General features: G+C 39.0%; 2 protein-coding genes across 4 annotated transcripts; both read left to right on the forward strand.

Annotated features, from left to right (window-relative positions):
* The first annotated feature begins 4,400 nt into the window (after window positions 1-4,400).
* LOC149815201 (sulfate transporter 3.1-like) lies at window positions 4,401-17,042 on the forward strand. Its single transcript, XM_089990496.1, has 12 exons — window positions 4,401-4,716; window positions 5,294-5,501; window positions 6,637-6,808; window positions 9,633-9,698; window positions 10,679-10,792; window positions 11,816-11,932; window positions 12,293-12,419; window positions 12,889-13,175; window positions 14,862-15,052; window positions 15,710-15,795; window positions 16,256-16,332; window positions 16,545-17,042. The coding sequence occupies exons 1-12, from the start codon at window positions 4,401-4,403 to the stop codon at window positions 16,752-16,754; spliced, it is 1,971 nt and encodes a 656-aa protein (XP_089846622.1). The 3' UTR covers window positions 16,755-17,042.
* Window positions 17,043-49,467: 32,425 nt separating this feature from the next.
* LOC149815202 (coatomer subunit beta'-2-like) lies at window positions 49,468-105,311 on the forward strand. 3 transcript variants are annotated; one of them, XM_089989809.1, is made up of 26 exons: window positions 49,468-49,613; window positions 50,074-50,094; window positions 50,256-50,317; window positions 51,321-51,375; window positions 52,619-52,655; window positions 52,752-53,077; window positions 53,202-53,333; window positions 53,435-53,583; window positions 60,517-60,585; window positions 60,798-60,948; window positions 61,061-61,126; window positions 61,694-61,882; window positions 66,028-66,168; window positions 66,355-66,429; window positions 66,614-66,790; window positions 66,889-66,980; window positions 67,059-67,175; window positions 67,802-67,916; window positions 68,052-68,123; window positions 69,552-69,748; window positions 69,880-69,973; window positions 70,090-70,196; window positions 82,630-82,765; window positions 84,877-85,034; window positions 103,956-104,075; window positions 104,973-105,311. In XM_089989809.1, the coding sequence occupies exons 1-24, from the start codon at window positions 49,611-49,613 to the stop codon at window positions 85,012-85,014; spliced, it is 2,721 nt and encodes a 906-aa protein (XP_089845935.1). In that variant the 5' UTR covers window positions 49,468-49,610; the 3' UTR covers window positions 85,015-85,034; window positions 103,956-104,075; window positions 104,973-105,311. The 3 variants fall into 3 exon arrangements, with proteins under 3 accessions (XP_089845935.1, XP_089845936.1, XP_089845937.1); XM_089989810.1 differs by having other exon boundaries at window positions 49,469-49,613; window positions 84,877-84,982; XM_089989811.1 differs by having other exon boundaries at window positions 49,474-49,613; window positions 84,877-85,057.
* Window positions 105,312-144,179: the final 38,868 nt, after the last annotated feature.

Here is a 144,179-nt window from a genome sequence, read left to right on the forward strand (position 1 = left end):
CTCGTACTTCAACGCTCATTGCTTCCTGCCACTTTGCATCTTGTATGGCTTGAAGAAAGGTTGTTGGTTCTTGATGTTTTACTAAGGCTACGAGGAAGTGCTTGTGAGTTGTGACATAATTGTCATTGCTGAGGTAGTTAATGAGGGGATAACGAGTACCTTTGGATTGTGCAATTCCTTCACTCAAGGCTTCTGAATGGAATGTTGGAAAGACCGAGAAACACTTGTAGTCTTTTAAATGCATGGGTATATGTCGAGTCCGCACAGAGCGCCTAGGATGCTCATTGTGAGGTGGTGGTTCTGGATTTGGTTCTTCGAGCGGTATGGACTGGAGTTGGATGAGATCATGTCTTGATTCAAGATGAGTGTTTTTTGGCTCTGACTCGTTTGGTTGATAGTTGGCTTGAGCGGATTCAGTGACAGGTGATGATCCTTGAACTTCATCCAAATTATGATCACCTATGGGAAGGGGTAAGACGGTGCATTCTTCATCATGGGATTTTGGTGTGTTTTGGAACGAAAAGTTTGCCTCATAAAATCTGACATCACGACTGGTGAAAAGGGTTTGATTTTCAATGTCATAAACCATATATGCAGCCTGCCCATACGGATATCCAACAAAAATACCTTTAATGGCACGAGTATCAAACTTGCTTTTCTTATGAATGTTGACAGCGTAGCATAGACATCCAAAAGTTCTGAGATGTTCATATTTAGGGTTCTTTTTGTGCATGATCTCATAAGAAGTTTTGTTCAAAATAGGATGCAACGGTAGTCTGTTCAAAATGTAGGCTACCGTTAAAACACTTTCCCCCCAAAATTGAGGAGGTAAGTTTGCTTGGAACATCAAAGCCCTAGCAATGTTGAGTAAATCCTTGTGTTTGCGCTCTACCACTCTATTTTGTTGGGGTGTGGCGACACAACTGTTTTAACGATCAATGCCTAAGTTATTTAGAGGTTCTTGAATTTCATGGGAAAAAAACTCAGATCCATTGTCGCTCCTTATACATTTTACACAAATTCCATATTGATTTTTCACTAATGCAAAAAAAAATTTTAGTAACCCATAAGTTTCAAATTTGTGTCTCATAAGGTAAGTCCATGTGCATCTTGAAAAATCATCGACTATAGTGAGGAAATAGTGAGCTCTTGATAAGGAAGCAACATGGTAACCTCCCCATATATCACAGTGGATTAATTCAAAGATTTCATGAGTGGATATAGAACTCGAATGAAAAGGCAAGCGAGATTGTTTGGCATAATGGCAAATTGCACAGTCATCAAAAATTTTATTGAATTAAAAATGAGTATTAAGCAGAGAACTTATTTTTGAGTAAGGAGCATGTTCAAGCTGATTGTGCCAAGTTCGGGAATCGATACCCATGCAAGATGTGGCATCAACACATGCATTATCCAGCACATACAAGCCGTTTGAGAGTCTACATGTTCCAATCATAGTCATCGAGTGAAGGTCCTGCATATTACAAATGGACTCGTTAAAAATGACTTTGCAATTTGAATCACGACATAATTTTGGGACGGAAATAAGATTAAAGGAAAATGTGGGGATGTGTAGGACGTCTTTAAGGATAAGATTTGGTTTCAGTGTCACGTCTCCAACATGAGTGACTTGAGAAATCGTTCCATTGGGAAGGCTCACGGGTGAACATTTTGCTATTTTCGGTAAATTTAGAGCTTCTAAAGAATTGGTTATGTGGTGTGTCACACCTGTGTCAATAATCAAGGTCAAATTGGTATATGAGGGGGTTTGATCTTTACCTGCGAGGTTTATTTTTGGCTCACCATTGGACTGATATTCTTTTGTCATGAACTCAGTAAATTTTTGAATGAGTTCGGGAGGAAAATATGGCTTGGATTCCATGCTGGATGCACTAGTAGCATTGGCTTTGATGTGTCATTATTGTTCATCAGAAGATCTACTTGGGTATCTTACGAGTTGGTAACACTTTGCCTTAATATGTCCTACTTTTCCACAGTGATCGCATCTCATCCGGCTTTTGTTTCTTCCTCTAATTGAAAACTCTTTTTCTTGATCATGTCTTTGTAAAGCAACCGCAGCAATGGATTCTGAACCAACCGGTATAGCATTGATTTCCCTTTGTCTTTCTTCTTGAATAATGAGATTGTATGCTTTCGAGACAGTAGGAATTGGGTCCATTAGAAGAATTTGACTCTGTATACCATTGTAACTTTCGGTTAAACCCATCAAGAATTGAATCAGCTGATCCCTTTGCTGTAATTCGAAAACAGCTCTTATTCTCCCACAGGAACATTGTGGAAGAGTGACGTATGATGCAAGTTCATCCCACAATCCCTTCAACTTTGTGAAGTATGCTGCCACGGACGATTGCATCTGCTTGCAGCTTATAATATGCTGCTGGATTTGATATATATGAGGGGCATTAGTCTGATAAAAACATTGCTTTAGTTCAGACCATACCTCAGCCGCGGATTCTGCATATAAAACTGTAGAGGGCAGATCTTTGTGGAGGGCGTTTAGTATCCACGACTACACCATATTATCGCATCTCGTCCATGACGCAACGAGGGATGGTGGCTCAAATGGCTTCGGAATAGTCTCATCTATGAATCTTATCTTATTCTTTGCAGTGAGCGCCATGGTCATGGCACGACACCAAGTGACATAGTTGTCGTCGTTCAATGGTTGTGAGACCAGTGTGGTGCCCGGACTATCGGAATGATGTACGTAGAATGGATTGTCCACATCCATATTTGAGATGGTCGTCTCCTTGGCAACGACTTCAGATATCATCTCAGCCATCCTGATTCAGTATGGCTCTGATACCATGTTAAAGTCTAAGAGGATCAATACTGAACCAAGATGATGAAAAACGGTGGTTTGTCTTACCACCCTAAACCATTCATTCGATCTTTATATTTACATTCTGATTATTGTCTACATATGGTATTGTTACAGGATTTATTTACATAAGGTAACGTTACAACAACCATATCTCATTCAGTGTTGTGAATCCGAATGAAAAGGGAAATAATAGGAAAGGTAGGTCTTGGTTATCCGGATGATGGATTGGAACATTCAAATTCAAATCTTAGATTTGAATTTGAATCGTATAATTGATTTACCTTAGCCGAACTTTCCATTTTAACATAGATCATATCTATACAGTCAGAATTTAAAAATAAAATAAAATAAGCTTGAAACCCCATTTAACATGCTTGCATCACTCCAAAATACTGACATTTTGAAGTTGCATCTTACTTTTCCCATGTCACTTCAAACTCTTATGTTTGTTCTTGACATGTACACACGGTGTTGCCAGTTGAGATTTACATATTGCTTACATTTTGCAGCGACGATTACAAAAATCAGTGCAAAATGAAAGTGGTAAAATATGGGTTGTATCATTCAAACTTTTTTCAGGATTTTTCTTGGAAGTCTTAAGAAAGGAACAATCAATAGGTTTTCTGTAATGTGAATAATTGTCATTTATCATCACATTTGGAAGTATTTCATGTTAAATGTGAGCGCAAAATTTATATATATCTTCTAAAATCATAAAACAAATACAATCTTTTTTTTAAGTTTAGCTGTACTTTCAAGTTGGCGAATAGACCTCAGGCCAGCCAATGTGCATCAGTGACCGGTTTTTTTCATTGGATTATCCAAGAAAGGAAAAAAAAGAGACTGCCTCAACAATGTTGGATCCTAATCATAACCAATCCTTCGTGGTTTTTTTTTTTTTTACAAATATACCATTGGGTTTTGAACCTGCAAGTCCCAACACAAGGTGACACTTGCACTAGCTGCTACTACAAGTTATACTCCGCTGCGGTATTAACTTAACGGTCAACCTGTTTTCCAATTTTCTTGGATCGTTGTGGCCATTGGATGGCAGATCCGACGGCGGAGATTCACCAGAGCAACCACAACCGGCTTGGCCTTTGTCGCGCCTAATCCGGAAGCAGATGAGGTTATGCTGAACATGAGCTTTTTTGCTCATGCCAACATCGTGGCCGTCTGTTTGCATTTTGGATGAATGCCACGTAGCATATAACTGTTCCGTTGACTTTTTAAATTTTCAAAATATAAGGTAGGGCGATACACTCATCGTGTCAAACCAACGTGGCATACTAGGTCGGAACCCACGTGTAATAATGATTTTCCCGTTTTTAAATGGCATGCCACGTATGCATGTGGGCCACACCGGCCCTTGGTTAAATATCCCGTTTTGCTTTGCGGTTTTTCTTGTGCTAATCCAATCTCTCTCTCTCTCTCTCTCTCTCTCTCTCTCTCTCTATATATATATATATATATATATATATATATATATATATATATATATATATATATATATATATATATATCAATTTCCCTGAGAATTGGCCAAAAGGCAGGCATGAGCAACAGAGAGGAAGAAGGCATAAGAAAAGGTTGGATGCCGGCGCCTAGAGGGTTCGTGGCCGTGCTGAGATCGTCGTTCAAGGAGACGTTCTTTGCCGACGATCCTTTCCGGCAACTCGAGGGCCGGACGATCTGCCGGAAAGCGACGTTGGTGCTGCGCTACTTCCTGCCCATATTGGAGTGGGGTCCGAGATATAATATGGGGATGTTGAAGGCAGACCTTGTGTCCGGGATAACCATAACAAGCCTCGCCATCCCACAGGGCATCAGCTACGCTAAGTTGGCCAGTGTACCGTCGGTGGTTGGTCTCTGTGAGTTTTTTTTTTCTTGGTGCTCTCTCTCTCTCTCTCTCTCTCTCTCTCTCTCTCTCTCTCTCTCTCTCTCTCTCGCTCGTGTGTGTGGGTGCAAAATCGGAATGTTTGAATGACTATATTAAAACCATAATTACAAATTAATATCCGCCCTTTTTGAAAACCTTGTGGTTTTATTGCAAGATTTTTAAAATATTTGATATAATTAAAAAAACACTTTATTCCCAAAACCTCACCTATTTTTAAAACAATCATTTTTTACCTCAATGTTATTATTTTTTAACCCAATATTTATATTTTTTTACAATTTTTTTAATTTTTTTAATGTTTTATATTTCATATATTCTCTTATACACTTTTAAAATTTAAATATACCAATATCTTCCTGAGAAAACAATTTTTAAAATTCATTGTTAAGTTTTTCTTTGCCGAGAAAAATAATCCCGATATAACGAGATTTGTGACCAATTAACACTCTCTCTCTCTCTCTCTCTCTCTCTCTCTCTCTCTCTCTCTCTCTCTCTCTCTCTCTCTCTCTCGCATGTTACACCAATTAATAAGCACCCTTCTTGTGCAGATTCGAGTTTTGTACCACCTCTCATTTATGCAATGTTGGGCAGCTCCAAAAACGTGGCCGTTGGGACGGTGGCCGCAGCTTCTCTCCTCATGTCCTCCATAATAGGGCAGGTGGCCTCACCCACAAAAGAGCCAACCCTCTATCTCAACTTGATCTTCACCTCCACACTAATTTCTGGCATTCTCCAAGCCACATTGGGCTTCTTTAGGTAAGACTTTCATTACTCAAAAGTAAGGGTGGGCAACGGGTCACGCACCCTATGGCCATGGACTGCTCAGTCTGGTTGGGTCGGCCCCAATTGGGCCTCGGCCTATAGATCTGTTTTCGGCACAGTTTTGAGTGTGTGTGTGTGTGTGTGTGTGTGTGTGTGTGTGTGTGTGTGTGTCCATGGGCTGGTCCGGCCCATCAAATTGACGCTCCAAGTTGACCAGGTCTGGCCTGTTGCCAAGTCCCTCCTTCGGGAAAAGCTGATTTACATCCAACTAATTAGTTGCAAACACTCTAGTGAGCCCACAAACTCTCGATCATAGTCACAAATCCCATTATCGCCATTTTTTCAACAAAGAAAAATCTTGCAATAAAAGAAAAAGTTTTTTGTTTTTTTTAAATACAAGTATATTTAGTTTAGAAAATACAAAAAGAATTCATGAAAATATGAGTAGTAGTGAAAATAAAAAAATCTAAATATCACATTATTAGCATGATCATAATATCGCGATGTAAACATGATATTTTACAAAATGGCGATATTTGAAAATATCATTTTCTTCTGGGATTATACCAGGTTTTAGCAATCTCTATTTGAAAATATTGTGTTTTCCCGGGATTATATCAGTTGTTAGCAATCTCATGATAAAATCAGGAGATTTTTTCATAAAATGGCCGATGTTTGTGACTATGATCTCGATCATTAATTCAGCACCTAGAAGGTTTTCATGGTTGAATCTGGATTTGGTCCTTGTTGAGCTTGATCCATACCTAATCAGAATATCGGTCCACCAGATCCATCTGGATTGAAGTATCTTGATCTGGTCCAGGTTGAAACTCCGGCCAGGCCCCCCAGTTCTGGTATAAAAATTCGCAAACCATACCTGGATCCATATATGAATTGAACTTTTCTGGTCCAACCCGTATTTTAATAGTGCCTTTTTATTTATCACCAAACCCTGACCCTATACGGTTTGGTACGGGTCCAGGTCAAACCCAACCCATTGACACCCCTTACCCCACCAGAAATCACTAATTTTTGAGTAATGAATGCAATGTCTTTACACATTGATTGCTGCCAAACTCATTATCTTGGTCAGCTGGCTTAGTTTCCGTTGACTTCACTCTTTTCGTAGGCTTGGGATACTGGTAGACTTTCTTTCCCATGCAACGATCGTTGGATTCATGGGGGGGACGGCCACGATCATCATTCTTCAGCAGCTCAAAGGCATGCTTGGATTGACCAAGTTTACTCGTAAAACTGATATGGTTTCAGTCATGCGGTCTGTTTTCTCTCAGACCGATGAGGTATTGTTTTCCCTTGGCTTGCCTTCAGTTAGTAAAACCTTTAAAGTTACCCTTACTTATCAGGGAGTAGGCCAAGCTTCGACTTTGGGGCAAGGGACACTCTCTGAGGGTTTCGAACTTGTGACATCTTGTTAATGTGGTGGCTTTCACAATTCGCTTTTACCAGGTGAACAATGCCCTTGTAGTTGGCGAGGCAGGATCGTGCCATCTGATGGCATACTTTTAGTGTGCCGCTGCACTTATCTTCCTTCATCTTGGAGATAGGGCCTGTCAATTGTGGGGCCGAAGCAAATGACTAAGGGCGATCAGCAGCACACTTCCATCGCATGGCACTAGATCTTTTTTCCTTGTGGGCACTGTGAAAAGATTAGGTGCATGATTGCGCAAATATTTGTGCATTAAAAACCTGATCTCCCTCCGTCTTGGGAACAGGCGATCAGGTGCTTACTGCACAAAATTTATGTCATGTGGTTGCACCGGATCCGGACCCGTGGGCACCTATCAACTGCTTTTATTTAGTCGAACATACCAAAACAATTTCTTGCCTTCGTTGATTGCTACATTTTCTAGACTTTTAGACTTCAGAATATATATATATATATATATATATATAGAGAGAGAGAGAGAGAGAGAAATGGGTTGGTGCTGAATTGATACGTGCTAAATGGTGTTTTCTGCTCTTTCCGTGTTTTTTTTTTAGCAATTCTGACCCCATAAATGTGTTGGGCATGATCGATTTATAAGAAATCCACACCTAGATCATGTGTTTTCGATGAAAAACTATATTTTGGGTCTCAAAAATTTTAGACGGTTGATTTTTTGAACCTTATATAAACCCACATGTCTCTGAATTGAACACTTCAAGCTGATATCCCTATAAAATCAAGTGCATAGATCACATTATCAGAATTTAAAAAATACGAAAAAAACATGAAAAACTGGCTTAGCACGTATCATTTCGCACCTACCCATTATATACTTTTATGATATTGGCAAATTCTGCCCATCCTTTAGTTTTATTTCTTTACAGTGGCGGAATATTGAAGTCTTTGAGGTGGACTGAAATTGTTTTATTTATTTTTACAAAGCTTTTCAAAAGCAATACTTGTGTAACATTATGTTGCGGCTTCCCCAAAGAGCACCCCCTAGTGTTTGAGGCCAACGGTGTTGCCAAAAGCACCGCCTTGACTAGGGGTGGCAAAACCTGACACGACCCCTCAACCCGCCTCTTAGGTGGGTTCGGGTTTGGAAAAAATGAACCCATTTAATAAACGGGTTGACCTGCCTAACCCCTTTATTAAACGGGTTGGGTTCGTGTTAGGGGTACGCCAACCCGCCAACCCGGCTGACCCATTTAATAAACAGGTTAGGCGGGTGGGTCAACCCGTCAACCCATCTGCCAACCTGCCAACCCGACCCGTCAACCCGTCCACCCGCCAACCTGACCCGTGAACCTGAGAACCCGTTTACCCGACCCAACCCATTTATTAAATGGGTTGACGGGTCGTGTTGGGTTACCCATTTACTAAACGGGTCGGGTTCGGGTTGAGGTATGCTGACCCGCCAAGCCATCGGGTCGACCCGCCAACCCGACACGATTGCCACCCCTAGCCTTGACAACAGAATATTCATGGCAACACTCCATCCCAACACCACATTTTGGAACATTAAAATTTAGCAAAACCATGTCTAGGCAACACAAGCAAACGGTGTTTTCTTCTCAACCCACCCCACCCCACCCCACCCCACCCAAATGGATCCTTAGATTAAGTTATTTATCTTCAACCTTTGATGGCAAACTTCATCTTCTTTTACACTCTTGTACACCTATGCCATCGAGAAAGATGTAGGAAAAGTCATGCAAAATGGAAAATCCTTTAGGATTTTTTGACCCTTCCAAAAGAGAAATTCTTTCATGGGGGTGGAGGAATATTTTCTATCAAGAGAAAAAAATATTTTTACACTTCCTACCACCCATCTCACCACCACCCTCCTCTTCTTCTCTCTCATTTTTTTCACATTTTTCCACTGTTTTTCCCATGCTATACAAACAAGCAAAAAAAATGAAAAACTTCTCATAACAAAAACTCTCATAGGCAAAATTTTCTTTTCCTATGTGAGTTTTTCTCTCTTTCAAACGTGCCCCAAGGGATAGGGCTGAGAAACAAGGAGAGTTGCTCATGTTATGCTCATAAGGAGGCTGTTCAAACTCATAAAATAGGCTTAACAAGCTGAATATGAACAATAGGTGCTCGGATTGTATAAGCTCCTTGGGTATTAAAAAATATATTTTATATGTAACTTTTTTAGTTTGACTTATTTCAGCTCTAAGTCAATGTATTTTTTCTATAAACAAGTCAGATCGAACTCTGCTCGTTTAACTCAGACTCATTATGAGCTTTAACCCGGCATGACTTGCCACAAGAATGACCCAATCTTGAACACTTCAGACTCCTGGTTCAGCTTGTTTACCAGCCCTACTTAGGGGGCGTTTCATAGCTGTGTGGGGCCTGTTATCAAACAGGAAAGTTTTAGTTTGGCAGGAAGTTTTTCTTTCCATTTTTTGAGGAAAATAAGTCGTTGTTGGATAACCCACAAAAGCCCCCAGGGTGTGTTTAACAACCTGGACAAAAGCTGCCTAACAGCTGTTTTCCAGTACAAAAGAAGCCTGGACAGTTTTGTCCCCGGACCGGTGTGGTAACCAAATGCGCGACAAGCCACGGTGCTGCTTTGTCTTTGAGCAGGTTTTGTCCTTCGTTTCAAGCACGCCCTTAGCGATCATTTTGTGTAGATATGAACTAATTTTACACTTTACGGCTTGCAGTGGAGATGGGAGTGTGGGGTGCTCGGAGTCGTATTCCTTTTCTTCCTTCTTACGGCACGCTATATAGTAATGATCTAACCAGAACCATCTTTCTTTGTTTATTTTTTCCATGTTTAAGTATTAATCATATATATTGAGATTAGCCGACTAAATTAATAATATATTGTCATATTCCCATGAAGTGTGCATGATTATGAGGTTCATGTAATCATAAATTCAGGTACAAGATTTGTGCATTATATTCAATTCAGGAGTCATGAAATGAAGGGAGGATCAGGTGCAATCACATTGCACATTTTCTATGTGCTGCTGCACCTGATCAACCCTATCAGCTGTGGGGCCCAACAGCAAATGGTGGGTGATCAGGACCGCAATCGGGTCGGGTTGGCGAGTTGGAGCGTCGACCCGGCGGGTTGGCGAGTCAGCATACCTCAACTCGAACCCGAGGCGTTTATTAAACGGATAACCCGACACGACCCACCAACCCGTTTAATAAACGGGTTGGGTCAGGTAAACGGGTTCGCGGCTTAGCGGTTGGGTTGGCGGGCGGGTCGGGTAAACGGGTTGGCGGGCGGGTTGGCAGGTCGGGTTTGGGTAAATGGGTTGACCCGCCTGCCTAATCCGTTTATTAAACGGGTCAGCCGGGTTGGCGGGTTGGCATACCCCTAACACGAACCCGACCCATTTAATAAACAGGTTAGGCGGGTCAACCCGTTTATTAAATGGGTTAGTTTAAGCCAAACCCCCGAACCCGCCTAAGAGGCGGGTTGGCGGGTCGTGTCAGGTTTTGCCACCCCTAGATCAGGTGCAGCAGCAGCACACCAATAGTGTGCAATCACATTGCACCTGTTCTTCCTTCCTGATAGCACCTCACGGCCTGTAACAGGACGTCCAGACCATAATAGTGGTTTGTCCCATGAGAGAGAGAGAGAGAGAGAGAGAGAGCCAATCTACTTTTCGGCATGCAGCATGGTAGTGGGCAAATTTCTCAATCTATTTTTTCTTTGATAATCCTTTGCATTGATGTCTTTCAAAAATGGCTACAGAGTAAGAGGAGACCGCGGCTGTTTTGGATTTCAGCCATCTCTCCATTGCTGTCTGTGATACTAGGAAGCATTCTAGTGTATCTTACTCATGCTGAGAACCATGGAGTTCCAATTGTAAGATTATCTCTTTTCACTTCATGCTTTTTCCTTCTGAAAATTAAAGATAAAAAAAGAATTGTATCATCATATTTAATAATTATAGTAATGAATAGGACATCAAAACAACTGCAAAGTTACTTTTTGAAGAAATGTTTGAATGGCAAAACATGATAAAAATTGCATTGGACAAGCTGCTCATTGATAATGGGCCTTGGATAGTTCACTAAGCAGATCTGTGATGGTAACACCTTACTAACCGCCTAACTAGTACAATTTTTACTTGCATTTGTCATTAGAAAGAATGGTTTTTGCACTTGTGCTGCATATACAGATCATGAGCAATTTGTGAGTGGGAAAATGAGAACTTAATGCCAAGGCTAGTCAATCTAACCATTTGGTTGCATTCAATTGCTACATGAAATTAAATCAATTTGAACTTATGATGTTCCTTCTGCTAGTAAGAATTCAAAATGTTCATATCGCCCGACCCCAATTGTTTGGGATGAAGGCGTTGTTGTTGTTGTTGTTGTTGTAAGAATTCAAAATCTGAATATTTTTCCTTGATTTTAGATGTTCTTGTCATGCCTTATTTGGATTAATTGACAAAAATACAAACTTCCCCACATAGTCTAAAGGAAGGCTTCACTAAAACAAAAAAGGCCAAATTTCTCCATATTTCCCTTTCACCAAGATGCATAAAAGCACCATCTTCATACCCTTTATTTAAAATGAATCAAGATTTGGATTTGAATGTGTGGGAGTTCATGGCTGATATATATGCTCAACTAGCTTCCACATCCCAATAGCTAAGAGTTCTCTTTCCTCATGATTGTGGCTGCTATGTTCAAAATTCTCAATTACATGAAATAAAATGCCCAACTGGCTGACTCTATGCCCTATGCCTATGACTAGTGGAATATGGATCTTTGGTGTCCCACAAGGAACCATGTCCATGGAGTTTGAACTCTGTTAGTGTTCTTGACAAGAAGTGTTCTCTTTTTCTTGTAGTGATTTGATCAAGCAGGTTACTGTTTGCAGGTTGGCCAGTTGAAGAAAGGACTGAATCCCTTGTCAATAGCAGATTTAAATTTTCAATCGAAATACTTTGGTGCCACATTGCAAGCTGGGATAATAACAGGATTCCTGGCCCTAGCGGTTAGAAACTTAGCCTCTTATTCATTCATTGTTTGTGTGGTGCTTTTGGAAAGGAGAATTTTTTTTCTTGAATCTCAATTAGGACTTAAAAGAGCGCTTTTTCCTTGTGGATTGGAAGACTTTTCTGGTCCGAGTCAAGTTTGGATCTAAATTATTGCTTTTATTGCAAGACCAAGGTCATGGTGTAGGTTCAGTCCAAGGACTAAGTCTGATGAAAAAAAATGCATATATTGATGTTGGATTTCTTAGCTGAATGGAGAAATCGACTAATATTTTGTGGTACATCATAGCCATTGACAACCATACTAGTTATAATCATACTGGTATTCATGCATCCTGACTGTTTTTCTTGTAATACAGGAAGGTATTGCTGTTGGAAGAAGCCTTGCCATATTTAAACACGAACAAATTGATGGAAACAAGGAAATGATAGCGTTTGGGATGATGAATATTGTTGGCTCTTGGACCTCTTGCTACTTGACAACAGGCACATCTCTCTCTCTCTCTCTCTCTCTCTCTCTCTCTCTCTCTCTCTCTCTCTCTCTCTCTCTCTCTCTCTCTCTCTCTCTGTGTGTGTGTGTGTGTATGAAATGAACTAATAAGTGGCATAACCAAACACTATAAGCACGAAGTTGACCAAGGACTATGGGTGTGTCTGTGTTTGTATGCTCATGTTTGCATTTAGTTGATCTGAGAACCACAGCTAAAATATGAGCAACTTGACCACAGCCATGGTTAAGTTTGGGCTAGGATTGACTTGAATGTATCAGACCATGTCATCAAGTTCCATGATGTCTAGTGGACACAGGACATTAAGCAAGGCCTTGCCTGATAAATTTCAGATTGAATTTCTCTTACTCAAGATGTGTTAATTCAAGTCTTCATAAATTTTTTTTTATTGCACATTCAAGTTCATGCTTGACTATTCTTACATCTGGTCCTTTCAAAATTTACAGGACCATTTTCGAAGTCGGCTGTGAACTACAATGCTGGTTGCAAGACAGCGGCTTCGAACATTGTCATGGCTATTGGAATGATGTTGACACTCCTGTTTCTGACCCCTCTATTCCAACACATTCCCCTGGTGGTCTTATCAGCAATCATAACATCTGCCATGCTCGGCCTGATCAATATAAAGGAAGCTTATCATCTCTTTCGTGTCGACAAGTTTGATTTCTGCATCTGCATCTCTGCGTTCATTGGTGTCATCTTTGCTAGCATGGATGTAGGCCTTATGATCTCGGTGAGACATCTGACTAGTCCCCAAGAAGATATATTAGCTGATTAAAAATGCTTGGTATGGAAGCATAGCCAATTTGGCACTTGATGCAATTAAGTCAGTTAGATGCACAAAAAGATTACGAGTGAATAGGTGCAGGGCCATTTCAGATCACTCAGCACAAGTCTATCATGGGCACACAATGCACAGTTTTGGTTAATTAAGATGTCCCCAGCTAACGCTCAAGTTGAGGGAGTTTTGAGGCATCTATTGTTTGCCAACCTGAATCATTAACTCTGTTGTGGGAGGTGTACTTAGGACCTATACAGTGTCAAGATCCCTTAAGAGATTTCAGGCCATTTATCATGGAAAAAAGAGTAGTCAAGCAATTTGGATATCTACTAGGAGTCTTGAGGTGAGTTACTGGGTTTTACCAAGTCTGGACTCCAACTGAGATTCGATTAGATTTTTATCAGATTTCGATCAGGTTGGTTGGGTCCGAGTCCTTTGATAGGCAAGTTTGGGGATAACTGTTGTTGGTTTGAACCCAAGACCCATCAGTTATGTAAGTGTGACCCAACCATCCAGCTATCTTATTCAATCCCATCCATGTTCGTTAAGGCAAGTTATATTGACCAGATCCAGATCAAGATGGATATGACTCACATTTAGCTGGTAAAACAAACCTTGATATTTAATCATGGCTGAATGCTGGACATTGACACACACATGCATATGTTCACACAAGCTTAGGTCCCTTATCTAGAGATTCTAGATCAGAAGTGAGATCAAACCAAGGTTTTCAGGTAGGGACATGGAAACAAGAAACGTATGGGAAACAGAAACGGGAAACGAGACTTTCTAAAATTCATGTGAAACGGGAAACATGTTTATATATATATATATATATATATATATATATATATATATATATATATATATATATATATATATATATATATATATATATATATATATATTGTGTGTGTGTGTGTGGAGCAAAAGTGAAAATGTCGACAATGCGGACGAAGAATATTATAAGGATTAATAAAAAAAGTGAAAATTTTATAAAATATATGATTACATTGATTACAACTAAAATAAGTAATTACAATTTTGAATAACACACATATCTCAACATTTCATTAAAAAAATTTATTTAAGAAAAACTTGCAAAAAATGTACGGAAACATGTTTTCCAAATAAGGGAAACAAGTTTCTCATATAATCTAAGTAGGTTTCCCATGTGATGTGAAATGGGTTTCTCACTGGATGTGAAATGGGTTTCCCATATTTTTTTAGAAGTTTCCTACAAGTTTCAGAAATGCATGGTGTCGGGTTTCGAAAACGAGTTTCCCACATGTAAGTGGAGTTTCCGGTACCAGATCAAACCATCAGCAGCACCCATTTGCACTTGGACTCTATTATAACTGTAACTCAGTATAAGACCTCTCAAGCGGGCAATGGATCCAGCTCAGCTCCATGATGGACTCAGTCATTACTAGTAGTGCTTTATGTCATGCAGCATTGATACATGCACTCAAAAGCATAGTAGGAATAGCATGATGCACAGCATTGGTGAGAATGCTGGCGATAACTGCAGGCTTAACATCCCTATGATGGGCCCAGATTGAGCTTTATTTAGAAGTAGAATTAGAAGCTTTTGCCATTGTGTAAGTAATTTCTTGTGCTTATATCTTGATCTTGCAGGTTGGGATCTCTATTGTGAAAGCTCTTCTCTATGTTGCTAGGCCAGATACCACGTTACTGGGCCGTGTACCTGACACTATGAGTTACACTGATATTGAGCAATACCCTCATGCAACTAGGATTCCTGGCATCCTAATTCTTCAGTTGGGCTCACCTGTTTACTTTGCAAATGCTGGATACCTAAAGGAACGGTAAGCAAAGGAGCAAAGGAGCAAAGCAAGAGCTAGTAATCATCATTTAACTATTGCAGTAATTACTGTAATTATACATGCATGCATACATACATACATAGGTACATGTATATATAAGTTCTATCTATCTATCTATCTATCTATCTATCTATCTATATATATATATATATATATATATATATATATATATATATATTTGGTTGAACATTCTCTGTGGGCTATGACAACCACAGGAACCTAAAAGGATTCATTTCTGGTATGGCTTGGTTCAACATTGATCGGTCCCAAACAGGCTTCTTTCTTTGTTCTTTAGAAATTTTACAATAGGTTGGATCTGCACTTCTTTATTTGGTTGGATGCACTCTTTCTGTGCTTAAGGTCTTACACAATCTGGACCAACCAAATAACTTGCTAGTCGACATACTAGGCAGGTCTTGGGCGCGGTATTGCTATCTCATGGTCTGACCTATTAACAGCCTTTAGTTGTTAGTTACTTGTTTTATAGCTGTGGGACATCAAAACCCTGATTTACCAATTCGTATACTTTTTAAAGTGTACTTTATTCTTTTTCTGCATCTAAGTTGATCTCATGACTCCAAATTTAAACGTTAATCTTCTTTTATCCATTTCTAACTGTTTAGCTTTTACTGTGTGCAGGATATGGAGGTGGATAACTGAAGAAGATGAATATATTGCAACTCATAATGGAAGTGAATTAAGTTATTTAATACTTAATATCACTGGTAAATATCGAGAATTCTAGTTAATATGCATCGAGATTTTTTCCAAATGCAAGCCTATAAACCTTTAAACATTGTAATTAACAATGCTGTGGTGGAAATTTTGAGCAACAGTTCTCATAGTTTCCTAATCAAATTATTGTATGATCTAAACTTCCTGAAATATATGCTCCATAATAAGGCAGACTTCTAATTACTTGATTCTAATTTTGAATTTAAATTCTTTAAAATCCTTCAATGTGTTTCATTTGGGTGTCCTGTGAAACATGAACAAGTTCGTGAACCCCAGTGACTCTAGTGCTAAGCCATATTGTAGTTCATGGACTCGTCGAAATACAACTGATGCCAAATGCATCCTTGGTAGTTATAGATCTTGCATCTATATGTATATTTTTCTCCTGTTTCCATTTATGAGTTAAAAGATATTGTAGAGGGGTCTAGATTAACCAATTCCATCCTGCAGGATTAACCAGCATTGATACCAGTGGAATTAATATGCTAGAAGATTTGAAGAAATCACTAGACAGAAGGGGAATCAAGGTAAAGTTCAAAGTGCAAGGGTGCATTTTTAACATCATATAGTATCCAAAATCCGTTGTCTTATACTATTTCTATTAGCAGTAGAAGATTTATAGTTCATGAACTTGGTTATGCTTTCTGGGATATCAAATGCATATGAGGATATGACAATTTATCCTTTGTATCTTACTGCATGAGCAAAACATTAACTGCTTTAGTGAATCACTTTGCAGTTGGCACTGACCATCGCGGGAAGGGAGGTTATGGAGAAGCTGTCATTATCCAATTTCACTGAATTTGTTGGGCTTGACTGGATTTTCCTAACACTGGCTGATGCAGTATCAGAATGTCAGTTCATGCTGCAAAATACAAAGCAAAGGAAAACACCTGAGGGCCATGACTATGTTGACATCGAAGGCATTGGTCACAGAGACAACCCATGAGTCCAAAGAATAGGACCATGCAAACAATCACCTTTTGTTATATATATATGAAATTTTCTGAAATGATCATAGGGTTCCACAAAGATAGTGAACTTGCATGGTGAAGCCATGCCGCTTGTACATAATTGTTTTTAGCATGCAAAAATGCATAGTGGGCCCCAAAATAGTGTCTGCTTGTATGGCTTACTTGGGTGATCACAAAAAGTTCATCAAATAGTATGTGTGATGTGGGTACGAATAAGGACATCAATGCCAATTGAATAAAACATTTATGTCAACAGTAATCCATCTTTAAAATGGCCATTACTTGAAAATCAAGTGATTCCTTTTATGATGTTTCTGTTATTGCTTGGCTATAAACAAAAAGCTTTTGGTTTGCCTGTTGCCAAAATGGATGATGAGTCATCTGGTGACACGGCTCGGGAGGACTCACCCACGCTCTCACCCTAGGCCTACCCTCACCCGGTTAAGTGCATGGGCGCCCACGGCCTTGGGCTGGTTTCTTTTGGGGTTTTCATCTTTTGGGTTGATTTAATTGGTTTGTTTGGTGCGGGATCTGAGGCCTAACATGTGGTGACCCGAATTCTAATAAGTGGGCCCTCTATAAAAACTCATTAACAGAGAACCCTAGCCTAGAGTACGAAGCAGGTTATATGTCCCCCCCCCCCCGAACAGGGTAGTTAGCTACATCTCATGATCGGGGTCCCAAAGAGCACCACGTATGTAAGCATGTGCGTCTCGTATCCCCATGTTTGTCAGCATTAATTAGCGTTGGAGTTTGATGCGATTGCAAAGACTTAAGTACCCTCTCCTCCATTGGTGCAAAAAAAAAATGACGGTTCTTGAAAAGGAGTGGTTGTAAAGACTTAAGTGCCCCGAAGATGGTTATTTAAGACCCAGTCTCTGCACTGGAGGATTATCCGAAAAAGAAATCTCCCCTGGAGGAGGCCATGAACATCAACCCTCTTACTCTCTCTCTCTCCCTTCTATTTCTGCTTCTGTGCATATCCATTAGAAGATCATACATTGCTCCATCAAGCACCGACTGACCTGCACATTGACTGTTGTGGAGCCTGATTCAAAGTTTTTACCCTTACAGGAGGAGGGTTTGGGGGCTCATCCCAGCGTGGGTAGCATCATTCAACTCTCACTCTCTCTCTCTCTCCCTTCTATTTCTGCTTTTGTGCACATCCATTAGAAGATCATACATTGCTCCATCAAGCACCGACTGACCTACACATTTACTGTTGTGGAGCCTGATTCAGAGTTTTTACCCTTACAGGAGGAGGGTCTGGGGGCTCCTCTCAGCGTGGGTAGCATCATTCAACTTGAAGAGTTGTGGAGTCTGATTTAGAGTTTTTACCCTTACAGAAAGGGGGGTCTGAGAGCTCCTCCCAGTGTGGGTAGCATCATTCAACTTGAAGAGTTATGGAGTCTGATTCAGAGCTTTTACCCTTACAAAAGGGGGGTCTGAGGGCTCCTCCCAGCGTGTTCATGGCCTTTTGCCCTTACAGGAGGGGGGTCCGGGGGCTCATCAACCCTCTCTCGCTCTCTCTCCCTTCTATTTCTGCTTCTGTGCACATCCATCAGAAGATCCTACATTGCTCCATCAAGCACCGACTGACCTGCACATTGACTGTTGTGGGTCCTTACTGATGAACTGCCTCTAAATTTATTCGACTCTGGGTCCTTACTGCACTTGAAGTTGAGTCGTTGTATTTTTTGTTATTCGGTGGGTGGTGAGGCCCTCCTCTACTCTCTCAAGACTCTTAGCTTGGGCAATCTTTCTTTTGATGATTGTGGTTGTAATCATCAAAAGAAAGATTGCCCAAGCTAAGAGTCTTGAGAGAGTAGAGGAGGGCCTCACCACCCACCGAATAATAAAAAATACAACGACTCAACTTCAAGTGCAGTAAGGACCCAGAGTCGAATAAATTTAGAGGCAGCTCATCAGTAAGGACCCACAACAGTCAATGTGCAGGTCAGTCGGTGCTTGATGGAGCAATGTAGGATCTTCTGATGGATGTGCACAGAAGCAGAAATAGAAGGGAGAGAGAGAGTTAGAGGGTTGAGATTTCTCCAGTAAGATCTGTAGTCCTTGCTGCTAACTCTTTACATTTGCAGGTTGTTTCTTCAAATGATTATAATAATGACAAATATGCGAAGGAGTTCAGTATCAGTGTTTCTAATGCGCTTGCTACTTGTCCTGCTCAGGTTTTGCCAACTCCTCGTGTGAGTTGATCATATGTAATTTATTGTTTTGTTCATTATTCTGATCAACTCACACGAGGGGTTGGCAAAACCCGAGCAGGACAAGTAGCAAGCGCATTAGAAACACTGATAGTGAACTCCTTCGCATATTTGTCATTATTATAATCATTTGAAGAAACAACCTGCAAATGTAAAGAATTAGCAGCAAGAAGGACTACGGATCTTACTGGTGAAATCTCAGTATTCCAATCGAGATGAGCATGAGGGCCAGATTCTGCTTACTGAGAAGCACTTAAGCAACAAGCAACAAACACAAACAATCAAAGCAAGAAAGAGATGCTTCAAACATTGCAATCAAAACAGATTCAACTAAAGTTGGCATTATGATAAATAACCTTTGAAATGTTGTTTTGCCTATCAGTGGGACGTTGACATGTTGCTCTGAGCATAGCTGTTTGGAAGGGTGAAGCCCAACTGTTGCAGCCAACCGTTGGAGAGGTGGAAGAAGAAGAGGAGGTTGCGGCGTTTGAGACGTCGATGGAAATGCCACCCCTCGAAGCCGAAATCAAGTCCGGCAGGGCAGATTGGTCCGGAAATTGCAGGTTAGAAGGTGCAATGAGGCCGCTGCCCGGGCTGTCCGACTGGTTCCGGCGACTGGAACCCAAGTTCGGAGGAGGTTGGAACAAGGTTGGGATCTACGGGGCTTTGAAGGCATCCTTAGGGAACATAAAGTGTCAGGCCAACGTGATAAGGGCTCTGTTTGAAGCATGGTGCTGGGAGACCAACACCTTTGTGTTTTCGTGGGGAGAGATGACGATCACTTTGGAAGATTTGGCGATGATGGGACTCTCATTGCTTGGAGAGCTCGCTTGAGAGGACCCCAACAATTTCAAAAGCAACAGTGCAGAATCCGGCAAGGCTTGGGCAAACTTTCTTTTGATGATTGTGGTTGTAATGTATCGTTGAAGTTAAAATGGGGAATTAACTGACAATAGAAATCACTAAAAATTTACAAAAACAAACTAGACTCAATAACGAAGACACCACTTTTTACGGATTTGGAATATGACCTCCGGTTAGTGAGATATGGCCCTGACAAGTTGGTCCTAATTCGGGTAGGGATTTACAGCGATTTGCTTACTGAATAACACTACAAATCGCTATAGCGATTTGCGGAAGACACTACAAATCGCTATAGCGATTTGCGGAATTATTTATAGAGCCGGTACTGAGATCTCATGTTCGGGGGTTCCAAACCGTGCCACGTATAAGATGCAGACCGGCATGTATCCCCATGTGGGTTGCCATCATATTGCATCGTAATTTGGTGCCGCAGCAAAGACTTAAGTAACCTTTACCGCCATTTGCTTTCTCTTCCTCGGACGGACATAAATGCCCTCCTTCTAGAAAACTGAATCGTCGGTTCGTGAAAATGACAAAACTGCCCTCCATCGATATCGCGGGAAAACGTTCCGCAGGTGGTTGTAATGTATCGTTGAAGTTAAAATGGGGAATGAAATGACAATAGATATCGCTGAAAATTTGCAGAAATAAATGCCCTCCTTCTAGAAAACTGAATCGTCGGTTCCTCTTCCTCGGACGAACATAAATGCCCTCCTTCTAGAAAACTGAATCGTCGGTTCGTGAAAATGACAAAATTGCCCTCCATCGATATCGCGGGAAAACGTTCCGCAGGTGGTTGTAATGTATCGTTGAAGTTAAAATGGGGAATGAAATGACAATAGATATCGCTGAAAATTTACAGAAATAAATGCCCTCCTTCTAGAAAACTGAATCGTCGGTTCCTCTTCCTCGGACGGACATAAATGCCCTCCTTCTAGAAAACTGAATCGTCGGTTCATGAAAATGACAAAACTGCCCTCCATCGATATCGCGGGAAAACGTTCCGCAGGTGGTTGTAATGTATCGTTGAAGTTAAAATGGGGAATGAAATGACAATAGATATCGCTGAAAATTTACAGAAATAAATGCCCTCCTTGTAGAAAACTGAATCGTCGGTTCATCTTCTTCGGACGGACATAAATGCCCTCCTTCTAGAAAACTGAATCGTCGGTTCGTGAAAATGACAAAACTGCCCTCCATCGATATCGCGGGAAAACGTTCTGCAGAGTTTGCGTATGTAGCAAGCATTATGTTGTATGATACAAATAGTTCAAAAAAATCCTTTCTCGCTCTAAGCACTCTACCGGAGATTCTTTGCTTTCATCTCGAGTTGCCGGAGCATCCTTTCCTTTTTACCAGAGCATCTGTTTCCGTCTTACGCGCAGTCGCAGCATCGTTGCCACCTTCTGTTGCGTATTAGTTGTTACTGTTGCTTACTCTATAGTTGGAATATCCAAATTCCCATCGTTTCGGTGAGTTTCGTGTAAGTTTTCTTTCTTTAATCTGAAAATTGGTTCTTATACAAGGATTTGTATTATGAACCCAAATATTCCGACGATTTCTAATGATGATGATCGTGTATTGTATTGTGCAGGTTAGCAATGTCTGCGCCTCATCAGATTAGAGATACCCCGTCGTTCTATGGGTTGTCTATTAGGGAAGTGATCCGCCAGTCCCATCTATCTAAAGTTTTTGAAAGATACCAAAATATACTTAAGATTGAGAACGATGAAGACAAGGAAAAAGCCTTGGAATCGTATTTTGCGGAGGATTATCCATCAGATATGGAGGCTGCGAACCAAAGGAAGAACTCTGAAGAACGAAAGATGCAGAACAAGGATGACGAAGAGAAGGCAAAGGCCAGAAATATTGAAGAGAATATAAATAGAAGGTGGAGGATTAACGCACAGCAGATGGAAAAGAGGAAGAAGAAGGCGGAGGAGTGGGAAAGGGATTTTAGCAATATGATGGCGGAGGCTCGTAGGAGAAACTTGGAGAGTAGAGCAATGCGACACAAGGAGGCGGAGGAGAGGCGAAGGCAAATGAATAAGGAGGAGGAAGAGAAGGAACAGAATATTCCTCAATTTGAGGAAGAAAAGGAAAGGCGAAGGAGAGAGTTGGAGTTCGAGGAAGCTAAGGAAATGCAAAGGCAGCAGAAGGAGAATGAGGAAAAGAAGGAAAGGCAACGAAAGGAGAAGGAAGAGGAGGTAGAGAAGGAAAGAGAAAGGAAGAAGCAGGAGGAAGAATTGCAGGAAAGAAGGAAACAACAACTGCAAGAGAAAGAAAGGCGGCGGAAGGAGAATGAGGAAGAAAAGGAAAGGGAAAGGAAGAAGCAGGTGGAAGAACTGCTGCAAAGAAGAAAACAAGAAATCGAGGAGAAAGAAAGGCGACTGAAGGAGAAGGAGGAGGAAGGAAAGGGAAAGGAAGAAGCAGGAGGAAGAGGCGAAAAGGGAGAGACAAAGGAAGCAGAAGGAGGAGGAGATAAAAGAGAGAAAAAGGAAGGAGAAGGAGGAGGATGCGAAAAAGGAGAGAGAAAGGATGCAGGAGGAGAAAAGGGAGAGAAAGAAAGGAGAAGGAGGAGGAGAAAAGGCAAAGAGAAAGGAAGCAGAAAAAGGAGAAGGAGAAAAGGGAGAGAGAAAGGAAGGAGAAGGAGGAGGAGAAAAGGCAGAGAGAAAGGAAGCAGAAGTAGGAGGAGGAGAAAAGGGAGAGAGAAAGAAAGGAGAAGGAGGAGGAGAAAAGGCAGAGAGAAAGGAAGCAGAAGGAGGAGGATGAGAAAAGGGAGAGAGAAAGGAAGGAGAAGGAAGAGGAGGAGAAAAGGGAGAGAGAAAGGAAGGAGAAGGAGGAAGAGAAACGCGAGAAAGAAAGGAATCAGAAGGAGCAGGCGGAAAAGGAGAGAGAAAGGAAGCAGAAGGAAGAGGAAGAGAATAGGGACAGAGAAAGGAAGCAGAAGGAGGATGAGAAAAGGAAGGCGAGAGAAAGGAAGGCGACGGTGGAGCCGGTAGAGATGGAGATTGAAAGGCAGTTCGAGGCAGTGGACCCACCAGAAAGTCCTAGGTTTGAGCGAGAACAGCAAAAAATAGCGACCAAGGTAAATATATTTGTCTTGTCTGCGAAGATTTAATAATATGTTTAGCGATTTTGGTATAGCGATTACTGTGTTAGGTATTGATATTTATAGCGATTACTGCGATAGTATGTCTGCAACCGATATTATTTATAGCGGTTAGTAGAATAGTATTTATAAGTACAAATGGAAGTAATTTATAATTTATAGGAATAATATGTTATTTTGTGTTACAGGGAGGTCACGGGAGAAGTAGAGCACCAGGTGAAAAGCTCGGAGGTCGCTGTCAATGGCCTGTAGTTCTGTCTTGGTATGGTCAACTGAGTGCATATCAGAAGGACCGACTACGAAATATACACTTCGGTGGCCTTTTGGACCAGCAATATTTTGAAACTTGCTGGAATACCATGACTCACCTGGTAAATAAGTGGAATGATAAGACTAACACATTCCAGTTTGATTCTTTTGAGATCACCATGACTCTAGAAGATGTGGCGAGGATCACTGGCCTTAAGTGCGATGGCAGTGCTGTCCTATTACGGCATTCAAACTATAACGCAAGGGAAAACTGCACTGCCCTTCTAGGAATGTCGATGGACGAATGGAGTCAATGTATTTCTGGTGGAAGCAATTCCACATCAATGAAGGTCTCAGTTTTTCGTAATAAATGGGAAGGCCACTCCGCTACTTGTGCATTTGAAATAGCTAACCAAGAGTTGCGCGGCTTCCTTCTATATTTTTTTGCTCTTACATTATTTTTCGATTGTTCTGGTTCGAGAATAAGTTCCATGTGGCTGCAGTACCTGGCAGACTTAGACGAAGTCGACAACTATGCCTGGGGTGCCGCTATGCTCGCACACCTGTACAGTCAACTCCACCGTGCGAGTAATGGTACGAAAACAGTTGGCGGATTTTGGCCATTTGTTCAGGTATTTGTTGATTACATACTTAGTATTTGTAGACAAATCTCATTGCAGTCTGTGACGTTGCTAATAATATTTTTTTTGTTAGGCCTGGGCGTTGGAACATATTATCTCATTGCGTCCACGGTGTGGCCCTCCGATTTGTGGTTTTCCAAAGATCGGTCGCTGGGCCAGAATAAACGTCGCAGTTTATAATGCTAAGTCCATTTTAGATGGGCTGCAATTAAACGAGGTAAACGTTCTAAAATTGTTTACAATCGCATCAGCATTTACCATTGAGTATTATAAGTCGTAGTAATGTTCAGCATTCTTAAGTATACATCGCTGCAGGATTGTCTTCCGTAGTGCATATCGTTGTTGCCATATCATGCGTAAATAAATTTTAATATATTTGTCATTCGTTATTAAAAAGAATTACCAATGTACAGGTTTTGTGGAGACCTTACGGAGATGGGGGCGATGATGAAGACGTTGCGGAGGCTGCCAGATTGTCTGGCCGCGATTTGTGGCTATTCTGCAATTTTGAAGCCGAGATGCAGCAAGGTAGTCGAGTTCTCCTACAATCTAGCTTGGGGCAGTCTATCCCAAATAAGCCTTTGGAGGTGAGAAGGAAGATGAATAATGGTGGGGGCAGGCACCTGAATTGGAGCGATCGGTACAGGGACGAATTATTTAATTAGAACTCAGGTGGTTTCTCCGCCGTACCGTATGATCATGAAGGACGACAATTTGATCCCTTCTATTTCGAAAGCTACTGGGAACCAATGCGGCGAAATCGGAAGATTGAGAAAATTGTCAACCCATGCCTCCCAACTGTCCCTTCTCATGTTGTAGCCCAGCCTCTACAACCAAAACGTCGCCTCGATCTGGTTAATACGACTAGTCCATCAGTAACAAATCACGAGGAAGACCGAACTCTTGCTCCAAAAGAGAAGATTGTCTCTGCCGCAAGGTTCGAACTTATTGAGAGGGAGAATAAGAAATTAAGGACAGAAGTAAGCACTATTGGGACCCAATTGAATGCAGTGGTGGACATGATGACCAGTCTTCTTAGGCAAGGTTTCGCAACGAGGAGGCCACCCAGGATAGATGGTCCACCAATAAAAAGTGAGAGACAAGTCTATGAAATTTCATCAGATTCGTCCAGTGACTCAGAATAAATCCTAGATTTTCATTTTTATCACGCTATACATTTGTTGTAATTGTATAATGAGTTGCGGTAACGTGAAATTCTTTTACTGTTTAATTCTTTATTATTACATCTTTCCGACTTTGGGTCTCGGTAATAAATAAACTTTCCTCTATGGGAGGATTAGTAGGTTGATAAGAAGGATGGTTGTCTTCATCTATATTTTCTTTTTTACTAAACTAATTGAGTTCATCATCACTAAAAATATCATCATTTCTAGATAGTAACTTAAACAAGAAAGAGTAATCCATATTCTCTTTATGGGATTCATCCTTCTCAAAACCACTAACGTTTCCTAAGAAAGTCACATTCCTAGAAACATATAGTTTGTCGTTCTTAACATCATAGCATCTAAATCTTTTTTGAGTTTCAGAATATCCAAGAAATGCATAAGGAATGACTTTTGGTGAGAGTTTATCATTTTTGTCGGTAAGGACAAAACATTTACATCCAAAGATTCTTAACCTATTTTAGTCGGGTTCCTTTTGGTATAAAATTTTAAAAGCTGAAGTTTTGTTTAGATTTTTTGAAGAAAAGTGATTTATAAGATAAACGGATGTAAGAGCCGCCTCAGCCCAAAAACTTTTTGGAATGTTTTGAGAAATGAGTAAAGTTCTAGTTGTTTCAATAATATACCTATGTTTTCTTTCAGCTAGACTGTTTTGTTGTGGTGTTTTTGGACAAGATCTATGATGAACTATTCTATAGTTTTCAAGATAATTTTTAAAATCATTTGAAAGCTACTCTCCTCCGGAATCAACTCTAAAGATTTTTAAATTATCATTAAATTGATTTTTAATCATCATATGATATGTCTTAAACGATGCAAAGACTTCATGCTTATGTTTAAGGAAGTATATCCAACAAAATCTTGAATAATCATAAAAAAAATAACATAGTAAGCAAATCCATGACTTAGATACTACGGGTGTCGGTCCTCGAAAGAATAGCGCACAAAGTATTGGCGAAGACAAATACAGCGATTGTTTGCCATCGCTGATTACAGCGATGCAAATAATCAATAGATAAGGAAAGGATTTGTTGCCATCGCTGGATACTTCGTGCTTTGAGTCGGAGAGCGATCTGTGGCATCGCAGCATAAATCCGAGTGCACAAGTTCAAAAGATTTGTTTGTAAACGTAGATCTTTGTTCAAAAGTCAAGCTTCTCATTTTTCCAAAAATGCAATGATTACAATTGAAATTACTTTTACAGAGATCTTTGTCTTCGCAATCGTTGTATTTGTCTTCGCCTCGAAAGAATAGCGCACAAAGTATTGGCGAAGACAAATACAGCGATTGTTTGCCATCGCTGATTACAGCGATGCAAATAATCAATAGATAAAGAAAGAATTTGTTGCCATCGCTGGATACTTCGTGCTTTGAGTCGGAGAGCGATCTGTGGCATCGCAACATAAATCCGAGTGCACAAGTTCAAAAGATTTGTTTGTAAACGTAGATCTTTGTTCAAAAGTCAAGCTTCTCATTTTTCTAAAAATGCAATAATTACAATTGAAATTACTTTTACAGAGATCTTTGTCTTCGCAATCGCTGTATTTGTCTTCGCCTCGAAAGAATAGCGCACAAAGTATTGGCGAAGACAAATACAGCGATTGTTTGTCATCGCTGATTACAGCGATGCAAATAATCAATAGATAAGGAAAGGATTTGTTGTCATTGCTGGATACTTCGTGCTTTGAGTCAGAGAGCGATCTGTGGCATCGCAGCATAGTGATTTGTGGGTATTGTTCGAATGTCAGATCACACGTGGAAAACGTATTTTTGAATATTTAAAACTTAATGAGCGGCATGGAAAGACGTATTTTTTAATACTTCGAACGCAAGCATTTAATTTGGCGGCGGTTATCAAAAAAAGGCGGCATGCGAAAAGCCGTATTTATATTTTTTTTAAACGCAATCAATTAATTAGCTTCGTGCTTTGAGTCAGAGAGCGATCTGTGACATCGCAGCATAGTGATTTTTGGGTATTGTTCGAATGTCTAATCACACGTGGATAGCGATATGTGGCATCGCAGCGTAGAACGTTGTTGATTATTGTTGGATTGTCAATCTTAGCGTGATGCGAAGGATTGTTCAAGTGTGCTGCGATGTGTGGCATCGCAGCGTAGGACTGTCAATCACTGTGCTGCGATGCCATAGATCGCTATTCAACGATAACCACAAATCGCCATACACCTCCAGTCAACTTCTTCTCCAGCAAATCTTTCGCGTTCCCGACACCTCCACTTGCCTTTTGAAATCATTATTGTCATTTCTCTATTTGAAAGCATTAGAACACATATATGCATGATTGAATCACTATGAAGTTTTTTTGACAAACTTAGAACATATATATGCTTGATTAAATCACTATGAATTTTTTTTGACAACCTTAGAAGACATATATGCTTGATTGAATCAGTATGATTTTTTTTTTTACAACATTAGAACAAATATATGCAAGATTGAATCACTAGAATTTTTTTGACAACCGTAGAACACATATATGCATGATTGAATCACTATAAATTTTTTTTACAAACTTTGAACACATATATGCATAATTAAATCACTATAAAATTTTTTTACAGCGATAAAACACATATATGCATGATTGAATCACTATAAATTTTTTTTTCAAAAGCTTAGAACATATTTATGCATGATTGAATCACTATTATTTTTTTTTTGACAACCTCAGAACACATATATTCAATATTGAACCACTATGATATTTTTTTGACAGCCTTATAACACTTTTTTGCATGATTGAATCACTATGATTTTTTTTATGAGAGCCTTAGAATACATATATGCAAGATTGAGTCACTATGAAATTTTTTTGGTAGCCTTAGAACACATATATGCATGATTGAATCACTATGATTTTTTTTGACAACCTTAGAACACATATATTTAATCACAAATATATGCATGATTCAATGTCTAAGATTTTTTTTTGACAGCAATAGAACACATATATGCATGAGTGAATCACTATAATGTTTTTTGACAAGCTTAGAACACATATATTCATGATTGAATCAATATAAAAAAATATTGACAGCGTTAGAACACATATATGCATGATTGAGTCACTATAAAATTATTTGGCAACATTACAACCCATATATGCATGATTGAATCAACATAATTTTTTTTGACCGACTTACAACACATATATGCATGATTGAATCACTATGAGTTTTTTTTTACAACCTACGAACATATATATGCAAGATTGAATCACTATGATTTTTTTTAGGGCCTTAGAATACATATGTGCAAGATTGAAATTTTTTTGAAAGCCTTGGAACACATATATGCATGATCGAATCACTAAAAAAAAATTTAACATCCTTAGAACACATATATGCATGATTAAATCACTATGAATTTTTTTTGTCAAACTTAGAACACATATATGCATGATTGATTCTAAATGAACTTTTTTTTACAGCCTTAGAACACATATGCATGATTGAATCACTATGATTTTTTTGTCAAACTTAGAACACATATATGCATGTTTGATTCTTAATGAACTTTTTTTTATAACCTCAGAACACATATGCATGATTGAATCATAGTGAATTTTTTTTTAGAGCCTTATAACACATATATGCTTGATTGCATCACTGCGATTTTTTTTTGGCAGCCTTAGAACATATATATGCATGATTGAAATTTTTTTGATAGCCTTTGAAAAAATATATGCATGATTGGATCACTATGAAATTTTTTTGACAACCTTAGGAAACATATATGCATGATCGAATCACTATAATTTTTTGGACAACCTTACAACACATATATGAGTGATTGAATCACTATGAAGTTTTGTTGACAGCCTTAGAACATATATATGGCAGATTGAAAATTTTTTGACAGCCTTAGAACACATATATGCATGATTGAATCACTATGATTTTTTTTTTACAACCTTAGAACACATATATGCATGATTGAATCACCATGAATTTTTTTTATAGCATTATAACACATATATGCATGATTGAATCACTATAATTTTTTTTGGCAACCTTAGAACACATATATGCATGATTGAATCACTATAAAAAAAAATCACAATCTTAGAACACAAATATGCATGATTGTGTCACTATAAATTTTTTTTGACAGCCTTAGAACACATATATGTATGATTGAATAACTACATTTTTTTTACAAAAAAGCCGTATTTATATTTTTTTTAAACGCAATCAATTAATTAGCTTCGTGCTTTGAGTCGGAGAGCGATCTGTGGCATCGCAGCATAGTGATTTGTGGGTATTGTTCGAATGTCTAATCACACGTGTAAAACGTATTTTTGAATATTTAAAACTTAATGAGCGGCATGGAAAGACGTATTTTTGAATACTTCGAACGCAAACATTTAATTTGGCGCGGTTATCAAAAAAAGGCGGCATGCGAAAAGCCGTATTTATATTTTTTTTAAACGCAATCAATTAATTAGCGGGCTGTTTTCAAAAAATGGTTGCACGTTAAAGGACTTTACCTTTGTAGGTGAGGACGACGTTTCAGTATCTCCATTGCAAAGGTGCCATCGATATCTCCGTCCAGGCATGGCGCCGAAGAAGGGGACAATCGGAGCAGTACGACCAGCCATGGCGGACAAGAAGAGGACTAGTGGAGAAATACGACCCGGCACGACGCCAAAGACGATGGGAGCACTACGACCGGGCACGGCGGCAACAGAGAGGACGATGGTAGCAAACGACCAGGCACGGCGCCAGAGGAGTGGACGAGGGGAGAAAAACGACCAGGCACGGAGCAAACGGATAGGAGGATGGGAGCTAAACGACCAGGCACGTTGCCAATGTTGTGGACGATGGCAGCAAAACGGCCACGCACGGCTCTGAACAAGAATACATCCACAGTACCAGGACTAGCGCTTAAGAGGTATATTCTTTGAAACGCCTGAGCGGTTTAGTGAACATTTGGTTTTTCATGTCGTATTTGGACTAGTGTTGTTTACTGTAGACAATAATTTCAATGTCCAATCCTGAATACCACGCTCATGGTGCACTCAGTGCAACATCCACAGTCTCGGGTGGGCGGCAACGCCCTGACGAGTTCTTAGATGACATCGAGCAAATGCAAGATGAATTTGCAGATGGGAACACTATCAGTAATTTTGTAAGTATTTGTCCACTATCAATTTCTAGGTCATCGGTTTGCATGTTCTGAAGTTCGTAACTTTGTGCAACCAGACAATATATGATTTTTTCAATTACATTCAGAGCAACCCAACGAGCAATACAGTACGCATCATCAACCTGTATTTCATGGTATGTCTGTGCCGCTGTTGTTCTGTTTGCTTTCATGACGTACTCACGTTTCTTGGTGGTTAAACCTTGCTATTTCGTGCAACAGATGTACGTCCGGCGAAAGCCATACGGCATAGGATTCGAAGATGCACTACCTTGTTGGAACAACGATGATGAGTGCATAGACATTTCGAAATTCGGAAAGGTAAGTGAACAAACCTCTTATCCAAGGTTTATTCGTAACATCCCCATCATGATAAGTTTCTGAAACGAAAAATGATTTTATCGATTCGCAAATTTTACTTCCTACACTCTGGCAACATCCAGACCATTGGGTCCTATACGAGATGAATTTTCAGCTAAAGCAACTATGGTGCTACAACTCATTGGACTGCCACAGTGGCGTAGAACGCGATGCTATGCATTTGGTAAGCTTGTACCCAAAGGTGAAGTAGCTATTCGAGGTGGACCAGACTGTAATATATTATCCCTTTTTCACATGCGGGATTCCTTAACGGGCAAATGGGTGTCGACATTGGTGAGTGGATGTTGCTCTGTGCTGACGATGCTCCGTTACAAAGTAATGGGGTCGATTGTGGCATATTCGTAATGAAGCATATTGAAGCAATATACAATGGAGAACAACCTTGTTTCCACGTTGTATGAGCTTCGTATCCGATGTTATTGGGTATTCATGTTATATATTGGATTTCACATTACCTGTTTTGTTGCAAGAACATATTCCGGTAATACGCGACGAAATATGCGGAAAATTGATTGAGTTTAAAACGAACGGCAGACAGAATAGTATAAAGTGAACCCTATCGATTGCTCTGTCTGTACAACCTAACGAGGCCCTCCATCACCGTTCTCGCTGTCCTCCTCGACAGTAACCCAGTAGGTGCAGTCGCGCTGAGGGTGGCCAGCAGGAGCTCCGCCAAGTCATGTAGTGTATAACTGTAATGTTTCAAGGTGTTAGTGGGTATCTAAATTTTTGTCATGTAGTGTAAAAAAGGGTCGACCCCTATATGTTGTAACTTTTTTAGTGTTTTTTGCTAATGAAGCTTAAGTTGTCTTCCCTCTCTATTCTCCTCTCTTCTCCTTTTGTTCTTGCTGGTTTCCCGATTTCAATATGGTATCAGAGCTTTATTGAAAATAAAAGGGTGCTTTGTTGAAGATCGGTGAGAGGAAGAAGCTTCATCTGCATCGGTCGTGCTGGGACCCACCTCAGCTTGTGTTCTCCACAACTGACGTCCGTACCAACCTTGAAGTCTTGAACTTTTGGTCGATTGATGTTGGATTCCATTAGCTCTTGATTTTTGTGATTGAATAAATCAAGAATTTTAATGGTCGGATGAAATCTCAATTTTTAGTGGATTTTCTTGTATTTTCTGAAAAAATTGATGAACAGTACCCTGAATGCAAAAAGTTTGTGATTGTGATGCTATCGGTGGGTTTTGTTTGCCCAAATCAATTGTAATATGGTCATTTTTTGGTGTGTGATAGATTGAGACTGATTTGAAGGGCTATTTGGGTGTTTGGGTGCAATTTTGATGATAGATTTGGGTTCCTAGTTCAGGCGGTAACCCATTTTCTGTAGTTTTTCTCTGTTTCGACCAACATATTTTGTTGGGTTGCTGGTGCTTTCGACTAGCACAAGTACGACCAGCATATTTTTCTCTGGCGAAAGATATTTCTAAATATCGCATTACGTGAACTTATCAATAAGAAAGGTTTGTTCTTAGAAATCGCTGTATTGATGAATCGACGGTAATGTACACCTAAGGCGATTTCTTTAGACGTACTTGTGGATTTATTTGAGACCCAAAGATTCGGTCCAATCGCATTGACTACCATTCAGAATAGCCCTCTGGCATGACATTGTTTTCATTAATGCGGAGTGCTTTTTTATTTAAGATTTGCTTTTGGTTTAATGAAACTGACGTATATACTCGAAAACTGACGGAGGGTGATAGGACGTTTCATTAATATTTGAATGACACAACACACAGTTCCACTTTGCTGCGCGAATAAGGAACCGACATAGTCGACAATTCCTGCATACACGACTTATTCTTGAATCGAGTGCATAGGCGGCTTCGACGCAGTTGTCGTATCCGTCTATACCTTTTTCATAGGTCTGTAAGATCATAATTGAAGAAACCGTCATTTAAAATTCAAGCAATTTTCAAATGCTGGCACAGGTTTTCATGGTCGTAGCAGTGTAGTTTGACGTTAGACCACCAAGCGTATCGCTTTGTACTATTCGTAAAATAAGAACGCGACATTAAAGCGATGTTTAAGCATACAACATTTCATAGCGATGTTGAATATTATCATTTCGAACATTAGAAGTCTTTGTTCATTGCACACATCGCAGTCTCACCCTGTGACTGTCAATCACGCGGGTTGAGCGCACATCTTTTATCAATTACAAGCCTTTTAGACCTCGCCTCCGTCAGTTTCTCCTCCGAAATTAGAAAGGACGTCAACTTTTTGCAGAGTTCTTCGCGGAATCCGGGTATATCAACCTGCAAAAACAGATTGTAAACTAGAAGCAATAGACATGCCCTTAATTGCCAATAACAGAGGCCAAGGAATGGCATACAACGTTGAAACAGGGTTCTACACCATTGTATATCGCTTCAATGTACTTCATTACAAATACGCCGCAATCAACGCCATTATCTTGTAAAGGAGCATGGTATCCCGTGCGATAGATCCACTCGCTGACATCGACTCCCAAAATGGCTATGAGGAAACCGATCTGAGAATAATGCGACCGAAAGTAAATTCATGACCCCAGTATACTATACGATACTCATATAGATGGAATCTTACGAGATGGGAAATGTCTAGCCGTAAACCACTATCAACTTCCAACGAATTGTAACACCATAGTTGTTTTTCGCGTAAATCCATCACGTATAAGACCCAATGCTTTTCAGACTGCCAGAGTGTAGGAATCAGTATCTGCAAATAGATCGAAAAAATGTTGTTACCACTGTCACGCTGTAATATTGCACTGTAGGTTTGTTTGCTTACCTTTTCACTTGTCATAAGGTCTCTACAGTGATTACCGTTAACCCAATCAGGTTTGCCGTCTTGAAATCCACTGGAGTATGGCAAACAGCGTAATATAGTCTGCAAACCGAAAGAAACATTGCTAACATCAATGTTAACATACGAAACAATTGGACTAAATCAATAATGAAAAGCAACATAAAATACAACCGATATACCATAAAATATGGGTTGACGACGCTCACAGTCTGGCTTGGTTCGTTGCTTTTAATATAATTTACGAAATCGGATATAGTCTGTTTGCAGCAAATATGGTGTTGTATTGATCATACGTACACATGGCTTATGTTTATAGACAACTACTACTAGTTTAATACTAACAAAATTACTGATCATGTTGCATTGTGCGAATTCACTACGCATTCGGTTGATGTCCTCCAGGAGTGATTGACTAAGTTTTCGCCCAACTTCGTCGGTGGATGTTCGACTGAAATGAATGCGGACATTGCAACGACTGATATTTAAATTACATTATATAGTACACAAAAACAAATCGCAAAAAATGCATGAAAGAGACGGATTTTGTTGAACATGTAGACTATGTGTAGACAATATACCCAGGATTCGCCATTGTTGGTCGTGTAGCTGTCTTCGTCTGCCTCACCGACTATAATTTTCTATGTTCGAGGGCGGATCTCCAGGTTTATGAAGGAACCGTCGATTTGGTTGTTGCTGGTTCACGAAGTAGAAGACAAACACACCTTCCAGTGCTTGTGCGACTATTTATGACCTAAAAGATGTACTGCTCAACCAACATGATCAATGAATATTGTACGACAACTCAAACATTTATGGGTATCCGTTGGAAAATACACATTTAGTAGCCTTTTATTTATAATATATGGATACAACTTTTCACAAGATAACAATAATGATTTCAAAAGGCAAGTGGAGGTGTCGGGAACGCGAAAGATTTGCTGGAGAAGAAGTTCACTGGAGGTGTATGGCGATTTGTGGTTATCGTTGAATAGCGATCTGTGGCATCACAGCACAGTGATTGACAGTCCTACGCTGCGATGCCACACATCGCAGCACACTTGAACAATCCTTCGCATCACGCTAAGATTGACAGTCCAACAATAATCAACAACGTTCTACTCTGCGATGCCACATATCGCTATTCAACGATAACCACAAATCGCCATACAGTGATGTCATCAATCGCCTTCCTGCAGAAGCAAAAACCCGCTATCTATCGATTTGAACAAATTCAACCACGAACCGCAAGTCGTCATTGACAAACGACTATAAACTCTCAAAAAATCCGGCATTGTGGAGATCGGGTCATGCAAAGAGGCATGTCAACTAAGCTAATAGCCCACACGAGATTCCTGTGTCCCAAACCTATCTGTCGACTGCATCGTAGCCTGTCATGAAAGAGAAAATATTAGACACTGAATTAAGTTTCACAAGAAATGCCTACCTCCTCGCAACATCGATTACATACCAAAAGCCTTGTAAAACTGTAGCGATCGTTGCCGGAAATCTGGTCGGGAGGAATATAGGTTTGAACGTTTGCCGGTACTTCTGCAGGGTATTGCTGCATGATGGACATTACACGAGTTAGCTATTTGACAAGCTTCACGCAATAGGAAGCAATATAATGTTTTACATACCTGTTCATTCGAAGGGCTTTGTTGTTTTTTATTACAGGTTGGTTGTTTCTTAGTCCTTTTCTTGCCAACCAATTCTAGTGCACCCTTTGCCCTCCGACGACTGCGATCAGAGGCAGGTTTTCTTTTGATACCCTTTGCTTCATGAATATGTCCATCATAATCAACAACGTTCACTACTGACTTGTTGAAGATAATGTTTACGCTTCGGCGCAACTTCTCGGGAGTGTCAAGCGAGACATGATTTTGACCTACGTTGTTCGATCCCATTATCTTCGGCTGGTATTCATTCGCTGCAAAAGACTTAATGTGAATTAACTCCACGTTTTCAAGTAACTCCGTTGCAGCTTTTCTCGCACATACATAGCCTTCTTCGCTTCTCGATGCCAAATCAGCAACATGCATGAATGACCTACACAGTTGTTGGTAACGGGAGGCTATGTGGCACTTCTCGTCAACACCAGATTTACTCGCATTGTCCATAACGAGCATTTCAATCTTCGCACGTCTCGTCCATCTTCGCATTACGTAAGACTCAAGTATTTCTTGTATCTTCTCTTGATTGAGTGTCTTTAATGCATAACAGCATAGGATACCTTTGAATTCATACATTTTGCACGAACATTCTACCCTTCCGTTGTCGACATTGTACGTGACATGCGCTTCTTGCCTTTCTTGATGCTTTTCGCCCTGACAAAAAATATGGTATTTGTGCATATTCTCGGTTTGCACCAGTTCTTCTATTCTGCAATTCATGACATGCAACACCTCTTTCTTGATCCATTCAAATACAGTTAGTGTATACAGAGCTGCAAGTTGCATCAATATTTTCATGCCAAAAGTTAGAGGTCGTGTATTGAAGCATTTCACGTCTTGTTCAAGCTCATTCTGTCTTAGACCGTCTACAAATAATTCATATTGTTCCATGAAATGAAACATTGTTAAACATGAATACAGGGTTTTCTTCAGCGTGGCATGCATAGATTCGGCTCTTTGTGTGCTTATCATACCTGCACAAAAGTATTGTCTTCCATATGCCAATGCCCACTTCTCTTTTTCTGCATATAAATTTTGTAACCACAGACAGTCAGCAATGTCGTATGTCTTAATCATTTTGTCCGAATCTGACTTAAAGGTGACCTCGTCTACGCTATGAAGTACACACCTTGTAAAATGTTTGTCAAACCCTGTATTCTGATTAAATATGTGTCCTATGTTCTTTGTTGCATTTTGAAAGATATGCCATAAACACAGGCGATGATGTGCATCTGGCCACACATGAAGCACTGCAGCCGCAATTGCGTGATCACCATCTGTAAGTACAGTTTCAGGATGCTTCCCGTTCATTGCCTGTGTAAATACTCTGAACAATCACTCAAAGGTTTCCTTGGTCTGGTCATACACAAAAGCACCGTCTAATATACAACTCTGTGCGTGATGGTTCACTCCCACAAACTGCGCAAATGGTCACTGTTCAGTGTTAATCTTTACTGTAGTATCAAACACAAGCACATCATTGAAGCATTCATAATCTAATCTAGACCTTGAATCTGACCAAAACATATTCACGGCATATCCATCTGCGTTCACTTGCATTGCACTAAAGAAACCATGTTCATTGCTTGATTTATTCTGTAAGTAACGAACCAAACAACATATTTCTCCGTTCTTCATGTTATCTGTCCTCTTCCTGCTCAAGTGGTTTCTAAGATCCAAAGGTGTGAATGGCACATTTTCGCGACCACCATCAATGCGGGTAAACAAATTGTATGTCTTCCTTGGTGCAATGCCGGCGCTATCGGCTATTTCAGCCATTGCAGCATGAGCTACAGTTACTCTACGATGTGACCTTAGCATAGGAGTCATAAATGATGCAGATAAATCATGATTATGATCACTGATTAAAGTACGCACGACAAATTTCCCATTCGGATGTCTTCTCAAAACCAATTTCGCCTGACATCCACATCTTGATTCTGGCGTGCTCCTAGTTGGATTTCCCATTGATTTCTTCCAACCTTGCTTGGAACAGACATATGTCTTTCTAACCAAGACACCCTGTGCATTTTTTGACCAAGAAAACCTTCTCACACTGAAGCCAACTTTTAAGGCATAATCATTGTAAAATTTATATGCATCTTCTTCGTTATTAAAATGCATTCCTTCTACAGGAACATAGTCAAGTGCAATTCCATGTACATTCCCAGTTCCTACGGTTTTATTAAGTGTATTGACATCAAAATCAGGATCATTATTGAATTGCATTTCTTCTCCTGGAACATTGAAGTCAGGTGTACTTCCGTGTACATTCCCGGTGCATACACTTTTATTATGTGCGCTGTCATGGTAGTCTACCTCATCATTGAATTGCATTTCTTCCACTGGAACATTCAAGTCAATAGTGGGTCTAATGCCTGCACCCTTCTTTTCATGTGCATCGTCAGTGCACATGTTCAATTCTTCAGTTGGGTCATAAGCATAGATATTCAATTCTCCAGATCTTTCTATTGATTGAGCTACATCGTCTTTATTACAACCTGATGATAAGCTCAATAATGTTTTAAGCAATATATCAATTTGTGTTTGCAGTAACATGGCAAACAAGTCGATATTATCTCACAAAAACGAGAGTCTGTTACTAATACAGCGGTTTGAAATACAATGCATATGATGAGTGAATGTAGGATACCTGATGGGGTAGAGGCCCTTCCTAGCATCTGCAAACAAGCATTCATGTCAACAGGTCCCAGCGTCTTACAAATATCGATAAGTTTCCAACCTTCATAAGAACAAGATCTACCTGCAATAACCAAACAAAGCCTTAATGACACACAAGACGACATGCCTTCTTCATCGATAGCATGATGCTGGGAAGCTACTCACGCCGCCTTGATGGAACTGGTTGGAATGTTTGTGCATCATTGCTTTCTTCCTTAATGCCTAACAACAACGAGAAATAAAAGAAGATAGTGGAATATTTTGTAAGCAATATATCAATTTCCGTTAGCAAACGGCATAGGTTTACTACGATTTAATCAGGATGCATATAAGAACGGATACCACTAGGGTTACGCAAGTCAAAGCAACGATTTAATGAATGAAAGTATCAAATCAAGTGCGGTTTGATGTTTGCTTGTGCTGAGCATCGACGTGTCGCTTACCATGCCAATAAAATAAACATGTCGTACATGTGTGTTGACGATAACGCTCTCATAATATCCACGAGTTCAATAGAAGTCGCTGAGAGAGCAACGATATGCATGCGAAAATCGCCCCGCCATGCGTGTCAAGATGTGTTTCTGCACCCAAACGTTTTCAAAGTCTGTGTACAAATATCTTACAAATACATATTACAAAACATATAATATCTTACAAAACGATATGTATAGCGATTTGTCAGATATTGAAAATCGATACGGCAGTTCAGTTTTTATAACTTGTAACTCGACGATACAAAAACATACTATCTAAAAGGTCGATAAATATATCGCACAATAAATTACAAATCGATAAGGAAGAACTTGAACATAATAGCAAACAAATCGATATTAACTAACAAAAATGTATCTCACAAAAATGAGAGTCTGTTACTAATACAGCGGTTTGAGATATAATGCATGTGATGAGTGACTGTAGGATACCTGATGGGGTAGAGGCCCTTCCTAGCATCTGCAAACAAGCGTTCTTGTCAACAGGTCCTAGCGTCTTACAAATATCGATAAGTTTCCAACCTTCGTAATAACAAGATCTACCTGCAATAACCAAACAATGCCTTAATGACACACAAGACGACATGCCTTCTTCATCGATAGCATGATGAGATAAAAAGTTACTCACTGTGCCTTAATGGCACTGGTTGGAATGTTTGTGAATCATTGCTTTCTTCCATGATGCCTAACGGCAGCAGTAATGAAGAGAAGACACTGGAATGTTTTGTAACACTGGAACATTGATAATGGGAGCACTGTTACAGCAGATGGCGCAGGCGAACGTCTCCACTTTAAATGGTTAACATCAAACTTTCTGGAAGGAGGACTTTTTTGTCCTTTTCCCCACCCGTCGTTTCACAACTTTTGAATGGAGGATATTTTTGTCATTTCCTCGAACCGTCATTTCAGGGCAAGAAAAGCAAGTAAGGGTGATTAAGTCTTTGCAACAGCACCAGAGTCCGATGCAAAGTTATGTCAACATACACGGGAATACGAGCCCCATGTGCATGAATACGTGGCGCTCATTCGATCCCCCGAACACGAACGTGGGATTCAGTGAATCATCGGGGGCGAACATACACAACCCTCTCCCTAGAGTATTATGAAGTGATTCTTATTTTTTAAAAGTCATCTCCCGATCTCTCCCTATTGTCTCTTTCTTTCTCTACCTCCATCTCTCACTTCGTCCCCGGGTCGGAGCATAGGCATTCCCTAGGGTCTGGCGTGAGGGCTTAGCATGCACAAGGAAGCCATAAGCCTCCCGATGCTCCACTTGAGTGATGAGCATACCGGTATTTGGCTTCTTGGCCCTACTACAGTCTTCTGTAATGTGTGGGTGATCATAGCGGTCATCTGAGGCATGGAGAACCACGTCCAAAATCCGAACCAACGTTCTCCAGCACTCCCTTGGACAATTTGGGAGTGTCATGAGGTGTCAGTTGCCTTTCAGGGAATCGGTAAGTCTTTTGGGGCTTCGTTGCACACATTGAGCATACTGAAAGTTCGTTCCTGCATAGCCGCAACCCTGTTCATTGTGGGTGACACCTGGAGGCCCTCTCTTGCTTGAGTGAATCACTCTTATGGAAGATCTGGCCCTACACACATGTTTGGGTGGTTTCATGCTGCGAACATGTGGTTGATGTCCCGTCAGAAGCGCCAAATGAAGCCTTAAATCACCCGTTCATGCAAGTACATATCTAATTTGTGAGTCATACCAGTCTAGTATCAGAGCATATAGAGCACCAACAAGAGGTGTCTTGCACCCTGTCGCATTGGCAAGGTAATCCCTCCCTTGATTTTGGTGTGTCGGTGCATATGATATGTGACATGTGCTCCACGATTGCAACGACTCCAAATCCACTCTCAAAAATACATGATTTTTTTTTAAAAGAGGTGAATGATATAAGGACTGATTTATGGTCCTGCTCCAATGGGCAGCTTGTGGGCAAGCACTAGGGTTTAATAGCCTACTAGAACTAAGTTCATGAAAAAGACATTAAAGACAATATCTCTTTGTCAAAAATATGAAATAAAATCTAGAGCACATCACATATTCACATCCACCACACCAAACATCAATTTCAAATCATAATTTGAAATAAAATAATTAAACTTAATAAACATCAACTTTAAGCTCACAAAATTTAAATCAATCACAAGGTTTAGAACCTAGCAATCAATCATAAATTTTGCCATCTTCAGCAAATCACTTCCAACGTCACGCCACTTGAGAACTCACAATTCTTGTACGAAATCTCATATTATCCAACAATAAGTAATAAAGCATACATCTACCAAACATCAAGTTTAGAAAATATCTATGCACCCATAACATTTATGCATACATAACAATATAGATAAGCTTGAAATATAAACCAATTTAAATATTCTTGTAATATCACCTTATACAAGAATCAATGCATATACAATGCATGAACCAATGCAAATTGCAAGAATAACTTTTATCTCCTTATTGGCACTTGCTTATGAATACATGTACTTGTTTAATGCAAACAATTTAAGTTCTCATCTCAACTCATACCCACGGATATTGGCACAAGTAAAAGTTCTCGAGGTTCAAGGTAGATCCCAATTATATCTTAATCATACACACTTGTATTTTATTATGCACTAAGATCCCACACATGTTTCTCAACCAACTTTGGGCATCCACACCCTTTATCGAAATATCGAGTACCATTACCCAATGTTGGGATGATAAAGCTTATGCATTGTCTGACGCTACTTTACTTATTATACTAATATGATATAATTGAGCCAACATCACCATCCTCTAGCAAAATGGTGAAAAGTTTTCTACAACCGTTGCTAGAAACACAAACCTTTATATCAGGTTCTAAGGGTAAACAATACTCATGACATTCAATATCCTCACGGTTCCCCATGACCACTATCCAAGGATCCCACCATCAGCAAAAGGCAACCAAGGAATTAAATTAATACAATGTTCATGTCTCTTATACCTCTTTTAAATTAACATATGTTCTTTCCACAAGAACACAAGGGATTTACACATCCACATTATGCATCATCTCTGATTGGGCTACCACCCTACTCAGTCACAATATTATATCATTGTGCATTATTAAGTGCAATTAATCATATACATCATAACATAATTTAAATAATGCATTCACATGATTATAATAACACTACTGCACTAGCACATCATTTCAATAGGCCCACGTATAGCTCAATCATAATCCACATATAATTTGGTTTACCTCTTGAACTGTCTTATACATTCAAGTAAGCATTACACATTATGTGGCATATTATGCTCATAAACTATATACCATAACAACATGTTGTATATGATTATCATAAGCATCATATCATGCTATGCATGATCATCATGTGACACATGATACCCTTGGTTCAAAATTGAAACCATCACATGCATGCAATTTAATACATAACTCAAAAAACCCAAAACAATTTACATGTAAAATTTGTAAAAAACCCCAAATAAATTTCTAGTTCATCAAGACCATATTAAATCTATACATCGGTATATCTAACATGCTTCAAACATCAAATCTAACTCATAACATGTATTTAACATAAATCTAAATCATTTTTTATTGAAAACAGATTAAATCGCTTCTACGAATTAAAACAATTATTTCAAAAGCAATATAGAGTTTTCAAAATAAATCCAACCTAAACCGAATCGCAAGAACTCGATTTCATACTTGGATTGACCTATACTAAATTCTAAACATACTAAATAATCTAAAATCTTGTAGCTTGTTGCAAATATGAATGAATAAAACACCGAACACTTGAACAAAAATCGAAACTCCATGAAAAACTCTTAAAACATCGAAAGATATCTAAAATCTCTTTTCTAAAGAACAATTGTTGTCTAAGGTCAAAGTAAAAACCTTGTATCAAACCAAAACACAAAAAACGAAAAAGAAAATGAATATGATCAGCTCCTACAACTGGTCACCAGAAAATACTGAAGAACTTACCTAGGCGTTGGTTGGTTCTTCTCCTTTCTAACTTTCCTTTTTTCCCAAACATTTTTCATCAAAAAACTTGAATGAGTACTCCCTCTTCTATCTCTTTCTCTTTTTATCTCTTTCTTTATCTTTATCGTTATCCTTTTCTCTTTTTCTCTTTCTTCTCCAAAAAAAAAATATGTGAATGCGGTTTTTAAGGAGGCTCAACCCCTATTAAATAGAGGTGGTTGGGATATCCTATTAGGATACCTCACCTTCTATCTAGAAGACTCTTCTAGGGGACATCCTCCCTAAGAAAAGTCAAAGGTCAACAAACTAACTTGCTACCTAATTAATTTGCTAATTAAGTTACCTAATTAACTTAACTAATTAAGATTTTAATTTATTTTAAAATTAATTATTAATTATTAATTATTACTTATTATATAATATTTGATTCTTAATTAAATTAACTAAGTGAGATGCCTAATTAATTAGGTTAAATAGGATTCATTTTCTAATTATTCTTTTTTAAAATTTAAAATATTAATTTCTATAGATAATATGCTCCTACACGGATTATGGGTTCTATCTAAATAGTTCTTGATTCAACATAGGATCCAATGACATATACTAACCCATTTATCTAATTAAATACTATTAATTAATTAATTATTGATGAATTTACAATTAATTTGTCATTCAAATTAAATTAATTTCTGAATTTTTTAAAGATGCTAAGTATTGCAGCGATGGACGAGATGCGTATGTCCATGGAGCAACGACTCAACCGCCATGAGCTTTGCACGATGTTGAAGTTCCAAGGGGATGATTTTGAGGTGGACCTCTATGTTCTTCCTATGTGTGGGGTGGATGTCATACTTGGCATGTGTTAGTTAAGCTTTCTTGGAATAGTCACTTGAGATTTCAGTTAGATTCACATGGTCTTTCGAAAGGTCCCAGCCAAGGGGGGTCGAGCCCTTAAAATTTTTGAGTGCCCTGATTGGCTGGGCCTCTCTCATACTAGGAGGCTTTGGATCCACATATGAGTGCGAGCACTCTTCAGTGTATGAGGTGGACAAAAAACTGTGTTTTAGAGATAAGGTGATGCACCTTCTTAAGAAGAACCTCGTTAAAACCCAACAACGGATAAAACAAATTTATAACAAGGGCTAAAGCGATCATGAATTGTAAGTGGGTGATTGGGTACTTTAAAGAGGTTGCCCAAGGAAAAATCATTGTTTAGACCACCTTATTCTAAGCTCTTGCCCAAGTATTATGGCATGTATCAAGTGGAAAAAAAGCTTGGCAAGTCAGCCAATCACCCAAGTTGCCCCCGACCGCATTGGTTCACCGAATTTTCATGTTAGGTAGTTGAAGTCTTTCTGTGAAGACCCCCCCCCCTCCCATGCTATAGGTAAAAGCCTCAAATGAGAGAGCACCCCAACCCCTTAAGGTGCTCAAGATGAAGCGAATGAAACATATCAGACGCAAGTGGTGAAAGTATTGAGTGGGATGAAGGATGACCAAAAGTAGCTACTTGGGTATGGAAGAACACTTTGCAGAAGAAGTTCACACAATTCTTCCCTTATGGTCACCCACACTTGCCCTCACCCATCTAGACGCATGGGTGCACATGACCTTGGGTTGGTTTCTTTTGATTTTTTTAACTTTTGGCTTGATTGGATTTGTGTGTTTGGTGTCAGATCCGAAGCCCGACATATGATGATTTGGATCCAAATAAGTGGGTTTCTCTATAAAAACTCATTAAGAGAGAACCCTAGAGTATTATAAAGTGATTCTATTTTTTTAGAATAGTGGCTCCTTCTCTCTCTACTGTCTCTCTCTCTCTATCCTTTCCTCTCTCATTTCCTCCCCGGGTTGTAATGCCCCTAGGTGTTCCTTAGGGTATGGCGTGAGGGTTGAGCACGCATAAGGAAGTCATAAGCCTTCCGGTGCACTACTTGGGTGTTGAGCATATTGGTAGTTGATGCCTTGGCCCCTACTTGTTTATACACCCTTCAGATTTTTTGATATAGAAGGTTCAAAATTTGAACCGATAGGGAGTCCTGGACTAACAACAAACATATTTTATAGCTGGGGCCCAACTAAAGCAAGCAGGTAGTACATGCAGTTCCTGGGCCTTGAGGTATGTGACTGATGTATCAAAAGTTTTGAACCCTAATTGATACGGTGAAGAAGTGGCATAAGGTTTCTCATGGCCATGAGTTAGAAGATATGGGGACAAATTGGGTCAATTGACTAGCCAAGTAAGTGTCGTTTGGGTTTGATAAGCGGTTCAGATAAGGATTACAATGCAAATTTGAAAGAAATGGATCTAGGGGTTTTTGAGTTACCTAAGGACATGTGTTAAGGTTTGATATAGGGTTCTAGAGCTCAAAGATATCAGATTGGGTCATAGAAGAGACTAGTGAGGTCAAACAGGTTAAACTACATATTTTACTGAATAAGTAGGGTACAAATTTGGATTTTCGAATCTCGAAAGTGGGTATGACTTGGTTGAGTATGTGGTTAGTTCTAGGGGTTGTATGACAGTCCTAGAAAGGTATGAAAGTGCTATTCATATCTAGGTAGGGTCAATAAAGGTGCAAGAGGTCAAGGAAGATGAAACAACCTAGAAAACGAGACTCCACCGCATCAATGGATAAAGTCTTAGCCTAGACGACTTAGGCAACTGTAGGGAAGGATAGAAACTGGTCATAGGGTGTGAAAGAGAGATCCACTGATGAGGCTTCTGTATCGATGCCCAAGATGAGGATCACTTCGGTGCAAAAACAATGGTACAAGAATGGCTTTGGCCCTTGGAAGGATAAAGGACCAACCTAAGGAGGCTTGTTCTTCATGTGAATCACATAGAAGAGAGGGTGAAACGTGAGGGAGAAAGAGTGAGAGACATCTAAAAAGAGAGAGGTTTAGAAAATTAATTTAATCTTATTTAATTGAGTTATCCAGCCCTCTATTTAATAGACTGGAGATGTAACTTTACAAATAATTGTACTAATAACAAGAAACTTGATAATAGAGAGACTCCTAGATGTCAATCTCTATTAGGACTCCTATATTACTTAAAACTCCTAAACAATTAATAAAGAGAAACAATTAAGACTCTAGATAATTAATGATTAATTAATTTTCTAAAAGATTCATGAAGCCTCTGAAAGTGGGGGACGTTTCATGTTGGTCTCCTAGTTTACGCCTCTTATGTAGGTCCCATATGCTGACTCTGGATATGAAACATGTCAGGTTCCTTCTCTTCTAGATTAGTAGATGTGATATTTGACTTATCAACATGTAGAGAAGCCACCTCAGCTGCCACATCGTCCTTATGGGTCTCACTTAGGCATGGACGACCCTCACTACTTGCAGAGAAAGGTGTGTGGATTATGAAACTCAGATCTACATCATCTTCTGAAATTCAGGTCATAACACTACCACAACCCTTCATAATACGTGGGTGATCAGATATGTCATCCGATACATGAAGAACTTCATGCAACATCAGAACTGACGTTCTCCTTGTTGGTCTCAGGCTGCAGCATTCCCTTGGATGATTTGAGAGTGTCATGAGGTGTCGACTACCTTTTAGAAAATTGATAAGCCTCCCGAGGCTTTGCATGCATTGAGCATAGCCGAAGCCCATTCTCACGTAGCCACAAACCCCTCCACTATGGGTAATGCCTAAAGGCCCTCTCCCGTGAGAGTGAATCTCTCCCACAACAGATCTACCTTGCACACATGTTTGGGTGGTTTTGAGACCCAAATGAAGCTCCGATCAGATCACCCATTTGTGCAAGTACATATCTGATTTGGATGTTGGGTGTGGGCTGCACCATCTAGTGAGGGTGACTTGTGAGCAGCACCAAGTTTGAAACCCATAGGAGCTATCCTTGCTACAAGGTCTTGGGTGTACTTCCTGGTGGACAAGGGGACTTCAAAGTTTTTACCAATTGGAAGTCTGCCAATGTGCAATTGGTGATGGGAGAGAGTTTTTTCATGGCCTATAAAGAAAAGAGGTGTAATTGAAATGCAACTATATATATATATTTTTGAAGGCACAAAAACTATTGAGTATAAATCACCTATTATATATATATTGACTTTTTTAGTAAACCGGACCTTTTGGGTGTGATCTATAAGGTTTGTTTAGTGTAACATGAGTTTTAAATCATGTGATTGTGACATGCAAACATGTTTTTTAGGGGTTTAAAAATCAATGGTTTACAATAGGCTAAAATTTAACTACTCAAAAAATCATAATTTTAAATCAAAATAACATGATCCAAGGTTTCATCCTTGGCAAACAACAATGCTGAACACATCTATGTGGTCAGATGGTTTGAATCTATGATTTCCAGTTTAATTGTTTCCTGCCTTCAATAACACTAAATATTAACCCTATATATAGAGAGAGAGAGAGAGAGAGAGAGAGAGAGAGAGAGAGAGAGAGAGAGACCACTGGTTGGATGGCGGCACTGATAGTCATGGATGGTTGGGATGCCCCATCACTAGTGGACCCCACCAAGATATTGTTTGAGAAAAGAGTAGACTTGCTAAAGCTAATCAATACACAGTAAAGTAGTCCTTTTCTTCTGTTATTGTCTAAGGTTTTTTTTTATGTACAACTGTTGTAGGTGAAGGAAAAAAAAAAGAGAAATCAGGTGAACTACGACCAAAACTTCAAATGAGAGGACTTACATGCCGCCTCATGAATGAGTTGTAGGAGGCTGCAAAATTGAAAGATATCCCTTGCATGCATCCCAACAACATGCATGGGCTACACATACCATGATCAAATGGGTCAGAATTACCTTGTGTTGGGACGTTGCAAGGCCTAATCCCAATTGTATGGTTGTATAACAGGTGGTTCATAACCCCTGCTTGCCAATAATAAAAAAAAAAAGCAAAAGAGAAGTCTCAGAGTTGAAAAAATCCAAAGTACCGAAAATGGAAGTGGATGCTAGAAGCACTAAAAGAAAGGAACCAAGTGTCTAGGAAATGCATTATGAACCATAAATGAAAAGGAAGCAGCAAACAGAAACCAAGTTGGAAACTACTTAAAAATGTGAGTTACTGACAAAATGTAAGTGAAATGAACTTTTTAAGATTTCTTTTTTTTAATAAAAAACGTTGAATACGTAATTAGATTTTACAAGAGAAACATAAAATATTGAAAAAGAACATTAATTCTTTTAACATTTCTAATGCCAAAGATGTTTGTTTGATATTCAGACCAGCAAGATCCTGAATTACCCTTTATGGTGCCATTGATTACAGCAGATCTCTTTTGGAGATCCGCAGTAACAAGGATCAAGGCATGAGTCTCATGCCCGCTTTCATGCCAATATATGATCTCTGGACAGACTTTTTTTTTTCTTCTATATTTACAGGGAGAAACCGCCTTTAGGATCAGAGACCTAGCCGCGCTGACTCTGCCTGCTGTACTTACAGTCAATGTTACTGTTTAGTGTAAAACTTTGTGGGCTTACCCCTTGCCCTCTCAGAGTCACCACCCTTCTGCAAAGGGTGACACATTTGACCCCATCCCACTAAGCCAAACCTCTTTGGGGCCTGAACCAGGGATTTAAGATCATTTTTTTTAGGAAAACATCCCAAGTCCACTTTGGGGATTGAACTAGAGATCCTCGATTCTCAATTGCAGGGATCTCTAATCAAAATCCCTCGGGTCTCACAAATTAACCCTAAGGGCATGTATGGAAGCGAGAAAGATGTAGCAAAAAGTGATAAAAAATGAAAAATTCTATAGATTTTCTAACCCTTGCTCACCAGACCTTTTTCCTGAAAGAGTTTTTTTTTTTTAAATTTCACTTTTTGAGAAAACATTCTTCCATAAAAGAATGTTTCCAACCAAGAAAAAAATTATTTTTATACTCCCCACTACCCATCTCACCACCCACCATCTCACCATCACCACCACCATCCATCTCACCACATCCCACCGCCATCACCACCACCCTCTATTTTTTTCACATTTTCCCGCTATGTTTTTCTCATGCTACACAAACATGCAAAAACTTTTTTTCTAAAAACTTCTCATATCAAAAAATCTCACAGGCAAAACTTTCTTTTCTTACAAGAGTTTTTCTCTCTTTCAAACGTGTTATGCATCTCAAATCCTCAGAAAGTGAGTTTTTTTTTTCCTTTTTTTTTTTTTTACGAGGAACCTTACCAAGAACAGGATCACTTAATGGGCCCTACAAGGTAAACCCTGGCTGTGATCACCGAAACCCAAACCCTTATACTCATGCATCTCAAATCCTATAAAAGACAAGGATTTCAAATAAGTTTTATGATAACCTTGGATCATGGGTTGGGTAGGGGTGTCAATGGGCCGGGTTTGGTTCGGACCCAGGTGAAACCAAACTTGGACCCAATTTTTGGATATGGTATTGGGTTTCAACCCGAGTCGGATTGGGTCAACTATAAGAGAAACCATACCCAGAACCGATAAAAACTACATGAACCAGACCTGATAAAATAATAATTTTTTTTTATCATTTATATATTAAAAAATTGTGGGTCTTCATCGAAACTCAGGTCTGGTATAAGATTTCACAAATTATACTCGGATCCATGCACTAATCAGACCTTTGGGTCCGGACCTGTATCTTAATCAGGTTTTCTTATTTATCACCATACATACGGGCACCCTATAGGGTTTGGTCCAGGTCAGGTCCCGGTAAACCAGACCCATTGACACCCTTAGGCATGGGGCCGTGGGCCATTGCACCACATCAGTACTGACCCACTCCATATCAGATGATTCAAATTCTCAGACCCGGGATTCTAGGCTCTCAAATAGAACCTAACCTTCTGGCAAACTTGGCTTGATCCGATCCATTCTCACTCCTATTCAATAGTCTACATGGGCCCGGGCCCTCTCCTGTCGGTGGGTCTCAAGTCAGGGTCCATCCCCATCAACAACCAGGTATCCTCGTAATATTAGGTCAAATTGGCTCGTTCGTTCTCAAGCACAACAAGAAAACAGTATAATATATAAAGTGCACAAAAAATAATTTCACCTTGTACTAAGCTGCCATCTGTAACATTGATTTAATTTTTTGCATTTTAAAGCTAATTATGTCAAACTGGCAGATTCTTTGATAGGACTTGACTTTTATATGCAAAATGTAGTTCATCAAGATCCGAGGAGAGAACTAAAAGAGAAAATCAAAGAAGAAAATTACAAAGGCCGGCTTCGCTTCTTCATTAGCGCGGGGACAGATCTCTCTTTCTCTCTCTCTCTCTCTCTGCGAATTTTTCTTCTGAATCCTTTAGGGAATTTCTCCTCCTTTGTTCGATCTTCCTCTCTCTCGGTTTCTCCTTCGCTCGGATTCGTCTTATCTCGCTTCGGGAGGAGCAAAATGGTAGGTTTTTTTCTTAGTTTTCTCTTCATTCTTTTTTTTTCCTTCATTTAATTTCCTGCATTTTCCCTCTTTTCGTGATGTGCTGCTTTGGAAAGTCCTAGATCTGTTTGCAACTCTGATGGTTTTCTCGATCGAGTGCTCCGGAAACGCGAGTTTCTTTGAATTCGAGGTCTCCGGATCTCGAAAACGGGTTCGGATGTCGCAATTTCCTTGGTTTTTGGAGGCACTAGGCCTAATTTTCGGAATTCGATCGAATATTTCGGTTGATCTGATGTGCGAAATTAGGGTTTCTGTGATGGATGTAGTGTGATTTGTTGTTCCCGATCCATGATTTCGCTTGATCTGGTTTAGCTTTCTTTGTTTTTGTGTAAGGCTGATGTCTGGATCCGAAAAGTTGCTGATCTTTACTTTTTTGTTGTTTTTTTGCTTCGCTTCGCTGCCCCGGTGATGATCCGTACAGCCTCTGAGGCTCGAAATTAAGGTTCTCTCTCTCTCTCTCTCTATGTGTGTGTGTGTGTGTTTACTAGTGCTAGTTTTCTGTGTAGTTGTAGTTTTTGAAGTGGGTTTGGTCATGAATTTTTCCAAATGTTCTTGTGTTGTCCCGTTTGAAGTCTAATAAGCGGATACCTTTCATTTGATCAGAGGAAACTTGCTCAAAGATCCGAGCGAGTGAAATCGGTGGATCTGCATCCGACAGAGCCATGGTAATTCCGCTGTCCTCTCTCTGTAGATTCTGTACATTTATCTTGCCGTTTCCCGACATTGGCTTTAAGAAATTAATGCGATAGGGGAAATTGGAAACATAAACTACCGAGGAAGAATCCGTGGCATGTGGTTGTACTAGCACTAGGATGCCACTGTCTATAGTTAGCAGCCAAATATGACTTCTGTCAAGACTATTGCTCGGCTTAAGTGCTTATGAAATAACATCTGCTGGATTACTTATGAAAAAAAGGAAAAAGATTATAGTTGGCTAGGGTCTACGGATGCAGTTTTTTTTTAATAACTTTAAGAGCAAAAATATGATTCATTCTCTGTAAAATGGGTTGTAAGAAAATGAAGAGGGTGATGTTAACAGACAATGTTAGCAAAAAAAATGTCCAATAAATATTAGATGAAGTAGTAGCATCATATTGTATAACAACTTTAGCTCCTTTTGTTGATGCTTCTGGAAAAACTTTTTGATTTGCTTATTAAATGCTTCCTAGTTACTTGTCGCTTCCTGCTTCACACTTACTTATGGACCCTTCGTTACACACTTCCACTTCTTGCATTGCTTCTCGATTCCACTTTCCTGTTTGACAGCTTGGGTTGGTCATCTAAAAGGCCGGTTTTAATGTCACTTCTTGGTTCATTTTTTCGGATACAAGCTATTTTTACTGTCTGCAATGCTTAGTCTAGTTCTATATGTAGATGTGCCATTTTCTGGTTCTATAGGATGCATTTGCTTATTGAGCAAATGGAATTCCTTTGCTAGAAGAAAGTTGCATAGGGAGCTGCTAAAGCAAAGTGCCATTGGCATATAATTTATGAAAAAAAAGATAGTATCATAGTACTAATAACTTCAAATGTAATTTCTTGTTGCATATAGAAATGGTTCTTGTTTTATATCTACCATCTACCCATCTGATGATATTGTGGTGTTTGGTCTTTAAAATTGTCATTAGTTTTGGTTTACGATTCACGTTAAACTTTCCCCTTTTGCAGGATTCTAGCAAGTCTTTATTCCGGAAGTGTTTGCATTTGGAATTTTCAATCACAGGCAAGATACATGATTTATGGTTTTGCTTTAGTCTGATTTATCTTTTAAGGACATGTTTGCTTGGCCCCTTTACGAGAATTGTTCTCTCATATTTGTGAGAGAATGATTCTCACGAGCTCCATTTTCTCACATCATTGCAATGGTGCAAAAATGGGGGAGTGAGATAACGAACTAAATATGGTTCGTTCTCTCACAAAATGTGAGAGTTGAATTATGGGGTCATGCTCGTGACTCTCATTCTCTTGAGAATTCTCTCACGAGAAAATGATTCTTTTGAGAATCTCTCAAAGGGCCAAGCAAACAAACACTAATTATTTGCATTCTTTCATGTGGCTCACTGTCTATTTGTTTTATCCCCTATGTTAGAAATGGTTTATTTCCACAAGGCATCTGCTTTCACGAACAAGGGAATTCCAATGAGTCTCTCTTATAATCTTACCCTGATTAGTTTCACTTATTTTAAACTGCCTTCATTAATTAAGTTGCTGAATATGCTATCTAGGCCAAGGGATCCTGGATCTTGTTCTCGGTCATAAGAAGGCATCTAAGTGTTCATAAGAAGAAAAAAAAAAACTTTCTGGCTTTAGTTATAACCATTTGAATTTAGTTCGGGATGTTTGATATTTGGGCGTGTGCTAGTTTGTCCTAGCCTTATTTGACATGATTTTATACGAAGCAGTATAATGTTACTTGCGCTACCTAAGCTTGCTTTGCCTGCCTCACTGCTCCACTGGTGAGCTTTTCCTTTCTACTCTACATCCTTGCCTTCATAGTAAACTTTGTTTAATTCTCAAAAGCCAATATAAAAGGGAAGCACTTTGCTTCCCTTGGTTTCAGTATCTTCCATTCCTTTAGAATGGAGGTACCTTTACATGTGTGTTTGTGTGTGTACGCACTTGAATGAGTGCATGTGTGTGGAGACATGTGCATGCATGCATGCAGCCATGCATCTAGTTGACTATTTCTAGCTGTTGCAACTTGAAATGCTTACCTGTCTATATCATGCAATTAATATAACACAAGTATGTCTGAAGAATGTGGAGTCTCCTTGATAATCTCTTTTAGGGTTCAATTGATCTCAAATACTTTATGTTGAAGTTCAGGATGAGCCTTATTGATTTCTGGTAATTCACAGATTTACGTCTGACTGTGCAAGTAGCTCATTTTTATTTTACTTATATTAACAGTATGTATTAGATTTTTCAGAATATAACTTGTCCAAATTGTGATAATGTTAATGCAGACTATGGTAAAGTCATTTGAGGTCACCGAACTTCCTGGTAATTTATCTAATTTTTTGTTTATTTTTCTTTGCCCTGTTAATCTTTGATTCTCAAGGACGGTAACCGTGGATATCATGATTATTTTTGTTACAGTTCGATCAGCAAAGTTTATAGCTCGCAAACAATGGATTGTTGCTGGGGCAGATGATATGATTATTCGTGTTTATAACTATAATACCATGGACAAAGTAAAAGTGTTTGAAGCACATACTGATTATATCAGGTGTGTTACTGTACATCCTACGTTGCCATATGTGTTGTCATCATCTGATGACATGCTTATCAAGCTTTGGGATTGGGAAAAAGGTTGGATATGTACTCAGATTTTTGAGGGACATTCACACTATGTCATGCAAGTAACCTTTAATCCAAAGGACACAAACACTTTCGCAAGCGCCTCTCTTGATCGCACAATCAAGGTGTCCACATACTTTTGATGTACATTGTGATTGTAAATGTTTGTTTTTATTTGCCTTCTATCACAGCTATCCATTTGTTCATCCAACTATGTTTGTATCTGATGCGGCCTGAAATCAATTACAGATATGGAACCTTGGTTCACCAGATCCAAATTTCACATTGGATGCTCACTTGAAGGGGGTAAACTGTGTTGATTACTTCACCGGAGGTGACAAACCTTACTTAATTACGGGGTCTGATGACCATACGGCCAAGGCATGATTTCTAAGTTGCTAATTCTTGTGTAATATTCCTTTTTATATATGCACTTTTAGTTGGTTCATATGCTCTTTTCTTCTAATATTTTGTGGGAACAGGTATGGGACTACCAGACTAAAAGCTGTGTTCAGACCCTAGAAGGCCACACACACAATGTTTCAGCTGTTTGTTTTCATCCTGAGCTTCCCATAATCATCACAGGATCCGAGGATGGAACTGTCCGCATATGGCATGCAACCACTTATAGGTCAGTCAAAATAAATATAATTTTTTGTATCATTGTTTTCATTCTGAATGCTTAGTAGATTATGCTATTTAAACATGTACATGGATTATTGATTGGTGTCAATGGGTATCAATTATGACATCTATATATGGCTATACAACTCCATATGAGACTCTGGATTTCTTTTTGTGGCAAGCAAAACATTTGACTGTATTGCGATCTTCAAAAACTGCTTAAAATAATTTGACGAGATATCATCTAATCAATGTACTGCCTAGAAGCATAAAAAAGTGCGTAAAATAATTAGACAAGATATCGTTTAATTACTGCACTGCCTAGAAGCATAATAGCCAAAAAGTGTGAACACTTAGGATTAGCAAAACAATAGAGGGGCAATTGTTGTATAGGCACTTGATAAGCTCTATGGGCTCTGTCACATAGTTATTGTCTGTTTTAAATAGGTCACATCAGCTAGCAGTTATGTTGTAGTGCAAGGTCAGTAATATTTTTGGTTTCCTTGCTACATGCTAGTCATCTTGAAAGGTTTTCACTACCTGTCATTGTTCCCTCTAAATCAGATGTCACCAAGCTGCGAGGAGCCAATACTTCCATGCGAAAAATACGTTCCACCCTTTGGTGTCACAATGATATGATATTATCCAATTTAACAAGGGGAGCACTGTTGTGATTTATTCTGAAATTATGATCCTAACATATTGGACCAGTGCTTGAATCAGTTAAAGTTTGCATTATCTGTAGAGGTGGCATCTAATGCGCCTGACCTCACCTGCCCCGATGCAAATTGGGGCTTGACAGGCGTGACCCCAGCCTGACCCACCAAAAACTCAACCCAACCCTTATCAGGTTTGGACTCGGTCCAGGTCTTATCAGTCTCATGTTGGGTCAGTTGTCCCTTTATAAACCAGACTGTTCTCAGGTAAGGTCAGGCCAGATCAGGCTCCAATGAGATAGTTTTCCACCTCTACCCGAACCTGGCCTGGTTTACTACTTTGGCTGGGTTAGGCCCAAGTGTTGTTGAGATTCAGGCTACACAAGCAGCCCAAAATGAGTCATATACTCTGTTGAAGAGGAGAAAAGAAAAAGTTGTATTCACGATTAGCCCTAATCACCCTTAAGTAGTGATTAGGGTCAATAAAGAAAATTACACAAGAGACCAATGAGAATTTAAAATATACACCAGACCACCTTATAACTTTTCTAATTTCCAATAACCCCCTCATGATAATAACTCTCAACACTCCCCATCAAGCTGGAGCATAGATGTCAATCATGCTCAGCTTGTTACAGCACTTTGAGAATTCTGCAATAGGAAGGGGTTTGGTAAAAACATCTGCTACTTGATCTTCTGAAGAAACATGAACCGTTGATATATTTCCTGCTTGAACCATATCTCGAATATAATGACAATCTATCTCAATATGCTTAGTCCTCTCATGAAATACAAGATTATTAGCGATATACATGGCTGCCTTGTTATCACATATCATCATCATAGGCAGAGAGACCTTTATGCCCAATCCGGTAAGTTTAGATTTTATCCAAATTATTTCAGCAGCAGTTTGTGCCATGGCTCTATATTCTGACTCGGCACTTGATCTTGCTACTACAACTTGTTTCTTGTTTCTCCAAGAAACTAAGTTGCCACCAACAAAGACACAGAACCCGGTAGTAGATTTCCTATCATCCACGAACCCTGCATAATCAGAATCAGTATATGCAACTACATCAAGATTTGCCCCCTTTTTAAACAACATACCTTTTCCTGGAGATGTCTTCAGGTATTTAAGAACCATCATAACTGCCTCCCAATGCACTTTTCTTGGTTTATCCATGAATTGACTCAACTTGCCAACAACAAATGATATGTCAGGCCTGGTTACAGTAACATAGAGAAGTTTACCAATGAGAGTCCTATAGGACTTACTATCAACCGCCTCAGATTGCTCGTCATACAAGAGTAGTTTAGGATTCATGGGAATATTGGCAGGTTTTGCACCAAGCATCCCTGTCTCCTGTAAAAGATCAAGTACATATTTTCTCTTAGAAAGGAGTCAAGGACCATACCTTCTCTATTTCTGGCTACTTCAATTCCCAAGAAGTACCTGAGAGGACCCAGATCTTTTGTAATAAAGTATTTTTGTAGATATGCCTTGGTGCTGGAAATCTCCTGCTCATTATCTCCGGTTAAAATTCTATCATCAACATAAACAACCATAATCACACAACCTTTAGAGCCATTCTTTATGAACAAAGAATGATTTGATGGTGACCTCTGGAAGCCAAATTTAGACATTACCTCGAACAATTTGTGAAACCATGCATGCGGGCTTTGCTTTAGCCCATATATTGCCTTTTTTAGTTTACACACTTTGCCACACTCCCCCTGTTGCAGGTGGTTGTTGTATGTAGACAGTCTCAGATAGATCCCCATACAAAAAGGCATTCTTCACATCAAGCTGGGTCATACTCCACCCATGATGAACAACCACAAAAATAACTAAGCGTATAGTACCCATTCTGGCTATGGGAGAGAAAGTCTCAAAGAAGTCCACCCTATATGTTTGGGTGTAGCCTTTGGCGACTAGACACACTTTGTGTCTCTCCAAAGTGCCATCAGAATGATATTTAATAGTGTATACCCACTTACACCCAACAATATCCGCATCAAAAGGAGGATCGACAAGCTCCCACGTCCCTTGAGAAATCAAGGCATCCATTTCTTCTTGCATTGCTTGTTTCCACTGAGGATCTAATAAAGCCTATTGATGATTGATAGGACTGGTGGTGGTAGATAAAGCATATAGAAAGTTTTGCATGCTCTTTCCAATCCTGTCTGTGGACACAAACTTTGAAATTGGGTGCAGAGTACACTGATGCGTGCCTTTCCTCAGGGCTATGGGCAGATCATTTTCAATCTCAGGATCTGCTCTACTATCATCAGGAGAAGCAATAGATTCTTTAACATAATCTGGATCCCTGTCAGCAGGAAGAGAAGACGGAGAAGGCCCACGAGAGGAGGCTTGACGGCGAGTATACACCAATGGAGGATCATGGATCCGAGTTGAAGAGGGATCAGAACATAATGAAGGTCCCAAAGGTACCGACTCCAAAGGAATAGGAGGAATGGGTAATGGAAACGATTTAGGCGTATCAGGATTCACACGAGACGCACAAGGCGAAAAGTAAGGAATAGTCTCAAAGAAAGTGACATCCGCACTGATATACTCTTTACGAGCAATGGGGTCAAAACATTTGTATCCCTTTTGGTTTTTTTGATACCCAAGGAAGACACACTTAACTGCCTGTGCAGCTAGTTTGTCCCTAGTAGGTCCCAGTTTTTGCACAAAACAAAAACAACCAAATACCTTAGGAGCAACTTTGAATAAAGAACAATCAGGATAAAGTTGTCTGATAGGAATTTGGTCATTAAGAGCAGTAGATGGCATCCTGTTAATAAGGTAACAGGAAGTAAGAAGGGCATCTCCCCAAAAGGAAGTTGGCATGTTTGTTTGAATCATAAGGGTTCGAGTTACTTCCAAAAGGTGTCGGTGTTTTTTTTCAGCTACCCATTTTGTTGGGATGTATGGGCACATGAAAATTGAGGACAAATCCCATTATCCCAATAAAATTGTAATAATTTGCTAGATTTGAATTCAAGAGCATTGTCAGTACGAACAATTTTAACAATGGAACCAAATTGAGTCTTTATTTCAAGAATAAAAGATTGGAGAACACATAGGACTTCAGATCTCTCCTTTATTAAAAAGACCCAAGACACTCTAGAGTAGTCATCGACAGTGACAATGTAATACTTAGACTGAAATCTATTAGGAACCCGACTAGGCCCCCAAACATCAACATGAATTAGATCAAAAGGACTCTGACTAGAACAACTCTGACTTAAAGAAAAGGAACTACGATGATGCTTGCCCAACTGATACGCTTCACACTGAAAGGATGCTGTAGGAGAGACTTGTGGAATGACTCTTCGAAGTTTTGAAAGAGAAGGATGACCCAATCTGAGATGCCATTGGTAGGAATTAGAGTTCGATTCCTCACATGAAGATGCTACTACACAAGCAGCCCAAAATGAGTCATATACTCTGTTGAAGAGGAGAAAAGAAAAAGTTGTATTCATGATTAGCCCTAATCACCCTTAAGTAGTGATTAGGGTCAATAAAGAAAATTACACAAGAGACCAATGAGAATTTAAAATATACACCAGACCACCTTATAACTTTTCTAATTTTCAATAACCCCCTCATAATTAGGGATGGCAGTGGGGCGGGGCGGGGCGGGGAACAAGGTCTCCACCCCCGCCCCGCCTCAAGATTTTATCCTCCATCCCCGGCGGGGATGGATTTTATCCTCCACCCCCCCTTCATCCCCGTTTCATGTCCTCCATCCCCGGTTCAAACGGGGATGAGGCGGGGCAGGGCAGGGAAAAGTGCACGTCCATCCCCGCCTCCACCCCCGGACGGGGATGGATTTTAACCTTCGTCCCCGCCTCCATCCCCGTTTCATACCCTTCATCCCCAGTCCAAACGGGGCGAGGCGGGGCCCCGGTTTCCCCCGGTCCACTGCCATCCCTACTCATGATAATAACTCTCAACATACGCAATTAACCATTGGGTAACTGATCCAATGCACACCCTTATCTGTGTGATGATTTGGTTGAATTTACCATTTATAGAGCAGAGTAGATAAGATATTGGCCCGAGCTCTCTAATCTCTTGGAAATTCTTGTCTATAGGAATCTTCTAAGTGATTAGCCATGCATAATATTGTGTCATTTAAAACAGCCTTAAGCCTATGCCATTTTTAGATAGCAGTCCAATTTTGGTTACCACATTTATTTCTGTAAACTGTACTGCCTTCCATGCATTTTCTAGGTGCTGCTTGTGAAAATTTGACAACTTAGAAGCTTATTGGTTAAAATCATGCTTAGGTGCAAGCGTACCATCTAAGCATGCCTAGGTGGAGGCACCATGGATGGTATTTTAAGTTGTGTATTTTGAAATTTTAGAAATTTTCTGTTGTTTCTTATCTGTATGATTTTTTACCATTTTTATTTAAGTAATTATATTTTTTTGGTCTTTAGGCAATGCCTAGGTGCCTGAGAGGCCACCATGCCTAGGTACTGCCTAGCTCTTTTGTCTACTAAGACTAGAAGTCCGAGTGTTGCTCTAGTTCATGTTTTCAATGACTGCAGGTCCAACTGTTGTTCCAGAGCGACCAGTTGCAGGATTTTACCATGAACATGTTTTTTTGCCAGGTTTTGTTTGTTGCAAGGAGTTATTTTAATTTTTAAATGCATTAAAAATACAGATACATATCAGATACTTAGACCCATGTTGATATCTGCATTTACATTGCTCTCACCAGCTTACTTCTGATTATTTGGCCACCTTGGACATATGGTACAGTTGGCAACTGGTTTTGCATCTGAGTTGTTCGGACTTGTTTTGACTGGCTATCCATGCACCTTTAATCTGAAATTCAGACTAAAATTGGTCCAGTCCTGTCCGAAGAACATGTTGAATGCAAATTTGCGCTTATTTTAGTATGGTCAATTGTGGATTTCCTTTCATCAAAACATTCTGGATGCATTTTAACCTTTAAACAAATAATACTGGGTTCAAATCAAAATGCTCAACCAGAACTATAAATTAACCCTTTTTTCTGTTTTTAGACTTTGTTTAAAGTCAGGTCATATTAGAATCTATACTAAAGTTTTGGTCAGATCCTTATCCAGGTCCAATTAGGAGTATATCTCAATCAGATCCAGATCCACCAAGCTCTGACACATGCTTGACTAATTTACAGCTCAAATTTGTCTCATTGTTCACCTCCAGAAATACGATCACATGTGGATGCTCTGCAACCCAAAGATCCACTTGAAATCTTGTGAGTTGCCATGTCCCATCCTAATTCAACATGGATCTTTTAGAATACAGACCGATTTTTTCAACAGTCCAACAGGTGTGATTAGTAGTCCCCAAATCTACCATACCCATTGCTTCTAACTAGGCTTCATCACCATTGAATTAATAGTGCAGTGCTAATCTCTTACAGCTATCTCTGATGGATATTTCAGAATAGCCAAGGTGCCCATGTTGATGGTTAGTTGTTACAACTGGGTATTGGGACTGGAAACTATAACATTTAAATAATTCTGCATGTTTACATGTGTCTTTCCACATGCACACATTCCCACACAAACACACTATCCCCACATCCCCACATCACCACATCATGCACTGGCAGCATTTCTTTTGAGAAAATCAGTGTGTTGCTAGTCATATTGCATGATGGTGTTTGTATCAACATGACATAATCTTTCAGTCTAATGGAAAAGTTACAAGTTTCCAATTAACCAGTTCATTGCATGCAATCGATCATAAGTTTTTTCATACATTTCCTATATTTATATGCTCAACATGAATTTTCAAACAGAAGAAATTATTTGTTAGAGCGGTGCTTCATAATATTGGTAATGCATCCTTTTCTTTCTGCTCTTTTTTCTTCTCTTTTATATGATTCTTTTTCTTGTTTCATTGTGTACTTGAGTTGCTTGTCCATATGCTTCTTTGTTCTTTGAATCTTCATTGTTATTGTTCATATGGAGTATTCCCCTTTACATTAATGTGAAGTATTTGATGTACACAAAATCTATCACTCTTAGAATATGCACTAATGTTTAGTTGAGAGGCAAACATTGCATTTCACCATGTAAGAATTTATGTGGACTGAAAAGAGGTTTTGGTGGAAGGTTATCTGAAGAATCTTTTGAGTTATTTTTGAGAGAACCAACCTGTTAAGTTGCTACAGTGTTTGTATTAATATTGATTTTAGTCTTGCAAGTTTTGGATGAATCACTTGGAATTGATTGGTCATTCTTAATGTTACATTTAACTTCTGCTTGATTTTCAGGCTAGAGAACACTTTGAATTATGGCCTAGAGCGAGTTTGGGCTGTTGGGTATATGAAAGGATCTAATCGGTGAGCAATTTTGTTCTCATAGTTATAAAGGTTCTAGAAGTAGCATGCACATCCTCCTTTTAGATTGATCCATTTAACAGTTGATCTTAGATCATATATGTGTAAAGCTATGATGGTGGTTAATTTGTTTGCACTTGAAGGAACACTTTGCTGTCTTATCAGATTGAGTTAATCTGTGCCATGAAATTGTTTTATGGCTTCATTTGTGATAGGGTTGTAATCGGATATGATGAAGGCACGATTATGATAAAAATTGGCCGTGAAGAGCCAGTGGCCAGCATGGATAGCAGTGGAAAAATTATCTGGGCTAAGCATAATGAAATTCAAACAGTAAACATCAGAAGTGTTGGAGCAGATTATGAGGTTATAATTCATCCAATTTGCATTTCCTCTTTGAATGTCATAGCATTTTTAGGAGCTAAGTTTCTACTTTAGTGTTGTTGCCTTGACCAATGTGGTGGCCTTTGCTTTTCAGGTCACAGATGGCGAAAGATTACCTTTGGCTGTTAAAGAGTTGGGGAGTTGTGATCTATATCCTCAAGTAAATATTTGCATTAGCAATATGAGAACTTTTGGTGTCACTCTTATTGATATTTATGTAGATGTTTTACCTTTGCTCACTGCTGGATCTTAATTTGTTTCTTTGTTTATAGAGTATAAATATATAGTGATAACAAGCTCCTGGAACTCAAATTTGCTTTTTTATTAGTTGTCCAAAACTATAGTTTTGTTTTTGAGAATCAAACAGCAAATCATTGGCTGCTTCAATTTTATTAATGGGATCACTTGTCTGTCATGCAATGAACGATATAAGTCACTCATAAAATGTTGGACTGATAAACTTTTGTTCTTTGTGTCTTATTCTGTTATCATTTCCCTCTAGCTGTGCACTGTGGGATTCACAATGAATTTTATGTCATTAATTCACTTCTTGGATAGATTTTTTTTTAGTAACTTGGTCAGGTTTGTAAGATATAACTTAAAATACATTTTTTCTGGTTCTGTTGTACTCTCAGCTTATTGAAAGTTTATGGGCGTGTGATTCTTTTTTGGACCTGGATTTGGCTTTGGGTTGTACCTATTGATTATACCTTGTTTGTTTCTTCAGAGTTTGAAGCACAATCCTAATGGGAGGTTTGTTGTGGTCTGTGGAGATGGAGAATACATAATCTATACAGCTCTGGCCTGGAGAAATAAGTCTTTTGGCTCAGCCCTTGAATTTGTTTGGTCATCTGAAGGGGAATATGCTGTTAGAGAGAGTACCTCAAGAATTAAGATATTTAACAAAAATTTTCAGGTATGTGGTTCTCCTGTTGGTTATGCTTGTTACTTTGTTAGTTTTCACAATATGCTAAAGCTCTCTTCTGTAAACCTTGTGGTGTACATTCTATGTCCTTGATGCAATATTGTTTGTACCATTATTTGATTATGTTAGCTGTTTATCGTGTATCTTTGACAGAAAAGGAAGTGGAGTAAAGAAGCAATGTGGCAAGTGTAAGCAAGAAACATGGGTCTTTAGCTCCATGTGAAGCAAAAAGCAATGAGTGAGTAGGGAGCCTTCAAGAAGTGAAATAGGAAATCTTTAGCATTCAGAAATAAAGGATAAGAATGAGAAGTGTGCTTTGGAAGCACCTAGATTCTAACATTAGAAGATGCTTGCAAGATATGTAAGCGCCTTCAAGGAGTCACAGCTTTGTAAGTATAGAAAGCAAACAGATAAGTAGGGAATCACAATGTATGACATAGGCCACTATAGTTTGGAACACCTTAACAATCATAACATAGTGTGGTAGAACATGTCATACTTCTCTTGTCATAAGGTCGAAGCTGGGTGTGGGCAGGGGGGACCTCAAGGGCAACCGGAGGCCAGCCAATGTGCAGTCGGTGATGGGGGTGTTTTTTATTCAGATTGAAAGATTCAAAGAAGAAGCAAGCAAAGAGAAAAAACTTGAGCTTCATTAGTTGTCAATAAAAGAAAGGATGCACCTCGAAGTGACCCTTCTATGTACACTACAAGACAAAATAAAGAGAAAATGTTACAATGACAAAAATACCCCTAATAATAATTTAATGTACAAATGAACACTTAACAAGAAGGGGCAACACACAAATAGTAATAGACTATTTTACACAACTCTTAAGTCTTAACACTCCCATTCCAACTTGGGATGATGCAACAAAATCATTCTGAGTTTGAAAAGGAATGAGTTGAAATGTGAAGGAGCAAGACTCTTAGTAAATACATCTGTGATCTGATTCTTTGAGCTCACATGCTCTAGAGAAATGACTCCATCTTCATAGGCCTTCCTTATACAATGACAATATATTTCAATGAGTTTGGTTTGTTCATGAAACTCTGGATTCTTTTCCATATGAATAACACTCATATTGTCGCAATATACCATTGAAGAGTGTGTTACGGTTAACAAGTTGTCTTTCTGTAGCAGTAGAATAATTCTAGTAAAACATGTATTAGTTAGTACACCATACTATCTCCTATCTTTATTTGATCCACAAAAAAAAAGAAATCTGATAGAAAGGGTATTCACTTGATCTTGAGGTCCAATTTCATTTCCTTTAGACTTGAGGGGACTGGAATTAGGAGACTCTTCCCGCGAATAAAGCCATTCTTAATTATGGTGGTGGTGCCTCTTCAAAGAGGATAATCAATGATCATCCATTTTTAAAATCTAAATACAAAATCTCAGAAATGATGCTGTCTCTTGGAAATCAAATTCCAAATAGCGGGATGGATCTGGTATTTGGAGAGATTGGCTTAAAGGGCTGTAAGAATTAAAGGCACCAATTGCTATCAAAGTTAATGGAAGGAAAACACTGTTTTGGTTCGACATGTGGTTAGAAAATATTCGATTATCCAATAGATTCCCTCTAGTTTTCAGTTTCGCAAGGGAGAGAGATTGTTAAGTGGTAGAGTGTTTCACTAGAGTTGGGATGCAGTATTTTTAGCAAAAACCACACCCTAGAAGAATGCAGCGCGTGGGAAATTTTAGCACAAACCTTTACAGGCTGGCAGGTGTGGAAGACAATATCTGTTGGAAATGCAGGGAGCATTGAACAAGGTGAAATCATGCTATAATAATCTGCTATTACCGAGGATGTGACTATTTTCTAGTAATTCTATTTTGGGAAACAGGCCCTTTTGTTCTCTTGGCTGGTTTCATTAGACAGCACTCTAATACAGCTGAACTTGAATAATTTGGGGTTCTCCTTAGCTGCCGTGTGCTGCCTATGCAATGCAGTGGAGGAACTTCTATTCACCTATCGGCTTTGTCCTTTCTTCAGAAACTGTCTGGAATTGGCATGAGGAGAGTGGGATATAGTCTTGGAATGATTGGTGAATATTAAGGGAATCATCTTCACAACTTGGGTCAAATGTGGAGAGAAGTGATTATTTGGAAACTATGTTACACAAAGATACAAGTATGTACATGTACGTTACTTGTAAACATGGCACTGATTTGGTTATATATATATATGTGTCTGTGTGTGTATAGTATTAATATAAAATATTTTGTATTTTGCACTTAGAAGGTGTTTTTTGTTCTTTGTATTTTTTAAAATGTCTTTTTTATTATGAAAGTATTTTTATATTAAATATTAATATCATATAAGTAGCACAAAGCATTTTATATTGCCCAGTTATAAGGGTATTTTTGTAAATTTTGATAAATGAGATGAGAATACAACAACAACAACAACAACGCCTTCATCCCAAAACAATTGGGGTCAGCGATATGAACCAAAAAAGAAATTCATTTTGGGTCTTCCACATGAATCCTTTTCCTCCAATCATTTCTATCCAACGCCATGTCCTCGGTGAGGTTCAAAGCATTCATATCCTTTCCTATCATCTCCATCCAAGTCTTCCTAGGCCTACCCCGACCTCTTTTAACTAATATATTTTCCCATTTCTCCAACCTTCTAACTGGAGCATCATTAGGCCTTCGCCGAATATGTCCAAACCACCGTAAACGATTCTCTCGCATCTTATTTTCAATGGGTGCAACACCTACCTTCTTACGTATCTCTTCGTTCCGAATCTTATCTTTTATTGTATTTCCACACATCCATCTAAGCATCCGCATCTCAGCTACACTCATGTATTTCCATAAATGAGATGAGAATGCTCTCTCATATTAAATGAGATGTGATGGACCCCCCCTTCTCTCTCAAGTTTCAACCGAGTGTGACATGATTCATGAAAAGGCAAAAAGTGATGTCACTCTCTCATAACTCATACAAACCGAACGCTGTTGGTTTTATTTAATGTTCAGAATATATGGGAAAAGTATATGACACAAGTCATGGGCGTGTCATAACATATACGGTGTCATGTGCAACATGCCTACATTTTGGCATGTCACTGTGACTTAGTTTGGAAATGGTGGTCTCTTGACTGGTGGTTCCAATGGCTAGAAAGAGACAAAAGGATTTTTGAGGAATCAAAATCTGATGTTAATTTAATTTATGATTCCGAGTGGAAATTTTCCTTCAAGAAAAATGATCAGAGTGGAAAATCGGCAGAGTGCCCCAAAAACTGGGTGAGTTTTAGGTTGATTGGATTGGAAGGAGTACAGGAAACTTGGAGTGGCTACCCAACATTTTCAGTTTTCATAACATTGTACTTAGAAATCATTTTTCATATTTTATTTCTTTTCTCTTGGGGTTGACTTTTGGTTTCCCAATCTTGTTTTGATTATTTTCATTTGTTGAGAGCTCAGTTTGCTTCTAGAGTTATAATGACAGATCGAGAAGCTCGACTAGAAGGAATTGGAGGAGAAATTTTGTTTTATATATGGTGAGGTGATCCATCTGGTATATGAATTTGATACATAACTTCCTACATTCAAAAAAGAAAAGAAAACAATATGAAAACTAGTCAGGAATAGCTTAGGTTGCATAGAATAAAGCTAATCTTAGCTGTGAGCATGACCTCACATTTTTCTGGGCTAGCCTAGTAATAACAAAACCTGTTATAATCCTCAAAAAATTGAAAAAGCTGCTGGCTATAACAAATATGAGAAGAAAAGATTATTGTAGCAAGAGTACCTAGGGATTTGTGTTAGACTAGTAAAAAAGAGTTCCTTGGGATTTGCATAGTGGTCCTTTGGGTATTCATTGATAGATAAAAATTTCTCCTTTATTTCATTGTGTTTAGTTTTCGTTGCTTTCTTAAAATGTTCATTTATGCAGAGGAACATCTCTCTCTCTACCCGTTTGTGTGCCTATACACTTTGATAATCTCTTGATCTTCTGTTATGTTGCTTTTGTTTTGTGCATCTGTTGTCAGTTTATTGTCAGTAGGTATCTGTCACTTTAAATGACAGTTTAAATTATTAGATGAAATGCTTCTTGGTTCTTTTGCTCATTTTATTGTTATCTTTTTAACTGACGTGCCAGTTAAAAAATTTATAATTTCAGGAGAAGAAAAGCATCAGACCAACATTTTCTGCAGAACGCATATTTGGGGGAACTTTATTGGCCATTTGTTCAAATGACTTCATTTGTTTCTATGATTGGGCTGAGTGCAGACTTATCCGCCGAATTGATGTCATTGTTAAAGTAAGTGAAAAGCTTATTCTAGAAAGCTTTACTTATGAATTAGTTTTGTTGGCTTCTCTCTCTAAAGAAGAGAAAAAGGTTTCTTTGGTTAACTTGTAAATTTTCTCTTCATTAACGGGCTTTTGTCCTCTCAAAAAAGTTAAGATACAGTAATTTTCTGATGATTCATTCCCATCTTTGTAACAGAACTTGTATTGGGCAGATAGTGGCGATCTACTTTCAATTTCAAGTGATACTTCATTTTACATTCTGAAATATAATGTAAGATATTAGATGATGAATCTACTGGTATTTTGCTTTCCATATCACCTTTCTGTGTGTCATTCTTTCCTTGCAAAAGGCTTCTTAGCTAGCTTTTTGTTGGGATAGGGAGTTACTTTAAAACTTATGTTTCATTTTGTCTTCAACTATTAACTATGATCTGTATTGTCTTCTAACTTCACAGAGAGACATAGTATCAAAGCATTTGGATAGTGGAAGGTCAATAGATGAGGAGGGTGTTGAAGAAGCATTCGAGGTTCTACATGAAATGAATGAGCGTGTGCGCACAGGAATATGGGTCGGAGATTGTTTCATCTACAACAACTCTTCTTGGCGGTTGAATTATTGTGTTGGTGGTGAGGTATGAATTTTTTTATTTGATTATTGTGAACACTCAAAGTGCAGAAATCTATCAATGGTACTATGTCATGTGATGCTGTTGTTCTGTAACTACTGCAGGTAACCACCATGTTTCACTTGGATCGGCCGATGTACCTACTTGGGTATCTTGCAAATCAGAGCCGCGTATATCTTATAGACAAAGAGTTTAAGTAAGGCCACTTGAAAGTTGTTGGTAATCATCCTTCTGATACTCAGATATTCTATTTATAGTTTTTCTTTCTTCGCAGTGTTGTAGGATATACATTGCTTCTCAGTTTGATTGAATACAAAACTCTTGTAATGCGTGGGGATCTGGAACATGCAAATGAAGTCTTACCTTCAATTCCCCAGGAGCAACTGAATAGGTATATCTATGTCAAGAACTATATGGTAAATAGTGTAGTATATCTGCTATAACTCAGCCTTACATGTAAGCATATTCTTTCTCTTTTTCAAGGTAGGCTTAGTCATATAGAAAATTTTGATGCAAATTTCTATTTGAGAAATTATAACAAGAAATTTAAACCATGATTTTCTTTGTAAATAGAAAAAGTATGGAAATGTGGAACATGTTAGAGAAGAGAATAAGTGACATAAGGCGAAATAATACATTGTCTTTTTTTCTCTTTTTGTTATCTTCTTCCCTCTTTCCTAAGTTGATTTTTTGCCTTTACTTTTCTTTCCAACTTCCAACTTCCTTTTTTTTTGTAAATTTTAGTACTTGAACTATGATAAATGATTTTCCAAGTATACATGCCTTTATATGAAATACGGTCATAAATTCATTTCTTTATTATGTTAGTAACTTGGGTTTACCATCAACCTGATTTAGTGTGTGCCAGATTTTGTTTCTTCTTATATTGGCAATATTTAAAAAATCTACTAAAGTATCAAAGCACTAAAGTGACATCTGTATTATCTCTGAGATCCTTTGAAGTTGAGGTCTTGATTTGTATTTTTGTTATTAACGAATTATTTTTCTCATTAAAAGTGTGGCTCGCTTCTTGGAGTCCCGGGGAATGTTAGAGGATGCATTGGAAGTGGCAACTGACCCTAATTATAGATTTGATCTAGCTGTACAGCTGGGAAGGCTGGAGGTGGCAAAGGTATGCCTGTGCCATTTAAATTGAGAATATTTGTAAGCTTGAATTGCTCTCTGTATTTTTGCTTGTTATCTATAGGAAAATAAAAATCATCTTTAGAAATCACTGGTTATATAAATGAACATATGCTTTCTTCAGGCCATTGCCATTGAAGTACATAGTGAATCAAAATGGAAGCAGTTAGGAGAATTGGCCATGTCTTCTGGGAAGGTAAATTGTTTGTCTGACCAAGTACTTTAATTGTATGTTCTTTTGGAGAACTTATAGTTGTGCTCCAGTGCAGATTGCCTTTGTGTGGTACTGAGAGCTGTCCTTATGCTTGGTCTTCATATCTTCAGGATGCCTTAGCGAAATTATGCCATATTGTTGTAGTATTATTCTTGATAGGTTATTTTCACAGTTCCCTGTGATGAACAATGCATGAACTCTCTAGTCATTTTTGAGCAAGAAAAAAGTGTAGAGTATATGAGGAACACCGTACTACTACTAGGTGAGAAAGTTCTACAAATAAGTGTTATGATTAGAAGCACATGACATGGAAAAAATAGACAAAAAAACAAATAAAAGAAAAGAAAAGAATTGCAAGTTTTATTGTAGTCCAAGCCAATGTTGTTAAACATTCATGCCTTGAGTCATGAAGTGTGAGCTGCAAGACTGCACCTCAAGGCGTGAGGTTGAGGGGCAGAACTCCCTGAGGCAACAGTGGCTTGAAGCACATGCCTTAGGTCAAAGTTGCTCCTCAGTTGAGGCATTCCCTTCTTTTCACAAGGTCAAATCGGATGACATTATTTTTGTTTCACTAATGATTTTTGTATAATCATGAAATATGACCTTATAGTTTAATATTTTTGTTTTAGTTATTATAATTGTGTTACTTTGCTTATTTATTCACGTCAAATTCTTTGGTTATTTATATGTATTTGTTTGTTTAACTATTTTATTTTGTTAGTTTTTACTTGTTAAATGCTTATATCTAACATGTTCTAGTTAGTTTGTATTTAGGTTTATTTGATGTTCTAGTAGTTTTACTACTTAAATATATTTTCTTTTTATTCATTGACTTATGATTTTTTCTAATTTCACTGACCTTTTATTTTCAATTTTTATTAATTTTTAAAAGTAATTTACTTCTTTTGGTTTTGTATCTTACAATACAATACGACACACCCGTGTCTTAGACCCTTCTTACACACTCTGATACAATTTTACAACATTCCTAATGCTAATGCTCTTCAATATCCCCAACCATATCAAGGTCAGGTCAGATACATAGACTGAACCTGATCCTAGTATGTCTTTATCCCAATCCAACACCTTATTTAATCAGTTCATCTATCTAGTCCTGATCCTAATTGTGGGGTAGTCCACTTGATCAGAACTGTTCTGAGCCCCTTAATCGATTCTTTGTTTTCATTGCTATTGCAGAATTCAGCATTCAGTTAGAAGTTCTGAAGCTCCATAAGCATGCCCAGAAGTTTGACTGGGAAAATTTTGATCATTTTGTCCTCTGTTAATAGAATAAATGTTCTCCATTTCTGATTTAATGAAAAATCAGGCATTTAGTTGAAAGTTCTAACATGCTGCATAAAGCATGCAGAGAAGTTTGACTTGGGAAAATGTGATCATTTTCTTTTGCAGTTAGAAATGGCGGAGGAATGTATGGTCCATGCTATGGACTTGAGTGGCTTGTTGCTTCTCCATTCAGCTCTTGGAGATGCTGAAGGAATGTCAAAACTTGCAGTACTTGCGAAGGAACAAGGGAAGAACAATGTTGCCTTTCTTTGTCTTTTCACGCTTGGTAGACTGGAGGAGTGTCTTCAGTTATTGGTGGATAGGTAACTATTTTTGCTTCATTCTGCAAACTGGATATTTGGCCCAGGTCTTTCTGAAACTTCTTGTTTTTCTTTTTTTCTAAATTTCATAACTGACTTGTCCTTTAATGATGATATGCCTATTTTCCTTGCAGTAATAGGATACCAGAGGCTGCTTTGATGGCACGGTCCTATCTTCCAAGCAAAGTTTCTGAAATAGTATCTCTTTGGAGGAATGATCTAAATAAGGTCTTTTTTTTCTCTGATTTACTAGTTCTGCAATTATCTTTTCCTGTGCTGCTATAGTACATGTATCAAGAAAACCTCTTATTCTTAACATTGGTTAAGTGTTAATTTGACTGAAGGTGAACCTAAAAGCTGCAGAATCATTGGCGGATCCAGAGGAATACCCTAATTTATTTGATGATTGGCAAATTGCTCTTTCTGTTGAGGCTGGTCTTGCTAACCAAAGGTACCACCCTCTGTTTAATGTCCATTCACTTGAATGTTATTCTTGTTTCTGCCAATTTATCCATGTTGCCCTCATGAATTTTTCAATATTGTTCAAAAAATTAACTGAATGGACACACTTATGCTGTCAGGCGTTTTAGTCTTGTCTTGACTTCATTGAACTGCATAAGCAGATATGGGAACCATACGTGTATTTAGGTGCTTGGTGCATGTGCATTTGTATGTGCATAAAGTATTAAAGTAAAAAAAAAAAATCTTGAAAATTTTCATCTTGAACACATGAATTGGATGACAATGCCATGCGGTGATGACTATAATGTCCTAACTTCACTATATATATATATATATATATATATATATATATATAGATGGGGGAAAATATTAGCTATCCTCATGGGTTTCAAAACCCCTAGTTGAAACTCATAAGGAGGTTGTCTTGACCAAATCTGACATCATGGATGTGTTCAGCATGGTCAAAATAGTAGGAATTGACCCTTGGGTCACTTTTTTTTTTGGACAAAAAATATGATTGAGGGTTGAAAATTTGGTATATTGTAGGCTGTTAAATTTTCAACCCATGAAAAATCCAACATGCATGTGGCATAAATGTGACAGAAGGACCGTGTTCTACTAAACCGAACATGTAGATAGGGCTGGTAAACGAGACAAGCAGCTCACCGTTCAGCTTGTCTCAGCTCAAAAATTGAACTCGGTGACCTGAGCTATGTGCCAGCTTATTTAGGTAAATGAGCCGAGCATGAGCATGGCAAGTTCGTCTCATATAGGCTCGTTTTACATATTATGTACTTATATTTTATACATATATTTTATATATTATCAAGCTTAAAAAATGCTTAAAAATATTTTTTTAAAGAAAAAGAGCCATCTCGTGATCGGCTCATAACGAACTTGGGATCGACTCGGCTTGTGACGAGCTCACTAGCCGAGATCGAGCTGGGGTACACCCCTTAACAAGTAAGGCCCGAACAGCCCATGCTCAGCTCATTCGTATCATTTACCATCCCTACATGTAGATCACATCCGGAGAATCAGATGTGAAAAACAAATGAAAAATTTGAAGAAATTAGAGTTTTTCACTTTTGAAGCATTTAAGCTGACAAGGCATACCAAAGTACAACACAAGGATTGTGTATCAGTACAAAATCTGGTTGGGAAAATCCAAGAAAATCTTAGTTTGCCCACCTAATGGAAGCAAATAAGTGTCGATTCAGTTTGAAGATGCCTATGTATAACAATCTGTGTGAAGAAAGAAAAGTAATTTTGAAATTGTATAAGAAAAATACATGTCTATGTGAGTCATTGGATGACAAGATGTCATCTATGTCAAGGAGGTACCAGTACAGGTACAAGTTCAAGCAAGGTTGTAAGTAGCGTATTGTAACCCGTATCTGTCGGGCCCAAAGTAAGATACATATTATATTGTATCGTAAAAAAACGTAAATTTCACTAATTTTTTTTAAATCTAAAAAATATGAAAAAACAAAAAAATCATAGAATACTAGAACACAATATATTTATGTAATAAGTTTAACTAAACGTAGATATGTCATTAAACATTTAACAACCACGCATTTGATTGTTCAGCCCATGGTTGCCAGTCGAGGAAGCGGGAGCGGGAAGCGATACAGGAAGCATGGCACTTTCAAAATTTTAGAAAGCGGGAAGCGTGGGACGACTTAGACGCGAATCACGAACCGTCTCAGAAGCGACCTAGAAAGCGAACTGGAAGCAACCTAGGAAGCGAGGGAGAAGCGAAAAACATAAAAATTAAAAATAAATTTAAAAATAAAAAAATGAAAAAAAGGGGAGGGGGAAGCACGCTTCCCCAAAAAAGGGACGCTTCCCTGCACGTTTCGAAAGTGCGATGTTTCATGCTTTCGAAACACATATCGGGGAAGCGTGCTTCCCCTATGGTATAGGCGCTTTCGATAACTCTGGTTTAGCCACATATCTAATCACCACAAATACAATTAGTTAAGATAAAATAATGATACATTTAAAAGCCAAAAGGTTTTCATAACTCATTATGAAAGTTAAAGTTACATTTTTTAGTTACAATATTCCATGATAAGGATGAAGGCATACAAGCTAGAGTTCAGAAACATATGTTTATATATAAAAGTCATCTTCAGTATCAAGCTTTTGCCCAATGATTTCTATTGTTTATTGCATCGTTCAGTAGCTTAAGATGACAATGAATCATTTTTATCTTCTGAATCAGAAACCACCTCTGACAATTTCTCTCCCACAAATGTTGTCCGTACTCATGTTTTTTTACCATCTTCTATAAGACTAGTAAGAAGCTCAACATGGATATCAGTAAGAATGTGATGTGTACCTATGTCACAGGGACTCGGCCAATTGGGTGCCACACTCTCGTCGACGCGATGCGACGCTGGTGCGCATGCTTGTGCATGGTGGGACCCTAATTTTTGGATCATTTTAGAAGACGCTTTGCCTTTGAAAAACTAGCGCGCAGAATAAACCTTGATACGATAACACAAGTGTAGTGTGTGCGAGTGATGTTTTTCACTAAGTCACTATACTATTACAAGGTAGGAAGGGGTTTCGTCTAGTCGTAGGCTAGGTTGCAAGCTCAAGCATGAAACAATTCTCAATACATTCAAACCTCGACATACTTCCCTATTACAAGAGAGGCTTTAGTCAACTAGGCTTCACTCAACCCTTACACAAACATTGCCTCACACAGGCAGATTACCAGTATGCAAGTTAAGAGAGGTTTGCAGCCACACTACGTTGTGGTTCTTCTGCAGGTGTAGATGCTACGGCAGCAACAGGTTGTATGCAGTTGCTTGCATCAGACACATTCAGCAGAGGTGCAGCTGATAAGCTTACTGTGGCGCAGGATAGGTGCGACACTAAGGTGCGTAGCTTGCTATGGCACAGGACAGATGCAACACTAAGGTGCGTAGCTTGCTATGGCACAGGACAGATGCAACACTAAGGTGCGTAGCAGAGCTGCGCTGAGGTGGACGCGCGTTGCAGAAGGCTGTGTGCGGTGATGTGCTGTGCACTCTACGATGCAAGGACGCTGTGACGTGTGTATTGCACGTATGCTGCAGTTGTGTAGTTCAGCAGGGATTGCAGCTGTTGTGCGTGAAAGGAGGTTTCACGTGCTGAGATGGAAGGATGCTACGGTGCGTGCGGCACTCTTGGCACTGTGCGTTGATGCAGCTGAAAAGTTGGCTCAACGAGCGAGGCGATGGTGTGCTGTTGCGGCGGAAGGCGCGTCGCAGGACCAAGGCTGCGTTGAGGTGCGGCAGATGTGTGCATATGCATTGCTATGCTGCAGTAGATGACTGCTCACTTGCAGTGTGCACTAAGTCTCAGTGACGATCCTGGACCTGTTTTAGCTTTAGTAGACTGTGCCCTTGAGAGAGAGCATCGGCTGAACAACCCCTGCGAAGGTGTAGAAGCGAGAAAACCTCCCTTATCGTAGCAACACTAGGAAGACCTCTGCAGTGCACAGAGTGAGTCTTTCTGAGCGGCAGTAGCACGATCGTCGTCATTCCCGAATACAAGTAGTTGAGGATGCATTAGAGGTTGCGCTGTTGTGAATCCACTGAAATAGCTAGAGGTGTCAAGTACTTACCTTTGCAAGAAGGTTAGTACCACAATCTTGACATCTTTGCTGCGTTGAAGAGCTCCAAGGTAATCTGCATTGTCGTCGGATGTGCGATGCATTGATCTAAGCTCAAAGCGCTGGATCAATGCCTAATCCAACTCAATTGGCATCATACCAATCAAAATTGGCCCAAGGAAGTTATACACAATGCATAGTTCCCAAATTTCCCCAAAAGGGAACCGAATGCCCAAAGGCACCAAGAGAGGAACTCTCTTCCAAAAGTCGAAGCTCAATTTCTATTCCAATGTTCAAAAGATTACAAAATGTATTACACCAGCCTTATTTGTAGGCTTCCACAAACCGGAAACCAGAAACCAAATACCACAGCAGTTTCTAACTGCCCAAGTGGTCCCAACTGATTCTAGCTCCCCTTCATTGAATCTGGACAACTCTAAAGTGGCGCACAAGGCGCCTATGTGCTGAACCTAGTCATGCTGACTTGGTGCATATGCATTGAATCCGCCCCATATGCAGAATGCGCCCAAGCTCCTGTTCATTGCATTTGGACAAGCTGAGGTGGCATCTTCTCAACCACACACTGAAGATCCACTTGCACATGTGGTCCCCTAGCTGATGCTCATGGGCAATGCACCTGGTGATCCCTCCTGGCACAACTCATTGGCAAACCTTACAGGTTGCCATGTCATCCGCAGGAATACTTGTGCTGTCAATATACTACCGCAGACTTAGAGGTCTGTTGCGGCAGCTCAATAATGGCAGTTCACTTCGGGTCGCAACAGTCCACCACTGCCTCCCTTACCTTTGTCCTCAAAGGAGAGCCGCTGTAAGCTCTTATCTTAACAATCTTTGCTACTCTTATTACATTCGGCTCCCGCTAATTCCTCATTGTTCTGACATGATGTGACAACAATGTGTGTCTAGGCAAAATTCGTTGCCCGATCATACTCAATGTAGTGTGCGAATTAGGCATTCCATATTGTCCGCAATGAAGATTCTATTTTTTCATCTTGCATCAGTATGCTGCACTAGCGGTGCACTGTATTTTGCTGAGTTGAATATCAAAACACTTTGGTGCCAAAGAAATGCACAATTCGGTAATGCACAGAGGTACGTAATACTGCGGCTTCATCTCCGCTATCTACCTTGAAGTAACCTGCTTTGTCTTGCGCATATCGTGCATACAGACTGAGGGTGATGCAACAATACATTTGTAGCTGGTCTTTTGTTCTGGTTTGCAGATTCCTGGCGCTCTTTTATTCTTGAATGTACTACCCTACGTATAACCAAAACACCCATTTTGACAAGTTTTTGTCCTCTTGGATCAAAAGGAAACTTATCCCATTCCATCATTAGTGTCATGGTTTGCCTTTGGCCAATTGGCCATTCACTGTTGGCCGTTAAGTGTTGGCCTTTAGGTGTCTGCTGGAGTTGCGCACATGAATGTCCCACTTTATGAGCTATCTCATTCACACAATGCCGCATACTTTTGCTGACAACTTGATAGAATATGGTTGTTGCTTCATGCGTTTTCCCCCTACTTTCATACATTGCTTTGGCATCTTTGAATTTAAGCCTAAGCAATTCGCTTCCGACACTTTGTTTCTCAATTTAAAATGCATTCAAAGGTGATGTGCCTTTGAACTCTTTAAGCTCATTATCCCTGCTGGATTTGCTCTCTTGGATAACTAACCCATAAGTGGCAACTTCAACGCAAATGTCGCTTGTACTAGACTCCCTCTCATTGAAGAAGTCTATCTCATGATACTTCATGACACCATGTTGAAGCTCGCTATAGCTGCATGGGTTGATGGACACATACAATTGCGGAATGTAAATCATTCTCCCTTTCTTGGAAGAATGTGGCTAAGTATGTGTTCTCTAGATACTCTTCTTCACGTACTTGCGAAGGACTGAATCTACTTAACCAATTGCACTGCAATGTCAACCATTCCAACTCAAAATTTGATGTTGACCTTATCAACCTTTTGCAACTCTTGATATACATTTGGCCTGCCAGTTTAATTTAAAAAACTGTCACCTTCGTTAACTCCTAATCGAGTCTCTTTAAGGCCTCTTCAATGTCTTTTAGGTGCAATCGCACATAGGTTTCTTGTGCACCTTCTATTTGCTCCTTAACCAATGCATTGAGACATTGAATCTCTTCGCATAAGTCAGCCACGATTCACATGTTTGGACATTTTTTCTTTTTACACATGCTTCCCAACATGCGAGCACTGTGCTCTACTAAGCTCAACAATGTAGAGATGAAGACTTTGCGTTTGTCAACCTTCGCAGTCAAATGGAGGTTATTGAACTCAGTTTTACCTCTACTTAACTGGTCGTATGCTTGAGCCAAGACATCAATTGTCTTCTTTATTTTCTCGCCGGAACTTATAACAAACATTTTCCAGCTTCACTATTTTATTTTTCATCAGTTTCAATGAATCTACCGAATCCATAAAGATTAGTTCAGTTTGCGCGGAAGTAATAGTCCGCAGTTTGTGACTGAATGCTCCTGTTCGGTCCTCTCTACAGAACTGCCCATAAGTGCTTTCTCTGAAATAATAGGTGCGTTGGATGCACCATATAGAGGTTAAGCAACGTGACAAAATTCATTGCAGTATGAATTCAGGTGACTGAACTGTGCTCTGCCGAAGCTGGCCGTCTGAAAAGTGTCACATAACTATGCAAGCATATTGGATGCTGTGACACAGTGGGCAACTTTGCACCACTTTTCAGCACAAATGGTTGATCGGTTGAGGACAACCTTCAAATACTTTCTTTTCTCGACACGACCAGGAATGCCAATAACCCATGCACTTTGCCGAAAACTGATGGTCAATCGTCACACAGTAATGACGAATATAGCCGGAATTCACAATCACTGACTGTTGCAATTTTAGAATTTGTTGAGGCTAAACTTTTTCAGATTGATGATTTGGAAATCATCTCTAGCAAGATGTAAAATATGCATTTCTTGATCATTTGTAGCGACCATCCGAACTTCGCTGGAGATGGCCGGAATAACGCCGAAGGATCCTAGAAATTACTTCAAAGGTGAAGCAAGTAGTATTTCTTTCTTCCGCATATTAACTTTATTCCACTTCATAATCTTTTTTCCACTTGATATCTTGATTGTGAACTTCTTTTCGCTTGAATAACGCTCCATTAGTCTTCTTTTGCGTAGGAACCAACTTGCATGACATTCTTCGGTTTGGATATCACCTTGGTGGCCTTTTCCGGCTTTGAAAACTGATTACTTGATCTTTTTTGGCTTTCCTACAACTTGGAAACTAACTTTCTTGGTCTTCTTTTGCTTTGATACCACTTGGTGGGACCCTAATTTTTGGATCGTTTTAGAAGACGCTTTGCCTTTGAAAAACTATCGCGCAGAATGAACTTTGATACGATAACACAAGTGTAGTGTGTGCGAGTGATGTTTTTCACTAAGTCACTACACTATTACAAGGTAGGAAGGCGTTTCGTCTAGCCACAGGCTAGGTTACAAGCTCAAGCATGAAACAATTCTCAATACATTCAAACCTTGACATACTTCCCTATTACAAGAGAGGCTTCAGTCAACTAGGCTTCACTCAGCCCTTACACAAACACTGCCTCACAAAAGCAGATTAGAAGTGTGCAAGTTAAGGGAGGTTTGTAGCCACACTACGTTGCGGTTCTTCTGCAGGTGTAGATGCTACGGCAACATATATGCAGTTGCTTGCATCAGACACATTCAGCAGAGGTGCGACTGATAAGCTTGCTGTGGTGTGGGATAGGTGCAACACTAAGGTACGTAGCTTGCTATGGCGTAGGACAGATGCTGCACTAAGGTGCGTAGCAGAGCTATGCTGAGGTGGACGCGCGTTGCAGAAGGCGGTGTGCGGTGATGTGCTGTGCGCGCTACGATGCGAGGACGCTGTGACATGTGTATTGCACAGATGCTGCAGTTGTGTAGTTCAGTAGGGATTGCAGCTGTTGTGCGTGAAAGGAGGTTTCACGTGCTGAGATGGAAGAATGCTACGGTGCGTGCGGCACACTTGGCACTGTGCGTTGCTGCAGTTGAAAAGTTGGCTCAACGAGCGAGGCGATGGTGCGCTGTTGCGGCGGAAGGCGCGTCGCAGGACCAAGGCTGCTTGAGGTGTGGCAGATGTGTGCATATGCGTTGCTATGCTACAGTAGATGACTGCGCACTTGCAGTGTGCACTAAGTCTCAGTGACGATCATGGACCTGTGCTAGCTTTAGTAGACTGCTCCCTTGAGAGAGATCATCGACTGAACAACCCCCTGCGAAGGTGTAGAAGCCGAAAAACCTCCCTTACCATAGCAGCACTAGGAAGATCTCTGTAGTGCACAGAGTGAGTCCTTTCGAGCGGCAAAAGCACGATCGTCCTCATTCCCGAACAACACAGGTAGTTGATGATGCATTAGAGGTTGCGCTGTTGTGAATCCACTGAAATAGCTAGAGGTGTCAAGTACTCACATTTGCAAGAAGGTTAGTACCGCAATCTTGACATCTTTGCTGCGTTGAAGAGCTCCAAGGTAATCCACAATGTCACCGAATGTGCGATGACTTGATCTAGGCTCAGCGCTGGATCAATGCCTAATCCAACTCAATTGGCATCATACCAAGCAGAATTGGCCCAAGGAAGTTATTCACAATGCATAATTCCCGAATTTCCCCAAAAGGGAACTGAATGCCCAAAGGCACCAAGAGAGGAACTCTCTTCTAAAAGCCGAAGCTCAATTTCTATTCCAATGTTCAAAAGATTACAAAATGTATTACACCGGCCTTATTTATAGGCTTCCACAAACCGGAAACCAGAAGCCAGAAACCAGAAACCAAATACCACAATAGTTTCTAACTGCCCAAGTGGTCTCAATTGATTTCAGCTCCCCTTCACTGAATCTGGACAACTTTGAAGTGGCGCACAAGGCGCCTATGCGCTAAACCTAGTCATGCTGACCTGGCGCATATGCATTGAATCCACCCATATGCAGAATGCGCCCAAGCTCCTGTTCATTGCATCTGGACAAGCTGAGGTGGCATCTTCTCAACCGCACATTGAAGATCCACTTGCTCAGGTGGTCCCTTAGCTGACGCTTCTGTGCAGTGCACCTGGTCACCCCGCTTGGCGCAACTCATTGGCAAACCTTGCAGGTTGCCATGTCATCCACCGGAATACTTATGCTATCAATATACTATTGCAGACTGAGAAGTCTGATGCTGCTGCTTCCGATGGTCGTTGCACCTATCAGCAAAGGCACCTCACTTTGGGTCGCAACATGCGGCACCCGATGCGGTCAACTTAACCCTGGGTGCGTTGACCGCACTCAGTCATTTATGTCGAACTTTTGGACTATATATATATTTTATATTTTTGCCGCACTCCCGTACCCAAGTTTTTTGAAAGTGCCTGCCCCTGCACCTCGCCCCCGCCGCCGCCCCCGCCCCCGCACCCACACCCATGTGACATAGATGTGTACATAATTTCACGGTGGAGTTATGCTCCATAACATGACATTTAGATCTATATAATCCTCCGTGCATTACAAAATCACAAAAGTTACACCTCACAATTCCTTTCAAACACATCTCCAAGTTAATTGGTGTACAATATTTCAATGCAAGATCTTTTGAGAGACATCCTCCAAGACCTCCAACCTCCATCGATCTCCTAAAGCATGGTTTACTAAATCTAATCACTACAAAGATGTAAAACAATGTTCAATAGCACACTTTAGGACAAATTTTGAGTTTTAAGTTCTCAAAAAATATGAGATTAAGGGTAAAAAACTAAAAGTAAAGTAATATCTTCTAAAAACATCAAAAAAGAAAGGAGTTTACCCTCCTTCAACTTTAATAATACACAAATGAAGCAAAAAATGAAGATTTTTTACCTCACTTTCTTGAGTGAAAATTGATAAAAAATGCACTCTTACGCGAGAAAACTACGAAGGTCTCTTCCTTGCACAAAAACCAAACCTCAAAACGCTCTCAAGTCTTCTATGGGTATGCGGGTTTTCCTCTAATGGCCTCTACACAAGCGGAGAAATTGGCCCTAAGAAGGTCTTTAAAACCCAAAGTAAAAAAAAAGTTTCAGCCCTTTTAAAGTGCACATGAAGTGTATTGTACGATACAAGGATGTATCGTATGATACAACCGATACCAATACGATACACTCATATCGCAATACGAGTGTGTATTGTGTCGATAGAATTAATAGTAACAATCTATGTAAGATGATTCGGCTAGCAGGGTGCCGCACTTGCGTTGATGCGACTCGATGCGGGTGCGGCACCGGGTGCGGTCAACCCCAACCCGACCCTGGGTGTGTTGACCGCATCTAGGGTCATTTCTGTCCATTTTTTTGGATTTTTTTTTAAAAAAAAAATTCCGTATGAAATGGGCTGCAGAATTTAAAAAAAATTTCTTGGGGGGGGGGGGGGCTGCCCCCGCTGACCGCACAACGGGACCCTCGCCGGGGGGAACCCCCGGACCCCCCTTTATATATATATATATATTTATTTATATATTACATTTGTGCCCCTGCCGCACCCCCGCACCCGGGTTTTTTGGAAGTGCCGAATCCCCGCACCCGCACCCATGTGACATAGGTAACAATACGTATTGTACCGTACGATACAGTACAATACTTACAACACTGGGTTCAAGTGTGTGTGCAAAGGGTTTGATACAGGAATTTCTAGAAGTGTGTTGCGTGTGTGTAATTATGTGCATTCAAAATTCTTAATCTAAAGCAATAAAGCATGAATATCATTTTGAATGCAATTTCATGAACAACAATTCTAAATAAGTAATGATCAGAAGCATTAAAGAGTAAATGTAGATTGAAAAGTGAAATGTAATAATCTACGATAATCTATGTCATAGGGATTCGGCTAGCAGGGTGCTGCACCCGTGTCGATGCTACTCGACGCAGGTGCGGCACCGGGTGCGGTCAACTCGATCCTGGGTGCGTTGATCGCACCCAGGATCATTTAGGTCCATTTTTTTTTTTTGGATTTTTTTTTTAAAAAAATTGCCCTATGAAATGGGCTGCGGAATTTTTTTTTTTTTAAAATTCTGCTGACAGCTGCTGCTGCTTCTGCCTTTTCAATCCTGATCCTTCTTTTTCGTAAAGGATTTTCTCTCTCCATAATAAATGATAATGATGGTGGTAGCCTTGCTGATCCTCCTTTTTCGTAAAGGATTTTCTCTCTCCATAATAAATGATAATGATAATGATGGTGGTAGCCTTGCTGATCCTTCTTTTTCGTAAAGGATTTTCTCTCTTCATAATAAATGATAATGATGGTGGTAGCCTTGCTGGCTATTAGTATTCACTGTTCTCCTAACGAGATGGGTGCGCTATCGTGCAACTGTATATAAAATGAAATTTGAAAAAACCCGCGTCGGGGGAACCCCCGGACCCCCTTATATATATATTACATTTTTGCCCCTGCCGCACCCCCGCACCCGGGTTTTTTGGAAGTGCCGAATCCCCGTGCCCGCACCCGCACCCATGTGACATAGACAATAATTTAAAAGAACAAAACATAAGTAAATACAAAATATACAATTAATATCATAAAAAAAGGATAAAGTTAAGGACATGGTGTAACTATGTCTGATACAAGTCTGATCGTTTGATGAAGTGTCGTGGTGTGTCCAATATTGTGTCTGGTGTCATGTTATGTCGATACGAGATACAATGTCTAAGTAAAGTGTCCACGTGGCATAGCCTTCTCTTGGTTGGATGATGACTTGGTTTCTGATTTGGCAAGTCTTGTCTGATTGGTGCTTCAAAGTAAGCTTGTTGTGAATCTCTGAATTCCACATTGGTTTTGGATAGGGATGGCAGCGGACTGGGGCAGGTGCGGGGGACAAGGTCTCCACCCGCGCCCCGCCTCAAAATTTTTTCCCTCCATCCCCACACAGGTTTTGATTTTAACTTCCATCCCCGGTCCATTCTCCATTTCACATCCTCCATCCCCGATCCAAATGGGGTGAGGCGGGGTGGGGTCCCGTTTCCCCGATCCTTCCACCGTTACTGCCGTCTGCTGTTAGAGGAAGGAGAGGAAAGAATGAGAGCTCGCACGGATCGTTAGAGGAAAGGAGAGAGGAGCGATTCGAGAAAGGATTTTATGTTAGGAATATATATAGGATTTTATATTATGTATAAGGGTATAATAGTAATTTCCTTTAATGGGGATCTGGGGCAAGAGTAAGTCCATCTCCGCCTCCATCCCTGCACAGGTTTTGATTTTAACCTCCATCCCCGGTCCATTCTCCATTTCATGTCCTCCATCGCCTGTCCAAACGGGACGAGACAGGGCTGGGCCCCGTTTCCCCCCGATCCACTGCCATCCCTAGTTTTGGAGTAATGGGATTTAAAGTGTCTGATGATTTTGTTGTTGACAAGCTTATCTTCTGCTTATATCCTTTTGTCTTATACTTTATTGACTCTTTCTGTGTTGCTCATTTTAGTAGGTCACCATAATTGTCAATTCACGTTGTGACCCCTTAATAACTAAATCATTCTTGCTTAAAAATGGCAAAACTATTCCACGCATCATATATGAACTAAATATTCACACCATGACCAACAACTTATGTCGCTGCCATGGTACATGCCCAGGCTCCCAAATACTGTAAACTTCTAACTTGATTGTATGTTGATTTACGTATTCAAGTGTTGAAGTTTGAGCTTCCATATTTTCCATCAATCAGGTTTATTGCATTTTGTTGTCTTGCATTATTTGGAATTCTTGGCAACGTAATGATGTAAATGCTGTCAAACAGAGGCCAATATCCACCAGCTGAGGAGTACTTGAATTTGTCAGACAAACGCCATATCGATCTTGTGGAAGCATTTAAAAGTATGCAACTTGGTGATGAAATAGCTGTACCCCTGGAAAACGGTGATTTGGTCCATGAGGTATATTTGTAGATTCTTTGAAGTTTCATTGGCCAACTTTTCTCTTTGGTGCTACTGTAGTGGACTGATGGCATATTCAATTCTGGCTCTTCATCCACTTGGAGACGTGGTTTGAGTGTTTCAAGTTACAAGAGAATGTACTGTCTTTTAATCTCCTAGACTCCACTCTGATTTGGAGATCTAAGTTGACTGCCCAAATCTCTGGCCAAGTCCGCATTTATTTGAAGTAATTCATCTCAGCACTTAAGGTTTTTGAATTTTGCTCAAGATTTCAGAAGTCTGAAATGATGGACCTAGTTGAGTCCATACATGGCTTGCTGGGGAGTCTAAGATTCAGAATAATATTAACGCTGCATCCATGCAAACATCTTCATGGACACACAAACACATGCACACTTATTTTTTCTTTATAGTTCTCTTCGGCGTAGAATTGACTTATTCAGTAGTTTGCTTCCTGAAAAGAGTTGACTTCAGATTCTGTATATTAATGTCATCTACACTTGATATTTTTCGGTTTTAACTGTTGGTCTAGGGGGATAAACCATGTTCTGTGAAAATGAGTTAATGCATTATTTCGTTAGAAGTCCACAATATAATTTTTACGTGAACACAACATCCATGCTTCTTTTTGTTTTCTTCAGGGGTTAATGATGGTCCACTCACATAATACTGTAAAAACTAAAACACAAATATTTGTCCTTTTGATATTTATAATCTTTGTTTGAGGCCAAGAGTTTTGCTTGGTTCCTATATGCTTCTTCTAGAATGAATTGTGCCATGCACATGAGGTTTGGGGGTCAATAATTAAGTTATTACCACTGAGTCATAATTTCATTTGTCTTGGGTCATCATTACTCTCATCGTGGTTATTGTTCAGTAATTGGTTTCTATTTATCCTTCTTATCATCATCATCGTCATTGTTCTCCTCATTATCACCAGTCGTATTAACATCATTGTCATTGTTGTTATCATCTTTTTGTTTTCTTCAGGGGTTAATGATCGTTTCAAATGTGTTTGATTTTGCATGTGGAATACATGTTTTTTTAAATGAGTTATTACAGTTGAAGTCATATACACCATTAATGTTCATTTGTGTGTGTGTGTGTGTGTGTGTGTGTGTGTGTGTGTGTGTGTGTGTGTGTGTGTGTGTGTGTGATGCCTAATAAAGGAGCATCAGGGTAGTATGTTCTTTCCTTCATGAAAGTGTCTTTGTAAACCAGGTTTATTAGATGTTCAGTTCAGTTTACTTGGTATGCATGAACAGCTATGAAGTTTGCATTTTAAAATTGATAAACCTGTCCCTAAATTTGACCATGTAATGAATGTTGTCTGCCACCTAAATTACTCTTGGCTTCTGTACTGTCTAGCAGCAAAATGTATCACGAGAGGTCAGATGCAGCTCTGACGGTACATCGGGAGAGCTGCTTTGGATGCCGTTCATCCATTTGATTATTGGCAGCCAGAACACCATGAATGGATAGGTTGTTTCTTAGATGGGTCCAACAATTTTTTTGAGAGCCATTCAAATTTTGGATGAGTCTACAGGTGCAAAAATTGAATGACTGAAACAAAACAGAAGTGTTGGTGTTCGGTCAGAGCTGCCTCTGATCTGATGCGCTCTCAAATGTATCAAATTTTAAGGGCAGGCTGTTGGAACTGAATCCAGGACTCTCTCTCTCGTGTCCATTGGGATACTCTGATCCAAGGGGTTCATGATGCTGTCAAAGCACGCCATGAATGACTTCCTAAGCTGCCGTGCTGGACCCCTGTTAAAAAAGGAAGGGCATGAAAAGCCTTTTGTCCACTAGTGCCTGAATGGCATTACTGCCCCTGTCCAATGGAGCCTGTCAGATGGACATCTGAACTGATTGGACCCCATTGGTACATGGTTCTTTGTATCTTGTGCACGGTATTTAGATCGGTCAGGTGAATGCAGGCTTAAAGAAATCCTTGAAAGTTACCAAGAAAACCACCATTCTTCTCTTTGACCGATGTTAGTTTGTTTATTAGGCATCTCTAATTTCATTGGTCAATTTGAGATCACGGTCACTTTGGCCATCTTCTTGTTGTTGTTACAGTCGTGGTTGAAATTGGATTTTTTTTTAAACAGGAAGTGGTGGAGGAAGAGGGTCAGGAGGAGGCTGTTGATGTGGAGGCAGAGGATTCAGCAGACAGTGCCATCCTCGTCAATGGTAACGAGGCTGATGAACAGTGGGGTATGAATAACGAAGGCACTCCATCAGCATAACACATCCACTGCTTGGCAGTGTAAAATCCAAATTTTGTCTCTGGTGATTAATTTTAGTTTCCTCTAAAATTCCCATTAGTTTTTCCCGTCACTTTCACTTTTATAATTGTTAGTATCGTTGTCATCATCACCTGTGTAGTGTAGGTACAGTGGCTGTTACTAGAGCTTAAAAGTCAGTACCATGCTGCCATTTCTAGAAAACCGGGCCAATGTTGTCAAGACCCTTTCGGCTATCGAATCGTTTGGCCAACGATTTAGGCAGATACCGATTCTCAAGTGAATCGTTCTGAATTGGCTAAAAAATAATTTAAAAATATTGTGTGTCAATCAGAACGTGACACTTGTTAAAACCATTAAAATAAAATAATTGTAAGTATTTTTTTACATTTATTAAAAAAGAGTAATGCTTCGGTGGTGCTCCGGGAGTACCTACTCCCACATACTAGAAATCATGGTTGTAGGTTTTATCTTCTCAATTAAACGTTATTGACGTACTCAACATAGCTTATTTGATAGCAGTGTTGTTAAAAACGCGCCTCAAGGCGCAAAAAGCATGCCTCGCCTCGAGGCGAGGGCCTTTTTTCCTTGAGGCACACTTAAAAAGTGCAAAACCATAAAAGCATACGCCTCATGCACCTTGAGGCGTACGCCTTGAGGCGCGCATTAAAAAATTGGATGGGCCCGGACCCGAGTCCGACCTGGACCCGAACCCGTATTATCGAAGGGTCGAGAGAACCTGTCTTTAAAAAAGACACAGGCGCCTCGGGCGAGGGGCTAAAGCCCTCGCCCCTTCTCTCTCCCTCCGTCCCCTCTCATCCCCCGCGACCGCTGTCGTCGGCCACCACTCGCCGTTGGTCATCGCCTCTTCCACCTTCTTCTTTCCTCTGCTAAGAAGACGTTGACGACCCGCCAGCCACTACCGTCTTATTTTCTCTGTTGCGAGGGCGCCAACGACTCACCGCCACCGCCATCCGTTCCGGCGACCTTTGCTGCCTTTCCTCTATGTTTTCCGGTGACGTCAGAGTCGCCGCTGCCAGGTAAACCCTCTTCTTTACTTCTTCTCCGTGAGGGGTCGACCGACAGGGGGGCAGTGCCCCATGTCGTCGCCTCTGGTCGGCAGGGGTTACCCCCTGCCTTTCTTTTGGGGTCGACCGACAGGGGGCGGTGCCCCTTGTCGTTGCCTCTCGTGGGCAGGGGATTCCCCCCCTCTGCTTTTCTCTCTTGGTCGATCGACAGGGGGGCAGAGCCCCTGTCGTCGCCTTTCGTCCGCAGGGGGTCCCCCCCTTGCCATTTGCCTTGCTGACAGGGGGGCTCTACTCTCCCCTGTCCTCCTTGCTTTGCCGGCAGAGGGCTCCACCCCTCCTGCCATTTGCCTTGTCGACAGGGGGGCTCTTCTCCCCCTGTCCTTTTTGCTTTGTCAACAGGCAGGGGGACTCCCCCCGCCCGTGCCTCTTTCTTTGTGTCGACCGGCAGGGGGCTCCACCCCCTGTCGCTTTCTTTTTCAGCAGGGGGCTTCACCCCCTGTCACCTTCTGTTCGGCAGGGAAGGGGGCTCCACCCCCTGTACTTGTGAGATCTTGTGATTTTGTTTGTGAGCATTGTGCTTGTATTCTTGTGAGCGCTGTATGATTCAATGAGGATATTTGTACTTGGAACCACTTCATTATGATTTGATGTATGGGTCATCTCTGCTTACTGTATCAATACTGTTCTTTTGGTGAGCTTAAAACATTTAAAAAGTTACTTATGTAATCTTACTAGTAGGTTATTATTTACTCTTTTTTGAGATCCTGTGCCTGGATCTGTCTTGCTTCCACTCTTGATTTCATTTACTATAGTCAGATGCTCCATAATATATTGGCTATTCTTGCTTCATAGTCAGATGTTCAAGTAATTGATTGTACATGACCAGACATTTGACCTGAACAAAAAGTCCCGCTGCTTGAAGTATTCAAATTTATGATACAAACTGTAGAAGGATGTTAGATATTCTACATACTTTCTAGTGGTTGTTGGGTCTGCTTGCTCGAAGCTTTCAAATACTGATTCCCACTTGCTTGCACCTGCTTCCATGGTTTTTCTTCCATTGCTTGTTTCTTGATGAAGAAATGGATTATTTATGCTGCTCTAGGCATTGGAACTGCTCATATTTTATTTCTTAGATACTTACATAGATCAAGTTGTTGCATTAATGTTACTTTTACATGTTAATCTCATATTTTTCCCGTATTTATTTGAGATTTTTTATTTCGTGTTTGTTGGTGCTTCATCAATAAAACATTTCTTATTTATTTATAATTTTAGATAATTTTTTATAGTTTTTTTAAGTTTATTTTTTTTTAGGCTTATGCTTTGCGCCTCGAGGCTTACGCCTCGCCTCAGATTTTGGTGGAGTGCCTCGCTACGCCTCAACGCTTTTCACAACACTGTTTGATAGGAATCATGCTTTGGATCATGTTTTTTTGGACATAAAAGTAAGATTTTTTAAATCATGAAAATTTGATACATTGTGAGCCGATGATTTTTAAGGTTTTTAAAAACATTACATATATGCTATAATCACATTATCTTAAACTTGTTTTCTACTAAATAATGCCTATAGATCATATCTATAGGTTCTGATCAACTAAAAAAGTTTAAGAAATTTGACAATCTAAAACTCAGGTGATTTTCTGCCGATACGGTGCTAATTGTCAGACTCAGGTGGATACTGACAACATTGAACCATGGTGCTTTTTTTATTTAAGAATGAAGGTTATTTTTGAAAAGAAACTGCTGTTATGACTAGGGGTGGGCACCGGGCCTCTGCCCTGCCCACTAATGGACTGGGCTGGCCTGGTCAACGGTCCGACCTGTTTATTAACGGGTTGGGTTTTAGCCCAGTTCTTAAAAGGCTCGGGTTTCAATAGAAGCCCATGGCCCAGCCCATTGGCCCAATGGGTCAATGTGAAGTGGGCCGAGTCTGGGCTGGCTCAGCCCAAACCCATTTATTTTCCATTATTTTCATGATAAAACCTAATTCTTAATTAGTTCAACTAATTAGGTAAATAGTAATAATTAACAAATAGCAAGTTTTCATGCAACTAATTAGGTAAATAGTAATAGTTATGGAAGTTACTATGTAATAGTTATTTTTAAAAAAATTTATATGATTAAAAAATTAATAACTCAGGCCCATTGGTTTGGCCTGGGTCTGGCCCACGTATGTAACGCGCCAGGTTTCGGCCCGGTACCTAACGGGCCCGGACCTAAGATCATGGCCCAAACCCGGCCATGGTGGGCCAGGTCTTTTTGGCCCATCAGGCTGCCTGGCCTGTTTCCCACCCCTAGTTAGGACTTAGGACACTTGTGAAACCTAAGAGCTCGGTCACAAAATCCATTTTGTTTATCCTTATCTATTATCGTTTCTGTTTAATACCGAGTCAAGGACATGAGCATCATACACGTGCATTGGATGAGTAACAATGGGCATTGGGTATGGGTGCCCGACCTGAGCCCCCCAACCAGGACTCAGGCAACCCGAGGCCTGGCCTAAATCTTTCTGGGGTTGGGCTGGGCCTAAAACATATCGGGCTCGGTCTTGGTGGGTGTAACACCCCAAAATTTTAAATTTTCGAACCTTTCAGAAAACAAGCAAGAGACTAGAAGAAAATCTCTTTCCTTTCAAAGTTTCTTTATGTAATAAGCGAAAAATAATTCTTTTGTTGAATTTAGAAAAGCAAGCTGACAACTTTGGGCACGTTAGCTAAAAGAACCAAAACTCACTACACATGATACTTGCAAAACACTTGGAAAAACCACTTTCATTTAAAGAAGTTCCCAAATAGTACAAAATTCGGATATCCAAAGGAAAATCCGTAACAAAACCCCAAAACGTCCAGGACGCGAGCTAAGAACAGGAAAAAAAATCTTGAAGCCATCTTGCTATCGCGCCATCGCCCGTGGTGTACCTAATCATCACCTGTACCCATAGAATATGTTAGTTTTGCGAAAAACTAGTAAGTGCACAAGAGAGACTAAAGGAAACTGAATTAAGAGCATTTAATTCAGCATGCTAAGCAGTTTAAAACAAGTAAGCAGTTCAAAGTAAGTAAGCAGTACAAAACAACTAAGCAGTGTAACTGTCAAACGCAACATGACGATTCATTTGATCGTAAGCTGTAAACTACCACGTAACTACCAAGTCTTATGACCCATCAACCAGTGTGAACAGACTTATGTTTCGATATTACTGGCCTGCGGGTACGCGCAGACAAATCGTAGAAACAACTGAGACTAGTTCGGGCGTCTGTTATTCTATTATTTTCAATAACCCAAATAGCTAGTTGAGTTTGCTTCTAAGGGGACGACTTTAGCTGAGAGAGGATTATTCAAAGGTAGGTACTTGACAACGGATGCATCCAACTTCTGCATAAGTCCATGAGATCTACCACCTAGGATAATGTCTGGTAGTCCCTTCCCCTAACTTCAATGACTGGGGAGGCCGGATCTTTGCCCGTAGGGTAGTTATTAACAACCTGTCCATTGAAGTGTGTACCGCTCTGTCTTCTCCCTTGACAGACTACAAGAAGCAAATGAGTGCGTCAGGGGTAAATTAACTGACGACTCATTCTATATGCTTTGGTCTTTTGACCAAATGAGCATCTTACTTGTGAAGGTGATCTCATTTTTATGTGTTTACTACATTGTGCATTTTGCACTGTTCGAGATCGCACAACCGTCTCATCCGATCACTGAAGTACTAGCGTGTAGTGCACGACTACAAGTACTCTAGGATAAAAGGGGTATAGTTCCTCGATAGGAGTCTCAGCAAAAGTATTTTACAAAGATGTAATGTTTCTCAAACTTTACTTTTGACATTATCTATCTTTTGAAACAACTAACAGCTTGTGCCAACATTTGGCATGCAATTTTCTAGAATCTCATCCGCTATCATGGTATCTACATGCCTCGCATAACTCGATATCGGCTTCGATGAACGGGATACAGGTTTCTCAACAGAACCCCCCGCTAAGAAGTCCGCTCAAGCCTCAATTTGGGGTTACCCGAGATATGTCGAATAGACGAACAGAACCAGCCATTTGGCAGTCTTTGATGCTTTTGCGTAGCTCCCTAAATTCTTAAGTCTACTTTGCAGGACTGCTCACTCGAAAAGTCAGGATTCCTGCTAGGGATCCCTCCCCTTAGACGAGGATGTATCGTTAAGCTCCTGACTCAACTCTTGTCGCAAGAGAGAGAGTGGTAAATGACTCTTGCATCCTCCACGAAGATGCCTTTTATAGAACATGCAATGAGCGAAAACTTGAGTGTCATCTGCAATGACAAGACAATAATGAAACATTTGCAAAAACAGGAGTCTGGGCGTAAAACGCGCTGGCAAAGTAAAAACATGACAAAAAGTAGAGGACAAGGATCGTGAAACCACGTCCTTGAGTTAAATTCGTACTCGTATAAATATATATATATATATGTTTATTTAATTATCCTTTTTAGTTAATTGAACTCAATTCAATTGTCTAAGTCTTCCGTGCAATCTTCTCCTACCTTGGGGAGTTGCGAGATTGCTAGCATTTGCAGGTGTAAGCGATGGACGGATCGGGTCGTGGGGCGCAAGCAGGATCCGTCGTACGAGCTGCAAAAGCGATATCTCAACCAGAAAGGTAGAGAGGACAGGGGCATTGCCGCTGTCCTGACGTGAAAGAAGCATAGGCATGGGCATCGTGCCCCCGACGAACCTTCTTTACGTGCAAGAAACAGGAGCAGGAGCTTTGCCCTTGCCTGTCGGAAAGTATAGAGGCAGGGAGCTTCGCTCCTGCCTGTCGAAAACTGGCGATGGCAGGGGTGATGCCCCTGCCCTAAAGAAGAGGGTGCAGGGAGGGGGCTCAGTCCCTCCCCTGCCCAAACCAAGGGAGGAAAGGGGTCTCGCCCCCTCCCCAGTGAAACAGGGAGGGAGCCGACCCCTTTCTTGCGCAATAAACAAGCAGGGAGGGGCTCGACCCCTCCCCCTGTGTAGCTCGAAGGCAGGTAGGGCTCGAGCCTCTCCCCGAAACAAACAGAGGCATGGAGTGTCGAACCCTCCCCTGCGCAATAAAAAAGGAGACATGGAGGGCTTGACCCTCCTTATGAAAAGGAAGAGACAGGGAGGGGTCTCGACTAGGGGTGGCAATCGTGTCGGGTTGGCGGGTTGACCCGACGGGTTGGCGGGTTGACCCGACGGGTTGGCGGGTCAGCATACCTCAACCCGAACCCGACCCATTTATTAAACGGGTCAGCTGTGGCAAACACGAACCCAACCCGTTTAATAAACGGGTAACTTGACACGACCCGCCAACCCATTTAATAAATGGGTTGGGTCGGGTAAACGGGTTCGCAGGTTCGCGGGTCAGGATGGCGGGTCGAGTTGACGGGTCGGGTTGGTGGGTTGGCAGACGGGTTGGCGGGTTGACCCACCCGCCTGACCCGTTTATTAAACGGGTCAGCCAGGTTGGCGGGTTGGCATACCCCTAACACAAACCCGACCCGTTTAATAAACGGATTAGGCGGGTCGACCCATTTATTAAACGGGTTCATTTTTTCCAAACCCGAACCCGCCTAAGAGGCGGGTTGGCGGGTCATGTCAGGTTTTGCCACCCCTAGTCTCGACCCTCCCTGGTGAAAACAAAAGGGCAGGCAGGGGCTCCAAAACCCCCTACCAAGACCCTTCTCACAGGCGGCAGGGGTTTTACCCCTGCCGACTTGTCGACAAAGTGGCAGGGGATAAAGCCCCTACTGGACGACCATTCCCTGTCGTCCAAGGGAGCAAGGAGGAGGTTGGGCCCCTCCCTTGCTAAAGGTGGTGCAGGGAGGGGGGTTCGACCCCTCCCTTGGTTGCAGGGAGCACAGGGAGGGCTCGGCCCCTCTCTGAAAAAGGTGCAGGATCTGCAGGATCCGACCCAAGGATCATGTATTTTGTTAATGTTTTTTTGTTATCGGGTCTGGATATACCAGACCCGGATCCATTGTATAATGTAACCTTAAATATACATTTAGGTCACGATTTCTTCAACAGAAATCGAGACAGCCGATACAACTCTCTCTCTTCTCTTTCTCAAACAGGAACAAGAAGGAAAACTTACATGGTATCAGAGCCGAGATCCATCTGAGGGCCGAAGAGGGTTTCCGACAGGTGCGACGATCGGAGATTTGAGGTTTTTCGTTTCTCCCCTTCTACTTTTCTTCCTTTCTCCCTCTTTTCATTTTTTATTTCTGTTCTCTGAAATTTTCTGTGTACTCGACCCACATCTCACGTGGGCTTGAGATTCACGTGGCTCCTTTCTTCTCCTTCTTCCTGAAATTTTTTGTACACCTGACCCACATCTCACGTGGGCTTGATCTCTTTGTGGTAATCTGAGATTCACGTAAACCCTCTTTACGTGAATACAGACTGTGCAAAAAAAAGGTGGATTCCTTTTTTTTTCACGTGAATCACTGAAATTGATTCACGTGAAACGCCAAATCGATACCTATTTCAGATCTGCCTTTGTTTGGTATCACTTGATTTGTTCTCTTTGTCCGATCTTCTCTTTTGTATCTGTTTTGCATATCCAAATATACCAGTTTTTGCTGTACGTTCCTCTTATATTTATTCCCTGACTTTCATCTTCTATATTTATCTGAAAACATATTTAACGTGTGAAATTTTCTTTTCATCACGTCAATCTCAAAATTTTCCAAGAGTGTAAAGAAAAGTTCAATGTTTAGCCTCAATATTTTTCTGAATCTGACAGCCTGCGGTCTCTTGCTTATTTAAAAAAAAAAAAAGGGACTGAGCACTCCGTCAACACTCGTTGAATTTTATTTCTCAATGGATCCTTATTCTTCTCAATCGAATCTTTCTTCAAGCTTTCTCAATCAACTTGTTTCTAAAAAGTTGAATACCTCAAATTTCTTGATTTGGAAGAGACAAATCATTCCTTTTATAAGGAGTCAAGGTCTCTTAGGTCACCTTGATGGAACCTCTCCCGCCCCAATCGAATTTATTACGAGAGAAGAAAAAGACGACAAAGGAGTAAGTTCAATTGTGTATGTCAAGAATGTTGAGTACCTCAACTGGGAAAGGAAAGATCAGTCAGTGGTTGCATACATCACTTCCACCTTGTCCCAAGAGGTTCTTGTTGCAATTCCCGACAACTGTACTGCTTTGCAACTTTGGGAAAAATTGGTTCAAACATATTCACAAGTTTCGCAGGCGAGAATGGTTTTTCTCAAGAGGGAATTTCAGATGTTGAGAAAAGATTCCATGACCATCATGGAATATCTGAACAAGATGAAGACTATCACAGACCAACTTGTAGTTATAGGATGTGCGGTGAGCGACAACGATATGGTACAACAGACTCTGAGTGGATTGGGATCCGACTACAACATGATCGTCACTTCCCTATTGTGTCTCCCTGCCCTTCCTACCTTTGATGAGTTACGAGCAAAATTAATTCAGTATGAGATGACTCTGAAAGGGTTCCTTGAGGAATCTCACGTCCACACAAATTCTCAGGAAGTTTTTGCCACAGGGGTGTCTTATGGTAGAGGACGAGGAGGACAAGGGCGAAGTGGACACGGAGGGCGTGGTCTGCTTCCCACTCCAAATATGTTAACTCATGCGCAAGGGTCAAGATCCATTCCTACCTGCTGCTTTTGTAACAAAAAGGGGCATATCAAGGCGAATTGTTGGCATAATCCAGAGAATAAAGGAAAGGGTCCACAGACAGAAAACAAAAAAAGGTTCTCAAGTAGTGGAGAGATTAAAGATCTGCTGATATCTGCCTTGTCAGAGTTGAAATTGAAGCAGAGTGATGAAGGCACCTGGTTTGTCGACTCAGGGGCAACGACTCATGTAACTGGTGATGCAGGTAAGATTTCTAATCCCATTCCCTATTTTGGAAAAAGTAAGATTGTCACTGGAGATGGATCCCACCATCCTGTTTCTCATGTTGGAAAAACTGTCATTCCTATGTCACATTCCACTCTCACTCTTTCTGACGTTCTTCATGCTCCTGATATTAAGAAAAATATTGTCTCTGTTTTCAAACTTATTGATGATAATAATGATTCAGTTGAATTCACTCCCTTCTCTGTGCAGGTCAAAGACCTACGCACGAGGGAAACATTCGCTGAAGGAAAGAGACGAGGCAATATGTATGTCTTTGAAGAAGCTCCTTGTCATGTTGTTCGTCCTGTCCACCTGAATTCAAAGCCTTCATTAAAGTCGTGTTCATCCTCTTCTGCTAATGTTTTTAGTATTGCTGAATGTAATAAGCCATTCTTATGGCATAGTCGATTAGGTCATTGTGGAGGTCATTTCATTGAGAAACTTGTATCTAATAATCTCATCCCAAAAGAAAGTCTAAATAGGGATGAGAATAGTCACAAATGTTCCAATTGTCTTTCATGCAAGAGTCATGTATTGCCTTTTCATTCCATTAATAAGAGAGCTTCAAAACCTTTTGAGATAATCTGTTCTGATGTATGGGGACCCGCTCCAGTTGCCTCTGGATCTGGGAGCAAATACTATCTAATCTTTGTTGATAGCTATACTCGATACACTTGGATATATTTCATAAAAAATAAGTCGGAAGTCTTCTCTTTGTTTCAAAATTTTCTTTCCCTTGTCAAAAATCAATTTTCTGAGTCCATTCAATTTTTCCAATGTGACGGAGGTGGGGAATTCTCATCCCGTGATTTTATCTCTTTTCTTCAAAATAACAGAATAGGAAGAAGGGTGTCCTGTCCTCATACCCCTCAACAAAATGGAATTGTTGAACGAAAACACAAGCATATCGTTGAAAGTGCCATGAGTATGCTTCATGACAGCAATCTTCCCATCAACCTATGGACAAAAGCTTTCCATTCTGCCGTGCATGTGATAAATAGACTGCCTATGGTTATTTTGGAAAATAAGTCTCCTTATCACTGTCTTTTTGGAACTTATCCTAGTTATTATGATCTGCGTGTTTTTGAATGTGTTTGCTATGTGCACATTGATCAGTCCCTGAGAAACAAGTTTCAAGACAAGGCCCAAAAGTGCAGATTTGTGGGATATGCAGATGACTACAAAGGATATAGGTGTTATGATCCCACCAACAAACGTATCAGAACCTCAAGAAATGTTGTATTTGATGAACAAAATTTTGATCACGGAGCTGACACAACGAATATGCCACCAGAAATTTACTATCCTTGTCTAAGCTCAGAACTTTTTGCTGGATCCAATGAAACATGTTCCTCAGATTGCGTGCAACAAGAAGAGGTATTTGAGAACACTGGAGCGTCAGGGTCACAGAATGCAGAGGAAGTACCGGGCAGATACAAAGGCATTGTCTATTCCAGACAGAGACCGACAACATCAAGCCATTCAGATCATGCCTCTAATTCTACTCCTTCTCATACCCTTGCGGTCAGAAAATCAAACCGCATACGACATCCTATTGACAGGTGGGTTAGTTATAACAACTTCTCCTTGGATTTTCAACTGTTTTTAACTGCCATCAATAAGGACGAAGAGCCCATCTTGTATTACCAGGCAGCGACTTCTATGAAATGGGTAGAGGTCATGAATGATGAAATGCAAGCCTTGCATGAATGTGGAACATGGGAAGTTGTTCCTAGACCACCTGACAAAAATGTTGTCGGATGCAAATGGGTCTACAAAATCAAATACAAGCCAGATGAAACCATTGAACGATATAAAGCAAGGCTTGTAGCAAAAGGATTCACTCAAGAAGCAGGGCAAGACTATGATGAGACTTTTAGTCCGGTTGTAAGAATGGGAACGATTCGAATTATCATTTCCCTGGCTGTTGAACATGGATGGAAGTTGAGTCAGCTTGATGTAAAAAATGCATTCTTACATGGGGAGTTGAAGGAGGAGGTATACATGGAACAACCCCCTGGATATCAAGAACAAAATTGTAAAACCCATGTATGCAGGCTAAAAAGAGCCATCTACGGCCTGAAGCAAGCATCTCGCTCTTGGTTTGATAGCTTCTCATCAGAGTTTCAGAAACATGGATTTTCACATTCCATGCTGGACCACTCATTATTTATCTTTAAAAGCCAGTCTGTGACCACTCTATTATTAATTTATGTCGATGATATTATCATCACAGGAAACTCTGCGGAACACATTCAAGAAATAAAAGACTTATTAGGTCAAAGGTTCAAAATGAAAGACCTTGGAATTCTACGCTATTTCCTAGGTGTAGAAGTTGATAACCAGGCTCATGGATTGACACTCACTCAACACAAGTACACTGTAGATGTTCTCAGCAAGGCAGGCATGAAAGACTGCAAACCTCTAGGAACTCCGAGTGTACTTCATCAAAAACTTAGTGCTCATGATGGAGATCTGTGTGATGACCCCACCAGGTATCGCAGCATAATAGGAATGTTACAATACCTCACATTCTCTAGACCTGATATTGTTTATTCAGTCAATCAAGTCTCTCAATTTATGCATGCGCCACGCACTGGACATATGGAAGCGGTGAAGAGTATCCTTAGATATCTGAAAGGGACTATTGAGGATGGATTGATATACTTACCACAGTCCTATGGCCAAAACGAGCACGAAATTATTGTATATTGTGATGCAGACTGGGCAGGAGATCCCGACGAAAGGAGATCTACATCAGGATATTGTGCCTTCATTAGAAGAAATTTATCTCTTGGAGCAGTAGAAAACAAAAAGCTATCGCTAGATCAAGCACTGAGGCTGAATATAGATCCATGGTTGCTGCCACTGCCGAAGTCACATGGATCAGGCATCTTCTAACTGAAGTAGGAGAAAAGATCTCCCACACTACCTTGCTCTGTGACAATCAAAGTGCTATCAATATGTCATTCAATCCAGTACATCACAGTCGTGCCAAGCACATTGAGATCGACCAACATTTTGTGAGACAGAAGGTTGAAGAAAAAGAGATTGAGCCTGAGTTTGTCAGTACTGAAAGACAGGTTGCAGACATATTTACCAAAGGGTTAACCAAGGATCGCTTTTGGATGCTTAAAAGCAAATTGTTCATGGTCCAAAACCATGATCAACTTGAGGGGGGGTGAAAAAGGTGCAGGATCTGCAGGATCCGACCCAAGGATCATGTATTTTGTTAATGTTTTTTTTGTTATCGGGTCTGGATATACCAGACCCAGATCCATTGTATAATGTAACCTTAAATATACATTTAGGTCATGATTTCTTCAACAGAAATCGTGACAGCCGATACAACTCTCTCTCTTCTCTTTCTCAAACAGGAACAAGAAGGAAAACTTACACTCTCCTGCCGGAAGGTAACGCAGGGAGGGGGCTCGACCCCTCTCCCAAGGGGCTCGACCCCTCCCCTGCCGACTCAACGAGAAAGAAAGGGAAGAAGACAAGAGAAGAAGACGATGCGTACCTGGAGGTTGCCGGAAGAAGTTCGCTAGAGAGGAACTTGCCGGAGGGAGGGTCGCCGGCGTGCGAGTGTCGTCGGTGGACGCTACTCGGCAGACACGAGGAGAGTGGGTCGGGGGAGAGAGAAGAGGAGGCTGAGGGGTTAGGGTTACCTGGGGCTACCGGAGGTCGCTGGTGGCGGTGAGGTTGTCAGCACGAAGTGAAAGGGGAGAGGGAGTACAAAGAGAAACAAGAGAGCGAGAGGGGAAAGGGTTTTTTTATTTGAAACCCCTCCCCTGCCTCGCTGTCTTTAGAAGGCGCGAGGGAGGCGATGGCCTTAGGTTGGGTCCGGGTCCGGATCCGACCCGAATCCAAGTTTTTTTTTCGGGTTTTACATCCTACCCTCCTTAAAATAATTTCATCCGTGAAATTTTTATTGCATTTATTGATCAAAATACAAGTCAGGGTACTTTTTCCTGATATCAAACTCAGGCTCCCATTTTCATTCATTTATTCCATGGTGTTGCCAACGTACTTTTACAAGAGAAATCGTTTTTGATCTGAGCACTTGGTCTCGACGATCAACGATTGCCACAGGTCTTTTCCCTAACATTAAGTATTTTTTGAATGTCTACATCATCGTAATGTGTGATGGGTCGTGAACGTATCTTCTCAACATAGATACGTAGAAGACGTTGTGGATCTGAGCGTACTGAGGAGGCAGCGCAACACGGTAAGCCGCCTCACCGATCCGATCCAGGATCTTAAATGGTTCGACAAATCAGGGACTCAACTTTTCCTTCTTCCCGAACCGGAAAACGCTCTTTGTAGGAGATACCTTAACAAAAAACATATCTCCCATTGAGAAAACGAGCTCTCGACGTCGACGATCGACGTAACACTTCTGCCGACTTTGCGCGGAACGCAGACGTTCCCTGATCATCTGCACTTGTTGAGTATAGTGCTGTAGCACTATTGGTGAATCATGCGTCCATTCACCAACCTCGTCCCAATAGACAGGTGATCTATAAGGTTTCCCTTACAAGGCCTCGTACGGGGCCATTCTGATACTAGCATGATAACTGTTATTGTACGTGCATTCTGCCAATCCGGTATGAGAGTCCTATTCTCCATTCCAGTCCATTATGCAAGCTCGCAACATGTCCTCCAAAGTCTGAATCGTGCGTTCAGATTGCCCGTTGGTCTGAGGGTGGAAGGCAATGTTGAATTTTAGTTTCGTGCCCAAGGCCAACTGCAGCTGCCCCGAAAACTTGGAGGTAAACCTCGGGTCACGATCGGAGATTGACACAAGAACACCGTGCAATCTCACAATCTCCCAGACATAGAAGTATGCCTAGCTGCCCAGAGACTGACTGAGGCGGATAGGGAGGAAATGCGCCGATTTAGTGAGTCGATCCACGATCACCCAAATCACATCGTGTTTCTTTCGTGTCTTCGGCAAACCGACGATGAAGTCCATTATGATGTCCTCCCATTTGCATTATGGAATCTCTATTTGCTGCATCATTCCGCCTGGTCGCTGGTGCTCGATCTTAATCTGTTGGCAAGTCAAACACTTTGAGACGTACTCGGCTACGTCTCGCTTCATTCTGCTCCACCAATATCTGCGTTGCAAATATTTGAACATTTTCGTGCCACCAGGATGAATCGTGTACTTGGACTTGTGGGCTTCTGCGAGAATCTTATCTCTAAAAATAGGATCCTCTGGCACCCAGAGACGATCCTTATGCCATACACTTCCTTCCTCACTCAGACGGAAGGGGGTATCAGCCTGCTGCGCTAGAGCCTTCAACTTTTCATACTGCGCATCGATCTTCTGTCTGACAAAGATCTTGGCCAATAGCTCAGGTTGAGCTACCATGCTGGATAGACTGATCGAATTTTGAGTGACCGCAAACGGTTCTCACGATACCAAATCCTCGATCAGTTTTTACCCAGCGAATAACAAGCTAATGAAAACGTTGGGAGGCTTGCGGCTCAGGGTGTCAGCCACGACGTTCGCCTTTCTTGGGTGGTAGGATAGGGTGAAGTCGTAATCTTTGAGGAATTCCAGCCAACGCCGTTGTCTCAAATTTAGCTCATTTTGCGAGAACAAGTACTTTAGGCTTTTGTGATCTATAAAAGCCTCGAACTGCTCTCCGTACAAATAGTGCTGCCATATCTTCAATGTAAAGACCATCGCTGCTAGCTCCAAATCATGAGTTGGATAATTCTTCTCATGAATTTTAAGTTGGCACGTTGCATATGTGATTATTCTATCGTTCTGCATTAGGACGCAACCCAAGCCTGTCTCGGAACCATCGGTGTAGATCACGAAGCCGCCTTGACCCGAAGGTAAGGCCATAATATTAGCAGTCGTAATAAGTTCCTTCAACATCTGAAAACTGCTTTCGCACTTACCGTCTCACACGAACTTAGCTTCTTTCTTTAGGAGCTTCGTCATGGGTAGAGAGATCTTAGAAAAGTCCTGGATAAATTTCCGGTAATACCCAACTAATCCAAGAAAACTCCTAATGTCACGAACATTCCTCGGCTGCTGCCAACTTAGTACAGCCTCCACCTTCGAAGGATTTACTGACACTTCTTCCTTGGAGATGACATGCCCTAAAAACATGATCTCCTCGAGCCAAAACTCGCACTTGAAGTACTTAGCGAACATACGCTCCTTTCGCAAGGTTTCGAGAATAACTCTAAAGTGCTTACGATGTTGCTCCCAGCTGTCTGAATACACCAGGATGTCGTCGATGAACACGATCACGAAGGTGTCCAAGAAGGGTTTGAACACCCTGTTCATGAGGTCCTTGAAGGCTGCAGGAGCGTTAGTGAGTCCGAAGGGCATGACCATAAATTCGTAATGCCCGTACCTGGTCCAAAAGGCTGTCTTGGAGATATCATCTTCCTTAATTCTGAGTTGATGGTACCCCGATCTAAGGTCGATCTTTAAAAAGATCTTGGCCTTTTGCAACTGGTCGAACAGGTCCTCGATGCGTGGCAACGGGTACTTATTCTGTATTGTTGCTTGATTGAGCATTCGATAGTCGATGTACAACCGCAATGATCTATTCTTTTTCACGAACAAGACATGAGCTCCCCAAGGCGAGACACTGGGGCGAATGAATCCCTGATCTATCAACTCCTAGAACTATTTGAGCTCTTCGAGCTCTGCTGGTGCCATCCGATATTGAGTTTTTTAAATTGGCGTAGTACCCGGCAACAACTCGATGCTGAACTGCACCTCACTAGGCGGAGGAAGTCCTGACAACTCCTCTGTGAAGACGTCTGGAAAATCTCGAACCACTTCCAAGTCTCCGATCGGGACTCGCATCGGCTCGGACTGGATGACACTGACCAAGAAGGCAATGCATTCCTTCCTCAGGTAGTTTTGCGCCTTTAGCGATGAAATCAACTTGCTCGCCCGAACGGGTTTCTCGATCTTGAATTCCACCTTGGGCATTCCTGGTAGAGATAAGACAATCCTGCTATCTTGGCATGATATTTGTGCAGTCAATCCATGCCTAGGATGACGTCAAATTTCGTCGTATCTAGCCGGATAGCACAAGCCGGTAAATGCCGATCTGCCAAGACTACATCTAACTCTGGTACGTAGGCCGCACAAATTGTGTTCTTCCCAATCGGGTTATACACTTCAAGGGTATTATGGAAGAGTTTTATAGGTATGTGCAAAAACTCGACAAAATTTACCGAAATAAAAGAGTGTGTGGCACCACAATAAAAAAACAAAGAGGTCGCTTGGTTAGCAACAAAAAGGGTACCTGGCTGCACTAGGTCGCCCTTGGTCAACTGCTCGATCGTGGCGGTGTAGATGCGTCCCGGCGCCTTTTTCTGACCGCTTGACTGCGGTTGCGGCGACTGATGCTGCTGCTGCGGTGGCTGAGGGAGCAGAGGTGCTTCGTTGTTCTGCCTGAGGTCATCAGCTGCCTTTTTGCGACATTCGCGGAGGTAGTGGCCCATCTTACCACAATACAGGCATTCGCCTGTCTCGAGTGGGCATGCCTGCCCAATGTGAGATCGTCAACATCTGGGGCATACATTATCAGCCTGCTGCCTGACTGAAGGGTTGCCTTGAGGCCGCTGACGCTTCGAAGGAGAAAACTGTTTCTTTCCTCCTTGATCTTTATGGGAAAGAACGACCGTTTGCCTGGTCCGTCGGATGGTGTCTTCGGCTCACCACCCGCAGCGGGTGGCTTCCTGCTTTAAGTACTCTTAGAGTGCTCTCAGGCTTCACTCAGGAGGGTGGCGGCAGCAATTGCCGCAGAGAAGGTCGAAGGCATACTAGTTAGAACCCGATACATGAGCCCCTCATTCAGCCCCCGAATAAACTTTTCTACCCGCTCGCGATAATTCGCGAACAAGTTGGGGCAATAAGGTTCTAAACTCTGGAATATGTAATCCGTCAAACTCGAAATGCCTTGGCTAAGCTCCAAGAACTTCACCTTCTTCTCCCTCGTATGAGGAGGAAAGTAGTTCTCCAAGAAGGCTTTTCTGAATGCTTCTCAAGGAATTGGTGAAATTCTCGGAAGCTGCACACCTTGGGCTATATCCCACCTGCTGTGGGCATTATCTTTCAGCCTAAAGGTCCCGTATAACATCTTCTTGCCGTCGAGAACTGACAAGACCTCAAACACTCGTTCCACCTCCTTCACCCAGTTCTCGGCCATATCTGGGTCGGGCTTACCGGCGAAGGTCGGGGGGTCAAACTTCAAAATTTTATCATACGTCACTGCGGTATGCTGGCTCGGTTCAGGAAAGGGCGCTTGATCTCTTTGGAAACGAACCTGGTCTCGTATAGCCTCTCCCAGGGTACTTAGGAAATCCATCACAAAACCCCGTTGTTTTGACCATTCGTCAGCAGAATCTTTGTTCGAGTTCCTTATCATCCTTGAAGTAGACAAGGGATACCAAAGATTAGAAATTTCAGGAAGCTCGAGATAGAAGCCAAAGACATCTGTATTATTCATGCGTAACATGAGTAGTTTATAAAAACCCAGCAATGCTGGTATATAAGTAGAACGTGTCAAGCCACTTAGCTTAACAATGCAAAATACAGTTACAAAGCAAGAAAAATTGTATATTCAGCGCGATGCGGATGCTCAATGGTCAAGAATCCTTGCTTCCCTTAGCTCTGATACCAATCTGTAACGTGCCCAAAGTTGTCAGCTTGCCTTTCTAAATTCAATAAAAGAATTATCTTCCGTTAATTACATAAACAAACTTTGAAAGGAAAGAGATTTTATTCTAGTCTCTTACCTATTTTCTGAAAGGTTCAAAAGTTTGAAATTTTGGGGCGTTAATAGTGGGTCTGGTAGGGCTCTTTAAGCCCAACTAGTTAATGGGCCAGGCCATGCTCCATTGTAGTCATATTCTGGCCCTACCTGGACCCGGGTTAGACTGGGTATCTGTCTTGTGCTGCACATGTCAGCCCAAACCTGGCCTATCTCGGGCTGTTACCCGGGTACCTGGTCTGTTTCCCACCCTTGTAAAATGAGCCTTTGATGTGGATCATCCGATCTTGAGAGTGAAATATATGGGCCCCAGTGTCTTTGATTAGTCTCTCAATTCTGACAGTCCAGATGATTTGGCTCTGATCAAGCTGCTTGAACATTGTGCTATTGATCACTCATCATACAGGGTAGCTCTACATGCTTCTTGATATCCCAAAATCACTACTCGGAGTGTGTTTTGAGAATTAGGCAGTAGGGGAATCAAATGTTGTCGCATTTTGATCTCTCCTACTCCCCAAAACACCCCGTCTGTTTTGAAGAGATTTTTTAGAATTACAACCTGTCCGATTCTGCCAAGTCAGCGCCGTGAATGTGGATCCCATGGGAATCATTTTGGAACTTTTTGAGTTAGCTTAGCCGAATTCATGCACAGCTGTAGAGGTCAACATAGCTTGTCTTTACTTATTCTGTCGTTTTCTAAGGATAATTCTTATAGCTGTAAAGCTCTTGATTTCTACCAATCGTTTTCCAAATATATTCTTATAGCTGTAAAGCTCTTTAGCTACTTGAAAATCATATATTTCTTACATCATTTGTTTGACTTGCGGTGTATCGTTTGTTCCAACGTACACGTTTGCCTCTTTAGATACTGCGTAGGAACGTTTAATCATATGTCTGCTGAATATTTGAATTGTTATCATCATCTGTATTAGACGTTATTTGCTGATTGCCATTCCATCGTTATCAATCTCTGTTGTTCCTCTCAAAGGATTAACAGCCATCCCTAGCATGACGTCTGACTCTGTTAACTTTTTGTAAAGCAAAGCAGAGTGCCCCTTCATTGTGTGGACTATTAAAGGTAGAAGGGGATGTGCTTTTGTCATTAGAGAAAGTCAAAAGCCAGTACTGTAAGGGGCTGGAATTTTGTCTTTTTCAGTGATTTGTGAAATTGGGTGATTCCTTGTGGTGTAGAGGGATTTTGAGTAGATATAAGGGCTTGTGCTCTCCAGCTAGCTATGACTGTACTGACTACGCTTCCTTTTGCTGAGCTGGCAGTGTTAGCGCCACGTCAGTAGCACTCAGAAGCAGGTAGCAAACTTCATATTTGATGCTGCAGGTGACCACCAACCTCCCCTTGATCCATCAAAGAGTGGAATTACCAAGATGCCCTTTAATGTGAGTGTTATCTTCTCTACACTCAATACTTTAATGTGATACGTGTTTGACAATCTTTTATTTTTGAAAAATATTTATTTAGGGAAATTCTTAATCACTAAAAATTAAATTTTGGTATTTTATTAAATAAACATGCAATTTTTTTTGAAATATTATTAAAAAATATTATAAACTATAATATTTAACCTGTATCTGCCTGTTATAAGCCCTGTTTGGAAACTTCCAGTCAGCGGCAGCTAAGGATGCAGCTATGAAATCCCAAAAAATTGTGTTAGCAAATCCACAAGGTTGTTTGAGATAAGTGGAAGGGTTCAGCTGGGGATTTATCACTTCCACTGGTGCATGTGTTTGGAACGCAGCTGAAAATCTGCAATTAAAACCGGAAGTGCATTGGGAAGGTTGATGGAGCAGCCACCGGTGTGGAAACTGGTGTAGTATTTAGTAAGTACCACCTCATCTTGGTGGGAAGTGAAATATGGAATTAGAAGTATCAAATACCACCCCAATTCCATCATTTCCTACAACCTCATCCATCCCAACCAACTTTGGAACTGGGTATTCCCGACTTCCCACTCCAGCTCCAAGCAGGAACATACTGTGTCTGGTCTTGTCAGCTTTTAGGTCTGCGTGCAGCTTTTAGTTCTTGGACTCCCAAGGCTGTGGTGCTTGAGAGGGGCCGAGTCCAATCTTGGTTTTCAATATTGGTTAGGATTTTATCAGATGTTCTCAGTGTGTTAGAATGTGTCAGTTTTAAGTCCAATCCAGTCTTGTAGGTCTTGGTTGGACCTGAGTGAATCAGATCCTATCTAGGATCAGTTACAAAGTTTTGAAGCAAGTTTAACTGATGCAACCTGTGATGCTAATGATGTTTCTTTCCTCTATCTTGTTTGCTTTCAGGCTATTGATTGGCGAGGTTGCGGGTTGTGTGGCAAGTTTTCTGTTCTGGATGCCGGTTGGCTTTGCGTAGAGTTTTTTTGCTTGATTTGTTTAGATTTGTCCAGTAAAAAAGCGCTTTCTTTTACTTTTATTTTCTCATGTAACTGTTATCAAGTTTAATTTGTGGCAATAAATACCCATTTTACTAGGGAAAAAGTTGGACTCTGCAATGGGGACCGAAATGAGCAAGTGCCATATCTTACCTGAAGATGTGTGATCTAATAAAATCATAAACAAGATACTGATTTTGGTGGCATGACCAACATTATATCTAAGTAGTATTGCTCGTAACTTTCCAAAGCTATTTAGTGATGTCATCGGTACATTTTCGCGTTTGGATGTTTAAAACAAGATACATTTGCAGATTTGGTACGATTCTATCAACTCTTTGCACGAATGATCAGATCTGGTAAATTGCATTCGTAATCCAGACCTATTTATATAGAGTCATACCTAATTACGGTACTTCATGAGAACTAGGGTGGAGGTAACTGGATCTGGATACTTTATGGTTTTTTCAGTTAACTTTCTTAAGTCCTAGTCTACTGTCTGGCATTAATTAGTATATCCACCATTTCTTCCACTGTTTAGATACCATCAAACGGTTTAAATTGAGTGAGGCAAATATTAGCAAATTCCTGTATTAAAAAAATTAACCTAATTACAATTTGACTTAACATTGCTATGACAGGTTCATATTTGCACTCTCTTGCCTCCACCTGCAAAACCATCAGCCAATTAAGCCTTCTGCCACTTTAGTAGTCTCGTAAATTCAGCAACATCAAGGCAAGGTTTATATAATTGTTCATTCTTTTTTTTGGATAGTGGGGTGTTCATTTGAAATGTGTGAACTCTAAATCTGGAATATTAGGGTAAACATTTGGTACTAATGAAGGTACATACTATTGAGTTTATTATCACCTTTGTTTCATATTTTTTTTTATAGACCGTACCTCATACATGTAATCTACGTAGGAAATGGGTTTTGAATAATGTGATTATAACATGTAAGGAAGGTTTTCAAGGGCTTAAAAAATGAACGGCCCACAATGTACTAAAATTTCACAACTCGAAAGATCATATTTTTACATTGAAAAAACATGATCCAAGGTCCAGTTCTTACTCAACAAACCATGTTGAATGCATCTATGTCGTCGGATTGAGCAGATTCTGTACCTTCATTAGTACCAACTATAAACCCCGAATATTAACCATGCATAAAATGCTTGGCAGTCTTTTGAAAATCACAAAGGGTGCATTTGTGGCGTATGTATCTGAAAATGGATCAACCCCCTCAAAAGCTAAATGCAAATTGTACATACACGAACTTTTTGTGTGTATGTTTTTAGCTAAATATTTTTTACTATTAAACATGCGAATATCCTCTTGAGATTTTCCTGAGTTTTTTTTTATTTGTCATGAGAATTTTTCCTCACCAAAAGAAAATCCTGATGCCATGTTTGTGACATTGGATGGGGAATTAATCCACTTGGATCTTGGACCTAGACCTGGCCTTGGTGTTTTTGATGTGGACATGAACTTTGTTTACGCACAATAATCATGTTGGGTTTCATCTGGATCAGGTCTTAAATCTTATCAAGGGAGACAGCTCACTGATTGGTGGAATCTTCAGGTTTGATGTAGACACAACCCAAGTCCTCCCTGTTCAGGGCCCATGGATCATATCATTTCAGTTTCAGACAAACTGGGGCTGCTCACTTCTGAGATGAAGACCTCTTGTTGCTGTGTTGCTTGCTAAAGAAAGCACATACTTTCTTCTTGTTTAAGCATTAAGCAATTGATTATTATAATAGATAATAGATGCGTTGGAATCGGCTGAGCTGCCATATTCTTACTGGGTACAATTTCTGGACATTCAGTACCTCTCCCGCGCCTGTGCAACCTCACAATTAGGGGTGTCAATGGGTCGGATTTGACCCGACCCGTACCAAACCCTATAGGGGAAGGGTTTGGTGATAAATAAGAAGGTTTAATTAGAATCTGGGTTATATGGAGCTGGGTATGGTTTGTGAAATTTCAACCAGACACGGGTCCAGCCCGACTTCCATTTAAGACCTGTGATTTTTCAATGTAAAAGAGATAAAAAGTTATTATTTTATAGGGTATGGACCGGTTTTTGTTCATGTAACCCTTATAGGACCCGAGTATGGTTTTCCTTATGGTGGACCCGATCTGACTCGGTTCTGAACCCAATACCTGCACCTCAAAGTTAGATGCAGATTCAGTTCCACCTGGGTCTGAACCAGATCGGACCCGTTGACATCCCTACTCATAATAAAAGTTAAACGAAAGTTGCATGTTCTCCTCAAGTTCATTGGTGAAAATAGGTTGGATATGGATCTGTTTGGAGTTAATCCATATCCACTACGGGGTCGGAAATGGATATCGATACAGTTAAGGTTTAGTGTGTTTAGGTAAACCATATTCTCTCGAATTGGTCCCGGCAATATTTTAGTGATCATGGCACAATAAATGGTCATGATAACTAAAATATTTCCGGGATACAGGATTTTTACAAAATTTTCAAGAAATATTATAATAGGTTCACTTTTTTTGGAAGATAAATTTTTTTTGCATAAGATGAGTAAGGACATATTTTGCTAATTTTGCAAAAACGGTGCAAAGAAAATGAATAGAAGTTTTTGTGTCATAGAAAAAAGAGACAATAAAAGACCTATGTAGATATAAAAAGAGAAAAATAAATAAAAATATTTTGATATTCCAACTATAAAATTGTAATAAAATGACAGTATTTTCAAAATATTGGCTAGATATGTTGCTATCACTACAAAATTTTGTACTATTGACTAAGACCTTTAGCCATAGTTAATGCTAAAAAACTCGTAGATGGTATCGTGCCTAATACCATTAACTACCGCTGAGCCATAGTGAATATGACCATAATAAATAACCATAGCATTAACTACGGTTGGTAGTTGTAGTTAATGCTCACTTAGACTAGGTAATGAAAAACTATTAACTACAGACGTTGGCCGTAGTTAATAGTTTCTATTAAGTATGCCCACATAACCATATGGGTTTTCTATCACCGTGCATGCATTTCACAAATACTACATCACATAGCACAACATACATTCTCATAACACATTAATCACGTAAACATGCTATTTAACAAGTTATTTATACAGTATCACATAATTTTAGTGAATAGTAATCAGCATGCATCATCATCACAAATATATATTATTCTATGAAATACAGTTTAAATCACTATTAAGTTGATCAAGTCCTACAACTAGAGTAGCCTGAAACCGCAACATCCAAACCATGCTTCGTCAATCACATTGCATTCAAACATGTTCAGATTCATATTCACATTTATTGCAGTTAAGAACACAATCATTTTCAATTTAATAAGAAAATAAATGTAGTCAAGCTGTCATAAGTAGATTTAACTATTAACATCAATCACAATTCACGTAGAAGCCTATTTCTTCAAAATAGGGCATCTATACACCAGAACAATAACTTACCAATTATGATTTAACTCACCATCATCTCAATGATAAATATTTACATTAGACCTGATATAATTCAAAACTTGATTTATAAAAATTTTAAAAAAATATCAAAACATAATTAGAGTCATGAAACTTGACTTTCTCGATAAGAGCTCTCATAAACCCTTATCGAGCAAATCTACATTACTTAGTTTAATGTATTGATTTTCAGTATATCAAATTATATTAGACCTAATTAAAACTTTAATGATATCAGATTGAATCAATGAGTTTATTACAACTAACCCATAATAAAAAATACACAAGCTGATTTTTCAGTAAAGGCTCCCATAAGCCCAAATCGGAAGACTCATATGCTTTTAATTATGTTTTATTTATAGCCAAGCTTACAGAATGTACATTCATATAATTTAATCTAGTCCATATTGCACATTACCTAAAAAAATCAAACAACAACAACATATAGATTATATAAAACAAATTCTAAGAAAATAGCCCAAAACCCTAAACTGATTTCTAAGAAATCAAGGTTTTGATTCTCTCAATACAAACCATTCAATTTTCATTCCATCAAGTATGATTTTCAGTTATTTAACAGGCTATACATGATGAGTATAATCCATGCATATGGAAATACAATTCTTTAGAATCAACCAAAATAATTAAATCATATAACAACCAAACTTTCACAGTATTTTCCAAACACAACCTACACAAATTTGAATTCATATATTTCCCAATGCTTAGGTGTATGTTCATGATTGAGTAAGATGTCTTAATGCTGATAATATGCAAGATATAAAAGAAAAATAATGAAATAATAAAATCTAAACACATTACTACCTAAACACATGCATAAGTCATCAGGAACATTTGAATCCCTAATAACCCAATTTTGCAAAATCCACAAAAAACTATAAAGCACATATGTAACCTTTATATTTTTATTGAGGTGGCCCTACTTTGTCAGAAACACAACCCAATAAAATGATCTTCAAAATCATGAGTATAAAAATAATAAACATTCCTCTACTGAACCTTGTTCTGACAGAGTTCTAAACTAAATTTTGTAAGCTGTAAAATTTTTTTCAGATTAAAGAATTTCCTAGGATTTATAAAATTTTTGTTTGACAAAACCCTTTTTGCACAGTCTTGTATTATCCGTTGGACTTTACCCAATTTTTTCATAATTTATTTTGAATGGTTTTGCTTAGGCTTCTATGCTTTTAAAAAAGAAAGGTCAAAATAATCCTGTAACCATAGCCTAAAACTAGAGATCTATTAGGATGAATATTTTCCCTCAAAGGTGATCCAAATCAGAAAAACAAGATGCTAAAATTAATCCTTGGATGTGTAGATTGTCTCAGTATTTTTATTAAAATTTTTGAACCGATATTCTTAGATATACATAATTATTTCTGAAACTGGTCGAGAAAATATAACAGTCATGTCAAACAAAAAATTTTCAGAAAATATTTTTGCAAAAAACTAACCTAATTTTATAAAAAATTTGAATCTTCAATATTTTGGTTTAAACCAAATTACATAATGACTAGCCTATGGACAACACCAAACAAAAAAACATTAGAGCTAAATTTAACTTGATTCAACAATTAAACCTTGTTTAGATGAGCCTTTTAAAAATGTTTTTATGAAAAACCCATGATTCATGTTTTTTGAAAATTCAAATAAGTAACATCTTCTCAAAAAAATGTATATGATTGATCTGATAATGCAAATACACATATAAAATAATATACCATACACATATGCATACTTGGTGTATGCAAAAAACATAAACTACGTAAATCTTACCTGAAAGAATCGATAGATCGATAAATCGGATAAAAAAATCGGGTGATCCGATAGTCTCACCGCCACCACCTTGATGAAATACCCAGGTTTAATGGTTGCTCAAGCCACACACCAGACCTCCTAGGTATGAATAGGGGAGGAGGAAGAAAAGGAAAACAAGAAGAAGAAAAAAGAAAAAGAGAGGAAAGAGAGAAGAATTTTTTTTATGAAAAGTGAGAATGAGAGGGGCATGTGGGAGGGGGTTTATATAGCCCTCTCTCTCCTAGCTAGTCTTTCAACATGAATAAAACTCTCCCCTCCAAAAACGTGTAGGAGGGAAAGAGTCCTAGCCTAGAGCAACAACCAACTCTCTCTTTAACTTTCTTTACTTATTTATTTATTATATAAATGTTTTCTTTAAAACTCTTAGTTAATTAGAACTCATCTTATTTTAACTTTTTCACCATACTAACCACTTGTAATTAGCTAAGTTATCTAATGTTTTAAGAGGTGGGCGACGTCCCACCCTCTTTGATCTCCTAATTACCAAATTAACAAATTGATTAAATAAGAAATTCTAAATTTTTAAATAAAATCATAATTATTTTTTAATTAAAACCAAATAAAATTGAGATTCAAACTACAAGGATTCTTGGATCCAAATAGGGTCCACATAAGTCATCCATATGAGGGTCCAATCCATTGATATTGGATCAAATTAACATTTTAAATTAGACTCAATCCATGTTATTACTTAAAATTCATATTGGATCTAAATGCTAGGATTTATATCCAAATCCAATATCTAAAGTCTAAAAATATTCAAATCATTTAATTTCTTGTTTAGTCTACATATTTTTAATTTTATAATTATTCTTGCAACATTTTTCATAACTTGAGATTGAATTTTATAATTAGTCAAATCAAGAAAGTCAAGAAATTCAAGAATTTTAAGAAAATCAAGAATTTTTAAAAAATTGAGAATTTGCACTCAAGTCATAGATAAAAATTCATCATTTATCCAATTTAATTTTCAAGAAAAAATCTCGTGGTTTACATCCTAACCCCTTAAAAGAATTTCATCCCTGAAATTCGATATAAGCATGGCTCAAAACAAATGAGGATATTTCTCTCGCATACTAGCTCTAGACTCCCAAATGTACTCCTCGATACCATGATGCTGCCACTATACTTTAACTAGAGGAATGATCTTCATTCTCAAAACTTATTCTTTCTGATCCATGATTGCTACTGAACTCTCTTCAATAGTCAAATCTTCCCTAATATTCACATCCTCGTATTGGATCGCGTGTAAAGAATCTAAAATATACTTCCTCAGCATAAATACATAAAAGACATCATGTATCTGTGAGTATCGAGGAGGTAGAGCAACTCGGTATGCGGCCTCGCCTATCCACTCTAAAAGCTCGAATGACCTAACATATCTGGGACTCAACTTCTCTTTCTTACCGAAACAGAACACACTTTTGGTAGGAGATACCTTGACGAAAATAAAATCTCTTACAACAAAAGTGAGTTTTTTGTGCCGCTTATTCGTGTAGCTCTTTTGTCGACTCGAGGCCGCTGGCAGTCTATCGTGAATCAACTGGACCTGTTGGGTTTAATGCTACAATATGATGGGTAACTCCATTGCACGCTCACCAATCTCATCCTAAAGGACTGGGGATCGACTGAGTAGTCTGTAGAGAGTCTCGTATGGTGTCATTCCAATACTAGAGTGGTAACTATTGTTATATGCAAACTCGGTTAGTGCTAGATGCGTATCATAATCACCTTTTCGATCGAGGTTGCAAGCTCGCAATATGCCCTCGAGGGTCTGTATCGTGCACTCTGATTGTCCATCAGTCTGAAGATGAAAAGTTATACTCAACTTCATCTTCGTACCCATAGGTTTCTGTAACTGACCCCAAAATCGAGAAGTGAAACAAGGGTCTCAGTCAGATATGATCAACATAGGAATATCATGTAGTCAAACTATCTCACAGATGTACAACTCTGATAAACTATCTTGCGATTGGTTGATCTAGATGGTTTAAAAGTGTACCGATTTGATGAGTCTGTCGATGATCTCCCAAATTGCATTGTGGTAACGTCGGGTCCTGGGTAACCCCCACCACAAAATCCATCATGATCTCCTCCCACTTTCACTGTGGGATCTTCCTCTGCTGCATGGTACCACCATGTCTTTGATGTTCGATCTTGACCTGTTGACAAGTCAAGGATCTTGAGACATACCTTGCAAAATAAAACAATAATAAGGTCACAAAATCTATAAAATATCATAAAATCATTTTAAATCTATTAAAACTGCCTACCTTGTGATCTTTTGCTTCATTCCATTCCACCAATACCTTCTTTGTAGGTCTTTAAACATCTTAGTGCTACCCGGATGTATGGTGTACTTGGCTTTATAAGCCTCCTCTTCCTTTAGTTTGGGATCCTTGGGACTCAAATGCGATCTCTCATCCATATGATTCCATCCTCTCTCTACTTAAAAGATGTATAATCCAACTGAGCAAGAGCTTTCAATTTCTCATACTAGAGGTCTTCCTTCTGAGCCTCAATGATCCGAGTGATGAGATCAGACTGAGCAATCATGCCAGATAGCTGAATCACCATTGTATCTTTGGCAAAGGAATTCAATTTCATAAAATCTTCTAACAATTTCTACCTTATTCTCAGCAAACTGGATGAAATTTCAGACTCTACCCCAATCACACTAACAAAAAAGTTGGTGTGTCCTTTATCCAAACATTTATGAGTCTTTACTGCTGAGATGATAAAACCACACAAAATAGGTCTGTATATCTTAAACTCTATCTCTGGGACATTTGGTGTCAACAACACAAGCTTTCCTTCTTGACACAGAATACTCGCATAGTGTTTGAACAACCAGTCTATTCTTAATATGACATCAAAACATTTTATGTCGAGTAATACCAGATTGGCAGGTAAAACCTGCCACTGCAACTGTATACTTATATCCCAAATATGAAACACACACAAAGAATTATTCCCAGCAGTGGTATGAATGTCAAGGGCAAATGTAAGTGGTTCTATAGGCAATCCTAATTGATTAGCACAATCTACAAAAATAAAGAAATGAGTAGACCTATTATAAAAAAAGTACTAAAGTGGCTTGTCCTGCCACATGAATCATACCTTAGACCAAGTCATTCTATTGTAATTGATCTGTCATAGTGGCATACACTCGCCTTGGCACTCGATTCTGCTGTTGAACCTACTGCTGATGCTGGTGCTGCTGTTGTGGCTGTCACTAAGGCTGACCCTTCTCTGGCTATTGTTGCCTCTCATCATCATGCTTCTTGAAATAATCCTTAGCAAAGTGACCTTTCTCATCATAATAGTAACATACAATAGACTCCCTAGGGCATACTGGTCCACTGTGAACTCTGTTGCACTTTTATTACATTAACCTTGGCCTTTGTTACTGTTGTTGACCTTTTCCTGTCTATCGTTTCTACCTCTTGGCAGATGAAAAAGACTTCTTCTCGTTGAAAGGATGTTGTCTGCAGTGGTCCTCCATATTCATGGGCAGCTTGGATGACTCCTTTCCTTTCTCCCACTTTGCTGACAAGGCTTCAGCAACCTTAATTGTGTCTGTAAAGGTTACATGCATGCTGGTCATGACCCGATACCTAACGTTGTCTTTCAGACCCCTGACGAACTTGGTCACTCTGGCCTCATCATCAGTGAACAGTGTGTGGTAGTGCCTGTAAAACCTGAGATTTTTCATTGGCAATTAAAATGAATAAATGATAAACTTTATCTACATTTGTGAAATTAATGCAATTTCTTGGTTTTCTTGAATTTCTTGATTTCTAATTATTATGAAATTAGGTCTCAAGTTATGAAGAACATTGTAAAAATAATTATAAAATTTAAAATATGTGGACTAAATAAGAAAGTAAATGATTTATATATGTTTAGATTATGGATATTGGACTTAGATCTAAATCTTAGCATTCAAGTCTAATATTGATTTAGACTTTAAATTAAGTAGTGGATTTAACTCATGACATTTGGATATAACCCAATTAAGCTTGATATAATCCATGATATTTGGATCTTATTAGAGATTAATTGGGTTATATTTAACTCAGGATTTTTGGATATAATCTTATTGGATTGGACTCATAGGGTGGGACATTCACAGCGTTATTATTGTTTTGATAAAAAATTTGGTCGATTGGTGCTTTACCTATTAAATTAGAGTCAACCTTAACATTTTTCATTTTGAAGGCATTAAAATCGACTATCTATACACCCAAATTGGTGCCGATTTGAGCATTTTATTGTCGACCAAAGTTTATGCCTAATTGTAAGTCAAAAATCAACATTTTTTAGCATTGACTATTTTTTTTGCTGATTTGTGTGCGTACTATTAAATCTAATACCTCCATAATGATCTATGTATTGAGGGCTATCAAATCGACTATTTAAACATTGAATTTCGTTGAGTCTTTGAGTCTGTAAGCCTTCCAGAAGGTTACCATGTCACTAGAACCCAAGTCAGGATAAGAAGGGCTCACCTTTCTTCTCTAACTTAATCAATTTGGAAATTTAATAAGTTGAGACCCATAATTTATTTACTTATTTTATTAATAAAAAAATTAATAGATATTAATCTTTTATATTAGAGACAAGACTCTTGTCTAGACCCATCTATAAATAAAAGCCCTCATGATAGGGATATGCATCTCCCTCTTCTTCTTCACATCTTTTTCTTCCTCCAAACCATTAGAAAAGTTCAGACCTCCATTAAAGACCTGCAACCACTTTTGTGAAGGTCTAATCTAGCCCAGAATGAGGTACGAGTGTAGAAAAAAGGGACGATATTGTTGCGGGAAGTGTGTATTCGGTAGAGAATCTCTACTTTTATGATGTTCGGTTTCAAGATGCATTAACATACCTTCTTTTTTATTTAGAGCTTGGATCTTCATGAAATCTATACCTAGAACATCTATGGCTATTAGATCTACATGAAAAAATATTTTTGAAAACCCAAAACGGTGTTTTAAAAGATCGATTTTGAGAAAACAATTTGGAAAAGACTAGTTTCAAAACCCTAAAAAGCAAAAATCATGTAAATAGATTGATTAGTATTTTATTTGATTGTTCAACATGAATAATGAATATAGAAGTATTTTTTTCATGAATCTTGATGCTATAAATGTCTCTTATATAGATCTTAGTTAAAAATACGTAAAAATTATTTTGTAGAAGGTTTTGCTAAAAATGTTTTAGGGTTTTGATGTTTTATGATAAAGAAAGTTAATATGATCATATATGGTAGATTAAGACATGTATAACATGATTAAAAAATATGCTATTGCACAAATAATTCATAATTCTATGTTATTTTTATGTCTCTTATGATTCTTGCATAGTTGAAATCATATTTGAGATATTTCATGAAGGTTTTATGATTATGTTTGTTAATATTTTAGCAAGATTAACCTAAATATGATAAAAAATGTATTGTATGATGTTGTAAATGTGTTTAGAACATCTAAAAATCATGATTGTATGAGTTTCACCATGTTTCTTGTTCTTGCTTAATAAATCTTACATGAGTTTGGATCTTTGTTATTTTGTCCTCATTTTTTATTTCGATCAGTCTAAAAAAAATCTATATCTCTATAAAAATAAAAATACTGGAGTGTTCTAGACATCCAGAGTTTGAATTTAGAATCTTGCTTCGTCCAGTTTGGCTCTATTTGGAGGTCGAAACATCCATTATAACAGAGCACTAATTTTTTACCCTATCAGCAGAACTGTTCTGACTGAAGATTTTGAAAGCTCTAAAACTCTAATCAAAACTAATCAAAATAAATTGTGAAAAAATTGGGTGAAAGGTAACATGTATAAAAACATTCCATAAAAAACATTTTGTCAATAGAGTTTTCTGTAAATCTTAAAAAAATTCTCAAATTAGATTAAATTTTTGTAGTTAACAGGATCTGTTTGATATGTTTTCTGAACAGGGTTCAGTCCCATTTTTTTTTATTACAATGAATTTTGCAATTTTGTTTCTTAGACTTGTAAACACCCCAAATTTTTACTCACCTCCCCAACATTTCCACCAAGCATCAACATCCAGCCTCTGAAATCGCTGGAGGGCAAAATGGTCATTTTCTGAGCCCGGACCTTGCAAAAGTCCAAATTTCATCTGAAACTATCAAATTTTCTCTATTTTTATCTCAGATGTTCAAGATTTTACTCCTGACAGGAGACAGACATCTCCAAGTCTTGGTTCAAGATTATATTGCATAAGACATGACATTGCATATCATTGCATGAGCATTTCAAATCACTGCACTGCACAGCATGTCATTTCGAGGTCCAGAACTCTTGATTTCAAAATCTTCAATCCAGATTAGAATTTCAACTCTTTTCAAAATTGATTTCAAAACCCTGGGTCTTCAAAATTATCAATTTTTCCCATTTTACCCCCAGGACTCTGAATTTCAAAATATTTCCTCAGGAAAACCATCTGGATAGTTTTCAATATGGATTTCAGTCACTTCACCTCAGATTTTGCCATTTTTGACAATTTCAAATATCTTTCTTTTACAAAATCGCCCTACAAGGGTCAACTCTTTCCAAAATTCCTGTTTTTCCCATTAGTCCAAATTTTTATGAAAATTCCAAAAAGAAGTTGTTGTTTTATCCTTATTTCAATAAAGAAGCAATGTGGGACCCACACTGAGGTGGTGTCACACAAGCTTTCCTTTTGAAAATTTGAATTTTAAAAAAACCCAAAAATATAGGAGCCTTGTCCCCTGGATTGGTGCCACTTGTCTTTTCTCTCTCCTCCCATTTCCATGCCAAGTGTCAGTGTGGGGCTACCTTCAGAAGCCGCCACATGTCATCCCATTTATCTGCCATGTGCGCCATGTGTCATTTCAAAGACTACCAGGAGATGCCAAGTGTCATAGGTTGTCCTGTTTAGAAAAAGTGGAGTTTGTCTCCTCTGAGGTGGCGCCACTTGAAGTGTGTCTCCTGCAGGAGACACGTGTCAACCTCTCCCTCATTCTAGAAAAGTAGCCTGACACATGTCTCTCCCTACTTTTCTCAAAAAAGTAGGAGACATGTGTCACTCATAAATTCCTACAGAAAAAGTAGGCTTGTCTCCTCTGAGGTGGCACCATTTGAATTATGTCTCCTGCAGAGGACACATGACAAGCTCTCATTTCCTCAGAAAAAGCAAGTGCCATGTGTCATTTTCTGCTTTCTTCAGAAAAGCTAGAATTCAAATATTCAAAAATCCTCATAGGTGGCGAAAATCAAGAACTCCTACCTTTTTCATCCTGTCTGAGATGGCGCCACATGGCTTGGCCCACCTTCTCTCCCCTCTGCCACGTGTCATTCTCTGCTTCTTTCAGAAAAAGTAGAGGACACATGTCTTCTCCCTACCTCTTTCAGAAAAGTAGGAGACACATGTCACTCCTGGCCTTCTTCAGAAAAAGCAAACCATTTAAAATTCAAACAGGGCACTAGGTGGCGAAAATCCAGAGCTCTGATTTCCCAGATGACCTATGAGAGCGCCACATGTCCCTTCCCTCTTTTTCCTCCCTCTTGCCACATGGCATTGTAGGAGCCACCCTGAGGTGGCGCCACATGTCCATCCTCCATTCCTCCAGGGCCAACCTCCATTTGAATTTCAAACTTCCCCCTGAGGTGGCGCCATTTGAGAAAGCCTCTCCAGACATCTGACACTTGTCCGCCACATGTCCAGATCTCCTTTCTCCAGAAAAGGTAGAATTCAAATTCCTCTGAGGTGGCGCCTTCTAAGCTCACTGCTCTGACCTTCTGACATGTGTCAAACACCTTTTGAGGTGGCACCATTCCAGGACTCCACTTGGCTCCATTTTTATTTTTTATTTTATTTTTAATAAAGGTAGCCCACCATGAGGTGGCGCCACCTGAAGACTCCCTACAAAAAGTGAATTTGAAAATCAAACTCCAAGAGAGCACCCTCTGAGGTGGCGCCTTCTGGGAGTTCCCTGCAGAGAGAATCAAGCAAACTTTTGAAAAATTCCAAATTCCCCCTGCTGAGGTGTCTCACCCACAAAAATTTCCATTTTTATTTTCTCAAAAAAATCAAAATAGCCTTTTGAGGTGGCGCCATCTGAGGGCTCCCTGCAGAAGACAAATTCGAATTTCAAACCCCTCAGATGGCACCCCCTGAGATGGCGCCACATGGAGGGCTCAGATTGAACCTGTTTGAATTTCAAAATTTTTCAGAAAAGTTATAAAAACAAGGGTTCACGCCCAGCCTAAAGGAGATCATTTTTTAGCTCTGGTGAACTTGGAAAATCCAACCTAGCCTTCCTAAAATCCGATTTTGAACTTTGGAAATCGTGCCCCCTTTGGCTCATTGAAGAAAGGTGGAGTAGAGCTCGTGCTGTGGCGAATTCGATTCCAACAGAGCTCGATTTTGGTGGACCATCCGAAGCTCGGAGCGAAGGAAGAAGGAAGCTCGTGATAGCTACCCATTTCAAGAGCTCCTACGCTGCGTAACGAAGCAAGGTGCACTTCTTTTCCCCTTGATGTGATTCTATAATTCGAATCGGGAGTCGTTTGAAGAAAGAGCTCATCCGAGGGATGGATTGAGCTATTCTCATAAAACGACATATATAAAAATGTTTTGTTATGCTTCCTTGATGATTTTTAACATTCATATAGTTAGCTAGGTTTAATTTGCATTTTATTTCATTCATTTAGTACATTTCATGAGTTAATTAGGATTAATTTAGCCATTATTTCAATTCTGCTTATTTTCAGTAGGTCGCTGTTTTTGTCAGTCAGTCCACACGTCATTTCATGCATTTGTTTTTTATTAAAAATCCCAAAAAAATCACGGAATGCGCCCTTAGGTGTCTCTAAAATTTTGCTAAAAATTCGGAGGTATTTGAATTTGTTTACTGCGGTAAACATTCAAAATGGAAAGTCGGGTTTTGTTACCCGGGATACGTTTTGAAAATCATTTTCCGACTTGTAAAATCGAGATATCCCTTATGGAAGATCCGATTTTCAATACGAAAGCTGTTCTGAACTCGGGAGCATGTCTAGTTTTTAATATGATTTTTTTAGATTTTTCTGATTTTTTTTAATGTCTGACAAAAATCCGAGATGTCGGTACACGTGTCAGAGCCTAATTTGGGCCTCTGAGATCTTGGATCGACTTAGAGCTATGGTTTCTCTTTGTGTGTTGCTCCAAATCCGAAACTGTAAAACGTGAAAGTTATGTCCGTGGTGTCCTCTGTTTGAATCTGAAATCCTGTAATTTTTAGAACAGTGTTGACCCCTGCTTCGGATTTTTCTTGTCAGCCTTCTGTTTTGCTACATTTGTCTGTTCTGTTAGTTTAGGCAGAAATAGTTATATTTTTATCGGTGTTTATGTTGATCAAATGCCGAAGTCATAAACATAAAAGTTGTTCATGTAGGTGTCTTGCATAGCTCTGATTAATTTCATAAATTTCCATGGCTGTTTGATATTTTGTTAGCGTTTTACATCAGATTAGTGTGATTTTTACCTCTGTCAGAACTAAATCCCTGTTATTGAACTCACCATGGCTCAAATCCCAAGGCTGTAAAAACCAAAAATGTTCCATTTCGGGTCTTTTAGCAGTCTGCAAAATATCAGAAGTTTCCATGGTGTAAATCTTGCATTATCATATTAGGCATTGCATTTGGTTCGGATCCATAGGCAAAATCCACCATTTTAGGACTTTCTTTGAATTTTGGCATTTAAATCATATCATTTCATGATTTTTAGCATTCTAGGCTGTTTATCAGAGTAAGTAGATGCTTCATACCGAATTTGGTGCAATTTGGAATCCATTTGAGGTTCGGATCATCCATAATACCCAAACAGGGCCCCGCAGGACCCGGATCCAAGTGAAAAACAAGCGAAATTCGTTATTTTGGCTAAATTTCAAAATGTCAAATTCTGATTTTACAGTCCTAATGTGTTTAGAAGCATGTCATATTGCATTTCATCATCATTGAATTCAATTTAAATTTCGAAATCCCAATTTTACTAAGTTTTCCTTCAAAAAACCCTGATTTTAAAGGTGTAACTTTAATTTTAGGGGTATTTTGGTCATTTTGACCCCAATTCCGAATTTCAAACTATTTTCTACTGAATTTCCTGCATTTACATCATTTCAAATATCAAGGAAGCACGAGAATGGGGTTTATATCCAATTAAATCCAATAATTTCATAATATTATTGGAAAATCTTGGAAAAACCCACATATTTGAGCTAACCCAATTTCAAGTTTGACAGGAACAATCAAAAGAAGGAGCTGAAGTCTGCAAATTTCTTTTATTTCCTTTATTTAGTGATGTAATAATTTTGGAATAAGAGAATTAATTTCCTGCTTAGACTAGGATGCATGTCATATAGTTTGAATTTATGCAATATCCTGTTTCTATGATTCATGCATTTTATTTCAAAAGCACTATGGATGTTCACGAATGGCACATGCACCAACTCTTAGGGAGTTGATGGACTCGGTGGGATCCATATTTACGGCCCTAGTCGGAATATGAACGAGACCCAGATCCATCATCTTTCTACTAGTTACATTGAGCCTACACTCTTAGGCTATCTTAAAATGCACATCATATTTCCAAAGTTTTCAAAATCATGTGCATCAAATCAACTAAATTCTGAACATATTCATGGCCACAGTCAGGATATGTGAAGGATTTATCTTAACTTAATGCATATTTTTCCAACAAATCTCTTAGAAAATCTTTTCAAAGTGCATTCATTCACTTATGTCATTTGCATCATAAAATCATTGATTTTCTCAAGATTTTCTCAAGAAAACTTCATTCTCAAGAAATCGATTTCTCAAAAAATTCTAAGGATTTTTCAAAATCGGTTTTCCAAAGACAAGTTTTTCCACAGTTTTCCCAGGAAAATGATATTTTCTTAAGATATTCAAAATAGTTTTCCAATCTTTCTTCAAGATCCAAAATCGATTTCCAAGTATTTCAAAAGGTAAAATTCCTAGGATTTCGATTCCCCAAGTTTTGAATTTCCTTCTCCAATGAGTTTTCCTATAAATCTTCTATCATTTTCCCAAGAAAACTCTCAAAGTCCAAGTTTTCCTAAGAAGTGTTTCCCTTTTCAAAAGGTTCATCTTCTCTCAAGAATCACTTCCATTTTCCCAAGATTTTCAACTATTTCTGAATTTTCCACATCTTTATAAGCTTTCTCATGTTTTCAAAAACCCCTTTTTATCTGAGTTTCCTGAGAAATTGACCTCTTTCCTGAGAGATTCTTTCCAACTCCAAATGTTTTCTAAGCATACATCATGTTTTCCAACTGGCATTTTCCAAAATCTCATAGCACATGCCTGAATTCTCTGTGCATTTAGGGTAGAACATAACTTCCATAATTTAACCAAGTCAAGCATAGTTTTGGTCCTTGGTTCGATTACCCCTGTTAAAGGCGGCAGGAACGGTCGAACCTCGTACCGACAGGTCGAGCCCCATCCCATGGATTTTCCCGCAATTTTCAAAAACGGAGGCGAGTATTTCAAAACAATTTCCAAAATCCGGTCAAAGTTTGAGGCGCGAAAGCATTTCTCTCTTTTTCTCTTCCGCAAGGAAGGGAAGGCGGGGGAAAAATTTCGCGACGATAACAAGACTATGTTTTTAAGAAGATGAGGCAATCTCAGTAAAATCATGAGAGTCGGTTCTTATGATTTTTTATGGGTTTTCTAAAATTAAGTTAATAGAGATTCGAATTGCATAGTATGATATGTGTTGATGCTGAGTTATATTTTATTTCGTGCAACATGTTTATTGATGCTTAAATGAGATATTGTACTTGTATACATGTTAACTGAATGCATTTCATTATTGATTTTATTGAGTATACCTAAATATCAACGATTAGCCTATCTTGACTTTGTAGATGAACATTGAGTGCATTATTGTATTGATTTTATGCTAAAGACTAATCTAAAGCATGCATTGAGTGCCATGAATATTGTTGCATATGAACCCTAAATGTTGTTGCATGTTTGCATTGACATTATTAACAGGAGAATTAATTAAGAAATCAAAAGTAAAATTTTTTTTTTTTGGCTTATTGAGAGAGTAAGCTTGGCACTAACAGTTCTGTGAAATATTAGCTTAACACTAAAGGTTGCTTTTGTCCCCCATCCACAGGACCAATAATCGGGTTAACTACCATGATTTATCCACAGTGTAGTAGGTAAGACTCATGAAAAAAAATTGATATATCGGGATTGCAGGAGTTAAAAACTCTCTTTGTAAAATTATATTTCCTCTCTAGAGTATGCACAGTTGGGGCATCATGCAGGTTAAAAAGACATAATTGTTTGAAAATACAAACCTGGGTCATACCTTCATATAGAAGAGTTTGTATTGTACCCATAAATAGATATTGGTAAGTGAAACAAGATTTTGAATTGCATATAGATAGAACACGACATGCATCATTTAAGCAAGAAAACAATAAGTGAAGATAAGAAGTCATTGATGCATGAAGGATTCACAACACTGAAATGGTAAGTTCATGCATATTATATATGTTCATGCATTTTATAAATATTCATGCATATGCATAATTTATTATGTTGATGCAAAACTTAGCATGAATGGATGTGTATATAATTGATCTCTTATTTTAATTATTAGCATGATTTTTATGTTATAGTCTGTTGAGATATGTATGACTTGATTGATATATCTGAGGTTGTGTTTGAATGTATTATGATATCATATATTATGCAAGTATGCTATTTTCTACCAGGCTTTCACATAGATTATGATGAGCAACTGCGGAGCGAATGTGAAATTATTGAACATCGTCAAGAGCTAGTATTTTTCTTTCCTGGGGATAGTTTTAGAAAAATAATTATTGTTATAAAAATACTTCGATATGTATTTTAAATTATTGAAACTAAATTAAATCTTAATGTTCACATTTTAATTCAGTTGTGATAATTGATTGTACTATAACTTGCTCAGAATGTTTAACCCAAATAAAAATGTTGCTTTCGCTCATTTAAAAAAAAAAGATTTTTTCTAAAATTTTAGGGTTAAAATTTTGGGGCATTACACTACCTCTCCAGACTCCTGAATTTAGTAGTGTAATCTATTAAACTCATGCTCCTCTATTCTATCCCTAAAAACTCCTTTTGCTTTTGGATCTTGGCATGTTGAGGAAAGTAAGTCTTCAAGAATGCTCTCTGAAAGGCTTTCCATTATGTGTTTATTGCTCTAGTGAATTGCACTGTATGAGTGGTATCCCTCCACTTTCTAGCATCACCCTTCAAGTAGGAGGTACCACTTTCTATGGTCCTTTGTCTACCTTAGAACGGATAAGCAGTATGAAGTCGCTGGACCTTATTGTCTATGCATCGATGAAAAATGCCTCCGTGATCCCCAATCCAAAGAGGTAAGGGGGCCAGGATTGCCAAATTTTTATCCTAGGTCGGTATATCTTTAAGTCTTCTGCCGAAGTCAGTGATCGATTCAATATGTCTTGAAGCCATGCCCAGACAGTTTCTCTCGGCGCAACACCGCTCCTGGTGGATGACTGAGTCAAATACTTGATAAATTAAAATACAGAACATAATAAACACCCAAAGTAGCTAGTTTGTTTGGCAGTGGGCCTACACATATCGATAGGCATTTTATAAATAAGTAAAATTTTAAAATAACTGCTAACTTTACTTTTCTGCAATCTTATATCTATTCATATGTTTATGTGAATGCATGCATGTGATAAGATGCCTTGGATTTGAAAAATATTATTGTTATATATGCCTGAAATGTGATATTATGGTTGTGAATATCCTGAAAATCTGAATTCTTGAACTTTACTATTTAGTTATTCAGTTGCATAGTTAATGTTGAATTTTGTATAATCTGAATTATACATATTTATGCAAGCTTAGTGTATTGTATATTTACATTATCTGTGCGAATTTTACTAAGACTCTCCAAAGTCTCATATTTTCAAAATAAAATATTTTCAGGTAACATGTGATCTGATGGAGCGGATGCATGATACTGCAGGGGTTCAATGTGCTACCCATAATTTTGAGATCCCAGGGGCTATTTGTCAAACTTTAATTAAATATTATTCGATATTTTAAATATCAATATTTAGACAGATACATTGATGGTTTGATAATTAAGATAGACTATTCAATATTTTAATTAATTTCTTTTATAAATGATTGAATGTGTGTGCTACAGAAATGTAATGTGTCGAGGGGTTTAACAAAAAATCTTGAATGTTTGACTGATTTCAAATTAGTATTTTTCGCTGTGTCTTTTAACATAAGTAAAAAAAAAAAGCGTTTTGTCAATTGGATGTCTTTTTCTTGTACTTTATTCTAAAGAGTCATTAAACGTCAGTGCATGTGCAGGTTGATTCTTTAGAGCTTAATTCAGTTAAGACAATGCCAATGATGAATAATTTAAGTTAATGAACCTTTTATGTAATATGTTTAATTAGTTTGTTAATGGTGGTTCCGTATTGAATCTAGTACTATGGGGCTAAGATACACTCACGCTTATACTCAGGCAGGTCATCTAGTGCTTGTTAGTAAAATCGTTACATTATTACATATAAAAAAATTTTACTTGTATTTTTAGTTAAAATCTCGCAGACCGTTACTATGGATAAAACTATCTCCTCCAAAAACATGTGCGAGGGGGAAGAGTCCTAGCCTAGAGTAACTACCAACTCTCTCTTTAGCTTTCTTTTCTTATTTGTTTATTATATAAATATTTTCTTTAAAACTCTTAGTTAATTAAGACTTCTTATTTTGACTTTTCCACCATACCAACCACTAGCAATAAGCTAAGTTATCTAAAGTTCTAAGAGGTGGGTGACGTCTCACCCTCTTTGATCTCCTAATTACCAAATTAACAAATAGATTAATTATAAAATTTTAATTTCTTAAATAAAATCTTACTTAATTTCTAATTAAAATCAAATGAAATTAAGATTCAAATTACAAGGACTCTTAGATCTAAATAAGGTTCACATAAGTCATCCCATTTGAAGGTCCAATCTATTGATATTGAATCCAATTACATTTTAAATTAGACTCAATCCATGTTATTACTTCAAATTCATATTGGATTTGAATGCTAGGATTTATATCCAAATCCAATATCCAAAGTCTAAAAATATTCAAATCATTTAATTTCTTGTTTAGTCTATATATTTTAAAATTTATAATTATTCTTGCAATGTTCTTCATAACTTGAGAATGAATTTTATAATTAGTCAAAATCAAGAAATTCAAGAGTTTTAAGAAAATCAAGAATTTAAAAAAAAAATCAAGAATTTGCACTCAAGTCAAAGACAAAAATTCATCATTTATTCAATTCAATTGTCAAGAAAAAATCTCGAATTTTACATCCAAAAACTCCAACAAGTGCAACACCTCTGGCTGGTCCATCTCAAGTTTCATGCCAGTTACTTTGGCAACATGGTCATGTTGTAGCTGCTCCACAAGAGGGAAGAGACTTTCACCCATCGTATTATAGTTAACCCCAAAAAAGGTTAAATCACTGCCATGTTGATAAAAATAATAGTTCATCAATACCACATGATCATTATAGTCAAATTGAAAATGGTACATCAAAAATCATGAGAGCACAAGGTAGATATGTCCATGAGAATATCACAAACAAGATTTTAGAAATATCAACAACTGTCACTAGCACAACCCAATCAAGAATTCCTCATAATTTTTGTGAGAAGTTTCACCATGTCTAGTTTGCATATTGAACAAATAAAAAATAAAAAACTATAAATATCATTAAAACTCACCTTGCTAATCCAAAATCAGTTATCTTCAAAACATTGTGATTATCATTAGAGAAGAGAGGAGAAGATTCTACATCCAATGGTATCAACAACTACAAATTAACCAATAATTATAGTTGAAAAAGCATTTTCGTAACATAATGCACATGATTGTTACACATGCACATAATTGATGGTACTTTTATTACAACCATAACCTGCATGTGTAACGTAACATAACATGTTTTGGTTGAGTGCACTAGCTTCCTCTGGATTATTCTATTCACCTCTTACATTAAAAAAAAAAATTTATTAAATGGAAAGAAAGTACTTTACAGAAAAAAAAATATATTAAATGGAAAGAAAGTACTTTACAATAAACCATATTTTTGTCCAAACTCTCTACTCTTAATACGTGCAAAGTGGGCCCTAAACAATCCAGTCAAGTCCAATCCGCGAGCCAATTTGCTTTATAGACATCCCCATTGTGCTGAAGATCATAATGTCCACAAATACAACGCACAAGGATCCCTCACATGGTTGTGCATCGGATCCGAATCTGCCTCTAGGGTTCGATTTCTGCAGCCCTCACCTCCAACGCCCAGCATAGGCCATGGTCCTAACCTCGAAGTTTTATGCCTTTGAGACGACCACAGGCTGACCCAGCGTGACCTGGTCGTTGATCTCAAAAGGGCATTCTCATTATTGATCCTAAATGAATGGATCCGGTGAAGCTGCGCTGTGAACATCTCACCAACAAGACGTGTGGCTTCCTGCTCATTCAGTGGACATAAATGCCCTTAAACATGGCAATATTGCCGACGGCGTAGAGGTTGGATCAGTGTGGGTCCAGTAAGTGATCCACAGCTCAGATCCAATGAAATTGACATTCTTTCGATATCATTTGTTGGTCAAACTCACACATGGAAACGGATAGGAAGACATGCACATCGTTTTATGCTTTTGGTAAAAGAAAGTCAAAAAGAAAAAAACAGCAATGCATTAGGGAACCGGGTTGGCCCTACCCGTTTCCATTAGAACCCGCGGTCCAGGACTCGACACTGACCTGCCTACAAAAGCTTGACAGTACCCTTATCAGGTTCTGGTTGGGCCAAGATGGTGTGGAGCAGCTAGGGGCCAATGTACATAGAGATGTCAATGGATCAGGTTTGGTTTATCAGTCGGGTTCTGTAAAGAATCCCAGATCCAACTAACTAAATGGATCAAATTGTTTTTTTTTAAATTGTGCATCTGAACCTGAATCCAATTAACATACTGAAAACCGACTACATGTAAAAATTAGCTTAAACAATAAATTGGATTTACTGTACAGATTAGATGATCTGGCCTGGGTCTTATATATCAGGTTTGGAGCTGCAACGTCCCGGATCAGGCACCCAAAGACCCATCGGCTACCTTACCCGATATCCAGCCGTACTAAGAATGTCACCAACAAAGATTCGGGTTGGATATTTAATTGACCTCAATTCGTTTATTGTGGATTCGGTGAGTTCTTCCTACCTGATCCTGTTAAATAAATTGTTAGACGTTAGCAAACACGAAACTAACAAGCCTCTAAAATATCAGGACACTGACAAAGATCCAAGTAAGATTGAATTGTTTTATTCTTTCAAAAGATTGAATTATTTTATATGTAAAATATAGTACTGTGTCAAGAAAAAAACAATTGGATATGGGTCCCAAACCAGCGTCATGATAGCGTTTTTAAAATCTGATTAGTTTGGTTTTGTTATACATAAGATCCAAACTAAATGGGGCCCGTTGCACCTTTACCTTATCGGACCTTTCCCAAATATATAGCTGGATCCAGAGGTTTGAATGAGGTTTGCGTCAAAGGCAATGTGGATCCACTCAAAAGTCATCTATGATCCAATTTTATTACTGGATCCGAACATGAGAGAGAAAGAGATAGCCGCTGGATCATTAATGTTGGGGCAGTGGGGGCCGTAGGATGGGGAGTTATGGCCATTATGAGGTTGCTCATGATGCTGGGCGGTATACATGGTTAGATGAAGGTCATGATAGATGTCATGCTCTACACATGCATGCCATGTGAATGCCCTCCATCATGGATGAACCATGTTGTCGTGATACGTGAGGGTGAAGTGGGTCCCAGCTTTCGATGTTTCTCGATCCTCTCCTTACGACTTGAGACGTGAGGACGAAGGCGTCTGCACATGCCTAAAAAAACCATGCGGGCCCCACCCTCTCCCTCTCTCTCTCTCTAAGGAGTTATATGGCTCGGCTCGGCTCCACTCGAAACACTTTGCCACGGCTAAATTGAACATTTGTAGGTCCATTGTGCCCCCAATGAATATTAGAAATAACCCGCATGATTTAGAAGGAATTTAGCATTTTTTTTTTACAAAAGAAATTTAAGAAAATACTGGGGTCTGACAGATCGGGTTGGATATCCGGAAAATCATAGCCCCAAGCGCGATACACATGTTACTTCCGTTAGGTTCAGGGTGACCCAAATAACATTCAGGTTGGTATTTTTTTGCTCATACCCGGTTATCTGGGTTCAGATTGTGTTGGGTGCTTGCGACAAACATGATCCACTGCCCTCCAGATATGAAAGTTAAAAGACGGATATCGGGCTGGTCCAACATGATCCGGCCTGATTTTGTGGTAGTGCTGGACTGGCCAGTGAGAATACCTGACCCATTGATCCCGGACCGATTTTTATTGGGATCAGGCTGGCCTGTGCTTGATTGGGCATGGGTTGGGTGCTTGGGCCAGGGCCTGGCTTCGGTCTTGCCAACTTTAGGTTGCACAAGTAGCCCAAAGGCCCCAAACCCATGCCAGTCCAGGTACCCAAAATCCTTTTGGACACCTGAAGTGATGCCCATGTCTAATCAAAGTGGGTTGGCTTTGTCCGGGTTGAATCCGGGTCTAGCCATTTAAGTTTTTTTGGTTGGATATAAAGCAGAATCTCTCTCTCTCTCTCTCTCTCTCTCTCTCTCTCTCTCTCTCTCTCTCAAAGCTTGCATATGAATGTGATAAATTTGTCTTGGACAAGTTCCAACGCCAAAATACCCAAAGATGGGACCATTTTGAGCAGGAGAGCTTATCCTTAACTTGATAAGTTTACTGGACCACAATGTGCATTTGGGTCCATTATGGGACCAATCAAGGTTCACCACGAATCCTATTTAGCATACTGGACCACACTATGCGTTTGGGTCCATTCTAGTACCAACATTCAAGGTACAGTCATCAACAACCCTAGGTGTATGCCAATCACCATGGGTCCTGCTGAGGGAGGCCACAGGGTCCAAATGTCATGACTCATAATCCATTTTGCTCCACAAATTGTTGGGCCATATTGACTTCCAAAAAAAGAAAAAAAAATCAGGATTGGGACATGCAATAGGAAACTAACCATTGAAAAGCTGACATTCAGATGGTATACAATCCTTTTCCATAGATCCAACAATCTTTAGAGTGCTCAAGCATTTGTTTGAATGTGCTTGGATGTGTATATATATATTAGTGTGTGTATTTGTGGCAAAATGTTTCTCTTAACTGTTTGATTTTGATTTTTCCTCTTACATCAACTATCAAGAGAAGGTGCTCAACTTGCCCAAAACACTACAAGAAAAATGCGGATTAGTGACGGACGCTATCCGTCATTAATCCATCGCTAACGTGTTTAACGACGAAAATCGGCCATCGCATAATCTTAGTCTCTAAAATGCGATAGAAGTTATCTATCGTCATTCCGTTGCTAATTAGTGATGGATTAGCGACATATAATATTTGTTGCTAATTCATCGCTAAATAAGGATTGATTTGATTTTGTGAAAGAATGTAATCCGTCGCTAAAATTTAACAATAAATATGTATCTGTCACTAATGTTCGTCGCCAATTGAGCGAGGGATTAGCAACGGATTAAATTTCATTGTAAAATATCGACTGATTTAAATTGGCAACAGATATTAGCGACGGATATTATCCGTCGTAAATTTTTAAAAAAATAATTTTTTTTTTGAAATTTGAATATCGAGAAAAAATTCTCATTATACAATTTATATAACATGTGTATAAAAATAAAATACACATAAAAAATACATATACAAAGCAGGTGAAACAAATTTAATACAAGTTATAAGTTACAGTACAATCCTTGCCAAGTTCTAATTAGTTACAAGTATGTGAAATAAATTAAACAGATGAATCTAATCCTCGCCAAGATTCAAGGCATCATCCTCTTCATTGTCTCGATCTGCCCCTCCATCCATACCTCCATCAGCTCCTCTATGCTGATCATCTCCAACATCCTACAAGAGAACCAAAATGTTAGTATTGATAAACAAAATATAATGAAATAAATTATATGCAATGCACCTAGTCTAATGCAATCAAAGTAAATGGCTGAATGACACATAGACTAGCAATAAAGTGAAGGACAATAACAAAATTCAGATATGTGTTCTAAGACTTTCAAAAAAAAAATCATAGTGATTCAATCATGCAGATAGATGTTCTAAGGTTGTCAAAAAAATGTTACAGTGATTCACGCATGCATATAATGTTTATAAGGCTGTCAAATAAATGTTTTATGTATCACAATCATGCATATATATGTTATAAGACAGTCAAAAAACTTTCATAGTGATGAAATCATGCTTATATGTGTTCTAAGGTTGTCAAAAAACTTCCATAGTGATTCAATCATGCATATATGTGTTCTAAGGCAGTAAAATTTTTTTATAGTGATTCAATCATGTATATATGTGTTCTAAGGCAGTAAAATAATTTTATAGTGATGAAATCATGCTTATATGTGTTCTAAGGTTGTCAAAAAACTTTCATAGTGATTCAATCATGCATATATGTGTTCTAAGGTTGTCAAAAAACTTTTATATTGATTCAATCATGCATATATGTGTTATAAGGCAGTCAAAAAACTTTCATATATGCTAATATCATACTCATATATGTTCTAAAGTTGTTAAAAAACTTTCATAGTGATTCAATCATGCTCATATGTATTCTAAGGCAGTCAAAAAACTTTCATAGTTATTCAATCATGCATATATGTGTTTTAAGGTTGTCAAAAAACTTTCATATGGATTCAATCATGTATGTATGTGTTATAAAGCAATCAAAAAACTTTCATATATGCTAATATCATGCTCATATGTGTTCTAAAGTTGTCATAGTGATGATTGAATGCTTGTATGTGTTCTATGGTTGTCAAAAAACTTTTATAGTGATTTAATCATGCATATATGTGTTATAAGGCAGTCAAAAAAATTTATAGTGATGAAATCATGCTTATATGTGTTTAATCATGTATATAGTAGCTTGAAATCTAACGACATGAAATAAATTACATGAATCTATATACTTGACGGGCACCAGAGCTCATGTTGAATTCAGACAAAGTTTCTCTGTCTTAAAAAAAGTTGCACAACTCATTATGGACAAGGTTAAGAATGACTTCATGTAAAAAGTCACACATTTTGTCCTCAAAAAGCTGACAGACACCATCCCAAGATATAGCAGGGCCAATCGGATGGTGGGAGTTGATGCTGACAGGAGAACTCTGAGAGCCCTGGCTGCAGAAAGCAATGACTGGTGTGGTATTCATGTTACTCTCAAACCCGAACACACAACTTTTTTTGGGTTTACCGGTTGCAGTCACCCATGCTACAGAATCAAAAGACGGATGTTGAGTGGAATCATCGTTATATCGCTCTACCATCTGTTGCTCGTATGACTCCTACAAAGTAATGATTACAATATGAATTAAGAATTAAGAGTTACAATGTTTATGATAATGTAATTCATAGTAACTTGTATATTACAATGTTTATTAATACAATAAATACATATCGATGTCGCTCTTACCTTCTCTGATACAAACTCTTCTGTGCTCTTACGTTTATCTGTTTCAACAAATACATCCTTGTAAGGCACAATGTTTCTTTTTTCTGCTTACTGCAAGGTTAAATGATAAAAAAATCAATTAAAAAGTATGCAGAAATACTTATAAATCTGACAATATATATATATATATATATATATATATATATATTAATGAGTTACCATTTTCTTCAGGTGACTCTCAAAAGTCCTAGATCCACTTGTGTGTAGATGGGCATCTTCGCTCGGTTTTATGCAGCCTTTGCTAAGTGGTTTCAAAATTCATTGCTCGCCCACTTGTCGTACATTCCCTTCCAATAATCTCTCTTAATAGTAGAAAGGTCATGACCCTTCCACTGCAGTGGATCATCTATCCCACCAGCTACTTTTATTGCTGCAGTCTTCATATTATACAATATATCGGTAAATTGATTAACAATTACCTTCTGCCACACTGCCATCGTGTCCTTCTCCTCGTTCACAGTTGCGAAGCGATGCAAAGCCTACAAATACTTTCAAAAAATTAACATATGACTATAAAAAAAAATTAAGTATGAAACACATTAGTTATGATAAACAATTGCATACCATGAATGAGGACAATAATTTGTCCAACACCTCCTTCGGGTACTCTTTTCATTAAGCGACCGGTTCTGAAAGATGCTGCAGTAGTGACTTTCTAATTTCTCGTACTACTTCTTGTGGCTCAAATCTCGTGTTGTACACAAATTGATACACATTAACAATTGACTGTTGATATACACTATTTATAAGATAAGTATTGGACAAGTGACAATAAAATACTTATGGTCGACTATTGATATACACTATTTGAATAAGTCATCATGTGTCAGATTGAGAAGACCCTGCATCCGGTATTGTCTCGTTACGTGTATGAATAGATGGTGTAGGTGGGTCATGTGCAGACGAAATATCACCTATAGAAAATTAAGTTAGAAATTCACATAATGCGCATTTAAACTAATCAAGTATATAATTAGTTAAATGATATACCTATCGAAGCAGCCGTGAAGATGAATGTTGAGACTGGCTACCACTGGGTGCTCGACCACTATGACCTCCATGAACCATATCTATATCTTCATGGATACATAATAAAATAAAAAATAACTTCATACAATACATTCAAATATTGCAATACATTCAAATCATTGCAATACATTCAAATTATTTACATCAAATCATTACAATATATTATAAATCATTCACATCAAATATTGCAATACATTCAAATCATTCACATCAAACATTATAATATATTTAAATCATTCAAATCATTGCAATATATTTCAATATATTCAAATCATTTAAATCATTCACATCAAACATAAGGTACATATTACAAAATGTATTTCACTAGCTCGAGTATGCTTCATCATCACTTGTTTGACTTTCATATTCTTCTTCTTCTTCCTCCTCCTCTTTGTCCTCTTCTTCTTCATTGAGCGCCCATCCACTTAGTATAGCATTTGGATCACATTCTTCCATACGTGTGCCATCGGACAATGGAGATGTGATATGCAGACCATGTGTGACATCATGACCATAAGAGAAGTCATACATATCATTTAATTGATAGTAATCACCCTCTTCAACAATCTTGTCTTTCTGTAACTGATCATACTCAGGGTATAGTTTAGACTTCACCTTACAAACCGCCCACCATTCATTTCTATCTGACTTCCTTGTATTCAGATATGAAGTATAGTAAACTTGTTGAGCTTGCAATGCTAATATGAATGGTTCATTGTTTCAAACCTCGATTTATGATTCACCTCCACAATGTCTGAGGCTTTGTCAACTCTTGTTGTTGTGGGATCAAACCAATGACACTTGAATAAAGTTACTCTGTTATTTATGCCTAAGTAAGTCAACTTCATTATTTCTTCTATAACATCGTAGTAGTCAAGTTCATTAGCATCATAACTGCTATCCTTGACATACACGTCATTATTCATCGTTGTCTTGTTTACACCGTAGTCTTTTATATGAAATTGATAACCATTTACGATATATCCGTTGTAACATTGCATAAATTTGGTTGGACCATTTTGTAAATCACATATTCCTTGGTCATTAACGTCACCATGACAGACCTACAAGCATAAACAATGACTATAAAGATGACCAATTAAGTAACATATTGTTGTTTATACGGAAAGAATGCATGTCATTGTTCTTACCAACTCTTTCAACCATGACACAAACTTATTTTCACGTTCTTTTTGTAATTATGAATCAGTGAGATGGAGAAGTTCTCTTCGCAACTCCAGATCAAATCGTTTGTACTTAACAAATAATTATATTACTGAACTATGTACGTAGAAAACTTAGTGTAACATATTATATATACTTACTCAATGTAGGGGTCGATCTCTGAGCAATTAAAAAAGATATAGTTTTGTGTTAAGTCTTATTCTCGATCTTTCAAGAGTCTTTATCGGCAACTGCCAAAGGCATGCTCAAGTAGTTTAAATATCGATAGTTTGTCAACCACAATAACTTATTCTTCATCATCATTACGAGGTGGGCAAGTGTAACGTGTTGGAATGTGAGGCTCAAAGTACATAGATGAGAAATTTGAAATCTCTTCTAAAGTGTACGCCTCACAAATTGAACCCTCCAGTCTTGCTTTATTCTAAACTTTTTTTTGAGGTCAAACATGCATCTGTCAACAATATACATCTCATAATACAATAAATTTCTAATAGTATTAGAGAGAAATATATATAAAAAAAATTACCTTTCAAATGGGTACATCCATCGATATTGCATAGAACCACCAACCCTAAGTTCATATGGCAAGTGTATAATCACATGATCCATAACGTCGAAAAATGCTGAAGGATATATCTTCTCTAGCTGACAAATAGTAGTGATGACAGAGTCTTTTAGACTCTTTATCTCAGTTACTACAACTTCTGATGCATACAATGTTCTAAAAACTTGAGTCAACTCGGATAATACCCCCATATAGGTTTGTCTAACATATCATGGAATGCTAGGAAAATCAATTGTTGCATGATAACATAATAATCATGGCTCTTCCAACCATATAATTATCCCTCGTCTATCTTCACAGCTCGAGCAATGTTAGAGGCATATCCATCTGAAAATCTCAACTGCCTCAACCACTGACATGTCTGCTTTACTTGATCTGGTCTAAGCACGTACCTTGCTTTTGGTTTCAGTACTTTGCCCTTATACTCTTTGAGTTCCAATTATGGTCTTTTACATATTACTTTTAAATCCATATGAGCCTTTGGATTATCTTTCATTTTCTCTTTGACATTCATTACTGTATTGAACACATTACCAAACACATTTTTTTCCACATGCATCACATCCAAATTATGTCGTATCAATAAGGTTGGCCAATATGGTAGTTCCTAAAATATAGATTTCTTTATCTAATGGCGATCCTTTCCAAATCCAAGGAAGGGCCTCTCACTATGGGCATATGTCAGTCTATATGGAAAGTATCACAATCGTCTTAAAATCCCTATGCCAGATAACTGTGTAGGTAGACCTTCTATTTCAGTTGTGCCTGCTTTGAACACATTCCTTTGTCGTCAAAACAGATAGTCGCTGGGTAGAAATCAACGGTGACAATCAAACCAACATAGCTTCCTTCCATGCGTCAATCTATAAGATTTTGTATCCTTCATGCAGTACGGACATGTCAACCTCCCATGTGTGCTCCAACCAGATAACATATCATATGCAAGAAAATCACTAATTATTCATAGAACAACAACCTTCATATTGAAGTTTTATTTTTTGTGGGCATCGTACATGAGAACACCATCATCCCACAATATTTTCAGTTCATCAATCAATGACTTTAAGTATACATTAAGATTTTGGCCCGGAGACGTCGGGCCAAGGATCAATAGAGACAAGAAAAGATTTTGACGCTTTATACACAAGCTTGAAGGAAGGTTGTATAGGGTGACAAATACTGGCCAACACGAGTATGAGGTTGATCTACCTCCAAATGGATTAAATCCACTTGTACATAAACCGAGCCTAACATTTCTCGCTTCCATTGCGAAGGTCTGATGAGTACGATCAAAGTGCTTCCAAGCTTCCATGTCAACAGAATGTGTGATCTTGTCTTCATCATATCGAACTTTATTTGCATGCCATATCATGTGTGTAGCTATCCTCGAAGACATATACAATCGTTACAATCTAGAAGTGGGAGAGAAGTAGCGGAGTGACTTGTATGACACTTCTTTTGACCTTGTGCTACCATTGCCCATTGTCTTTGGCTTGAACCGAGGATGCCAACATGATGGATATGATCTGTTATTTTCTTGATCTTTGAAATACAACATGCAGTGATTTGGACAAACATCTATCTTTTGATACTCCATACTTAAAGCGTTGACCATAACCTTCGCACGATAAAAATTTTGTGACAATTTCTCATCTTTAGATAACATACTCTTCACAATAGAGCACAAACGATCAAAATATGATTGACTCAAATTATACTCGAACTTCAAATTCATTAATTGAAGAACTGCAGACAAGATAGTGTGACTCTCGCAACCATTCCAAAGTGGCTCATCAACATCTCTAAGTAAATCATAAAATATACTAGTTGCATCGTTTACTGCTTCTTCCTCTACCCCAGTTCGTACATCACTAGGACCCATAGCAGAACCCAATTCTGGCCCTGCAACATCATATATCAAATCCATATATGGATTATCATGCACCACATCCACCCGTGCATCAAAATTGTTTCAAAATTCTTCACCATGAAGTGTTCTATTTTGATAATTATTCACAAAACCTTTTCTGTATAGGTGATATCTAACGTCATGAGGTTCTGCAAATCGATTGTTCTTACACATCGTGCAGGGACACCTTTTCCAACCTGTAGGATCTATTGTACTGACACTTGCCATTGCAAATTCAATAAAATTGTCAACATCATCTATATATTCAAGCGATACCTCATTGTCAACTATCCTACGGTATATCCATTCACGGTTTGCAGTTATTTTGTCCTATGATGTTACAGATATTATCCTAACCAGTTAAAAGAGAATCATAAGAATGCTATGATGCAGAAAATATCAAATTTATCATGCATTCATGGTAGATGTAATGATTTGATATATATCTCTTTCACACACACAACATACAAATATATATATATATATATATATATATATATATATATATATATATATATATATATATATATATGATGTCATTCAATCACAAAAACAATGATGCATGCATTGATAACTTATCATTCATTTTCATGTGCAAACTCATTCATAACATAATACATTCATTTGAAGCATGTTTTCATGATATAATTTCACATAGAAGGCATAATCAAATTGAAAATAATTGCATGCAAGCATGAATACAGTTACATCAAATATTGTAATATATTTAAATCAATCATATCAAAATAATGTCAAACATGTACCTGCAGGAAACACACTCCAATATCCCGCTAACTACTACCATGACTAGCAAGGAATCTGAACTCAAAAAATAAGAGCACTTTTATTTTCATACATTGAAATCATGCTCAGCATGATCTCTGAACTCCATCAAAGCAGTCCTAGATATCCACAACTAAGTGAGTGTTGGAACAGAAAGTTGTTGCATCCAAGAAATTAAATAACCTGTGATGCGCTTGCATCACTTACTCACCACGGGTATTTACCCGATTTGCATGCTATTGCCTTTGCATTTTTTTTTTTTTGCATTTCATTTTCAGTCGCATGCAATGCTTAGTACTAAGCATTGCGCAATTAGCTCAACTTTGCACTTGCAAAGCACAATTATATACGACCAAGAGAAAAAAAGGGAGGAGGAGGTGCAGGTACCAAAAGGCCCCTGTGGCTCTTGAAAAGGAGGAGGTAGGACCAAGACAAAAGGGGGGGGGGCAAAGGCCCCTGCGACTCTTGAAAAGGAGGAGGCAGAGGCCGATGGCCCCTGTCGGACCAAGACAAAAAAAAAAGGAGTAGGGGGCACAGGGGTCAAAGGCCCCTGTGGCTCTTGAAAAGGAGGATGCAGGGACCGATGGCCCCTACCAGACCAAGACGAAAAAGAATAAGAATAAGAATGAGACAACACAGGGGAAGAGAGGGATCACCTGAGGGAGAGGGAGCACAGACGGGGGGCTCCAGCGAGGAGAGGGAGAGCAGACGGGAGGTTCTAGCGACTAAGGAGGCTCGAGAGGGAGAGAAACCAAGAGAGGAGGGGGGGGGGGGGATGAGGTGATTGGACGAGGTTGGTCGTTCGGCGAGGAGGCACCAGTGGAGCTGTCGGAAAAGGGGTTGCGGTGGTCGGATAGGAAGATCGGCGATGATGGACGGCAAAGATGAGAGGGTTAGGGTTCAATTTGAGGGAAATCAGAGAGAGAGAGGAGAGAGAATGTCGTGGCTTAGATGGGCTTATATTGAAAAATAGCGATGAATTAGCGATGAAAATATTTTGTCTCATACTTCGTCGCTAAGTAGCGACTTTCTTAGTGACGAAAAACTTATGTCGCTAATCTATCGCTACGTTGTGATGGAGTTTGACACGAAATTTTTTTGTTGCTAATCCGTTGCTATTAGTGACAGAGTATGAGATGGAATGTTTTCGTCGATAAATTCGCAACAAATTTCAATTTTAGCAATGACTACTTTTCTCTTGCTAAGTCGTCGCAACTTTAATAATCTATCGCTAATTAACATTTTTCTTGTAGTGAAAGGACACTACTCACCTAGCTAGGTGGGCCAGCTTATAAGATGTTCAAGACAAACGGTCTTCACTTGAGTAAAAAGAACCCATGCATCCTTCTCCAATAATGTATTTTTCATGTCCATGATGGACAGATGGACACACTTTGTCATTGGTTTACGCAGGCGGCCGCCCTTAAGCTCGAAACCTTGCCTGATGAAAGAACGTCTAATCTTCTCAATTTTGCTTGGCTTAGATTGTTACGTGCTTTTATAGGGGTCCGCCTCTGTGACAAATATCACAAAAAATTGCTTGAAAGTTTAAAACTGCAACTTCTAGTGAGATTTTCAAAGTGTGACAAATATTGTGAGATGTACATTTTTAACAGATATTTATCGTAAAAATGTTTGATTTTTTTTACTTTTAAATATATTTTATTTATTTTTATTACTGAGATTTTGCGAAAAAATGTGAGATTTATGAAAATTTTCAAAATCTCTAGAGTTTTTGACCGCTGATATTTTGCCGTTTTAAACTTTTGTCACTATGGGGTCCACTGCTCTAAAACTGACGTTTTCCATTGTACATATTCTCAGTTTTTTTCATAGATGGATAAGAAGAATATGATACCTGAGGTGTGCATCTCTTTTTCTTTTTTTTGAAAGGTAAGCTGGGGTTAGGCTGACCGCAAACAGTTATACAACTATACCCTTGGGTTTTGAACCTGTAACCTCCAAACACAAGGTGACATGTACTAGCTGCTCCTACCAAACAAGTGGCGCCTCCCATTGGTCTGAGTTGTGCACCTCTTGTCACAAGGCCAAAACAGCATGATCCCTATGGACAAAAAGTGGTTTTAGGGTATCATATCATTAGGCTTGGTGACCATAGCTTAGCCAGACTTTCCAGTAGAGCAGATCTTCTGACTCAATGCTGGTTTTCCATTGTAATAAATGAAAAAAAAAAACAAATGTAGCAAACTTCAACAATTCGAATCTCTTTTCATAATGAAAAATCCTTGGACTTCTTAACTTGGCCAGGTTAAATGTGATTTTGAAATCTTACACATTTTAACACGTTAGTGCCTCTTGATCCCTTTGCACGCTACTCTTGTTCTCTCACCCTTATAAATATGATATTATCTTTGTAAAATAGTGTGTTTTCAGAAAAAAACCTCACAATTTGCCAAAATCTTTCCCATGTCTAAAATTTTGAGTCTCAATCCTTTTAGGACATTTTACCCTTCTACACATATGGCACAATGTTCGCAAGTCATTGTTGCAATGTCTTAAAAATGTGTGAAACTCCTTTTACTAAAAAAAATCGCATAAGAGGCACAAGGATGTGTGAAGACATTCACAAGCCATTGTTGGTCAAAATGTGATTTTTTTTTTACTAAAAAAAATGGCATAAGGGGTACAAACAGGCGAACGTTTGCAAATGTGTAGGAACATTCACAAGTCATTATTGTGAATGTTTCTCAAAATATGTTAACCTCTTTTCACTAAAAAATCGCATAAGAGACACATTTTGAAGGACGTTCATAAATGTGTGACGATATTCGCATGCGAAGGTTAGGACATTCAAAAATGTAAGAGTATTTACTAAAAGGAGGTTCACACATTTTTTGGATGTTCACAAACATGATTTGTGAAGGTCCTACCATATTTGAGAACCTCTTTTAACTAAATACTTTTACATTTTCAAATATACTTACATCGCATGTGAATGTCCTCACACATTTGCAAACATCCTTCAAAATGTGCCTCTTATGCATTTTTTTTTTAGTAAAAAAGATGTTCACATATTTTGAGAAACATTTGCAATAATGACTTGCAAATGTCTTTACACATCTGCAAATGTCCTCCTACAGGTGTCACTTGTGCAATTTATTTTAGTGAAAATGAGGTTAGCATATTTTTGAAACATTCACAGCAATGATTTTTGAATGTTCTTGCACATTTGTGAATGTCCTCCTGCCTATGCCCCCCCCCCCCCCCCTTATGTAAAATTTTTTTAGTAAAAAAGAGGTTCACAAATTTTGAAGATATTCCCAACAATAACTTGTGAACAAACACCGTGTTCTAAAAATTTTGAGAATCAAAATTTTGAATGTAGGGAAGATTTTAACAAATTGTGGCATTTTTTAAAATAAAAGCTATTTTACAAAGATAGTAGGGCCATTTTTTGCATAGAACTATCTCCCGCAAGCCAAGGGAGTACTGGTGGAATTTTACAGTGAGACATCGTCTAAGTCTACGGTGAACATGACACCTTAGGCTATTAGCAAGATGTCCAAATCATTAAGGGTGTTTTTTTCATGTTAAATTAAAAAAATTAATACACCAATAAAATGAATGTTAAATTAAAAAAATTAATACACCAATAAAATGAATGTTGAAAAAGGATGTTTAAACGTGACTTTTCTCACTTGAAAAATTAAAGTTTGAACGTGACTTTCAATAATAATCCTATTGCATTCCAGCATTGACTCAAAGATCAATGTGTCAATGGAAAGAGACAAAAAAAAAAAAAAAAGGTGAAATCTTGCTTTCCTTTTTTTTTAAAGACAACTATACCATTGGGTTTTGAATTTGCAACGTCCCAACACAAGGCGGTATGCACTAACTGTTCCTACCAAACAAGCGGAGCCACCATGAATCAAGGTGCTTTCTTTCCACGCCACGCAAAGCCTACCTTTTTACCCATTTTCACTGAATCAACTCAACTTGATGAAACCTCAATCAAAGGTGCACGCTAGTTTGGCTGTGTTCTGGGTTTGGTGACATGGTCAAGTATGAATATTATTTTACAGTTCTAATATCATTTCAATAAAAATATTTTTATATATTAAAGTACCAAAAATTATTTATTTAATAAGTTAAAGAATAAAAGAATCCGTGCCTTCTTCGTGCCCTAATTTTTTTTTTAAAGAATTTTATGAATTGCCATCTTGAACTCGTGTCATGTGTACTGGTATCTTTGTAACATAGGTTTAAATTGATCTAATAGGCAAGCATGAAGTCATTATATGAATATATATAGAGTCCCAAGATATAAAATCCTAAGAACAAGCTAGCTCAACTTAAATGAAATATGATAGCTTCTTTAGGGAACTTTATCTTTCAAGAAACTTCCATATTCATGATTGACATTGAGGTTAAAGTGGTGATGTGCATGTATACTTATATTCCAAGGTTTGGGACCTAACTTTGTTGGGGGAATTTCTTCTGTTGTCAGGGTCAAACAAGGATCTATTCCATCCCTGACTCACAAGAGAAGGATACTTTCTCTCTTTAGAAGGAAGGGAATAAGTGAAAACAAGATTCCCTTGTTTCTCAATGAAAGGACATAAAGGTCCTAGTAAGGTGCAAATGGATCGGGTATGTGCCAGAAGTGGTTGACCCAAATTTTATTTTAAACCGTAGGTGCTAGTCTTAATTCAAATCGGAAATGGGTCCAATGAAGAACATTTAAATCAGGATTCTAGTAGAAATAAGGTGAGAAAACATGCATTTTTACATGTAAACAATATAAACAGACAAGACCTGGTGCAGATCCATCATAAAATGTCTCCTCAAATGCCAACCAAATCAGATATTATTGGGAGTACGATCTGAAAGCACAATTGGATTTAAGATGTGAGTGGATCAGGTGTGAGCCAGACATGGTGGATCCAAATTGAATTTTAAGGGGTAGGTCCTAGTTCAAATTCAAATTGGAAATGGGTTCAAGTGCAATGAAGTACATTAAAATCAGGAGACTGGTAAAAATAAGTTGAGAAAACATGCAATTTACGTGTAAAAACTATAAACAGACAAGACCCAGTGCAGATCCGTATGTGAATCCAACATAAAATGCCCGCTGAAATCTGAACTGCATCAGATATTAGTCTGGGTACGATCTGAAAGTGCAATTGGATTCTATTTTAAGATCTGTATCCAAAAATAATTAATAATGTACTGGATTTGGATCATAGATCCAACCAGATCTGATTCATTTGCATTCCTCACTATCTTTGTATGTGTCCATTGGGTCACAGTGACCCAGCCGGGCAAGTTGAAAACATGGAATGATACAAATTGATGGGTTCTACCTACGTGGACCCTTATATGGATCAAGGCCCACATCCCTATCATGATGTTACCAGACATTATGCAGATCCAAAATCCAAAATGTTCTGCATTAGTAAGTTAAGAACATAGAATGATACAAATTGATAGGTCCTACCTTCTTGGATCCTCACCACCTAGATCAAGATCTGGGTCCTCATGATCAGATACTTTGCATAGATCCATCTTAATCAGGCAAATATCTTTCCTTCTTTCAGACCTCAGGTCCAAGACGTCCTTATTTGTGCCAATTCTTGGTTAGGATCCATAAATTTTTACATAAGCCAGCTGATGGTAGCGGGACATAGACCAGTATAGATCCAATAAGGCAGTTGATTCAACTCTGGAGGCTCCAAATATTAGTTGGATCCAGGCTTGGTATGTGTATCTATTAACGCGACCCAGATATGAACAAGAGTTTTATACTGGTATGGTCCTTAAACCTTATCCATCAGGGCCTTGACCTGTCTAAGCCAGACTCGATCAGATACAAACTGGACCCAGTGCATTGCCTCAAAGTTGGATCCTGGTCCAAAATCGGATGGACCCAGACAATGGCTTGGCAATGGCCTGATGACCCGCACAATCACTTTCACTCAAATGGATCAGAATTATGTAAACGGTTTGGATTCGAATCAGATATTGTCAATACTAATCAAATGTTGCCTAAACAGAATCGAACTTGGGTGGTGAAAAGCTCATCCCAAAATCCGCTTTTATACATGTAATCAGACTCGGATATCCATCAAATCCACATATCCGTTTGGATTCGGTAACAAAAAACCAAAACCACATCGACATCAGATTATAATGGGATATGAATTCGGCTTTCCAAATCTTACTAAACAAAGTCAGATTCTGGCGGACATCGGATAAAATCCGAACCATTGACATACCTAAATCAAACAGAAAATTCAACAGGGGCATTTCTGTCAACAAAGAAATCAAACCCCGTTTGACCGTCCAGCTATTAGCCGAGGCTTCCGTCAATCCAGCTTTGCGGTGGGCCCATCATTTAATTCAAAGGAGCCTCTTTCCCTTGCCGTTCCCGTTCCCGTTTCCCGTTTCCGTTTCCACGCTCCCTTTTATCCCACGAATTTCGCCAATTTTTTAATTTTTTAATTTATTATGATTACCTTCCCCAAATCCCTTTATTTTTTTTCACGCTCATTTCTTCCTTAAACTTATTTTAAATTTGACCACCAAATTAGTGGTAATCAAAAGTTAAACTTTTCTTTTTCCTAATTTTAAAAACAAAAAAAAGGCGAAAA

Source organism: Nuphar pumila, chromosome 15 (genome assembly GCF_984573655.1).
Source record: "Nuphar pumila chromosome 15, dmNupPumi1.hap1.1, whole genome shotgun sequence".
Taxonomy (NCBI): Eukaryota; Viridiplantae; Streptophyta; class Magnoliopsida; order Nymphaeales; family Nymphaeaceae; genus Nuphar; species Nuphar pumila.

Bases quoted from the DNA above. Each gene is read 5' to 3' on its own strand.
- LOC149815201 (XM_089990496.1), top strand. From the start codon at position 4,401: ATGAGCAACAGAGAGGAAGAAGGCATAAGAAAAGGTTGGATGCCGGCG. The intron at 11,933-12,292 runs GTTAGAAACTTA...CTTGTAATACAG, and splicing joins CAGGATTCCTGGCCCTAGCG to GAAGGTATTGCTGTTGGAAG. The intron at 12,420-12,888 runs GCACATCTCTCT...CAAAATTTACAG, and splicing joins CTCTTGCTACTTGACAACAG to GACCATTTTCGAAGTCGGCT.
- LOC149815202 (XM_089989809.1), top strand. The intron at 53,078-53,201 runs GTGTCCACATAC...AATCAATTACAG, and splicing joins CTCTTGATCGCACAATCAAG to ATATGGAACCTTGGTTCACC. The intron at 53,334-53,434 runs GCATGATTTCTA...TTGTGGGAACAG, and splicing joins CTGATGACCATACGGCCAAG to GTATGGGACTACCAGACTAA.